At 44.1% G+C, this 127,906-nt stretch overlaps 6 protein-coding genes across 36 annotated transcripts; 2 read left to right on the top strand and 4 right to left on the bottom strand.

The window, feature by feature from the left end:
• The first annotated feature begins 6,548 nt into the window (after window positions 1-6,548).
• On the top strand, window positions 6,549-28,212 carry LOC139532621 (protein unc-80 homolog). Of its 3 annotated transcripts, XM_071330469.1 has the most exons (9): window positions 6,551-6,844; window positions 8,882-9,073; window positions 13,317-13,461; window positions 19,165-19,218; window positions 20,169-20,250; window positions 20,714-20,825; window positions 21,180-21,200; window positions 21,421-21,626; window positions 23,643-28,212. In XM_071330469.1, the coding sequence occupies exons 1-9, from the start codon at window positions 6,598-6,600 to the stop codon at window positions 24,111-24,113; spliced, it is 1,530 nt and encodes a 509-aa protein (XP_071186570.1). In that variant the 5' UTR covers window positions 6,551-6,597; the 3' UTR covers window positions 24,114-28,212. The 3 variants fall into 3 exon arrangements, with proteins under 3 accessions (XP_071186572.1, XP_071186570.1, XP_071186571.1); XM_071330471.1 differs by lacking the exon at window positions 19,165-19,218 and having other exon boundaries at window positions 6,549-6,844; XM_071330470.1 differs by lacking the exon at window positions 21,180-21,200 and having other exon boundaries at window positions 6,552-6,844.
• LOC139532622 (sorting nexin-4-like) lies at window positions 22,810-41,342 on the bottom strand. 6 transcript variants are annotated; one of them, XM_071330474.1, is made up of 15 exons: window positions 41,225-41,342; window positions 40,418-40,542; window positions 40,093-40,231; window positions 39,786-39,935; window positions 39,603-39,650; window positions 38,422-38,477; window positions 38,037-38,109; window positions 37,836-37,897; window positions 35,071-35,136; window positions 34,707-34,796; window positions 34,352-34,451; window positions 33,463-33,608; window positions 33,146-33,260; window positions 32,696-32,778; window positions 22,810-23,135 (listed from the first exon to the last, which is right to left on the bottom strand). In XM_071330474.1, the coding sequence occupies exons 1-14, from the start codon at window positions 41,309-41,311 to the stop codon at window positions 32,731-32,733; spliced, it is 1,305 nt and encodes a 434-aa protein (XP_071186575.1). In that variant the 5' UTR covers window positions 41,312-41,342; the 3' UTR covers window positions 22,810-23,135; window positions 32,696-32,730. The 6 variants fall into 6 exon arrangements, 3 of the variants coding, with proteins under 3 accessions (XP_071186575.1, XP_071186574.1, XP_071186576.1); XR_011666623.1 differs by lacking the exon at window positions 22,810-23,135 and adding an exon at window positions 29,893-31,153 and having other exon boundaries at window positions 31,280-32,778; XR_011666622.1 differs by lacking the exon at window positions 22,810-23,135 and adding an exon at window positions 29,893-31,830 and having other exon boundaries at window positions 31,915-32,778.
• Window positions 41,343-48,339: 6,997 nt separating this feature from the next.
• LOC139532969 (DBH-like monooxygenase protein 2 homolog) lies at window positions 48,340-52,472 on the top strand. The gene is made up of 8 exons (XM_071331113.1): window positions 48,340-48,631; window positions 49,416-49,562; window positions 50,327-50,479; window positions 50,757-50,854; window positions 50,899-51,079; window positions 51,239-51,341; window positions 51,542-51,708; window positions 52,150-52,472. The coding sequence occupies exons 1-8, from the start codon at window positions 48,467-48,469 to the stop codon at window positions 52,243-52,245; spliced, it is 1,110 nt and encodes a 369-aa protein (XP_071187214.1). The 5' UTR covers window positions 48,340-48,466; the 3' UTR covers window positions 52,246-52,472.
• Window positions 52,473-55,908: 3,436 nt separating this feature from the next.
• lrrfip1b (leucine rich repeat (in FLII) interacting protein 1b) lies at window positions 55,909-92,161 on the bottom strand. 19 transcript variants are annotated; one of them, XM_071330448.1, is made up of 20 exons: window positions 91,421-92,160; window positions 74,219-74,305; window positions 74,048-74,065; window positions 73,662-73,709; window positions 72,576-72,623; window positions 71,896-71,946; window positions 70,671-70,751; window positions 70,132-70,176; window positions 69,535-69,600; window positions 67,111-67,188; window positions 65,283-65,318; window positions 65,043-65,168; window positions 64,524-64,787; window positions 64,212-64,304; window positions 63,859-63,954; window positions 63,561-63,699; window positions 58,354-58,518; window positions 58,133-58,212; window positions 57,768-57,872; window positions 55,909-57,581 (listed from the first exon to the last, which is right to left on the bottom strand). In XM_071330448.1, exons 1-20 carry the CDS (start codon window positions 91,514-91,516, stop codon window positions 57,471-57,473), a joined length of 1,833 nt encoding a protein of 610 aa, XP_071186549.1. In that variant the 5' UTR covers window positions 91,517-92,160; the 3' UTR covers window positions 55,909-57,470. The 19 variants fall into 19 exon arrangements, with proteins under 19 accessions (XP_071186549.1, XP_071186553.1, XP_071186550.1 ...); XM_071330452.1 differs by lacking the exon at window positions 64,212-64,304; XM_071330449.1 differs by lacking the exon at window positions 74,048-74,065.
• A 2,525-nt stretch (window positions 92,162-94,686) lies between these two features.
• Window positions 94,687-114,699, bottom strand: mlpha (melanophilin a). 6 transcript variants are annotated; one of them, XM_071330442.1, is made up of 16 exons: window positions 114,173-114,699; window positions 113,554-113,700; window positions 110,258-110,479; window positions 104,940-105,052; window positions 102,853-102,897; window positions 102,587-102,648; window positions 102,378-102,488; window positions 102,156-102,276; window positions 101,784-102,004; window positions 100,285-100,371; window positions 98,342-98,560; window positions 96,704-96,880; window positions 96,283-96,444; window positions 95,978-96,031; window positions 95,822-95,870; window positions 94,687-95,726 (listed from the first exon to the last, which is right to left on the bottom strand). In XM_071330442.1, the coding sequence occupies exons 2-16, from the start codon at window positions 113,649-113,651 to the stop codon at window positions 95,680-95,682; spliced, it is 1,788 nt and encodes a 595-aa protein (XP_071186543.1). In that variant the 5' UTR covers window positions 113,652-113,700; window positions 114,173-114,699; the 3' UTR covers window positions 94,687-95,679. The 6 variants fall into 6 exon arrangements, with proteins under 6 accessions (XP_071186543.1, XP_071186545.1, XP_071186544.1 ...); XM_071330444.1 differs by having other exon boundaries at window positions 101,784-101,980; XM_071330443.1 differs by having other exon boundaries at window positions 102,156-102,273.
• A 5,937-nt stretch (window positions 114,700-120,636) lies between these two features.
• trim63a (tripartite motif containing 63a) lies at window positions 120,637-122,522 on the bottom strand. The gene has a single exon (XM_071330441.1). It carries the CDS (start codon window positions 122,268-122,270, stop codon window positions 121,206-121,208), a length of 1,065 nt encoding a protein of 354 aa, XP_071186542.1. The 5' UTR covers window positions 122,271-122,522; the 3' UTR covers window positions 120,637-121,205.
• Between the last annotated feature and the right edge of the window lie 5,384 nt (window positions 122,523-127,906).

Raw genomic sequence — 127,906 nt, 5'->3', positions numbered from 1 at the left:
AGTTTTTTACGCATTTTTGCTAACTTATTAAAAATAAAAACGGAAATATCACATTTACATAATTATTCTGACCGATTACTCAGTACTTTGTTGAAGCACCTTTTGGTGTAAATAACACCTGTATTTGGGGAGTTTCTCCCAGCCTTCTTTGCAGATCCTCTTAAGCTCTGTCAGGTTGGATGGGGAGTGTTGCTGCACAGGCTCTTTCCAGGCCTCTGCACGAAGATGTGCGATCAGGGTTCAAGTCCAAACTCTGGCTGGGCCACTCAAGGACATTCAGAGACTCCTGCGTTGTCTTCGCTGTGTGTGTTTGGGCTCGTTTTCATGTTGGAAGGTGAACCTTCGCCACAGTCTGAGGTCCTGAGCTCTGGAGCAGGTTTTCATCAAGGATCTCTCTGTACTTTGCTCCATTCATCTTTGCCTCCATACTGACTAGTCTCCCACTCTCTGCCGCTGAAAAACATCCCCACAGCATGATGCTGACACCACCAGGCATCCCCGTAGGGATGGTGCCATGATTTCTCCAGACGTGACGCTTGGCATTCAGGCCAAAGAGTTCAATCTTGGTTTCATCAGAACAGAGAATCTTGTTTCTCATGGTCTGAGAGTCTTTAGGTACCTTTTGGCAAACTCCAAGCGGGCTGTCATGTTCCTTTTACTGAGGAGTGGCTTCCGTCTGGCCACTCTACCATAAAGGCCTGATTGGTGGAGTGCTGCAGAGATGCTTGTCCTTCTGGAAGGTTCTCCCATCTCCACAGAGGAACTCTGGAGCTCTGTCAGAGTGATCATCAGGTTCTTGGTCATCTCCCTGACCAAGGCCCTTTTCTCCCAATTGCTCAGTTTGGCCGGAGCGGCCAGCTCTAGGAAGAGTCTTGGTGGTTCCAAACTTCTTTCCATTTGAGTATCGTGAGAGGACGCTGTGTTCTTGGGGACCTTCCGATATGCTGCATAAACTTTTTGGTAACCTTCCCCAGATCTGTGCCTCGACACAATCCTGTCTCGGAGCTCTACGGACAATTCCTTTGACCTCATGGCTTGGTTTTTGCTCTGACGTGCACTGTCAACTGTGGGACCTATATAGACAGGTGTGTGCCTTTCCAAATCATGTCCAATCAGTTGAATTTACCACAGGTGGACTCCAATCAAGTCTGAGAAACATCTCAAGGATGATCAATCGAAGCAGGATGCACCTGAGCTCAATTTTGAGTCTCATAGCAAAGGGTCTGAATACTTATGTGAATAAGGTATTTCAGTTTTTTAATTCGCTTTGTTGTTATGGGGTATTGTTTATAGATTGCTGAGAAAAATAAATATTTAATCCATTTTAGAATCAGGCTGTAACATATCAAAATGTGGAACAAGTCAAGGGGTCTGAATATTGTCCGAATGCACTGTATATGCTCCTAAAAACCAATGAGGAGATGGGAGAGGCGGGATTTGTAGCGCGTCGTGCGTCACAAATAGAACAATTTCTATTGTCAGTGCCTGGCTACGCAGATGCTCGTTGACGTGCGCAAGCAGTTTGGATGCAATAATTGAATAACGTGTATGTGTACATTTATTTTAGACCAACAGGAGATGTCCAGGGGGTGTACTTTTACATCAAGCTGCCTCACGCTACAGAAAACAGGGAGATAGACTAGTGTCCTGTCCAGGGGGTGTGCTTTTACCATCAAGCTGCCTCACGCTACAGAAACAGGAGATAGACTAGTGTCCTGTCCAAGGCGGGTGTGCTTCTACATCAAGCTGCCTCACGCTACAGAAACAGGAGATAGACTAGTGTGCTGTCCAGGGGGTGTACTTTTACATCAAGCTGCCTCACGCTACAGAGAAACAGGAGATAGACTAGTGTCCTGTCCAGGGGGTGTACTTCTACATCAAGCTGCCTCACGCTACAGAAACAGGAGATAGACTAGTGTCCTGTCCAGGGGGTGTACTTTTACATCAAGCTGCCTCACGCTACAGAAACAGGAGATAGACTAGTGTCCTGTCCAGGGGGTGTACATTTACATCAAGCTGCCTCACGCTACAGAAACAGGAGATAGACTAGTGTCCTGTCCAGGGGGTGTACATTTACATCAAGCTGCCTCACGCTACAGAAACAGGAGATAGACTAGTGTCCTGTCCAGGGGGTGTACATTTACATCAAGCTGCCTCACGCTACAGAAACAGGAGATAGACTAGTGTCCTGTCCAGGGGGTGTACTTGTACATCAAGCTGCCTCCTGCTACAGAAACAGGAGATAGACTAGTGTCCTGTCCAGGGGGTGTACATTTACATCAAGCTGCCTCACGCTACAGAAACAGGAGATAGACTAGTGTCCTGTCCAGGGGGTGTACTTTTACATCAAGCTGCCTCACGCTACAGAAACAGGAGATAGACTAGTGTCCTGTCCAGGGGGTGTACTTTTACATCAAGCTGCCTCACGCTACAGAAACAGGAGATAGACTAGCGTCCTGTCCAGGGGGTGTACGTGTACATCAAGCTGCCTCCTGCTACAGAAACAGGAGATAGACTAGTGTCCTGTCCAGGGGGTGTACTTTTACATCAAGCTGCCTCACGCTACAGAAACAGGAGATAGGTTGCTGCTCCTATGAGCCGTTCTGGCTCGTACAAACCAAGACTCGTGCGTTGCTATTTAGACAGACTTACATTTAGAACTTTCTGAGGGAACTTTGTTCTGTAGGGTTCTGATTTAGGTTTCAGTGGCAGAGTGGGATGATGAGGTGTTGAATGACAGTGAATGTCTGGTTAAAAGACGTAGGAGCTGATGGTTGTTGATGGAGGTGGTGTTTCTGGCTCTTCCTCTTGTTCTCCCGTTATTTTATCTCTCTCTTTTTCCCTCACCCTCACTTTCTCTGTATTATACTGTACCCTCCAATTCTACTACCCTGTATAGTATTATACTGTATCCTCCATTCTATGTAGTATTATACTGTACCCTCCATTATGTGTAGTATTATACTGTATCCTCCATTCTGTATAGTATTATACTGTATCCTCCATTCTGTGTAGTATTATACTGTATCCTCCATTCTGTGTAGTATTATACTGTACCCTCCATTATGTGTAGTATTATACTGTATCCTCCATTCTGTATAGTATTATACTGTATCCTCCATTCTGTGTAGTATTATTATACTGTATCATCCATGCTGTATAGTATTATACTGTATCCTCCATTCTGTATAGTATTATACTGTACCCTCCATTCTGTGTAGTATTATACTGTATCCTCCATTCTGTGTAGTATTATACTGTACCCTCCATTCTCTATAGTATTATACTGTACCCTCCATTCTGTATAGTATTATACTGTATCCTCCATTCTGTATAGTATTATACTGTACCCTCCATTCTACTACCCTGTATAGTATTATACTGTCCCCCCCATTCTGTATAGTATTATACTGTACACTCCATTATGTGTAGTATTATACTGTATCCTCCATTCTACTACCATGTGTAGTATTATACTGTACCCTCTATTCTGTATAGTATTATACTGTACCCTCCATTCTGTGTAGTATTATTCTGTACCCTCCATTCTACTACCCTGTATAGTATTATACTGTATCCTCCATTATGTATAGTATTATACTGTACCCTCCATTCTGTATAGTATTATACTGTATCCTCCATTCCACTACCCTGTGTAGTATTATTCTGTACCCTCCATTCTACTACCCTGTGTAGTATTATACTGTACCCTCCATTCTGTATAGTATTATACTGTACCCTCCATTCTGTATAGTATTATACTGTACCCTCCATTCTACTACCCTGTGTAGTATTATACTGTACCCTCCATTCTACTACCCTGTATAGTATTATACTGTACCCTCCATTATGTATAGTATTATACTGTACCCTCCATTCTACTACCCTGTATAGTATTATACTGTACCCTCCATTATGTATAGTATTATACTGTACCCTCCATTCTGTATAGTATTATACTGTACCCTCCATTCTGTATAGTATTATACTGTACCCTCCATTCTGTATAGTATTATACTTTACCCTCCATTCTGTATAGTATTATACTGTACCCTCCATTCTGTATAGTATTATACTGTACCCTCCATTATGTATAGTATTATACTGTACCCTCCATTATGTATAGTATTATACTGTATCCTCCATTATGTATAGTATTATACTCTACCCTCCATTCTGTATAGTATTATACTGTACCCTCCATTCTGTATAGTATTATACTTTACCCTCCATTCTGTGTAGTATTATACTGTACCCTCCATTCTACTACCCTGTATAGTATTATACTGTACCCTCTATTCTGTATAGTATTATACTGTACCCTCCATTCTGTGTAGTATTATTCTGTACCCTCCATTCTACTACCCTGTATAGTATTATACTGTATCCTCCATTATGTATAGTATTATACTGTACCCTCCATTCTGTATAGTATTATACTGTATCCTCCATTCCACTACCCTGTGTAGTATTATTCTGTACCCTCCATTCTACTACCCTGTGTAGTATTATACTGTACCCTCCATTCTGTATAGTATTATACTGTACCCTCCATTCTGTATAGTATTATACTGTACCCTCCATTCTACTACCCTGTGTAGTATTATACTGTACCCTCCATTCTACTACCCTGTATAGTATTATACTGTACCCTCCATTATGTATAGTATTATACTGTACCCTCCATTCTACTACCCTGTATAGTATTATACTGTACCCTCCATTATGTATAGTATTATACTGTACCCTCCATTCTGTATAGTTTTATACTTTACCCTCCATTCTGTATAGTATTATACTGTACCCTCCATTCTGTATAGTATTATACTTTACCCTCCATTCTGTATAGTATTATACTGTACCCTCCATTCTGTATAGTATTATACTGTACCCTCCATTATGTATAGTATTATACTGTATCCTCCATTATGTATAGTATTATACTGTACCCTCCATTCTGTATAGTATTATACTGTACCCTCCATTCTGTATAGTATTATACTTTACCCTCCATTCTGTGTAGTATTATACTGTACCCTCCATTCTGTATAGTATTATACTGTACCCTCCATTCTGTATAGTATTATACTGTACCCTCCATTCTGTATAGTATTATACTGTACCCTCCATTCTGTATAGTATTATACTGTACCCTCCATTCTGTATAGTATTATACTTTACCCTCCATTCTGTGTAGTATTATACTGTACCCTCCATTCTGTATAGTATTATACTGTACCCTCCATTATGTATAGTATTATACTGTACCCTCCATTCTGTGTAGTATTATACTGTACCCTCCATTCTGTATAGTATTATACTGTACCCTCCATTCTGTATAGTATTATACTGTACCCTCCATTCTGTGTAGTATTATACTGAACCCTCCATTCTGTATAGTATTATACTGTACCCTCCATTCTGTGTAGTATTATACTGAACCCTCCATTCTGTATAGTATTATACTGTATCCTCCATTCTGTGTAGTATTATACTGTACCCTCCATTATGTATAGTATTATACTGTACCCTCCATTCTGTGTAGTATTATACTGTATCCTCCATTCTGTGTAGTATTATACTGTATCCTCCATTCTGTGTAGTATTATACTGTACCCTCCATTCTGTGTAGTATTATACTGTATCCTCCATTCTGTGTAGTATTATACTGTATCCTCCATTCTGTGTAGTATTATACTGTACCCTCCATTCTGTGTAGTATTATACTGAACCCTCCATTCTGTATAGTATTATACTGTATCCTCCATTCTGTATAGTATTATACTGTACCCTCCATTCTGTATAGTATTATACTGTACCCTCCATTCTGTATAGTATTATACTGTACCCTCCATTCTGTGTAGTATTATACTGTACCCTCCATTCTGTGTAGTATTATACTGTACCCTCCATTCTGTATAGTATTATACTGTACCCTCCATTCTGTATAGTATTATACTGTACCCTCCATTCTGTGTAGTATTATACTGTACCCTCCATTCTACTACCCTGTGTAGTATTATACTGTACCCTCCATTCTGTATAGTATTATACTGTACCCTCCATTCTGTATAGTATTATACTGTACCCTCCATTCTGTATAGTATTATACTGTATCCTCCATTCTGTGTAGTATTATACTGTACCCTCCATTCTGTGTAGTATTATACTGTACCCTCCATTCTGTATAGTATTATACTTTACCCTCCATTCTGTATAGTATTATACTGTATACTGACTCTTCTCCAGGTTCATCTTTCTGTAGGTGATGGCTTTGTTATGGAAGGTTTGGGATGGGAATCGCTTCCTTTTAGGTGGTTGTAGAATTTAACGGCTCTTTTCTGGATTTTGATAATTAGCCTAATTCTGCTCTGCATACATTATTTGGTTTTCTACGTTGTACACAGAGGATATTTTTGCAGAATTCTGCATGCAGAGTCTCAATTTGGTGTTTGACCCATTTTGTGAATTCTTGGTTGGTGAGCGGACACCAGACCTCACAACCATGAAGGGCAATGGGTTCTATAACTGATTCAAGTATTTTTAGCCAGATCCTAATTGGTATGTTGAATTGTATGTTCCTTTTGATGGCATAGAATGCCCTTCTTGCCTTGTCTCTCTCTTTTCGTGCTCTCTTCTCCCGTTCCCTTCATCTCCTTCCTCTTTCACCCCTCCCAGCTCCTGACCCAGCCAGCTGACTCCCAGGAGGAGATCACGGCCCGCCACCACATCGCTGACCAGCTGGAGCGCCGTTTCATCCCCCGCCCCCTCTGCAAGAGCTCCCTGTTCGCAGAGTTCAACAACGAGCTGAAGATCCTCAAGGAGGCCGTGCACAGTGGCTCTGGTTGGTGACCCACTGATTAGTATACTAGTTATTAGTACAGTAGCCGTTAGTATACTACTTTATAGTGCACTACCCATTAGTACACTACCCATAAGTACACTACACATTAGTGGACTACCCGTTAGTGGACTACACATTAGTACACTACACATTAGTACACTACCCATTAGTGGACTACACATTAGTGGACTACCCGTTAGTGGACTACACATTAGTACACTACCCATTAGTGGACTACCCATTAGTGGACTACCCGTTAGTGGACTACACATTAGTAAACTACCCATTAGTGGACTACCCATTAGTGGACTACCCGTTAGTGGACTACACATTAGTAAACTACCCGTTAGTGGACTACACATTAGTGGACTACCCGTTAGTGGACTACCCATTAGTGGACTACCCATTAGTACACTACCCATTAGTACACTACCCATTAGTACACTACCCGTTAGTGGACTACACATTAGTGGACTACCCATTAGTACACTACCCATTAGTAAACTACCCGTTAGTGGACTACCCATTAGTACACTACCCATTAGTACACTACCCATTAGTAAACTACCCGTTAGTGGACTACACATTAGTAAACTACCCGTTAGTGGACTACACATTAGTGGCCTACACATTAGTGGACTACCCATTAGTGGACTACCCATTAGTGGACTACCCATTAGTGGACTACCCATTAGTGGACTACACTCTTTAGTAAACTACCCATTAGTACACTACCCATTTGTAAACTACCCGTTAGTGGACTACACATTAGTACACTACCCATTAGTAAACTACCCGTTAGTGGACTACCCATTAGTGGACTACACCCATTAGTACACTACCCATTAGTACACTACCCATTAGTAAACTACCCGTTAGTGGACTACACATTAGTACACTACCCATTAGTGCACTACCCATTAGTAAACTACCCGTTAGTGGACTACCCATTAGTGGACTACCCGTTAGTGGACTACACATTAGTGGACTACCCATTAGTGGACTACACATTAGTGGACTACCCATTAGTACACTACCCATTAGTGTACTACCCATTAGGACACTACCCATTAGTCCACAACCCATTAGTGGACTACCAATTAGTACACTACCCATTAGTGGACTACCCGTTAGTGGACTACACCCATTAGTACACTACTCATTAGTGGACTACCCATTAGTGGACTACCCATAAGACACTACCCATTAGTACACTACCCATTAGTGGACTACCCATTAGTACACTACACATTAGTACACTACCCATTAGTACACTACCCATTAGTGGACTACCCATTAGTGGACTACCCATTAGTACACTACCCATTAGTACACTACCCATTAGTACATTACCCATTAGTACACTACCCATTAGTACACTACCCGTTAGTGGACTACACCCATTAGTGTACTACCCATTAGTGGACTACCCATTAGTACACTACCCATTAGTGGACTACCCATTAGTACACTACCCATTAGTGGACTACCCATTAGTACACTACCCATTAGTGGACTACCCATTAGTACACTACCCATTAGTACACTACCCATTAGTACACTACCCATTAGTCCACAACCCATTAGTCTACTACCCGTTAGTGTACTACCCGTTAGTACACTACCCATTAGTGCACTACCCATTAGCGCACTACCCATTAGTACACTACCAGTAAGTTCACCACCCGTTACTGCACTACCCGTCAGTACGCTGCACGTTAGTACGCTGCATGTTAGTCCACTACCCATTAGTGCACTACCCATTAGTCCACTACCCATTAGTGGACTACCCATTAGCACACTACTGATTAGTCCACTACCCATTAGTGGACAACCCATTAGTACACTACTCATTAGTGGACAACCCATTAGTACACTACTCATTAGCACATTACCCATTGGCGCACTACCCATTAGAGCACTACCCATTAGTGGACGACCCATTAGCATACTACCCGAATGCCATGTTAACCTTTCGTTATTAAATGACAGGTTATGATAAGAGATGTGTCTGTTCATGCCCCCTCCTGCCCACAGCGTACCAGGGCAAGACGTCCATCAGTACAGTGGGCACGTCCACCTCTGCCTACCGCCTGTCGCTGGCCACCATGTCCCGGTCCAACACGGGCACGGGCACGGTGTGGGAGCAGGAGAGCCAGCCGTCACGCCAGCCCTCTCAGGACACGCTGAGCCGCACCGACGAGGATGACGAACAGGAGCAGGAAGAGAGTCAGACACCACTCCTACTACTATCACTACCACTATCACTCTGTCACTGAGTCAGACACTCCTCCTACCTACTACTACTATCACTCTGTCACTGAGTCAGACACCTCTCCTACCTGCTACTACTATCACTCTGTCACTGAGTCAGACACCCCTCCTACCTGCTACTACTATCACTCTGTCACTGAGTCAGACACCCCTCCTACCTACTACTACTATCACTACCACTATCACTCTGTCACTGAGTCAGACACCCCTCCTACCTACTACTACTATCACTACCACTATCACTCTGTCACTGAGTCAGACACCCCTCCTACTACTATCACTACTACTATCACTCTGTCACTGAGTCAGACACCCCTCCTACTACTATCACTCTGTCACTGAGTCAGACACCTCTCCTACTACTATCACTACTACTATCACTCTATCACTGAGTCAGACACCCCTCCTACTACTATCACTACTACTATCACTCTATCACTGAGTCAGACACCTCTCCTACTACTATCACTACTACTATCACTATGTCACTGAGTCAGACACCTCTACTACTACTATCACTACTACTATCACTCTATCACTGAGTCAGACACCCCTCCTACTACTATCACTACTACTATCACTCTATCACTGAGTCAGACACCTCTCCTACTACTATCACTACTACTATCACTCTGTCACTGAGTCAGACACCCCTCCTACTACTATCACTACTACTATCACTCTGTCACTGAGTCAGACACCCCTCCTACTACTATCACTACTACTATCACTCTGTCACTGAGTCAGACACCCCTCCTACTACTATCACTACTACTATCACTCTGTCACTGAGTCAGACACCCCTCCTACTACTATCACTACTACTATCACTCTGTCACTGAGTCAGACACCTCCCCTACTACTATCACTACTACTATCACTCTGTCACTGAGTCAGACACCCCTCCTACTACTATCACTACTACTATCACTCTGTCACTGAGTCAGACACCCCTCCTACTACTATCACTACTACTATCACTCTGTCACTGAGTCAGACACCCCTCCTACTACTATCAGTACTACTATCACTCTGTCACTGAGTCAGACACCCCTCCTACTACTATCACTCTGTCACTGAGTCAGACACTTCTCCTACTACTATCACTACAACTATCACTCTATCACTGAGTCAGACACCCCTCCTACTACTATCACTACTACTATCACTCTATCACTGAGTCAGACACCTCTCCTACTACTATCACTACTACTATCACTCTGTCACTGAGTCAGACACCCCTCCTACTACTATCAGTACTACTATCACTCTGTCACTGAGTCAGACACCCCTCCTACTACTATCACTCTGTCACTGAGTCAGACACCTCTCCTACTACTATCACTACTACTATCACTCTATCACTGAGTCAGACACCCCACCTACTACTATCACTACTACTATCACTCTATCACTGAGTCAGACACCTCTCCTACTACTATCACTACTACTATCACTCTGTCACTGAGTCAGACACCCCTCCTACTACTATCACTACTACTATTACTCTGTCACTGAGTCAGACACCCCTCCTACTACTATCACTACTACTATCACTCTGTCACTGAGTCAGACACCCCTCCTACTACTATCACTACTACTATCACTCTGTCACTGAGTCAGACACCCCTCCTACTACTATCACTACTACTATCACTCTGTCACTGAGTCAGACACCCCTCCTACTACTATCAGTACTACTATCACTCTGTCACTGAGTCAGACACCCCTCCTACTACTATCACTCTGTCACTGAGTCAGACACCTCTCCTACTACTATCACTACAACTATCACTCTATCACTGAGTCAGACACCCCTCCTACTACTATCACTACTACTATCACTCTATCACTGAGTCAGACACCTCTCCTACTACTATCACTACTACTATCACTCTGTCACTGAGTCAGACACCCCTCCTACTACTATCAGTACTACTATCACTCTGTCACTGAGTCAGACACCCCTCCTACTACTATCACTCTGTCACTGAGTCAGACACCTCTCCTACTACTATCACTACTACTATCACTCTATCACTGAGTCAGACACCCCACCTACTACTATCACTACTACTATCACTCTATCACTGAGTCAGACACCTCTCCTACTACTATCACTACTACTATCACTCTGTCACTGAGTCAGACACCCCTCCTACTACTATCACTACTACTATTACTCTGTCACTGAGTCAGACACCCCTCCTACTACTATCACTACTACTATCACTCTGTCACTGAGTCAGACACCCCTCCTACTACTATCACTACTACTATCACTCTGTCACTGAGTCAGACACCTCCCCTACTACTATCACTACTACTATCACTCTGTCACTGAGTCAGACACCCCTCCTACTACTATCACTACTACTATCACTCTGTCACTGAGTCAGACACCCCTCCTACTACTATCACTACTACTATCACTCTGTCACTGAGTCAGACACCCCTCCTACTACTATCACTACTACTATCACTTTGTCACTGAGTCAGACACCCCTCCTACCTACTACTACTATCACTCTGTCACTGAGTCAGACACCCCTCCTACCAACTACGAATAATCTATTTTCTCTAAGGCTGTATTCCAATATCCACTAGCATACCACATGCCTAATACATTGGTTCATTGTAAATGCTAGTGTTGTTATTGGATGTTTAATTGTTTACAGGTTTCAAACCAAAGTACTATACCTGTCAATCCCAGCGGTCAAAAGAGAATGATGACTTCCTTGTTGTTGGACATGTTATATGTTTTGAGATTTTTTAAAGGTCCAATGCAACTGACAATTAGCTGTTATTGGCAGAGAGGTTTGGAGCTCTCTGTTTTATTGGTCTATTAACTAATTTCCCGCATGGTGATGTCACCATGGAAGGCCAAAACTCCAACCCACCAAAACAGGCTGAAATTTCAAGTGGTCTTTTCAAACAGCACTTACACTAAAAGGGCATTATCATAAGTTTCACAAGATTATTCCAACCTCAGTGTTGAAATAAATACTGACAAAAATATAAATGCAACATACAACAATTTCAAAGATTTTACGGAGTTACAGTTCATATAAGGAAATCAGTCAATTTAAATAAATGAATTAGGCCCTAATCTATGGATTTCACATGACTGGGCAGGGGCGCAGCCCTGGTTTGGCCTGGGAGAGCATAGGCCCTCCCAGGCCCACCCACTGGGGAGCCAGGACCAGCCAATCGGAGAGTTACTGCCAAATTCTCTAAAACGACGTTGGATGCGGCTTATGGTAGAGAAATGAACATTCAATTATCTGGCAACGGCTCTGGTGGACATTCCTGCAGTTTGCAGTGACAAAACTGTGACAAAAACTGTGACAAAACTGCACATTTTAGAGTGGCCTTTTATTGTCTCCAGCACAAGGTGCACCTGTGTAATGATCATGCTGTTTAATCAGCTTCCTGATATGCCACACATGTCAGGTGGATGGATTATCTTGGCAAAGGAGAAATGCTCACTAACAGGGATGTAAACAAATTTGAGAGAAATAAGCTTTTTATGCGTATGGAACATTTCTGGGATCTTTTATTTCAGCACATGAAACATGGGACCAACACTTTACATGTTGCGTTTATATTTTAGTTCAGTGCACTGGGCCTTTAATGAATTGTATCTCTGTTTTCATATTGTCTGTTTTCCTCTCCCTCTCTTTCTCTCTTTCTCCCCCTCTTTCACTATCTGAATGGTGTCTGGTTTGGCATGTTTGGGTTTGCCTGCATGTAATTTTCAACCCCCACTCCCCCCACCCTACACTGGTCTTTTGATCGCCCCCTTTCCTCCCTCTCTCTCTGTCTCTACCTCCTTTCCTCTCCCTCTCTCTCTGTCCCTACCTCCTTCCTCCCTCTCTCTCTGTCCCTACCTCCTTTCCCCCCTCTATATCTGTCCCTATCTGCCTCTCTCTGTCCCTACCTCCTTTCCTCCCTCTATATCTGTCCCTATCTCCCTCTCTCTCTGTCCCTAGCACCTTTCCTCCCTCTCTCTCTGTCCCTATCTCCTCTCTCTCTGTTCCTATCTCCTCTCTCTCTGTCCCTACCTCCTTTCCTCCCTCCCTCTCTCTCTCTGTCCCTACCTCCTTTCCTCCATCTCTCTCTCTCTCTCTCTCTCTCTCTCTCTCTGTCCCTACCTCCCCTACCTCTGTCTCTCCCTCCCCTCCTCTCTCTCCTATAGATGACTCTATCAGTATTCCCAGTGTGGTGAGTGAACATGAGGTCTTCCTGCCCAGGCTCATCACCCAGCGACGCTTCTCTAGTCACGCCACGGGCAGCGCCCAGCCTGAACCCAGCACCCGCAGCACCATGCTGCCCAGCCACAGGTAACACACACACGTACACACAACCCTACACACACACACACCCCTACACACACACACACCCACACACACCCCCACACACACACACCCCCACACACACACCCCCACACACACACACAACCCTACACACACACACCCACACACACCCCCACACCCCCACACACACACACACACACACACACACACACACACACACACACACACACACACACACACACACACACAACCCTACACACACACACACACACAACCCTTTTGGCTTGGATTACACTATGACTGTCCACACATCACCTCACTCCTCAACACTGGATTACACTATGACTGTCCACAAATCACCTCACTCCTCAACACTGGATTACACTATGACTGTCAACACATCACCTCACTCCTCAACACTTGATTACACTATGACTGTCCACACATCACCTCACTCCTCAACACTGGATTACACTATGACTGTCAACACATCACCTCACTCCTCAACACTTGATTACACTATGACTGTCCACACATCACCTCACTCCTCAACACTGGATTACACTATGACTGTCCACACATCACCTCACTCCTCAACACTGGATTACACTATGACTGTCAACACATCACCTCACTCCTCAACACTGGATTACACTATGACTGTCAACACATCACCTCACTCCTCAACACTGGATTACACTATGACTGTCCACAAATCACCTCACTCCTCAACACTGGATTACACTATGACTGTCCACACATCACCTCACTCCTCAACACTTGATTACACTATGACTGTCAACACATCACCTCACTCCTCAACACTGGATTACACTATGACTGTCAACACATCACCTCACTCCTCAACACTGGATTACACTATGACTGTCAACACATCACCTCACTCCTCAACACTGGATTACACTATGACTGTCCACACGTCACCTCACTCCTCAACACTGGATTACACTATGACTGTCAACACATCACCTTACTCCTCAATACTGGATTACACTATGACTGTCCACACGTCACCTCACTCCTCAACACTGGATTACACTATGACTGTCAACACATCAACTCACTCCTCAACACTGGATTACACTATGACCGTCAACACATCGGCTCACTCCTCAACACTGGATTATACTATGACTGTCCACACATCACCTTACTCCTCAACACTGGATTCCACTATGACTGTCCACACATCACCTCACTCCTCAACACTGGATTACACTATGACTGTCAACACATCACCTCACTCCTCAACACTGGATTACACTATGACTGTCAACACATCACCTCACTCCTCAACACTGGATTACACTATGACTGTCCACAAATCACCTCACTCCTCAACACTGGATTACACTATGACTGTCAACACATCACCTCACTCCTCAACACTTGATTACACTATGACTGTCCACACATCACCTCACTCCTCAACACTGGATTCCACTATGACTGTCCACACATCACCTCACTCCTCAACACTGGATTACACTATGCCTGTCAACACATCACCTCACTCCTCAACACTGGATTACACTATGACTGTCCACACATCACCTCACTCCTCAACACTGGATTGCACTATGACTGTCAACACATCACCTCACTCCTCAACACTGGATTACATTATGACTGTCAACACATCACCTCACTCCTCAACACTGGATTACACTATGACTGTCCACAAATCACCTCACTCCTCAACACTGGATTACACTATGACTGTCAACACATCACCTCACTCCTCAACACTGGATTACACTATGACTGTCAACAAATCACCTCACTCCTCAACACTGGATTACACTATGACTGTCCACAAATCACCTCACTCCTCAACACTGGATTACACTATGACTGTCAACACATCACCTCACTCCTCAACACTGGTTTACACTATGACTGTCCACACATCACCTCACTCCTCAACACTGGTTTACACTATGACTGTCCACACATCACCTCACTCCTCAACACTGGATTACACTATGACTGTCCACACATCACCTCACTCCTCAACACTGGATTACATTATGACTGTCAACACATCACCTCACTCCTCAACACTGGATTACACTATGACTGTCCACACATCACCTCACTCCTCAACACTGGATTACACTATGACTGTCAACACATCACCTTACTCCTCAACACTGGATTCCACTATGACTGTCCACACATCACCTCACTCCTCAACACTGGATTACACTATGACTGTCCACACATAACCGCACTCCTCAACACTGGATTACACTATGACTGTCCACACATCACCTCACTCCTCAACACTGGATTACACTATGACTGTCCACACATCACCTCACTCCTCAACACTGGATTACACTATCACTGTCCACACATCACCTCACTCCTCAACACTGGATTACATTATGACTGTCAACACATCACCTCACTCCTCAACACTGGATTACACTATGACTGTCCACACATCACCTCACTCCTCAACACTGGATTACACTATGACTGTCCACACATCACCTCACTCCTCAACACTGGATTACACTATGACTGTCCACACATCACCTTACTCCTCAACACTGGATTCCACTATGACTGTCCACACATCACCTCACTCCTCAACACTGGATTACACTATGACTGTCCACACATCACCTTACTCCTCAACACTGGATTACACTATGACTGTCCACACATCACCTCACTCCTCAACACTGGATTACACTATGACTGTCCACACATCACCTCACTCCTCAACACTGGATTACACTATGACTGTCCACACATCACCTTACTCCTCAACACTGGATTCCACTATGACTGTCCACACATCACCTCACTCCTCAACACTGGATTACACTATGACTGTCCACACATAACCGCACTCCTCAACACTGGATTACACTATGACTGTCCACACATCACCTCACTCCTCAACACTGGATTACACTATGACTGTCCACACATCACCTCACTCCTCAACACTGGATTACACTATCACTGTCCACACATCACCTCACTCCTCAACACTGGATTACATTATGACTGTCAACACATCACCTCACTCCTCAACACTGGATTACACTATGACTGTCCACACATCACCTTACTCCTCAACACTGGATTCCACTATGACTGTCCACACATCACCTCACTCCTCAACACTGGATTACACTATGACTGTCCACACATAACCGCACTCCTCAACACTGGATTACACTATGACTGTCCACACATCACCTCACTCCTCAACACTGGATTACACTATGACTGTCCACACATCACCTCACTCCTCAACACTGGATTACACTATCACTGTCCACACATCACCTCACTCCTCAACACTGGATTCCACTATGACTGTCCACACATCACCTCACTCCTCAACACTGGATTACACTATGACTGTCCACACATCACCTCACTCCTCAACACTGGATTACACTATGACTGTCCACACATCACCTCACTCCTCAACACTGGATTACACTATGACTGTCCACACATCACCTCACTCCTCAACACTGGATTACACTATGACTGTCAACACATCACCTCACTCCTCAACACTGGATTACACTATGACTGTCCACACATCACCTCACTCCTCAACACTGGATTACACTATGACTGTCAACACATCACCTCACTCCTCAACACTGGATTACACTATGACTGTCCACACATCACCTCACTCCTCAACACTGGATTACACTATGACTGTCCACACATCACCTCACTCCTCAACACTGGATTACACTATGACTGTCCACACATCACCTCACTCCTCAACACTGGATTACACTATGACTGTCCACACATCACCTCACTCCTCAACACTGGATTACACTATGACTGTCCACACATCACCTCACTCCTCAACACTGGATTACACTATGACTGTCCACACATCACCTCACTCCTCAACACTGGATTACACTATGACTGTCAACACATCACCTCACTCCTCAACACTGGATTACACTATGACTGTCAACACATCACCTCACTCCTCAACACTGGATTACACTATGCCTGTCAACACATCACCTCACTCCTCAACACTGGATTACACTATGACTGTCCACACATCACCTCACTCCTCAACACTGGATTACACTATGACTGTCCACACATCACCTCACTCCTCAACACTGGATTACACTATGACTGTCCACACATCACCTCAGTTCTCAACACTGGATTACACTACGACTGTCAACACATCACCTCACTCCTCAATACTGGATTACACTACGACTGTCAACACATCACCTCACTCCTCAATACTGGATTACACTATGACTGTCCACACATCACCTCACTCCTCAACACTGGATTACACTATGACTGTCCACACATCACCTCACTCCTCAACACTGGATTACACTATGACTGTCCACACATCACCTCACTCCTCAACACTGGATTACACTATGACTGTCCACACATCACCTCACTCCTCAACACTGGATTACACTATGACTGTCAACACATCACCTCACTCCTCAACACTGGATTACACTATGACTGTCCACACATCACCTCACTCCTCAACACTGGATTACACTATGACTGTCAACACATCACCTCACTCCTCAACACTGGATTACACTATGACTGTCAACACATCACCTCACTCCTCAACACTGGATTACACTATGCCTGTCAACACATCACCTCACTCCTCAACACTGGATTACACTATGACTGTCCACACATCACCTCACTCCTCAACACTGGATTACACTATGACTGTCCACACATCACCTCACTCCTCAACACTGGATTACACTATGACTGTCCACACATCATCTCACTCCTCAACACTGGATTACACTATGACTGTCAACACATCACCTCACTCCTCAACACTGGATTACATTATGACTGTCAACACATCACCTCACTCCTCAACACTGGATTACACTATGACTGTCAACACATCACCTCACTCCTCAACACTGGATTACATTATGACTGTCCACACGTCACCTCACTCCTCAACACTGGATTACACTATGACTGTCCACACGTCACCACGTCCAGTACATGTAAAACACTGTCACTTCAGAAGACATAATCACAATCATACTATTTGTGTTGTTTCAAGCTATTTATTTCTGTTTATTTGTGTACCCTTTTCTGGAGAACAGCATGCTAGATGAACAGACAGGAAGTGAGGAGTGCTACAAGTCATAGTAGTTTTAGCAGAGAGATTGGCTGTGTTATTATCTATGCATAGTCCCTTTAATAACTCTACATGTACATATTACCTCAATTACCTTGACTAACCGGTGCCCCCGCACATTGACTCTGTACCGGTACCCCCTGTATATAGCCTCGCTATTGTTATTTTTTTATATTTGTTACTTTTATTCCGTACTTTTTATTAGGTATTTTTCTTAAAACTGCATTGTTGGTTAAGGGCTTTTAAGTAAGCATTTCACAGTAAGGTCTACAACTGTTGTATTCAACGCATGTGACAAATAAAATTTGATTTTGTTTGAATAAAACACACCCTTCCTGCCAAGGATTTCTTCAAGTAAGGGAGGATGGATGCGTATTTAGAGTATTCAAGCAGGGCCCTAGATCAATGGAAAGTTCCTGACAAGCTGATCCAGCTACCGTGCTATAGGAGACCCATCCGAGGAGGGGCCTTGGACATTGGGCAGCATGCTCTCCTCTCTCCTTAAACCCCTTTTCCCCTTCCTGCCCCCTCCTCTGCAGTGAACCCAATGTGCTAGATGAGTCTCAAGGACTGGAAGAGGGTAACCTGTCTAGGTACAGTGTCACGTCACAGCCCCCCTGTGTGTTGCGTCTCTCTGCGTCTCTCTGTGTGCAGTTTGGGGGAGGCTCGGCCAGTCGGACGGCCTCCTCTGACTTCTTCGTTTTCCTCACTCATTATCTCATCCAATCAAAACCGCCGTTGGTCTGTCACCCTTCCTCTTCGTATAGGTCTAATGTAACGTAGTCTCTTGTTCCCCCTCGTAGCTACCACACTGATCCACCCACCCATCTCAAGTCATCCGCTGTTGCCTCTTTAACCCTTTAAGTCCCTGGGCGGTGTGAGGATGCTGGGGAGCCAGTGGTAATGTGTCTCAGCAAGCTCAGTCCATCGGTGCCATCATGGTCTTCATACTGTTTCAGGCTTTTCACTGTTCAAATTGGACGTCCTCTCCAGGATACCAATCTGTGGGGCATGGGGTACTGGAGTGGCAATCGATCAATGAAATGATTGCATTTATCTTATCAAGAAGTCTAACGTTACCAGATAGGTTCATGTACTGGTACATGTACTAGTTCAGTGCACTGGTAATATGGTACGAGCTGTCTACATAAGAACACAGATCACTCCAGACCTCATAACCCCCTTTGTGTTTTGGTGTATTCTTGTGCTGTGATTGGGTGTCCTTGATTGGTGGGTGTGTCGGTGTGGTGTGCAGTGGAGTGATTGGGGAGAGATGGGAAGAATGGAAGGAGCAGTGGACAGACACACGTCCTCTTGACTCTCCTATGTGTCTCAGTGAAAGAGAGAGTTCATTAGGAGAAGCACTACCTCTGTGTTGTACTGATTGGTTTTGTCTGTCTGTCTCTGCATGTCTATCTGTCTGTCTCTGTCTGTCTCTGTGTCTCTGCATGTCTGTCTCTTTGTCTGTCTGTCTCGCTGTCTCTGCATGTCTGTCTGTCTGTCTCTGTGTCTCTCTGTCTGTCTGTCTGGTTGGGTTGTGTAGGGTGGCCAGTGTGCAGAGTGAACCAGGACAGCAGAACCTCTTGAACCAACCTCCGCTGGGACGCAATAGAGGACTGAGACAGGTGAGAGTAGTCTTAAAGGTGGAACTTAGAATTTTTAAATAAATAGCTCCTTTTAAGTTTATTGAGAAAATATTTGTTTTTTAAATGCATTGTTCTCAATTATTGAATTGGAATTTCAGTTTACTACCCGAATTGACTGACTTCAATTAACCCTGGTTTATATGTTTTTTCCATTTGGTGTGTGTGGCGGGGTGTGGCTGAAGCAATGAGTGACGTATTTAAAGGGCAGCAGTGCATTTTGAACACACAACCCCTCCCCGTTTCCCGGGTCGTTCAGTACAGCACCGTTTCCCTTTCATTGAATGTTCCACTACATTTTTTGCATACTGAACGCAGCCCTGGTCTTGTCACATGGTCAGGGAAAACGATGTCCCTAATTGTGGATAATGATGAAGAGGCTATCCTCATTGACATTCACAGTGGAAATGATATGTGGATTGGGTTAATTGATATTTCAATGCAGTTGCGACGCCCCCTGCTGTCTCTTCCGAAGAGTGAGGCGCGAGGACCAGGTCGCTCTGGAGCCCGACTCTCCACCACCCGCAGGAGCATCCAGCCCAAGAACAGACCTCTGGGTAACTGTGTGTGTGTCTGTTGTGTGTGTGTCTGTTGTGTGTGTGTGTGTCTGTTGTGTGAGAGAGATTGTGTAACTATAGCAACCTTGCCCTACACTTCAGATCAAGCACACTGCAGTTCACATTCAGACCTTGTGATATTAACTATTAATACTCAGTATTTGCTCATGAACGTATCTCTGATAATCTGACTCCTCCAATTGTGTTGACTTGAACTGACATGTACCGATCCTCCTCATTCACAACCGTTGTCTCTGTTCCAATGTGTCTTTATCCCCTGTCACCTCCGACCCCAATAACTGACTCTGTTCATTCTGTGTTCTGTTTATGCCTTTGTTTCGATTCGAAATAAAGAAACTTTATTGGACTGCGAAGGTGAGACACCTATACTCCCCCCTCTCATCTTGCAACGTAACAACGCCCTCTCTCTGAAACCTCTCACCTGATACGTTGCTCTGCATGTCTGTCTTGCATCCCCCCTCGCTCCCGCTCCCGCCCCCTCCACTCCTCTCCCTCGCCCCTGGTAGTGTGTCCGCTAGTCCCCAAGGTGGCGCTGTGATGGACTGTGTATGTGATGACTGTGATGTCTCCTCAGCAACCCACGGGTGGGACCAGAAAAGGGTGGTCACCTTCACGGAGGGCCAGCAGGCTCAGGGAAAGTCCCCCGACCCAGGTGGCGCCAATGCGCACCCAGAGGGCAGGAAGGCCAGCCCGGCCCCTCCAATCGCTCCCCCTGCTGCCCCTGGGGCCTCATCCTCAGCCACCGTCAAAGCTGACCTCCACAGCCCTGCCAAGAAACAGGTACGACTGGGGGAGTAAGGATATTTTATGACATTGTTGATTCTCACAGGCTTCTGTAGTTTGTATCATGTTTACTTGGTAAGAAGGTACGCAGAATGGCCATTTTGCATAGCCTGCATTTTGTACGTTCCTAGGGTGTAAATTAAAGTGATAATCCACTCCAGACATGAAACTCATGAAACTCCTCTCAATGTGGTGCTCTATAAGTGGGTAAAATAACTACTTGATTATTTAACTTCTATGTGGTTTGTCTGGGAAATGTTATTTTATCATGTTGTATCGCGTCATCACGATAAGGTTCTCGTCGCTGGAGATAAGGAATATCACATTTCATAAAGTTTTTAAAACAACTAGCTGCACTCGCCAAATCAGCCAATAGATGGTATGGGGATATGGTATGGGGATATGGTATGGGGATACTTGAAACTAAATAGTGTAATAGTGTTCAACTCAGTTTCTTCTTCAACTACCATCATCGGGCAATGCCCGTTTCTCCTCTCCCTCCTCGCCCTGGCCTGTGTCTGTTTCTGTGGTGAATAATGAAGGGTATATGACAAGACAACGCCATTGATCACGTCACACCATTAATTTCTATGTGAAGACTCAATACCGCATTGAAGCCAAATGAAGTTGGTTAGAGGCCCAGTACAGTCAAAAATGTGTTTTATATCTATTTCCACACTGAGGTTGGAATAATACTGTGAAATTGTGAAAATGATGATAATGCCCTTTTAGTGTAAGAGTTGTTTGAAAAGACCACCTGAAATGTCTTCCTGTTTCGGTGGGATGGAGTTTTGGCCTGCCTGGTGACATCAATAAGAAAGAGTTCCAAACCTCTGCCAATAATATCTAGTTTTCAGATGTCCCCTCCCCACTCAGACCGCTCCCAGGCAGTCCTAGCAAAATTCTTGCTATAGAAATGTCTCTTTGCAAAGAAGCTATTTTTGTTACTTTTTGACCATTTTAATTGAAAACATTCACAGCAAGGTTCTTCATTTTTACCCAGAAATGATTTGATATTGAGATAAAAACGGCTGCAATGGACCTCCTAAGATGGCTTTTCATGGAGACAACATACTACACCAGGAAGTGATGTTGCTAGTTAACTCAGTGCTGCCCACTCTCATTGATTAACTCCAGTAGAAGGCCGAACAGTGTACTGCATGCTGCCATTAGCAACTCAATTATTCTCAGAACTTCTTCTGTGTGCGATTTTGAAATAATCGGTTAGAGCACATACATCTGGTATATTAGAAACAATTATTGGTACCATGACTGTCTTCTAAACAATTTTTTATTTACATGAAGATTGACCACGAAGATCGCAATTTTCCCATTCATTATAATGGGGGGTCCTGTTTTCTTCTAACAGTGCCTGCAGTACTGCGGTCGGCCTTGAACCTCCGTGGCTTCAATGAGAGGGGGCATTTGTTCTGCCCTGGTGGGAAAGCATGGGAAAGGGCCGTAGCCATAGCAATTTAAGACCCTCCACTCCTCGAGGTAGACAATCTGCAGGTGAAACCATATAAATATAATGAATGGGTTGGACATGGTGAGATTGTAGACTTTTTCAGCTAGCTAGCTACTTCACACGCTGACAATGACTTTGGTATTACTGTGTGTAGCTACGTTTGCTAGCTAGCTAGCTACCTAGCATAGACTGTAAAAAGCCCAGCGAGAGATCATTGCGTTATGGGTTTTGTAGTCGGCTCGAGGTGCAAGATTTCCACAACAATTTTCACATGTTGCTACCAACCTTATTAAAACGACAAAATTACACATTTATTCACTTAATGTTTTGCACCCATATTAGTGTTATACCCTGTATACCCTGTAAATCATATTCATTTTTAGTTTTGAGAGGATTATTCATTTAAGTCATCACTCATTACAGAAGAGACAGAGAGTGAAGAATGGGAGAGATGGGAATGAATGTGAGTTCTCTATATTTAACAGAGCATGTACTAAGTAAGTCTTTGAAATATCACTCTTCTCCCACTTGTTTCCTGGTTCTAGTTATCGATGGAGAGCAAGGAGAAACGAGAACAGTGGGGCCTCCGCAGCAGCCTCTCTCCTCGGCCCTCCATCTCCCGCGCCTCCACCCCCACCCCACCCTCCTCCTGCTCTCCTCTCCCTCCTCCACCTCTCCCCATCTCTCGCACCTGTTCTCCCCTCCCCCCTCTGCCGATCCTGGGGATCCAACCCCCCGCTCCCCCCACCCACCTCTTCCATCCTGGTCCGTCCTCCCATCAGACCCCCGAGAGCCCCGAGGACGAGGACACGACTGCCCTGCTGGGGAGGAACGCAGACACCCTACTCCACATTTCAGAGGACAATGGGGGCACAGAGAACCCCCTGCTCGCCCCCCTGCTCTCCCCCCGCCGCTCGCCCGCCCTGCCCCCCCGCCACTCCCACGCCCTGCCCCCCCGCCGCTCCCCCCTCCCCATCTCCCCAGTCGACCTGGACCTGGATGAGTCCCACGTCTGAGAAGCGTCCCTGTAACGTTTCAGTAACGTTTTGTTAACATTTCAGTAACAAAACTCGTAACGTAACGTTATAACTAGGGCCAGGAGTTTTTCCCTGACTGAACTTGCGTGACCGCACTAGGAAAAAGTCCTGGCCCTAGTTACAAGGCTCTAAACTACAGACGTAGGCTATAACTAGGGCCCGGAGTTTTGACCCTTTAGGTTATATCACATGGTCCGGCTGGGGAAACTCCTGGTCCTAGTTATGACCCTGGCAGGGTAGCTTCTCTGTGTCGGTCCCCTTCTATATCTTTGGAGTCTGTGTTTAGACATTGAGCTGCCTGATAACTCTGTATCCTTCTAGCCAACGGAGGTCAGAGGGCGCTTGAAAAATGAGGAACCTGTTGGAATACTCTAAAAATAGAAATGCTTCCTCCCTTCCTTGATCTGATCTGACATAAAATGACTGGTGAAATCAGTGCAGTAGAATCCTTGCTCTCACCTATCCAATCACGTTAGATTAGTGATTACCTCAAGAAAAGAAGGGAGAAAAGATGCATCTTTAGAGTATTAGAACAGGGCCAAGGACCAATACCTGTTAGTGTTCTCCTCTTGCCCACTCCCCTGCCCCTCTCTCCCCTTCTCTCTCTGCTCTCTTCTGTCCTGTTAGAGCACCAAGATGAAATCCATACTTCACTATGTCTACAGTACCAGTACATCCTCACCTCGGACATTTCAACCCATCTCATAACAAAGTATTCAAATCAAATGCAGAATCAACATGCCTTCTTCACACGTCAGGGTGGATTAATCCACGGTGTCCAACAGGTGATCAAGTGGGACTGTTACTGTTGCTAGGTAGATCACAAGAGAAGGGAGATGTTTCCAGCCATTGGCTGCTACAAACAGACATCCGTTTACCTATAGGTTGACCGTGTCACCTCTCAAGAACTGTTTACAGTGAAGCTGCTGAAGGGTAAACTGTTGACTAGAGAAATTAAATGTATATTAGCTATGATATTTTATAATATTATGAAATGTATTATATTTAATCCTGAAGACTATTTTAAAGAAATATTTAATATATATAATTGTCAAAGTATTGCAGAGAGGCATAGTATGTTTGTCATTAGGATAATATATTAGTGGCCTCCCAGGTGGCACTGCGGTCTAGGGCACTGCATAGCAGTGCTTGAGGCATCAATACAGACCCGGGTTCGATCCCAGGCTGTGTCACAAACGGCCGTGGGAGTCCCATAGGTGGGCGCACAATTGGCCCAGCGTTGTCTGGGTTAGGGGAGGGTTTGGCCGGGGAGGCTTTACTTGGCTCATGGAGTTCTAGTGACAACCAGTTTTGGCCCAGTGGATGGATGTTGTTTTATGTGTAACCAAATTCATGTTTCGTTTTGAATAGCCTCCAAAGTAATACGGCCCTTCTGTTGTTCTGAAAGCATCATGCATAAAGAATAGGTAACTGCTTATGGGCACTGAAGTATTATTAGTATGTCCCAGTAATGTCATGGAGTTTACAATGCTGCTTTTTATTGTTGTGTTTTCAATGTCTTGAAGAAAGGTTTCTAGTACTCAAAACATTATGCCAACAAGATCCCTGATTCTGAGTTGTAGCAGTTAGGATACCTCCTTGTTCAACTTATGCCTTAAACTAGAGAACTGTCCTCCAGCTCCTTGATAATGGTCTGTTCCCTGACTGAGGTCCCCTTATGTGCCATGGGGCTTGGTAGAGTCCAAACCTGAGATGGGTGTGCTGCAGTCTACTATCTTCTGGTTAATGTTGGTTTTGCACCAGATCAGTGAAAAGAGGATGTAGTTATGAACTAAACTGTAAAAACATTAGGAACAACTTCCTAATATTGAGTTGCATCTCCTTTTCCCCTCAAAACAGCTTCAATTCGTCGAGTCATGGACTCTGAAAGTTGTGGAAAGCGTTCCACACAGGGATGCTAGCCCATGTTGACTCCAATCCTTCCCACAGTTGTATCAAGTTGGCTGGATGTCCTTTGGGTGGTGGACCATTCTTGATACACATGGGAAACTGTTGGGCGTGAAAAACCCAGAAACGTTGCAGTTCTTGACACAAACCGGTACGCCTGGCACTTACTACCATATCCCCTTGAAAGGCACTTAAATCATTAGTCTTGCCCATTTACCCTCTGAATGGCACACATACACAAGCCATGTCTCAATTGTCTCAAGGATTAAAAATAATTCTTTAACCTGTCTCCTCCCCTTCATCTACACTGACTGAAGTGGATTTATGAGGGATCATAGCTTTCACCTGGATTCACCTGGTCAGTCTATGTCTTGGACAGAGCAGGTGTTCCTAATGGTTTGTACACTCAGTTATATGTGAAAGGAAGAACTGGGCTTTTCCTGAATATCTTCTACCATTTCCTCCTGTTTGACGGCATCAGTGCAGAAGCGTTAGTAGTGATATAAATAGGTGCCATAATGCACATATGACCATTGCACTGTGAGTCGGTCTCATAGCTGTGTCTGCTTCTGTGTGTGATCTAAATGTACTGCTGTGTAGTTCCCACAGAGGAGGCTGGTTATCAGATCTATAGTGCCCATATCGTTAGAGGGGTTATCAGATCTATAGTGCCCATATCGTTAGAGGAGATTCTATTTCAATGATAGTATCACTATAGTTCATTCTAGAACCCACGGGGATAGTACAAAAGTCTATTATACTGTATAAGCCAATTATACTGTAGGTGACATATTCGGGTGTCCCTGTGGACGTGTGTTGTCTTGTCAGTGCTAACGGTCAGTGTCTGTCCGTGTGTGTAGTGCCAATGCTCTCTGCTGCTGAGCTGTCCTTGTGCAGATGCTTTCTGGGAGGTTGGCATGGAGACTTATTCATCAAACTTGCCATACATTCCAAAGTCATGTGCATTCTGCAGTTTGTCCCATGTAATGCACTGTTGAACTTCAAACTGGAACTGTTTTGGATGAGAGATCTATTTAGGATTGCAAAATGTCTGTCACTTTTCCAAAATAACCAGCTTTTCCAGAAATCTTGGTTGGAGGATTCCGGATTTCTTGTTTATTACTTTCTGATTCCTTGACTCTTCCAACTAGTATATCAGGAGTTTGAGGAAAGTTACCAGAATTTGGAGACCCTAGTTCTATTGCATTGTCAATTGCAATTTGTAGTACCGGTAAGCACACTGTATTGCTTTAAACATAATCAGAAAAGGATCTTTTTAGATGATTGCCAACTCATAGCTAACAGCGTAACATTCTGTGGCCAATTTGTTAATTGATGATGTTCGTCGCAATGAAATTTGTTTCTTGTTTGTTTATTTATTTCTTACATGTTATAGAGGATAGCTGGATCTGTGTTGTTCTGGCTCTGGGAATAACCTTTCCAGAAACTAGGAAGTTTACCTCAAAGTCCTATCCACATGCTAGGGGCGGCAGGTAGCCTAGTGGTTAGAGCGTTGGACAAGTAACTGAAAGGTTGCAAGATCGAATCCCCGAGCTGACAAGGTAAAAATCTGTCATTCTGCCCCTGAACAAGGCAGTTAACCAACTGTTCCTAGGCCATCATTGAAAATAGGAATTTGTTCTTAACTGACTTGCCTAGTTAAAGAAAGATAAAATGGTGGAGCTGTGAGATATTCAGAATTGTGTGTCTGTCAAATGCAGGGGTCCCCAGGGGTGATTAGCAGTGGAGGCTGGTGGAAGGAGCTATAGGAAGACAGGCTCATTGTAATGGCTGGAATGGAACCATGTTTGACTCCGTTCCAGCCATTACAATGAGCCTGTCCTCCTATAGCTCCTCCCACCAGACTCCTCAGGTGGAAGTGACACATTATGGCCGAGATACATATATTATATTTTGATATTTTATTTCTCCAAATATATATTAACATCAACATTTGTTCACGTGAAGATTAGCCTCATATTCAATCATTGTTCCATCAACATATATTTTTTCCTCTGTGTGACTCTGAAATATATCGTATTATATACTTAAGATATTTATTTCAAATGATTGTCTTGTCCTGTGTTCTCAATCTATTCTAAAATATAGCTATATCAAAGTATTTATGAAACATTTAAAGAATAAATGGATATTGTTGTATACAATGTTATTTATTTTCTGTCCCTAGTTTTTTCCTTCTCTTGTAATATCTTGAACTAACTGTCAACTAAATGTAAGTTTAGAGGGCATTTACTGTAGTTCAGATAAAACTACCACACAATCACCCACAGATGGGAGTAGAAAGGATACTCTGAGACAATTTCCTGTTTGGAGTTGATTAAAGGAAGGGCTCTCTTTGGTTAAAGACTTCAACAGTGCCGGTCAGAAGCTGGAGAAGGTAAGCTCATATACAGTCAGTGAACTAAGCAGACCAGACCCAGCTGCTAATGCATTGGTGCCTATGGGAGAGCCACTCCTTAAGCAGACTGGAACTGTGACCATTTTTTCCACCATATTTGATAAGCTTCCTGCGTTGAGGTACACAGACCATACCTGTCCACTAACTCAACTCTTACTCACGTCTTCTTCAAACACTATCAGGTTATACTGTATATACTGTAGACCCTAGAGGGCTCTTCAACTCTGGTCCTGGAGGTCCCAAACACGTGTTTTTGTTTCTACCTGGTAATGAATTACACTCACCTGGTTAGGGGCGGACTGGGACCAGACATTGTCTCTGACATTTGTAACACCATTTCTTCCTCGATTCCACCACACCGACACTCTTTTTTTCCTTGGTGCCCCCATTATTAACCAAATAATGATTATTTTGCGAGAGACTAAAAAAGTTAGACAGGCTCACTGGGCTAAAAATGAACCAACCCATATGGCATTTGTCTGAAATGCCAGATGGCCAGTCCGCTCCTGCAACTGATGTCCCAGGTCTGAAACAGTCCCTGATTAGAAGGAAATGATGAAAACCAGAAGTGTTTCGGCCCTCCAGGACCAGAGTTGAACAGCCCAGGGCCCTAAACAAAGAGTTGAACAGCCCAGGGCCCTAAACAAAGAGTTGAACAGCCCAGGGCCCTAAACAAAGAGTTGAACAGCCCAGGGCCCTAACAAAGAGTTGAACAGCCCAGGGCCCTAAACAAAGAGTTGAACAGCCCAGGGCCCTAAACAAAGAGTTGAACAGCCCAGGGCCCTAACAAAGAGTTGAACAGCCCAGGGCCCTAAACAAAGAGTTGAACAGCCCAGGGCCCTAACAAAGCGAGTATGGGCTTTTCAGTAGGCTGGCTAACTGGTTTCATAACATAGCACTCAACCTGCTGTCTACATATACCCTCAGAGTGGGTTTACCTCAACCTACTGTCCCCATATACCCTCATAGTGGATTTACCTCAACCTACTGTCCCCATATACCCTCATAGTGGGTTTACCTCAACCTACTGTCTCCATATACCCTCAGAGTGGGTTTACCTCAACCTGCTGTCTCCATTTACCATCATAGTGGGTGTACCTCAACCTGCTGTCTCCATATACCATCATAGTGGGTCAGCCTCAACCTGCTGTCTCCATATACCATCATAGTGGGTTTACCTCAACCTGCTGTCTCCTTATACCATCATAGTGGGTTTACCTCAACCTACTGTCTCCATATACCATCATAGTGGGTTTACCTCAACCTGCTGTCTCCTTATACCATCATAGTGGGTTTACCTCAACCTGCTGTCTTCATTTACCATCATAGTGGGTCAACCTCAACCTGCTGTCTCCATATACCCTCACATCATCATACTGGGCCAACATAAAATGTGTGGTAGCCTGAGGAACCGTAGCTGTAGGAATATGGTAGAAGACAATATTTTTATTAAAACCATAAAGCTGAATATACAATGCAGTATAACTGTTATCTCAGTTCAACTTGGATAAGAATGTACATGAATGATGATCAAATCTGACCTTAAATCACATTATTACTGCGAGTCACAATGTAGAAATAGATGTTTTCTTTGAGAAACCATGATTAAATTAGTGAGTTAATACTTTGGCTTCAACCAACAAACACCAGGTTAGTGTTCACTGTTAATATATTTACATAGATGGACACGTCAAAGTATATAATATTCTTATATACATGTACCTTGACATTTTCTGAAATAATATCTTATTCGATATTGACATACCAGACATTATGATATCATGTGCTTTAAGCAGAGAAAAGGCCAGAAGTCCTTTGACAGTTGATTCAGTTTCTTTTCCAGTTCAGTTCAGAGGTAAACCAAGGTAACAGCAGCATACTGATAACTGACGTCATGCTGCTTGCTTAGCGAGTACCGCTTCCTCCTGATCGGCTCACACGGATGCTCCAACCCAGGACATCTGCTTCGCTAGCACACGTGACCGCCGTCCCGAAGCGTCTTACCAGTCGGCGCCATTGAAGCGTTGACAATTCGGCTGCACAAGTGGTGACACTTCAGGCTGAGGAGTAAGTTTCCCACATCCCCCACGTGCTACACTCTCACCATACAACCTTTATCCCCCACGTGCTACACTCTCACCATACAACCTTTATCCCCCACGTGCTACACTCTCACCATACAACCTTTATCCCGCTGATACTACACACGTTCTCTTAATAAACAACCTTTATCCTGCTGATACTACACACGTTCTCTTAATAAACAACCTTTATCCTGCTGATACTACACACGTTCTCTTAATAAACAACCTTTATCCTGCTGATACTACACACGTTCTCTTAATAAACAAACCTTTATCCCGCTGATACTACACACGTTCTCTTAATAAACAACCTTTATCCTGCTGATACTACACACGTTCTCTTAATAAACAACCTTTATCCTGCTGATACTACACACGTTCTCTTAATAAACAACCTTAATCCTGCTGATACTACACACGTTCTCTTAATAAACAAACCTTTATCCTGCTGATACTACACACGTTCTCTTAATAAACAAACCTTAATCCTGCTGATACTACACACGTTCTCTTAATAAACAACCTTAATCCTGCTGATACTACACACGTTCTCTTAATAAACAACCTTAATCCTGCTGATACTACACACGTTCTCTTAATAAACAAACCTTTATCCCGCTGATACTACACACGTTCTCTTAATAAACAACCTTTATCCTGCTGATACTACACACGTTCTCTTAATAAACAACCTTTATCCTGCTGATACTACACACGTTCTCTTAATAAACAACCTTTATCCTGCTGATACTACACACGTTCTCTTAATAAACAAACCTTTATCCCGCTGATACTACACACGTTCTCTTAATAAACAACCTTTATCCTGCTGATACTACACACGTTCTCTTAATAAACAACCTTTATCCTGCTGATACTACACACGTTCTCTTAATAAACAACCTTAATCCTGCTGATACTACACACGTTCTCTTAATAAACAAACCTTTATCCTGCTGATACTACACACGTTCTCTTAATAAACAAACCTTAATCCTGCTGATACTACACACGTTCTCTTAATAAACAACCTGAATCCTGCTGATACTACACACGTTCTCTTAATAAACAACCTTAATCCTGCTAATACTACACACGTTCTCTTAATAAACAAACCTTTATCCTGCTGATACTACACACGTTCTCTTAATAAACAACCTTAATCCTGCTGATACTACACACGTTCTCTTAATAAACAACCTTAATCCTGCTGATACTACACACGTTCTCTTAATAAACAACCTTTATCCTGCTGATACTACACACGTTCTCTTAATAAACAAACCTTTATCCTGCTGATACTACACACGTTCTCTTAATAAACAACCTTAATCCTGCTGATACTACACACGTTCTCTTAATAAACAACCTTAATCCTGCTGATACTACACACGTTCTCTTAATAAACAAACCTTAATCCTGCTGATACTACACACGTTCTCTTAATAAACAACCTTTATCCTGCTGATACTACACACGTTCTCTTAATAAACAAACCTTTATCCTGCTGATACTACACACGTTCTCTTAATAAACAACCTTTATCCTGCTGATACTACACACGTTCTCTTAATAAACAAACCTTTATCCTGCTGATACTACACACGTTCTCTTAATAAACAACCTTTATCCTGCTGATACTACACACGTTCTCTTAATAAACAACCTTTATCCTGCTGATATTACACACGTTCTCTTAATAAACAACCTTAATCCTGCTGATACTACACACGTTCTCTTAATAAACAACCTTAATCCTGCTGATACTACACACGTTCTCTTAATAAACAACCCTTATCCTGCATATACTACACACGTTCTCTTTATAAACAACCTTTATCCTGCTGATACTACACATGTTCTCTTAATAAACAACCTTTATCCTGCTGATACTACACACGTTCTCTTAATAAATCAACACAAGGGGATATGTTTGTGCCTTATATCTCATTATAAAATATAGTCCCGGACTGCATCTCATTTCTTGAAAGGCTTCCTTACCTCCCCACTTTATCTGGAGCGCAGCCAGTAGTGGACTGAGTATTGAGACGCAGCCCTGTAACTTTATGCCAGCTGGGGCTTGTTGCCGTGACAACATTGGTTCTGTTTCCATGTGAAGGTCAAAAGGTGAAGTTGTTGTGCACGCGTACCATAGACGTCGTCGCTGACCCACGGCCCGACCCCCTTACATCTTGTGGAAACATTCCTTAGCATTGGTCCACACTTGAATGCCCTATACAGAGAGGAGAACATAAAACACAGAAATTGAACTAGGTCCTAACAACATTGGCCTTTGACTTTATAACAAGCGGGTTGTGTTCAGTAGGGCACACAGTTGCAACGCGTTTTGAAACAAAAGTCTCTCATTGGACAAGTCCAGGTAGTCCTTCTCTCTTTCAGTCCGTGTTCTTCAGTTTGGTGCCTAATGAACACAACTCTGAGAGTGGTATTTAAAGCAACACGAAAATTACAGTTTCTTATTGGACAAGTCCAGGTAGTCCCTCTGTCTTTGAGTCAGTTTTTGTCCGTTTGGTGCCCAATGAAAATAACTCTCATAGATACTAGGAGCATTTCCAGACTTCCACCTGAGTGTGACACACCTTCTTACACATGCTGATCTGCATGACGGCGTAGCCAATCAGAGCCTCCCTCAGATCCCTGTCCTTCTGCTCCTTGAAGCGCTGCATGTCCACCCACGCACCCTTCACGTACTCCCTGCCACACACACACACACACACACACACACACACACACACACACACACACACACACACACACACACACACACACACACACACACACACACACACACACACACACACTATATTACATACTTTATCAATGAGTTGTTTTCAGCATGTGGTCTATCCATCTATCTATCTAGGTATTTCTGCATGGTTTAACATGAGGGACTCACTCGCACTCCACTGTTTTCTCTGTGACTGTCTCCTCTCCCTGGACGATCTGCTCCTCTAGTAGGCTGAGTTTAGCCTCCCTCTGCTCTGGTGTCTCCTGACCAAACAGCTTGTTGGTCATTCCTTTGAAGGAGAACGTCCGTACCATCTGAGGACGGACAGACAGAGAATGGAGGGGCATTACTAGCCTGGTGGTCTAATTCAAGAAGTACACTGAAATGCCAGATTCTCTCCTATGCTTTTCAATTAGGAAAATGTGGAATTGGAATTTGATTTACTTTCTGAATTGAAATGGAATTCACCACAGGCCTGCTGTTGGTCCAGTCTGTTGATGCTTCGGCCTCTCTGTGTTTGTTGTCATGACAAACATGCATGGCATGCAATAGAAGAGTCTGGGACTACAGTAGAGTCTGGGACTACAGTAGAGTCTGGGACTACAGTAGAGCCTGGGACTACAGTAGAGCCTGGGACTACAGTAGAGCCTGGGACTACAGTAGAGCCTGGGACTACAGTAGAGTCTGGGACTACAGGAGAGTCTGGGACATGTCCTTATATAGAGGGGTTTGAAGAAGACATGAAGTCAAAGATGGGACCAGGCTAGGGCTTTACATGTCCTTATATAGGAGGGTTTGAAAAATACATGTAGTCAAAGATTCTGAGAGGACTTGACAAACAAGACCTCTTGGGCCTTGCCAATGGTCTTGAGACCTATACTGTACCAATATTGGAAAGACAAGAGCTTGCCTCTTACAAGAGATCACCATCTCAGTTGGAGTCCCCTAGTTTTCCTATAACGGGATACAAACAGTAGATAAACTAGACCTCCGCCTAAACCTACGGCTTTCTTCATTGTCCCTGAGGGTATCGATAAAGTTGTATTGAATTGAATACCCCAGTGGCCAGCTCCTCCCGTTGCTGTTTCTTGGAGATGAGGTCTGAGGAGGCCGTCTCCAGCTCATACTGGGTCAGCTCGTGTTTCCTACACACAGCCCTGTAGGAAACAAACAGCAGCATCTTTACAGGAGGCCCATACAATGTCACAACACCATACAGCATTACTTCCTGGGACACAAGTTGTACCAGGCCCGTTTAGAGGAGATATTTTTACACTGTCAGAACCTTCTACTTGTTGCATTACCCTCTTTACCTGACTAAGGGGACAGGGTTCTGGAATCCCTTCACAAAATATGATTCATTGGTTGGTTGATTCATTGATTGATTAGCCATAATGTGCAATAGGACCAACCTTAAGGCTTCGGCATAGAAAAGGTATTCCTTCAGTTGGTCTGCATAGCGCTCCTCATCCTCCAAGATATCATCTACTGAGGCAGCATAGCTGTGGACAAAATGACAGATTGATTGATTTTATTAGCCAGTTAAACAAATATATACTTATTTTCATTGTAGTTCCTAAATTGCTTGATGTGTGCACTCTGCATTAGAATACCAGGCTGATTTTATTTGCCAGTTAAAAAATATATAATTATTTCCATTGTGTTCCCTAATTTCCATTGTGGTTCCTAAATTGCAGGTTGTGTGCAATCTACATTAGAATAGCAGGCTCAGCACAGGTTAGATAAAACAGCTGTTGGCGGATGGAGAGTACTCACGCATCCATATGGTGTCCAGCACTCTGTAGACCATCTCCCATCTCCTTCTCTAAGGCACTCCACTCACTGACACACAAACAGTCAGATCAGTTAGACTGTCTCCCATCTCCTTCTCTAAGGCACTCCACTCACTGTCACACAAACAGTCAGACCGTCTCCCATCTCCTTCTCTAAGGTACTCCACTCACTGACACACAAACAGTCAGACTGTCTCCCATCTCCTTCTCTAAGGCACTCCACTCACTGACACACAAACAGTCAGACTGTCTCCCATCTCCTTCTCTAAGGCACTCCACTCACTGACACACAAACAGTCAGATCAGTTAGACTGTCTCCCATCTCCTTCTCTAAGGTACTCCACTCACTGACACACAAACAGTCAGACCGTCTCCCATCTCCTTCTCTAAGGCACTCCACTCACTGTCACACAAACAGTCAGATCAGTCAGACTGTCTCCCATCTCCTTCTCTAAGGCACTCCACTCACTGTCACACAAACAGTCAGATCAGTTAGACCGTCTCCCATCTCCTTCTCTAAGGCACTCCACTCACTGTCACACAAACAGTCAGATCAGTTAGACTGTCTCCCATCTCCTTCTCTAAGGCACTCCACTCACTGTCACACAAACAGTCAGACCGTCTCCCATCTCCTTCTCTAAGGCACTCCACTCACTGACACACAAACAGTCAGATCAGTTAGACCGTCTCCCATCTCCTTCTCTAAGGCACTCCACTCACTGACACACAAACAGTCAGATCAGTCAGACTGTCTCCCATCTCCTTCTCTAAGGCACTCCACTCACTGACACACAAACAGTCAGATCAGTTAGACTGTCTCCCATCTCCTTCTCTAAGGCACTCCACTCACTGTCACACAAACAGTCAGACTGTCTCCCATCTCCTTCTCTAAGGCACTCCACTCACTGTCACACAAACAGTCAGACTGTCTCCCATCTCCTTCTCTAAGGCACTCCACTCACTGACACACAAACAGTCAGACTGTCTCCCATCTCCTTCTCTAAGGCACTCCACTCACTGACACACAAACAGTCAGACTGTCTCCCATCTCCTTCTCTAAGGCACTCCACTCACTGACACACAAACAGTCAGATCAGTCAGACTGTCTCCCATCTCCTTCTCTAAGGTACTCCACTCACTGACACACAAACAGTCAGACTGTCTCCCATCTCCTTCTCTAAGGCACTCCACTCACTGACACACAAACAGTCAGACTGTCTCCCATCTCCTTCTCTAAGGCACTCCACTCACTGACACACAAACAGTCAGACTGTCTCCCATCTCCTTCTCTAAGGCACTCCACTCACTGTCACACAAACAGTCAGATCAGTCAGACCATCTCCCATCTCCTTCTCTAAGGCACTCCACTCACTGACACACAAACAGTCAGATCAGTTAGACTGTCTCCCATCTCCTTCTCTAAGGTACTCCACTCACTGACACACAAACAGTCAGACCGTCTCCCATCTCCTTCTCTAAGGCACTCCACTCACTGTCACACAAACAGTCAGATCAGTCAGACTGTCTCCCATCTCCTTCTCTAAGGCACTCCACTCACTGTCACACAAACAGTCAGATCAGTTAGACCGTCTCCCATCTCCTTCTCTAAGGCACTCCACTCACTGTCACACAAACAGTCAGACCGTCTCCCATCTCCTTCTCTAAGGCACTCCACTCACTGACACACAAACAGTCAGATCAGTTAGACCGTCTCCCATCTCCTTCTCTAAGGCACTCCACTCACTGACACACAAACAGTCAGATCAGTCAGACTGTCTCCCATCTCCTTCTCTAAGGCACTCCACTCACTGACACACAAACAGTCAGATCAGTTAGACTGTCTCCCATCTCCTTCTCTAAGGCACTCCACTCACTGTCACACAAACAGTCAGACTGTCTCCCATCTCCTTCTCTAAGGCACTCCACTCACTGTCACACAAACAGTCAGACTGTCTCCCATCTCCTTCTCTAAGGCACTCCACTCACTGACACACAAACAGTCAGACTGTCTCCCATCTCCTTCTCTAAGGCACTCCACTCACTGACACACAAACAGTCAGACTGTCTCCCATCTCCTTCTCTAAGGCACTCCACTCACTGACACACAAACAGTCAGATCAGTCAGAGAATCCCACAACAATATCATATCAGTCTTTCTTCAATATCCAAATACAACATGTTTTATTGTTAGGGTTAAGTGCCTTGCTCAAGGGCACATCGACAGATTTTTCACCTACTCGGCTCGGTTGCTGGCCCAACACTCTTAACCACTGGCTCCCTGCTGACTAGTACTCTTACCTGAACACTCTTAACCACTGGCTCCCTGCTGACTAGTACTCTTACCTGAACACTCTTAACCACTGGCTCCCTGCTGACTAGTACTCTTACCTGAACACTCTTAACCACTGGCTCCCTGCTGACTAGTACTCTTACCTGAACACTCTTAACCACTGGCTCCCTGCTGACTAGTACTCTTACCTGAACACTCTTAACTACTGGCTCCCTGCTGACTAGTACTCTTACCTGAACACTCTTAACCACTGGCTCCCTGCTGACTAGTACTCTTACCTGAACACTCTTAACCACTGGCTCCCTGCTGACTAGTACTCTAACCTGAACACTCTTAACCACTGGCTCCCTGCTGACTAGTACTCTTACCTGAACACTCTTAACCACTGGCTCCCTGCTGACTAGTACTCTTACCTGAACACTCTTAACCACTGGCTCCCTGCTGACTAGTACTCTTACCTGAACACTCTTCCGTAGTTCCCATGGACTTTGTAAACGCCGTAGAGCCTGTCTGCTACTCTCTGGAGAATGAAACGTGACTTGTTAAATGTATAACAAGAGGAGATGTTGTTCCAACGATATAACTTTAGACTAATGAGAGGAGCAGAGTGACTGTGGATCTAAAGCATCTGATAAATGGTATATTATTATATGACTCACTGCTCTGACTCTGAGCAGCTGGGAGGTGAGAGCCTGAAGCTCATCGCTGTAGTGCTTCATCTCTGTGAACCGCCTAGATAGAGGAAGACAAATGGCAACCTTAACATACCTTTACACAACTTCACCTTTACACGACTTCAAATGTACACGACTTCAAATGTACACGACTTTACCTGACTTCCACAAATGTAACTTTATACAACTTAACACCATTTCTTCTTTACACAAATTCAACTTTACTCGAATTCAACTTAACACGGCTTCAAATTAACACGACTAACTTTACACCTCTTTAACTCAACTTTAAGTAAAATGTATGTAATACATGTATAATGCCACTAGGTGTCTGACAACTCTTGTTTTTAAATGGGAAAGATTGATTTACTTGTCAGGGTTCTTCACCCTGAAAGTTGCACTCAGAGCTTTAATCCTGGAGTCTGCCTAGAAAAAACACACACAATTTAATTAGAATGCAATTATAAACCAAACAACCAATGTGTACCACTGGGTGTACCACTGGATGTACCACTAGGTGTACCACTGGATGTACCACTGGATGTACCACTAGGTGTACCACTGGATGTACCACTGGATGTACCACTGGATGTACCACTAGGTGTACCACTGGATGTACCACTGGATGTACCACTGGATGTACCACTGGATGTACCACTAGGTGTACCACTGGATGTACCACTGGATGTACCACTGGATGTACCACTAGATGTACCACTAGATGTACCACTGGATGTACCACTAGGTGTACCACTGGATGTACCACTGGATGTACCACTGGATGTACCACTAGATGTACCACTGGGTGTACCACTGGATGTACCACTGGATGTACCACTAGGTGTACCACTAGGTGTACCACTGGATGTACCACTGGATGTACCACTAGGTGTACCACTGGATGTACCACTGGATGTACCACTAGGTGTACCACTGGATGTACCACTGGATGTACCACTGGATGTACCACTAGATGTACCACTAGATGTACCACTGGATGTACCACTAGGTGTACCACTGGATGTACCACTGGATGTACCACTGGATGTACCACTAGATGTACCACTGGGTGTACCACTGGATGTACCACTGGATGTACCACTAGGTGTACCACTAGGTGTACCACTGGATGTACCACTGGATGTACCACTAGGTGTACCACTGGATGTACCACTGGATGTACCACTGGATGTACCACTGGATGTACCACTAGGTGTACCACTGGATGTACCACTGGATGTACCACTGGATGTACCACTGGATGTACCACTGGATGTACCACTAGGTGTACCACTGGATGTACCACTGGATGTACCACTGGATGTACCACTGGATGTACCACTGGATGGATCAAAATAGATTCAATACGGTTTTTATTTTTTTAGGATCCCCATTAGCGGTTGCTCATCCAGCAGCTACTCTTCCTGGGGTCCACACAGAACATGATGTAATACAGAACATCATTAGATGGGAACAGCTCAAGGACACAACCCCTTAAATAAGTGGTAGAAATGATAGACATTCATGAAGTAAAAAATGCCTCTGAGGTACCTTGGCTTGGAACCCTGTCTCATACACCACCTCCTTCCACCTGTGTTCCTGGGAGAGGAGGAGAGGAAATGAAAAGTTTAAAAAAGTAGAGTACAAATAAATAAATACAAATGTATGTTGAATCTCTCCAAAACATTCCAATACAACGTCAACGTGATGGAGTGAGCTGATAGGCTATCGTACCTCAGTCAGGAAGTGGTATAGGATTTTGTCATTGGACAGAACCGAATGGGAGGCCACGCGAAGTAGGAAGTTCTCCAGACCAATCCTGCGCCTCTCTACAAAGTCTGGGTCCATGTTGTCTGCAGACAGCTTGTGCCAAACAAACTCTGCCTGTAGAAATCAGACAAGGGTTATTACACAAAGATATATATATATTATAATGTGTTCTATTCTATTACATTCTGTGGGTATTAAGGCCCAAACACTGTAGTGTGGTGCTTGGGACTACTAGGTATAGATGTGGCCATCAGGTTTGAATTTAGCTCACCCTCTTCTCTGGCAAAGGCGGCACCACGATAAATGGATAGGTGACTAACAAATAGTTCCGGAGAATCTCAAATTCACTGTATCTCCTCCAGAGAGAGTCTGGGGCTGGGTTATGGCCTTCTGTTATTGCATCTATAGGTCTGAAAGAAGAAACATCAACATCTAGATCAGATCAGATTAACCAGAAGGATCTGAATCTCTCTTATTTTACACATTCAGAAAAATCCAGGTTCAAGAGCGTCATTGTACCGAGAACATGTTTTAATTTGGGAGCAAGGCTATTTTTTGCATATGCTTCATTTTTCAACGGGGTCCCACTCTCTCACCGAGTTTCTATGAGGTATACTGTGAATATCTCTTGCATGTTCACTGTATTTTTCCCTGTTCTTTTCTCTGCCTCGGCCACACTGATCTCCATTCTCCGCAGCAGAGTGGATCCTTCCTCCACCATCTGTACAAACAGAGTGCATGGGAGAAATAGGCAGTGATTAGTGAATAGAGAGTTAGAGCAGTGTTTCCCAAACTCGGTCCTGGGGCCCCACGTGGGTACACGTTTTGGTTTTTGCCCTAGCTCTAACAGCTGATTCAAATAATCAAATATTGATGATGAATTGGTTGGATGGGGGGCAGGACCGAGTTTGAGAAACCCTGCTCTAGAGGACTGAATATCAATAGATTTAGATTGTTCCTATCCTTTGCCAATTATTGGACCTATTTGGAAATGTTCTAGTAATAAACACATACGTGTCTATAGACGTCCATGTGTCATAATACCGTGACGTCATTCTCTGGATGCTGCGAGTGGACCAATAACGTGCCGAACAGCTTCTGGCCACGTAGCACAGATCAGATCTGGTTTTATTTTGGATAGATAGGTCTTTCAATCTTCAAAGCACTCATAGTGTGCAGTATTGTTACAAACAAGGTTATATTGTAGCCAACAGCAGCGCGTAGTTACAATGTATCGCGTGGCCTGCCTGATGTCCCGACGGATACATCTGTATGGTCGAACCAGGATGTTCTATTTCTGTATGCATCCATCCAGTCCTTTGCCGTGGACAAAGGACAATAGTTCGTTCGCAAAGAGACAATTTACAAACACAGACAAAACCTAGAAATGATTGCGTTACTACCGTGTTATTCTTGTTATTCTCCAACTCTGTGTTAGTAAATTCATCTCCTCCAATCGGCGCTGACTCTTTATTTCCAGCATCCGCCATCCTTCTTTCCAGCTGTGTTATGCAAACAAGATAAAGCGATTCTGGGTCACGTGATTTTATATCTTTCAAAATAAGAGTCCTGTCCTGTAAACTGTAGAAGATCAGAATCACCTTTAATCGCCAAATACATTTGTATATAAAGGAATTTGACTTGGTGAAATGGTGCTGCCACAATAAACAGAATATACAGGCAGAAGATAAACCTGATATACAGACAACATACTGTACGTAGAAGCAGAGCTGATAAACAGGATACAGACAACATACTGTACGTAGAAGCAGAGCTGATAAACAGGATACAGACAGCATACTGTACGTAGAAGCAGAGCTGATAAACAGGATACAGACAGCATACTGTACGTAGAAGCAGAGCTGATAAACAGGATACAGACAGCATACTGTACGTAGAAGCAGAGCTGATAAACAGGATACAGACAGCATACTGTACGTAGAAGCAGAGCTGATAAACAGGATACAGACAGCATACTGTACGTAGAAGCAGAGCTGATAAACAGGATACAGACAGCATACTGTACGTAGAAGCAGAGCTGATAAACAGGATACAGACAACATACTGTACGTAGAAGCAGAGCTTACACAAATCCACATGCGGTATGTACACTATCTACACTGTAAGGTAGGACCTACAAACTTCACTATGAAAACTAAGCTACGTTATAAAGTATGTATGTAGAGATATATAAATAAAAAACTATTTTACAGGATGCTGAGCGGTGGGGGAAATATGTACATGAAAAGAGGCAGGTGCATATGAGGATGTGCAGAGTACAAAGATGAATGTGCCATACTAGGATGCATAATGAGAAGATGATCGTGGACCAGGTGGCCGGTTGATAAGGTTCATCTAGAGGAGGAAGAAACACACCTGTTTAGTAGAGGTGCTGGCTAGCGGAGTAGAACACCTGTTTAGGAGAGGTGCTGGCTAGCGGAGTAGAACACCTGTTTAGGAGAGGTGCTGGCTAGCGGAGTAGAACACCTGTTAGGAGAGGTGCTGGCTAGCGGAGTAGAACACCTGTTAGTAGAGGTGCTGGCTAGCGGAGTAGAACACCTGTTTAGTAGAGGTGCTGGCTAGCGGAGTAGAACACCTGTTTAGTAGAGGTGCTGGCTAGCGGAGTAGAACACCTGTTAGGAGAGGTGCTGGCTAGCGGAGTAGAACACCTGTTTAGTAGAGGTGCTGGCTAGAGGAGTAGAACACCTGTTTAGTAGAGGTGCTGGCTAGCGGAGTAGAACACCTGTTTAGGAGAGGTGCTGGCTAGCGGAGTAGAACACCTGTTTAGGAGAGGTGCTGGCAAGAGGAGTAGAACACCTGTTTAGTAGAGGTGCTGGCTAGCGGAGTAGAACACCTGTTAGTAGAGGTGCTGGCTAGCGGAGTAGAACACCTGTTTAGTAGAGGTGCTGGCTAGCGGAGTAGAACACCTGTTAGGAGAGGTGCTGGCTAGCGGAGTAGAACACCTGTTTAGTAGAGGTGCTGGCTAGAGGAGTAGAACACCTGTTTAGTAGAGGTGCTGGCTAGCGGAGTAGGACACCTGTTAGGAGAGGTGCTGGCTAGAGGAGTAGAACACCTGTTTAGGAGAGGTGCTGGCTAGCGGAGTAGAACACCTGTTTAGGAGAGGTGCTGGCTAGAGGAGTAGAACACCTGTTTAGGAGAGGTGCTGGCTAGCGGAGTAGAACACCTGTTTAGGAGAGGTGCTGGCAAGAGGAGTAGAACACCTGTTTAGGAGAGGTGCTGGCTAGCAGAGTAGAACACCTGTTTAGTAGAGGTGCTGGCAAGAGGAGTAGAACACCTGTTTAGGAGAGGTGCTGGCTAGAGGAGTAGAACACCTGTTTAGGAGAGGTGCTGGCTAGCGGAGTAGAACACCTGTTTAGGAGAGGTGCTGGCAAGAGGAGTAGAACACCTGTTTAGGAGAGGTGCTGGCTAGCAGAGTAGAACACCTGTTTAGTAGAGGTGCTGGCAAGAGGAGTAGAACACCTGTTTAGGAGAGGTGCTGGCTAGCGGAGTAGAACACCTGTTTAGGAGAGGTGCTGGCTAGCGGAGTAGAACACCTGTTTAGGAGAGGTGCTGGCTAGCGGAGTAGAACACCTGTTAGGAGAGGTGCTGGCTAGCGGAGTAGAACACCTGTTAGTAGAGGTGCTGGCTAGCGGAGTAGAACACCTGTTTAGTAGAGGTGCTGGCTAGCGGAGTAGAACACCTGTTTAGTAGAGGTGCTGGCTAGCGGAGTAGAACACCTGTTAGGAGAGGTGCTGGCTAGCGGAGTAGAACACCTGTTTAGTAGAGGTGCTGGCTAGAGGAGTAGAACACCTGTTTAGTAGAGGTGCTGGCTAGCGGAGTAGGACACCTGTTAGGAGAGGTGCTGGCTAGAGGAGTAGAACACCTGTTTAGGAGAGGTGCTGGCTAGCGGAGTAGAACACCTGTTTAGGAGAGGTGCTGGCTAGAGGAGTAGAACACCTGTTTAGGAGAGGTGCTGGCTAGCGGAGTAGAACACCTGTTTAGGAGAGGTGCTGGCAAGAGGAGTAGAACACCTGTTTAGTAGAGGTGCTGGCTAGCGGAGTAGAACACCTGTTAGTAGAGGTGCTGGCTAGCGGAGTAGAACACCTGTTTAGTAGAGGTGCTGGCTAGCGGAGTAGAACACCTGTTAGGAGAGGTGCTGGCTAGCGGAGTAGAACACCTGTTTAGTAGAGGTGCTGGCTAGAGGAGTAGAACACCTGTTTAGTAGAGGTGCTGGCTAGCGGAGTAGGACACCTGTTAGGAGAGGTGCTGGCTAGAGGAGTAGAACACCTGTTTAGGAGAGGTGCTGGCTAGCGGAGTAGAACACCTGTTTAGGAGAGGTGCTGGCTAGAGGAGTAGAACACCTGTTTAGGAGAGGTGCTGGCTAGCGGAGTAGAACACCTGTTTAGGAGAGGTGCTGGCAAGAGGAGTAGAACACCTGTTTAGGAGAGGTGCTGGCTAGCAGAGTAGAACACCTGTTTAGTAGAGGTGCTGGCAAGAGGAGTAGAACACCTGTTTAGGAGAGGTGCTGGCTAGAGGAGTAGAACACCTGTTTAGGAGAGGTGCTGGCTAGCGGAGTAGAACACCTGTTTAGGAGAGGTGCTGGCAAGAGGAGTAGAACACCTGTTTAGGAGAGGTGCTGGCTAGCAGAGTAGAACACCTGTTTAGTAGAGGTGCTGGCAAGAGGAGTAGAACACCTGTTTAGGAGAGGTGCTGGCTAGCAGAGTAGAACACCTGTTTAGTAGAGGTGCTGGCTAGCGGAGTAGAACACCTGTTTAGGAGAGGTGCTGGCTAGCAGAGTAGAACACCTGTTTAGTAGAGGTGCTGGCAAGAGGAGTAGAACACCTGTTTAGGAGAGGTGCTGGCTAGCAGAGTAGAACACCTGTTTAGTAGAGGTGCTGGCTAGCGGAGTAGAACACCTGTTTAGTAGAGGTGCTGGCTAGCGGAGTAGAACACCTGTTTAGGAGAGGTGCTGGCTAGCAGAGTAGAACACCTGTTTAGTAGAGGTGCTGGCTAGCGGAGTAGAACACCTGTTTAGTAGAGGTGCTGGCTAGCGGAGTAGAACACCTGTTTAGTAGAGGTGCTGGCTAGCGGAGTAGAACACCTGTTTAGTAGAGGTGCTGGCTAGCGGAGTAGAACACCTGTTTAGTAGAGGTGCTGGCTAGCGGAGTAGAACACCTGTTAGGTAGAGGTGCTGGCTAGCGGAGTAGAACACCTGTTTAGGAGAGGTGCTGGCTAGCGGAGTAGAACACCTGTTTAGTAGAGGTGCTGGCTAGCGGAGTAGAACACCTGTTTAGGAGAGGTGCTGGCTAGCGGAGGAGAACACCTGTTTAGGAGAGGTGCTGGCTAGCGGAGTAGAACACCTGTTTAGTAGAGGTGCTGGCTAGCGGAGTAGAACACCTGTTTAGGAGAGGTGCTGGCTAGCGGAGTAGAACACCTGTTTAGTAGAGGTGCTGGCCAGCGGAGTAGAACACCTGTTTAGTAGAGGTGCTGGCTAGCGGAGTAGAACACCTGTTTAGTAGAGGTGCTGGCAAGAGGAGTAGAACACCTGTTTAGGAGAGGTGCTGGCTAGCGGAGTAGAACACCTGTTTAGGAGAGGTGCTGGCTAGCGGAGTAGAACACCTGTTTAGGAGAGGTGCTGGCTAGAGGAGTAGAACACCTGTTTAGGAGAGGTGCTGGCTAGAGGAGTAGAACACCTGTTTAGGAAAGGTGCTGGCTAGTGGAGTAGAACACCTGTTTAGGAGAGGTCCTGGCTAGTTAGTCACATGTCTGTGGAACTTGTTCAGTTTATGTCTCAGTTGTTGAATCTTGTTATGTTCATACAAATATTTACACGTGTTAATAAGTTTGCTGAAAATAAATGCCGTTGACAGTGAGGACGTTTCTTTTTTTACTGAGTTTATTAAGAAATGCTATATACTATAGATGGAAGGAAAGTGGTGTGGAAATCTACCAAAAACTATTAGACAACAACAAATTCCTTCAAGACAACTTCCTGGACAAAACATTCCACTCTAATAGTGAAGGTGTAAACTTGGCAGTAGAAAACCTAAACAGTATATTTGACCTCTCAGCTTCCCTATAACATCTAAAAATGTCAAACAAAAAACCTAAGAAAATTAACAACAATGACAAATGGTTTGATGAAGAATGCAAAAACCTGATAAAGAAATTGAAAAACGTATCCAACCAAAAAACATAGAGACCCAGAAAACCTGAGTCTACTAAGACCTAGACCTACAATATAACTACTGCTAAGACCTAGACCTACAATATCACTACTGCTAAGACCTAGACCTACAATATCACTACTGCTAAGACCTAGACCTAAAATATCACTACTGCTAAGACCTAGACCTAAAATATCACTACTGCTAAGACCTAGACCTAAAATATCACTACTGTTAAGACCTAGACCTAAAATATCACTACTGCTAAGACCTAGACCTACAATATAACTACTGCTAAGACCTAGACCTAAAATATCACTACTGCTAAGACCTAGACCTACAATATCACTACTGTTAAGACCTAGACCTACAATATCACTACTGTTAAGACCTAGACCTACAATATCACTACTGCTAAGACCTAGACCTACAATATCATTACTGCTAAGACCTAGACCTACAATATCAATTCTGCTATGACCTAGACCTACAATATCACTACTGCTAAGACCTAGACCTACAATAGAACTACTGCTAAGACCTGGACCTACAATAGAACTACTGCTAAGACCTGGACCTACAATAGAACTATTTCTAAAACCTAGATGTACAATATAGCTACTCCCAAGTGAAAACCAACAAAACATTAGCACTGATACTGTTGTGTCTAATAGTAATGATTACAGAGTTAATGGATTAGATACGTTGAAGTAGTTGCCATTTTGGTCCGACCCATCCAATGACGAAATCCGCTCCAGCCATGCCTCCATTTGGGTTCATCTCGAATCCCACCCAGCCAGTGGTCTTGACTGACAGCTGGAGCGTGATGGTGCCCTCGACCTCACTTAACCCCCACTTCTGGATGACATTGTTGTCCGCTTCAAGTTACTCCATGAATGGCATAAGGGTGTCCTGCTGTCCCTGGAGTCCAAGCCAGGAGCAGGGAGAGGAATCATGCTGTTTGTCACCCATAAAAAGAACGTGAGACTGAGAACTCGACCCGCTGAGAGAGACAAATGTTCCCAAACAAACAGCTAGCTACGGCTAAGCAGATAAACAGCTAGCTACGGCTAAGCAGATAAACAGATAGCTACGGCTAAGCAGATAAACAGCTAGCTACGGCTAAGCAGATAAACAGCTAGCTACGGCTAAGCAGATAAACAGCTAGCTACGGCTAAGCAGATAAACAGATAGCTACGGCTAAGCAGATAAACAGATAGCTACGGCTAAGCAGATAAACAGCTAGCTACGGCTAAGCAGATAAACAGATAGCTACGGCTAAGCAGATAAACAGCTAGCCAAGACTAAGCAGATAAACAGATAGCTACGGCTAAGCAGATAAACAGATAGCTACGGCTAAGCAGATAAACAGCTAGCTACGGCTAAGCAGATAAACAGATAGCTACGGCTAAGCAGATAAACAGATAGCTAAGGAGAACCGCTACGATTCTGATTCACACTCACTGACTGGCCATGTCCAAATGCCCATACTAGCGTTTTAAATAGTAGGCTTTTTGGGTGTGAGGATATAGACAATTGTACAGTAGGCAAATTGAGACCCAGGTGTGTTTGACAACAGTTTATAATCAGCTAATCAGAGGAAGAGGCAGGCTGTAGGAAAATGAACGAATGTATGTGGTAGGGATTAACTACGGGCAGTAGACAGTAAAGGAAAGGAAAGGAGAAAATGAAAGGGAGCAAGGAAACAATGAAAGGGGGAAAAGGAAGGAGGAGAGGAAATTGTGCTAGGAAAGGAAATTAGGAAAGGAGGAAAGGAAGCTAAGAAATGAGGAAAGGGAGCAAGGAAAGGAGGAAAAGAAAGGGAGCTAGGAAATAAGGAAAGGGAGTGAGGAAAGGAGTTAATGTGGTAGGGATTAACCACAGCCAATAGTGATTAAAGAAAAGGAAGAAGGAAAGGAAGCTAGGAAAGGAGTAAATGAAAGGGAGCAAGAAAAAGTGAAGTTGTAGTGACAGGCTAGTTTGTGACAGGCTAGTTTAGTCACAGGCTGCTGCGGGGCTGCAGCTGGATACTAAGATACTCACGTTTCTTTCAGTACAAACCGTCATGCAACGTAGCAAACATTGAATCGAACTAAACGCACCCCACTTGCTTTTGGCAATAGCTGCTAATCAGAGAAGGGAGACACGATTGCCCTGTTTCCCGCTATTTGTGCATTTTGTATAGCCCTCCCCGCTTCTCTTATTCAAACACATCTGGCCTCAATTTTCGCAATTTCACTAACTATATTACCTAAATACCTAAAAAGCATACTATTTAGAACGCAAGTAGATACGGGTATTCGGTCAGTGGCGAGCAGAAGCAAAGCGGTGTGCCGTAGATAGCTGTTTCTTTAGGAGTGTTTGTCGCTCAGCGGGTCGAGGTCTCGGGGTCTAACTGGGTGACTGAGTATGATCCATATATTTTTCTCCCTGCTCCTGGCTTAGACTCCAGGGACCGGGGCACAGCAGGACACCCGTATGCCCTTCATGGCGCACCTTGACCCGGAGAACAACGTCAACTTGAAGTGGGGGTTCAGTGATGTCCAGGACACTATCACGTTCCAGCTGACCGTGAAAACCACTGGCTGGGTGGGATTCGGGTTGAGCCTGTTGATAAAACATTTACTGGAGACAGGAGATCAAGTTGAGACATAGGACGAGGTGGATATTTGTATAATAAGGCAGTTTATTCACAGGTAATGATATCTTTGAAATCGTGCAGCACGGCCCCTTCTGTCTGACTCGTATGGAATCGTCGGAAAAGAGACCTCTAAACATTTTGTGCTGATTATATATGCAACAAATAAAGTAGGTTGATCTTGTAGTCTGGCCTTCCGATTGGTCGATCTGGGTCGTGGGTAGTCCTGTCCGGGCCTGATGTCGACGTTCCATTGGCTCTTAACATAGTTCTTTGTCTTAGAGTCTCAACCTCGAGCAGAATGCATGTGCGTTTGTTTTAGCAGGGGCCTGTTCATGGGGGAGGGGAGTGTGTGTGGGTCTGTGGTTATTATAAGGGTACGAAGTGTGGGGGTATAGAGGGGGATGGGTGCATGTTGTGTCAAGTATAGCTTGTGTTGAGAAGTTGTTAAAACAAGTTGCCAGTATCATTTACAATTTCTTACAAGCCCAAAGTTACATATGAATGTTTTAGACAAGGGATGGAAACTCCACAACATGGAAGTATAATAAAACATAATGATTGATTTAAGCTCTAGAGGTTCTGGCTTGTGTTAATGGCTGGGGGAGAAAAGTGGAATGGTATCAAATACATCAAACATGTCCATGTGTTTGCTGCCATTATTATGTGTTCAAGTTTTAAAGAAGCGATGGAAACTCCACAACAATGAAGTATAATAAAACATTATTACAACTCTTAATTAAGTTCTATAAAGAGTCCAGGTAACATCAGTGTGTGTTCCTCCTTCAGGATTATCATGCCACAGGGAATGGGTTTCCCCTGGTGGATGAGAAACAGAGCTACACCTTCCTGTCCCTGATTGAGGCAGATGGTCAAACCACCATGACCTTCTGGAGGTCCATCCAGTCATGTGACCAGGAAGACTTCCACATCACCGTGAGTCAACTGTTTCAGACTCTTAACAAGTAATATGTGCTGAAAGTGTTCAGGATCGGAGAGGACAATCATGTTCCCTTGTCATAGACTTTCTATTCACAAGGTTTGTTTAAAAATATCTATACAACCTAAAGCCTGTTTTGAGAATTGTTCCCCTTTTCCCTAAATGGAGCAAAGGTTGGCTGTGAGGGTGGGTCAAAGTATCATTCCCCAAGAGGCCAAAAAGTAGCTCTCACCCCTGAGAAATGGGATCTGCACCTATGGCCATTCCTGAGGTTCAATGCCGGTTTCTCTGGAGCCTCATTTACATCCACCTACTGATTATTGTCACTTAAATTTAATTACCACAAATCAGTGATTTAAAACAATGGCTTAAATACGGAGGCCAGCAAACGTTAGAACTGTCCTAACCCTATATGGTTCCCAGAGGATTCACAAATCTAAGTGAAAATAGCATTGGTGCGACTGGCTTCCGGGTTAAGAAGCAGCGTGGTGGGTCATGTTTCGGAGGACATATGACTCAACCTTCGCCTCTCCTGAGCCCGTTGTGGTGATGAGACAAGATCATAACTACCCCCTTGTATATCATGAAAAAGGGGGTAAAAGACATCAATAAAGACAATGGGGTGTAACTTTTAATGTCTCAACATTATGTAGTTAGTGTCTCCTGCATTTGAGGCTTTTTCTTCACGTAGTCAACCTGTCATTTTTGTTCACCTGTGCTTGTATGTATTGTGACTGGAGGTATTCTATCCCTCTCATAGGACAGTCCAGTGAAGCTGATCTATGCCTACGGGAAAACTGATGACATCGAGTACCATTCCAGAACAAGGGAGACCAAGGAGGTGAACCTGCTGAAGTTCATGCCCAGATCCAGCCCCCGGAACACCAACTATCTGGACTTTGTTATGGACCATGTAAGAATGACCTCACATCCTGTAGCAGGAGCATGTCTCTAGATCAGGCACAGCAGGACTTTTAGTTTGAAGTCGCTCTTTATTCTTGAAGTGGGGTCAGATTGAATTAATATTGGTTATACGGGAGGTAGATACAAGCATTTCACTACTCACAATAAAATCTGCTAACCATGTGACCAATAAAATTTAATTTAGTATCCTTATCCTACAACATGTGACTAGAACAGAATGGACTGGCCACACGGATTGTATTAACACAGTAGTTCCTCCATTGCAGTTTATTGTCCCTGCTGAACATACATACTACAACTGCAAGGTCATGAAGATGCCAAAGCTCAATGGGAAACATCATGTGTATCGGGTAAATGACCACTCGCGTTTCATGGTCTAATAATTATACAATGACTACAATTTAGTAGTTGGTCTGAAATCTCTTCCCTGCTCCATCTCTTGATGTCTCAGGTGGAGCCGGTGATCAAGAACCTGGACCTGGTCCACCACATGCTGCCCCTTATCTGTGATTCAGATCAACGATGCTACACGGGAGGGCCATGGGCAGACTGCTTCAAAGTGGTGGCTGTCTGGGCCGTGGGAGGACTGGTGACATTTAATTCATTTAGCAGACACTTATCAGTGCCACGGACCTTTTGATTACTTGCACAACTCTCTTTACTAGGCTACCTGCCGCCCCCAGAGACTGGAGACATTAATGCATGAACACCCACGTTAGTCTGAGCTTTCCCTACGTCTTCATTCCAGGCTTTCGAGCTTCCAGAAAACGCTGGCATCCCTATTGGAGGACACGATTATGATGAGTTCTACAGGCTGGAAATTCACTACAACAATCTGGCCCAGGAAACGGGTAACATTTCACTAGCTAGTCATTAGAATTTTCCAAACCACTGCTATAGGATCACTGGGCTTACCCTGCGCCAGTCTTGATGATTAGGTGAACCTAGTGTGCTAGTTGACTAAAACAAGGCCTGTACACCCTGAGGTTCTCCAGGATTTATCTTGAATAAGGCCATCATCTAAAGCCCTCATCACTGTCTCCCCCTGCAGGCCGGAGGGATAGCTCTGGCATGAGGATGTACTACACAGACCAGCTCAGACAGCATGATGTGGGCATCAGATGCAGCATAATGGTGCCCAGCTGGGGCTACGCCATCCCTCCCACCGCCTCTGCCTTCAGAAGCTACGGCCTCTGCAACACATCGCACTTCTCAGATGTACGTTCAGTGGCCTTTGACCTCCAATGAGGTGAAGGGATGATGACATTGTAAAGCAGACATGCAGTCTTTTAGAAGAAAGAATATGGAATGATTACTCTTTCCTTTCTGTTATACCATTGGTAGTGGTCTGCGTTTTAACACCACTTTCTGCCCCCCCCCCCAGATCCTGCCTGCTCCTGACCGCTCTGTGATATGACACTACTTTCTGCCCCCCCAGATCCTGCCTGCTCCTGACCGATCTGTGATATGACACTACTTTCTGCCCCCCCAGATCCTGCCTGCTCCTGACCGCTCTGTGATATGACACTACTTTATGCCCCCCCCCCAGATCCTGCCTGCTCCTGACCGATCTGTGATATGACACTACTTTATGCCCCCCCCAGATCCTGCCTGCTCCTGACCGATCTGTGATATGACACTACTTTCTGTCCCCCCTAGATCCTGCCTGACCCTGTCCCTGACCTCTCTGTGATCTTTATCATGCTGCACACTCACCTGGCTGGGAGGAAGGTGAGAGTTGGACTCTTCAGGTGAGGCCACTCAAACATATGATCATGGGATATTGTTCCTCATATGCCAGTCTTTATGACCAATGTAGACCCACGTGAACAATTTTCTGCTGCACAACTTTTCATGACGCAGCCAGGAAATGGAAGTGGATCACATGCAGTTTCATATGCAGCTTGTGTTAACAAGTAATGGTGGTTGTCTACAACATCACAGATGTCAGGATTGGTGACTTGTCAAACATCACTAATAGCGCTGAAGCCAGAAGAATAATAGACTTGTTGAGCCTAGCGACAGTGCCTTCAGAACACCCCTGAACTTTTTCAACAGTTTCTTGTTACAGCCTGAATGTTTGTAACTGGCCTACACACAATGCCCCATAATGTTTAAGTGGAATCATGTTTTTAGAAATGTAATTAAAAATGACTAGCTGAAATGTCTTGAGTCATGTATTAAATCCCTTTGTTATTGCTAGCCTTAATATATTCAGGAGTACATTTAACAAGTAACATAAGTTGCATGGAATAGTGTTTAACCTGATTTTTGAATGACTTTCTGTACACCAATCATACAATTGTCTGTAAGGTCCCTCAGTCGAGCACTGCATTGCAAAAAATATTTCATCACAAAGACCAGAGAGGTTTTCCAATGCCTTGCAAAGGGCACCTATTTGTAGATGGGCACAAGCAGACTGTGAATATCCCTTGGCCCATGAAGTTATTTATTACGCGTTGGCTGGCATGTCACTATGAGGATGCAGGTGTCCTTCCTAACTTGATTGCCGTAGAGGGGGGGAAAACGCTCAGGGATTTCACCATGAGGCCAATGGTGACTTTAAAACAGTTGGAGATTAATGTTTTTTATTTGATCCCTGTCCCTGCAGGAGGCCTTCTGGTAGACTGTCATTGTAAATAAGAATTTGTTCTTAACGGACTTGCCTCGTTAAATAAAATGGCTGTGATGGATCAACATTGTAGTTAATCCACAATACCGACAGTGAAAAGGAAGCCTGTACAGGAATATTCCAAAACATGCATCCTGTTTGCAACGAGTTTTTCAGGATAAAGAAAGTGAATGTAGCTAAGCACAGGCAAAATCCTAGATGACGAGCTTGTCTGCTTTCCACCAGACACTGGGAGATGAATTCACCTTACAGCAGGACAATAACCTAAAACACAAGGACAAATCTACATTGCAGTTGCTTACTAAGAAGCCAGTGATTGTTCCTGAGTGGCAGTTTTGACTTACATTTATGGCAAGACCTGAATGTTTGTCAACAATAATCAACAACCAATTTAACAGCAGTTTGAAAAGGATAATAGGCTAATGTTGCACAATCCAGGTGTGAATCTCTTAGACAGAAGGACTCTCAGCTGTAATTGATGCCAAAGGTGACTCTGACATGTGTTGACTTGTGGTTACCTGGTTAAATAAAGGTGGGGAAAAATAATCTGTTTCTCGACGTGAACTGTCTGGTTGGTTCAGTGGATAGTCCAGACTATGTAAACCATAATGTCTGTGCCCCACAGAGGTATTGTGGAGATGTTGAAGACTAAAGCTTGGGACCAGGCGTCCATTGCTGTGCATGAGGCCACAATGAAGAAGGTCCCTCAGATCGGGTTAATCAGCAACGAACATGTCAGCAGCCACTCAATGACAATGTTACAACATCCAAACCTACTGTTTATTCTGCTCCTCCAGAATAACTACACCATATATGAGGGAAGCATCCTCAACATGATGGCTACCCCTTCCGTGAGTTGCCGGAGTGATCCAACTGGACTGGGTCTGTGACGAGTTGCCGGAGTGATCCAACTGGACTGGGTCTGTGACGAGTTGCCGGAGTGATCCAACTGGACTGGGTCTGTGACGAGTTGCAGGAGTGATCCAACTGGACTGGGTCTGTGACGAGTTGCAGGAGTGATCCAACTGGACTGGGTCTGTGAAGAGTTGCAGGAGTGATCCAACTGGACTGGGTCTGTGAAGAGTTAACCGGCAACAATAGCTTCTGGTTCAGAAGGCTGAATGTCTTCAAAATGAGTCTCCCATGCAATAGTAGAAAGTGTCAACTTATGTTTATTCATGATGTAAGAAATCCATTGACGTCTTCCTATGATTTATGTTAAATGTCTTACCATGTCATTTAGGCTATAATAATCCTTGTGGAAGTAGACCACGAAGCCTGTCATGCTATTGCACTGAGTTTTTATATTTATTTATGCGTAGACTGGCTGGCTAGGTACTAGTTTGGCTTTATGGACCCAATAACACTGCAATATGTACAGTTGAATGTTTGTGCTGTAGTGTTCAGGCGTCCCACCTTAAGCTTCTTGACCACAGTAGAAGTCCAACCCTTGCTGCCATAGCTCTTTGTTCAAACTCATTTTTGATTCTATGGCCTTATGAGTTTTGAGAATTTTCTGTGCAGTCTAATTTTGATTGTACTGCTTAAACACGTTCCATCCTTGAAGAATGCCACAAGTAAATTATACAGTCACTGATTTCCTTTTTAAAATATTTAACAGTAGGCTATTTCTTTCCTTTACAGTCATGAACTTGTTCCAGCCCTTACATTTATTTTAAGTGATTGTCTTTAGCTTTCCTGCTGTAGTTATCAATTGTAATATGAACTATAATTTATATTGTTTTTATGATGCACAGAATTGATGCAGATTTTTATTGACGGCAAAATCTGAGAACCGGAACTTTTAACGCTAGAATCCTTTATTTTAAAATGGTATCACCATTTGATTCTTGGAGAATATATCTCGGGCCTATAAATGCCTCGAGTTTAGTTCAACTGTCGTACCCCCACCAGAATCCAAAATATACGCCTTTTCTACGCCAATGTTTGTGCATTGTATCGCCTCAACGGTGGCATATCTGGCCTTTTCCTCAGCTTTTTATCAAAATGAGCACTGTTGCAGAGTATCTTTAATGTGGATATTACATGTTGCTGCTGAGAAGGTAATTACATTAATCTCCAATTGCAGCTGACTCTTCATACAGCATGTGCTGCCTTTCCAGCTGCTTGTCAGCCAATCAAGTGTTCACGACGTGTAACTTCAAAATACATAAATCATCCCTGTATGCTACGTTTTGTATCATGATGCGAAATGCATCATACATGGATGAGTTCTGTATTTTGAAAGTTGCATATTTTAACTGGATGGCTGACAAGCAAATGTCCTGTCATTGGACTAACAAAACAAATACCTAGAGTCCTGCCGACTATCTTCTTAAATGGAAGAAAACAACTGAGGGACCTACCTGAATTTACCCAACAGAATTAACGCAACAGTTGAGAATAATTAACGTAGTCAGGAGAATGAGGTTAGGATAGGAAAAGGGTTAGGGTTAGCTAAAATGGTAGTTTTCAACAACTGTGGTCCCCGACGCGCCCACTCGTTGGAGCTAAACCGTTCTAGGCACAACTTCAGAAACTATCAGTCCCGACAAACCATCAGTATTATAACACCGGTACTCAGTTCTGTTGAGCTCCTGCCAAAGTCATGCAAAACACCACAATGGAGAAAGACATGACACGGCAGTGTAAACACTTTCCCCCTGTCAAGTTCTGAATGTCCAAAGTGAGCATCTTCAGCATCCCATAATGTGGTATGACATCAGGCTTTTCCCTCTGCTGGTCGCGTTTGGCATCTTTTACAAAACTATTCACATATGAACAAATAATGTTTTAGCAGAGAGTTTGCATTAGTTTAATGTGGTGCATGTCAATGCTACGTCAAACATCCTCTACATTTCTCAAGTAAAGCAAGGACCATACAACCTCACCTTCCCAAAGACATTTCCAATATTGCACAATGTTTACAATTAGCTTCATTCATGGACAAATAACAATAGTTTTAAAGCATGTAAACAGATGTAAGTTCCCCAAAAAGTAGATGTCCAAGCTCAACTAAAGTATAGAGGGTAGGAGGGGAAACATAATGCACAAGTGAACAACAATGCTTTCTTCCCCCTCAATAAGGCATGACATGCTTGAGTCTGGGGAGCAGGATAATAAGGGAACACTTCCCGTTATGTCGGAATATAACTGATGTTTTTATCTGCATGAGATCTGGTTTGTCAGATTGTCGAACATTTACATCAGGTGTTACTGCGACAGCCGATGTGATACGTTCCACAACTGTTGCAGTAGAAGTACATTATTCAACTGATTGTCGTTCCCCAATGACTCGTTTAAATTGCTCAAGGGAGGACATAGTATTTCAGACGTTAAAAGCTGGTGATATTTTTCCTCAAGTACTAGTATAATTTTCATCACATGGCACAAACAATGAGATGAATAGGATAATCCTGATTATAAACTGGGTGGTTCGAGCCCTGGAAGCTGATTGGCTGACAGCCGTTGTATACCACGGTTATGACAAAAAAGTATTTTTACTACTCTACGTTGGTAACCCGTTAATAATAGCAATAAGGCACCTTGGGGTTTGTGATATATGGCCAACAAATAGCTCTTAGCCGTGGTATGTTGACCATATACCACACCTCCTCAGGCCTTATTGCTTAGTTAATATTGTGCCACGTGTATTTCCACCCATCTGATGTACTTGACATATACCTATGGAGACACACACATATACAACATAAAAATAACATCACCTTACACATTAACATCAGACTTTGGCTTGGGGGACAGGAGGGAGCAGAGTGCATTTTCACTTCAAAATATATTGACATTAAAAGAAGATTATACATGAAACACACTTCTTTTTAGTCTTTCTTTCTCTGTGGATGGATAAACTTGCTGGAGCAGACATGGACCCCAAGTAGCACAGAGAGATAGTGCCACGTGTTACAGAGAACAGAGAGAGATTAATGATTGGGAAGAAATGCTTTAGGGGTAATCATGGCACAGGGCGACGTAAGAGCTATAGGAGGATAGGTCCTCTTTGCTGTCCGTTTGTGCAGAATATTCCCCCTTCACAAGTTAGTTGAGGAGTCCAGCCTCGGTCACAGTCAGTGAGGAGTGTTCCCAGGGTCAGTAACACGTTCCCTCTGTGTCTCTTGGTGAATCACTGGATATACTGTACAGATGGGCACAACACTGAATGAATCTGGGATTACAATATGTGTGGATATGTTTCATTGAAGCTTTTGCTCCAGAAAGTCCTCGCTTGGTTTGAATTTTCTGGGTGTGTGTTAATACAATGCCTGATAGATCAAAGTTCAAAAGGTCATAGAGAGGTCAGAGATGCAAACAGCCATGACAATCAATAAGTACATCACTGCTGGGCCAATAGGGCGCTCCGATTAGCCTTCATCTTCTCCAGGCGCTTGGCCAGGTGGCTGTTACTGGCCTCCAGCTCATCAATCCTGTCCAGGGCAGACCTCAGCTAGAGAGAATGGAGAGAAAAAGTTTAGAGATTGAGAGGGGAGAAGCAACCTAAAGGCAACAACGTATACCTGGCGTAGACTTGATGCAAAAAAATGTGGGGTTGACATACTAGATATGACCCAATGACTTGTGGGTTCTGTGATTCTTTGGTTGTTTTTGTAAACCTGACATTATAGTAGCCTACCTCTCTCTGTAGCTTGCGTTTCTCCACTTTGAGCTCGTCCTCTACTTTCTCTGCGCTCTCAGAGGCCGACTTGTAACGAGTCACCTGACCCTCCAACCGGATGATCTGGCCAAGAGAGAAATGAGGGGGTGAATAAATGGATTGATGGATGAAATGTGATATGCCTCATACTAGACTGAACACGTGACTTACGGGACATATTCCATGGAGCTCCTAGTGGAACAAATGGTCAATAGTCTCCAACCCAGACTGTACAAGATACTGCTTATTATCTCACGTTTACCATGAGGAACGGGATTGGTCAGGTGTTTCATGGATATAGTCATACAGGTCTTCCTCTGTCTAGGAACTAAAACGGTACTTACATTCTGTTCCAGGGCTGTGACTTCCTGTTCTGATTTCACCAGTTTAAACTTGAGGTCACTGATTTGCCGGTTGGCATCCCCTGTAGAAGAAGAAATAAAGATAGAAGGATGTTGTATAGGTTTCATAATGTATACTACACTCACACACTTGACAAAGTACACTAGGGAGACAGCCAGGTAAAAGGCTAGATCTGTCTTAGTAAACGTGAGATGTGACTCACTCTGTAAGTCGAGGATGTGGGGGTCCATGCCGTTCTCAAGTCCGTCCTCCTCAGGACTCAAACCCTCTGTCCCGTTCCTCTGTTTCCCCTCCAGCTGAGACTTCAGCCTCTTCACCTGATCAGCTAAACTCTCCCTCTCATCAACTATTTTCCTCAGTCTGACTTCTGCAATACAAACAGACAGCTGACTTTGAATCAACAGCATGAAATTCTAATGTTGTTTAGTAAAAGGGTAGTTTGAGTAGTCGAGGTCAGTAATAGAGTAGTTTTGTACGTCAACATTTACCACACGGTTCAATTAACAGCCTTGTTTTTTTGTTTCTAATCTGTATTATTTTTTTAATAGATACAACACATTGTACTTAATTCCCCAGATTTTTTTATATATATATACACAGTACCAGTCAAAAGTTGACACACCTACTCATTCAAGGGTTTTTCTTTATTTAGACTTTTTTCTACATTGTAGAATAATAGTGAAGACATCACAACTATGAAATAACACATATGGAATCATGTAGTAAGCAAAAAAAGTGTTAAACAAATCAAAATATATTTTAGATTCTTCAAAGTAGCCACCCTTTGCCTTGATGAGAGGTTTGCACACTCTTGGCATTCTCTCAACCAGCTTCATGAGGAATGCTTTTCCAACAGCCTTGAAGGAGTTCCCACATATGCTGGGCACTTGTTGCTGCTTTTCCTTCACTGCGGTCCAACTCATCCCAAACCATTTCAAATGGGTTGAGGTCGGGTGATTGTGGAGGCTAGGTTATCTGATGCGCACTCCATCACTCTCCTTGGTAAAATAGCCCTTTCACAGCCTGGAGGTGTGTGTTGGGTCATTGTCCTGTTGAAAAACAAATTATAGTCCCACTAAGCGCAAACCAGATGGGATGTCGTATCGCTGCAGAATGCTGTGGTAGCCATGCTGGTTAAGTGTGCCTTTAATTATAAATAATTCACTGACAGTGTCACCAGCAAAGCACCATCACACCCCCTCTTCCATGCTTCATGGTGGGAACCACACATACAGAGATCATCCATTCACCTACTCTGTGTCTCACAAAGACACGGCGGTTGGAACAAAAAAAATCGCAAATTTGGACTGGTCTAATGTCCATTGCTCTTGTTTCTTGGCACAAGCAAGTCTCTTCTTCTTATTGGTGTCCTTTAGTAGTGGTTTATTTGCAGCAATTCAACCATGAAGGCCTGATTCACGCAGTCTCCTCTGAACAGTTGATGTTGAGATGTGTCTGTTACTTGAAATCTGTGAAGCATCTATTTGGGCTGCAATTTCTGAGGCTGGTAACTCTAATGAACTTATTCTTGGGGTGGCAGGTAGCCTAGTGGTTAGAGTGTTGGACTTGTAACTGAAAGGTTGCAAGATCAAATCCCTGAGCTGTCAAGGTAAAAATCTGTCATTCTGCCCCTGAACAGGGCAGTTAACCCACTGTTCCTAGGCTGTCATTGAAATTAAGAATTTGTTCATAACTGACTTGCCTAGTTAAATAAAGGTAAAATTTTAAATATTTTTTAAAAATCTGCAGCAGAGGTAACTCTGGGTCTTCCTTTCCTGTGGCGGTCCTCATGAGAGCGAGGTTTCATCATAGTGCTTGATGGTTTTTGTGACTGCACTTGAAGAAATGTAAAACGTTCTTGAAATTTTCCGGATTGACTGACCTTCATGTCTTAAAGTAATGATGTGTGTCGGAGTTCTCTTTGCTTATTTGAACTGTTCTTGCCATAATATGGACTTGGTCTTTAACTATTTGGCTATCTTCTGTACACCACCCCAACCTTGTCACAACACAACTGATTGGTTCAAACGCATTAAGAAGGAAAGAAATTCCACAAATGAACTTTTAACATGGCACACCTGTTCATTTAAATGCATTACAGGTGACTACCTCATGACGCTGGTTGACAGGATGCCAAGAGTGTGCAAAGCTGTCATCAATTCAAAGAGTGGCTACTTTGAAGAATCTCAAATATAAACAATATTTTAATTTGTTTAACACTTTTTTACTACATGATTCCATATGTGTTATTTCATAGTTGTGATGTCTTCACTATTATTCTACAATGTAGAAAATAGTAAAAAAAAGAAAAGAAAAACCCTGGAATGAGTAGGTGTGTCCGAACTTTTGACTGGGACTATATAAAATAGACAGTATATACTTAATTCATTGCAATTATAAAACATTTCACCCAACTGATCACAATCTGCAGTTCATTGAAAACCTGAGAATATGGACACAGTTGCTTACCACTGAAATACTGTACAGTATGTTGGAGGGACTGTGAGTATGGATGAAAAGAGTTTAAAACAGCTGACACATACAAATGAGTGGAGATAACATGTCATGGGATTTATATATATTCTCCCACATATTACCTATTTAATCATGTAATTGTTATCTAGTATGTTGCATGTAAAAACCTGACACATGAACAATACAGAATTGTTGTTGTGTAATATAATCCTGTCCCCTGTGCATAAATGGAAGCTTGGTGAGGTTTATGGAACCCAGAAATCAGTGCAATAGTGCAAAATAAAACAAAACCAATCGCTCTTCAACATGGTTCATTTATTCAAGGCACTAAATAAGTCATTAAATAAAACATGTAATTCCTTTGAGTAAAACAAAGAAACCCACAGAGACTGACTGCAACCCCAGTCAGTAGTCTATTACACATCAAATAACACTTTGAGAGTAGTGATCATCAACTAGTTTACTTTGCAAGGATCTTTGCCCTTTCTATTGCCCTTTACTCCCTTTCTTACACCTCTCTCCTGTTTCTGGGCTTCTTCCACTGGGGGGCGCTCTCTCTCCTCCTCCACCGCCTCGGATAATGGCTGTATCTCTTGGCCAAGTGCCGAGGGTCCGGGTGAGGAACTGATGTGCTCTTCTTCTACAGGTAGATAGGTTTCCTCCTTTTTCACAAGTAGAACGGCTTCTTCACAACTGTCTATATATCCAGTGGCCACATCGTTTAACTCATTGTCTCCCCCTGCTGGTGAACTTGTTGAAGCCTCCCTCTGTTCTGTCTGTTGCTCCTCCTGAATGGCTTCCTGCTGGAGATTCTCCTCATAGATGTTCTCCTCAATGATGCACCATTCTTCTCTCTCTACACAACTGGGTGATTCTGACCTGATCCTGTCTGGGCTGGGCTCTACCTCCTCTGTCCTGTCCAAGATAACCTCTCCACTAGAGTCGCTGATCCTCTGAGTTATAGCTACATCCAGTGAGTTTTCCGTCAGTACTTGATCACTCTCGGATAGTTTACATGTACATTTACAGGTACATCCTTGTTTCTCCCTTGATTCTGCTACATCCATCTTCTGATCACCTTGAACTCCTGGTAAGGTCATTTCTAAGCTGGTCTCTAGCCTCTCTGGTAAATCAGGGATCACCTGTTCGTCTAGTTTAGTCTTCCCCTCCTCTGTTATGATAGGTGTTACCGTTTTGTCAGAGATAGTGGATGGGGGCTCCTTTGCCTGAAGCTCTTTAGTATTTGGTTCATCTTCCTTCATGCCACATAGAGATTCCTGCCAAATCTGATCTGGCTTGCTCTCCACTGAACTCGACTCCAGCTCTTCAGCCCTCTCAGATAATTTCTGTCCGTCAGAGTCTGTGATCTTTGGCACAGTTTCCACAGAGCTTTCTGTACTGAAATGATCATTCTTATGTTGCTGAAGTTCTAGAGAATTCTGTCCATCTTTCTCAAATTCACCTAAGGTGTTTATTATGAGCTGATCTGTCTTGATTCCAACCTCGTCAGGACATTCAGAGATAAACAGTTCAATAGAGACTGTAGATGAGACAGCAGATGTTCCAGTAGATGTTACTTGGCCAGTCTCTGCCTGATGCCCTGGTTTATTCTTCATCTTCATCCCTATTGTTTCTGTTTTGTTTAATGATCCCTGAGAGATGTGATTTGGGCTGGTCTTTGCCTCCCCTAGACATACAGAAATCCTCAAAATCATTTTAATCATCTCAGATTCCGTGATCCTTGAGTTTTCTGGAATGACTTGATCTTTAGTCCCAGTATCATACTCCTGGGTGTTCTCTCCTTGCAGGTCACTTTGAGATTCACTTTGGATTTGACTAAGAGTGGCCTCTGTCTCAACACAGAGAGTTGGGCCAGAGATGTCCTGTTCTTCAAAGTCAGTAGACATAGCTGTGAGAAGCTCTGTGTTTTCCCGTCCATTCTCAAGGTTTGTGTTTTCCTCACATTGTCCGTCAGTGCCACCGCTTACTGGTACAGCTTCCTTGTTACTTTCTCCACTGTTTTCCTCATTCTCTGCCTGTTCCAGAGATTCTGGTTCAAATCCTCTTTGATTCACCCCATCTCCATTGTCACCGCTACCATCTGTATTTTCCTTTTGAACCAAAATGGCTCCCTCAAGTTCAACAGGTTCCACCAGGGTTTCTGTGTCGCAGTATTGGGGTTGTTCTACTTCATATTCAACCTGAGTCTCTTTGTCACCAAAATGCACCAACATGGCTCCTTCAGGTGCAGCAACATCCACCTGGGTCTCTTGGTCACAGTACTTGGACTGCTCTGCTTCAGTGTCTGTTTGTTGCTGCAGGCTGTCATTCAACTTGTCTTGGATCAACTTGTCAGAAGAGTCTATCTGCAGTAGTGCCCTCTCCTGGTCATGTGAGTAGTTGTCAGCCTCATGTAGAAGTCGGCTTCCCCCTGGTGTCCCCACCTCGCCATGGTCCAACTGCATCTCTGGTGCTTCGCCTGGAAGATCACAGGGAATAGATTGGAGGGCCAAACACAGGTCATTCTTCAGCGTCTGAGAGTGCAAGCACGGAAATTCAATGATTGCTGGAGGGGAATTAATTTGGAGCCATTTGTAGAGAATACAATCAAGGCCTTGATCCCGGCTGAATTAGAATGCAGAATCACCAACTGACTCAACAGGATTAATTAACATTATGATGATAATCCCACGGAGGACAATACTGCAAAACAATGACGTCAGAAAAAAGAAAAGCCAACCATCCTCGTTTTGTATCCCATCATGCAACACAAACATAACCCTGACATTTCTAACAGTGATTCATCCAAATGACAGAAGACAAATCAAATAAAAAACATGACTGCACAATATCATTCAACATGATTTGAGTAGGATGGTGGTAAATAAGCAGAGATCAGATATGAGCAATTGCACCGGTGGGTTATTTTCTTACCAAGCATGCTCTCCCCGCCATGACATGGCTGGGACTCCTGAGCCAATCGGGAGGTAGAGTCTGCACTGAGAGGCCCGTCAATCATCTGTCCTGCATCCCCATTGGTGGTTACTTCAGGTGACAGCACTATCCCATTTTTCTGATTTGGGAGAGAACGAGCAAAATAAATCTGAATAATCTTTCAGAAAGTATTTTTCCCATTAGAACTTCCTATTGTTCTAGTGTTTGCTGACATGGAGGCCCTCTTTGAAGTCATGATGAGGAAACCTTCACTCAGCAGTACTTCAAGGTGCTGTACCTTCAGAGTGTCTTTGAGGTGGACCACCTGATCCCTGAGCTTATCCCGCTCATCCCGCACGCCGGCGTCTGAGAATTCCCTCTGCCTCTCTAAGGCCTGAGCCATACCCAAGCAGCAGCAGCAGGGGGAGGAGGAAGAGGAGGAGGAAGAGTGGGTAAAGAAGGGAAGGATAAACACAGTAAAGGAAGAGAGAAGCATTGAGGGGGAAAAAGAGATACAGTGGAAATGTCTTGGTTAGTTTGGAGCGTTAAACTTGAGTAGCTGACAGAGGAATGGAAGCGTTTTCTGTAGAACTTCCTGGAGCATTGATGCGGCTAACAGTTTGAGGTTCACCCTCTATTCCGCGAGCGTACCCCAATCTTTTTCTCCTTCCATCCGAGGGTCTCCTGCAGGTCGGAGATCTCCCTAACACAGCTGTCCCGTTTGAGACGGAGCTGGCCCACCTCCTGGCCACGGGACGAAAGCAAGATGGAGGAGAAGAAGGGACAGAGGAAAAGGGAGGGACAATCAGCATGCAGAGAGTATGCAGCAGGAAAAGAGACTACAGTAAGTTTAGGAAGAGACCTAAGTTAGATCTATGTTAGTGTTATGTTCTGAGTGGAAGTACTGTTTTTGTTACCGTAATGTTGTTAGCAGGAAGTCTTTGCGATGACCTGAGTACTCACGGTTAGCAGTTCTTCACTCTGTTTCAGCGTCTCTCTCATCTCGTTAAACTGGCGCTGCAGAACACTGTGGGCGTGCCTCTCCCTCTCAAACTCCTTGGCCTTGTCGTTGTACTCTCGTTTAGACTCGTACAGCTGCTCCTCCAGCTCAATGAGCGAGTCCTTCAGCGTGTCCACCTGGTACATGAGGTTGGACTTCTCGTTGTGTAGCTGGGCGTTGGACACCATGGCCTTACGGTACTTCTCCTCAGACTCCACCAGGGAGTCCTGTTGAGAGACAAAATGGAGGACAGTGGAGGGGTGAGAGGTCAGGGGAGAAACAAAGCAAAACAGTTAAGCAGTTAGTATCTCAACAACAACTACGCAGACGTTGTTCGTCTTCAACCGTGGAATACTTACTGTAATAATCGTGTTTCTGGAGTCAACAAAATCATTCTAAAAACATGGACTGTAGACCATGGAACATCTCTTTCTCAGATATACTGTATGGTCCTACTCATAGAAGTATCTCTATGGTCCTACCTTTATCTCTCGAATGGAGGCCTCTGTCTCTACTGAGATAGAGGTGTCACAGCTGCCTCTGCGAGAGGAGGGCCCGCCCAGCGATGCTAGAGTGGCTGCTGAGAGGGTAGAGGCAGTCCTGGAACCCTGGGAGGAAACAGGACAGGGCCGTCTTGAAGGCTGTTTCACAACAGACATATTCCCTACTTCATCTTTAATACATTAAAAGCTAGAGTTTCAGATCAGGTGTGTGACCCGTACCTTTTCCAGGAAGTCCCTGTCTGATCTCTCCTCCACCTGTAGAGGGAAAAAAAACTTGGTTACTCTCAGGAGAGGAGATACACATATTTACAATGTCACTAATTTAGTTGATTGACACACCGTAAATCGAGGCCATGCCCATACTGTATCCGTCTCTGTATATCCACACACTGCATCACAACAAACATCTTTAGAGTCATTAACCCTCTCTGGATCCCCATCTGATTCTGAACCACGGAACCACTGGACACTACAGAGTTAGTCATATCATATCCACTGGACACTACAGAGTTAATCTTATCATATCCACTGGACACTACAGAGTTAATCTTATCATATCCACTGGACACTACAGAGTTAATCTTATCATATCCACTGGACACTACAGAGTTAATCTTATCATATCCACTGGACACTACAGAGTTAATCTTATCATATCCACTGGAGACTACAGAGTTAAATCATATCATATCCACTGGACGCTACAGAGTTAATCATATCATATCCACTGAGACTACAGAGTTAAATCATATCATATCCACTGGACGCTACAGAGTTAATCATATCATATCCACTGGACACTACAGAGTTAATCGTATCATATCCACTGGACACTACAGAGTTAATCGTATCATATCCACTGGACACTACAGAGTTAATCATATCATATCCACTGGAGACTACAGAGTTAATCATATCATATCCACTGGAGACTACAGAGTTAATCATATCATATCCACTGGACACTACAGAGTTAATCATATCATATCCACTGGAGACTACAGATTTAACCTTATCATATCCACTGGACACTACAGAGTTAATCATATAATATCCACTGGAGACTACAGAGTTAGTCATATCATATCCACTGGACACTACAGAGTTAATCATATCATATCCACTGGAGACTACAGATTTAACCTTATCATATCCACTGGACACTACAGAGTTAATCATATCATATCCACTGGAGACTACAGAGTTAATCATATCATATCCACTGGACACTACAGAGTTAATCATATCATATCCACTGGACACTACAGAGTTAATCATATCATATCCACTGGAGACTACAGATTTAACCTTATCATATCCACTGGACACTACAGAGTTAATCATATAATATCCACTGGAGACTACAGAGTTAGTCATATCATATCCACTGGACACTACAGTTAATCATATCACTGGACACTACAGAGTTAGTCATATCATATCCACTGGACACTACAGTTAATCATATCACTGGACACTACAGAGTTAGTCATATCATATCCACTGGACACTACAGTTAATCATATCACTGGACACTACAGAGTTAGTCATATCATATCCACTGGACACTACAGAGTTAGTCATATCATATCCACTGGACACTACAGTTAATCATATCACTGGACACTACAGAGTTAGTCATATCATATCCACTGGACACTACAGTTAGTCATATCATATCCACTCCAGTCCAGGCTGCATGTTAGTTGTCAGTGTCACCCACACACCAATGCGTCCACACAGAGGCCCACCTCACATTGGCCAGGTCGGGACCATATATTCTTTGCTTGTACCAAAGCTGCAGTCTTTGTAATGTCCACCAAGGGGCATAAGGAACCTGAGCACTGTCAGCTGTCTATGAGCATTCCCTTGGTGCAGAGGACACACAGGACAGACCATAGAGTTCAGTTCTCTGGACAATACACTCTTCATTGGGATGATAATAAGTGGGCAGTCATTAACAGAATAGAGAAGAGAGAAAAGGATGTAAGGACTAGGCCTAAAGAAGGCTGCGGGTTAGAGGGAGTGACCAGTGAAGAGAGCTCACCACTGGGCTGGCACGGGCAGAGCTGGCCCTGGACGAGGCCCGAGAGTTGGAGCCCAGAAAACCACTGTAGTCTGAAGGCTGGCACAAAAAGAAGACGGATAAAATAGGAAAAGAGAAGGAAATGAAAAAGAGAGAGAGACGTTAGTCACAGAGTTTGTCAGTCAGCAAGCAGGGACAGACAGCTGAAGCAGGGACAAACAGAGCTGAAGCAGGGACAAACAGAGCTGAAGCAGGGACAGACAGAGCGGAAGCAGGGACAAACAGAGCTGAAGCAGGGACAGACAGAGCGGAAGCAGGGACAGACAGCTGAAGCAGGGACAGACAGCTGAAGCAGGGACAGACAGCTGAAGCAGGGACAGACAGCTGAAGCAGGGACAGACAGCTGAAGCAGGGACAGACAGCTGAAGCAGGGACAGACAGCTGAAGCAGGGACAGACAGCTGAAGCAGGGACAGACAGCTGAAGCAGGGACAGACAGAGCGGAAGCAGGGACAGACAGAGCGGAAGCAGGGACAAACAGAGCTGAAGCAGGGACAGACAGAGCTGAAGCAGGGACAGACAGCTGAAGCAGGGACAGACAGAGCGGAAGCAGGGACAGACAGAGCTGAAGCAGGGACAAACAGAGCTGAAGCAGGGACAGACAGAGCTGAAGCAGGGACAGACAGCTGAAGCAGGGACAGACAGAGCGGAAGCAGGGACAGACAGAGCTGAAGCAGGGACAAACAGAGCTGAAGCAGGGACAGACAGAGCTGAAGCAGGGACAGACAGCTGAAGCAGGGACAGACAGAGCTGAAGCAGGGACAGACAGAGCTGAAGCAGGGACAGACAGAGCTGAAGCAGGGACAGACAGAGCTGAAGCAGGGACAGACAGCTGAAGCAGGGACAGACAGAGCTGAAGCAGGGACAGACAGAGCTGAAGCAGGGACAGACAGAGCGGAAGCAGGGACAGACAGAGCGGAAGCAGGGACAGACAGAGCGGAAGCAGGGACAGACAGAGCTGAAGCAGGGACAGACAGAGCTGAAGCAGGGACAGACAGAGCTGAAGCAGGGACAGACAGAGCTGAAGCAGGGACAGACAGAGCGGAAGCAGGGACAGACAGAGCGGAAGCAGGGACAGACAGAGCTGAAGCAGGGACAGACAGAGCTGAAGCAGGGACAGACAGAGCTGAAGCAGGGACAGACAGAGCTGAAGCAGGGACAGACAGAGCGGAAGCAGGGACAGACAGAGCGGAAGCAGGGACAGACAGAGCTGAAGCAGGGACAGACAGAGCTGAAGCAGGGACAGACAGAGCTGAAGCAGGGACAGACAGAGCTGGAGAGACAAGGGCATACATTGATAGACAAGTCAACCAGGCCCTGTTAGACCAAAGACAACCCTCCCACACATCAAAAACCCAGACACATACAATTCCATGCGTACGCTCCACTCTAGACTCCACCATTGTAGACATACTGCAAACCCCACGCAACAAAGTCACAATCAAACTGTGACTTGACACAGTGTTTGCAAAGGTCATCGACACACAAGACGCACTGTAAGATAATTCAGGATGGTTATTGGTTGAATACAGCTAACTGAAAACATGGATTCCTTCTTCTGGAAGTCTGAAATCCACAGGTGGGAAAGACAAGAAACCCCAATAGAAAGAAGTAGTGGGGTGACGACACTGTCATGCAGACTTCTCCTGGGGTGGCCAACCCTCCTACTGGAGAGAATCAGTTCTGTTCAAGCAGGGCTGGAATAAAAGCCTGCACACCCAGCCTGCCGCTAGTATCGCTTCAAGAGGAGGGTGGGTCGACCCCACAATGCAATTCCACGTTGGCACATGGGGCATGCCAAGCAAGGCCCCCTCATCAGGGGAACACAGTGATACATTCCATGCATGCTGTCTATTCAAGCCTCCCTTTTGATTTGAAAACCGTCACAACAACCACAATTCTAGACACACTTGAAAACCCCACACAATCTCACTAGGACTTTGCACTGTGTTTCCAAAAGTCATCAACACACAAGACAGGGTGGGAATTAGTGGAATATAACGAGTTAAAGAAGGATTCCTTGTTTGGTGAGTCTGATAAAAACAGAAGACACCACTGACCCTGATAGAAGTAGAGACTGACAACACTGTCATGCAGACAGACTATGGCCAGGGGTGGCCAACTGTCTTCCCAGAAACCTATTGGATGTGTAGGCTTTTGCTCCAGACCTGCTCCAATACAAATGGTTCTACTAATCAGCTGCTCATCTGGGTGTTGATTAGCTGAATCGTGTTAGAGCAGGGCTGGAACAAAAGCCTGCATACCCAGTAGCTCGTATCTCTCCAGGAGGGTTGGCCACCGCTGGACTATGCAGTCCCATGTTGCCACAGGGGGCATGCCAAGCAACCTCCCTCAGGGTAAGAGAGGGGGCGTCAGCGCTTCTTACACCGCGAGAGATGGAGCCACTAAAGCGCCGTGTGCTACTCTGCACAGCCTCGTCACACACAGAGCCCTGTAGATAGGAGAGAGACACACACACACACTGCATCAGACTTCACCTCACGCACACACGCATATATACACACTCTGGATCAGACTTCAACTCACAAATCACACACACAAACACACACTGCATCAGACTTCACCTCACAAACACATACACAAACACATACACACTGCATCAGACTTCACCTCACAAACACATACACACTGGATCAGACTACACCTCACGCACGCACACATACACATCCATCTCAGTAATCATGCAGGAAAAGGGCCAGTCTTATAGCATGCCACCTTGAAGACACCACTGTACTTCTGCAACTCAGCTTACTGTCTCACGTTCTCCTTAACACATCAAAGTGTTTTGGAAATGTAACTTTTAGGGCCAGGACTGTATGTGGGTCTTGATAACATCTAGCCCCTCTGCCAAACCATTCTCACATGCCTTATAATGACACTAGCAATGACACATCACAGATCTATCTATCTACTGTCTAAACAGGTGGTGAAGGGTCAGAGGTCATAGGAAAGAGGAACCAACCCTGTGACTCTGGGTGCGTGGGCCATCAATAAAGAGCATGGAGGGCTGAAGATGGACAGAGAGGGAAACAATCCAACATTCTACTGTAAGTGATAAACAACAGTGATTCTATCTAGTATGTACAACTGGAAAAAGCTCTACGTTTTGAGAATCTCCTATTCTGTCATTCTAAGAAACCAACAGGAGGGTGAGGTTGAGTGGGTAGGGAAGGAGGGAGAAGTTGAGTGGGTAGGGAAGGAGGGGGTGAGTGGGTAGGGAAGAAGGGAGAAGTTGAGTGGGTAGGGAAGGAGGAAAGGAGAGGGTGAGTGGGTAGGGAAGGAGGGAGAGGGTGAGTGAGTGGGTAGGGAAGGAGGAAAGGAGAGGGTGAGAGGGTAGGGAAGAAGGAAAGGAGAGGTTGAGTGGGTAGGGAAGGAGGGAGAGATTGAGTGTGTAGGGAAGTAAGGAGGGGAAAAAGGAAATGGGAAAAGGTGGAGCAGCATTGGGAAATGGAAAGAGGGATGAGACGTGAAGGAGAGAGGAATAAATGAGTGGGGACAGACCCGGCCATTTTGAGTGGAATTTTGATGTCTGAGGGAGGGGAGACTGTTGGAGCTGCAGTACAGATCAGATGAGAAGTTTCTCTACAACGCCACAACACACACAGAGAGAGAGAGAGAGAGACACAGAGATGAGGGGAGAGTGAAAGAGAGAGAAACAAAATAAGAATAGAGAAATGATTCCTCTGGAAAATGAACCCAACAGAGAGAGATAAAATATGTCAACTCCTTTGACAAGGGACCAAAACAAAAAGGCATGTTGTTATGTCCAGAGGCATTTCAGACATTCATTAGTGACAGTTATTATGACAAGGGAAGTGCGGTGACAATACAGTGGACAACCAGACCGTCCTGTTAAACCACGTTCACTGTCTGGGGTGTGCTGATAACTAGCTGGGTTATGAGCCATGTCAAGCGCATGGATGCCTTCCCGGCCAAAAGTCTACCGTTTCATTACCATAACAACTGTCTGTGTACCAGTGTTAACTTAGTCCTACTAGCCTAGCTTATAACCATGTAGTCTTGCTTGTTTGATAATGCCACAACTCTCAGTGTGTGAACCTTGTGTGTCTTCAAACCCCCTTTTTAATAGAACACCTTCACCGCCAGTGATTCCATCATCATCACCTCAGATTTAAATAGAGGTGTTTTTCACACGACAGGTGGTGTTCCCACATCAGGCGGGGTCCCATCGCCATATTGGGACGAGGCATGGAGGAGTTCCTTTAAAAAGGTAGAGAGAAAATCGCCCAGACTTTTGCAACGGTTAAACCATGTTTCAAAGGCCACATTCCAACTCTGATACCGGAGACATGTACCGGAATGTTACCTCAGTCGTGTGTAGTATCTCTGAGACATCATGACACATGGAGGAAGAGACTTTTACAACCGTCTCATTGCTGACATTCTTGATGTCAAATATGACCGGTGGGAGTTCAATGAGCTGTGTGTTATGTCAGGGCCCTATTCAGCCTAGATAGCTGAAGCGTTACAGATTGCGTGATGGAAATGTAAAGGTGATTTCCCATTGAGCCGACATACGCAGCGTTTACCATGAATGCAGTCTTCGCTAACGTGGGAACATTGCTTTTACTGCAGCGATACAGATTGAATGGAGCTCTTAGTCTGTCCTATATACAGTAGGCCTTATACTATGAGATGTTAGAGAAGCAGGAAGTAGATATCATAGAACTAGTCATTTAATAGGATCTCTATGGTATATACTAACCCTAAGGCTTCCTCGGCTCCCCACCGACATCCGTTCCTCATCGTCTGAGATCTGGGAGGGAAAGGGACATAAACACAAACACACAACAATCAATCAATGCACAAGGTGTATCATTGTGGGTTGTTGAGCTGTAGCAGTGGATTGAAGCTGCCCCTAGACACTGACCTAAAAGTTCCCATTTGAATCCTAACCCAGTTCTGCTTTGGATTTGGAGAGGATGAGCTGATCCTAGAGCTGTGTATAGAGGCAGCCTCTACCTCAGAGCGTTCCGGAATCATTACTTATATACACAATAACATACAGAAAAGAAAGCACATGTTTGTCAGACAGGCCGTATAACGGTAGAGAGAGGGGAGATGGGGGAGTCAGGCTGTATAACGGTAGAGAGGTGAAGACAGGGGGAGTCAGGCAGGCCGTATAACGGTAGAGAGGAGAAGACAGGGGAGTCAGGCTGTATAACGGTAGAGAGGGGAGATGGGGGAGTCAGGCTGTATAACGGTAGAGAGGAGAAGACGGGGACTCAGGCCGCATAACGGTAGAGAGGAGAAGACAGGGGGAGTCAGTCCGTATAACGGTAGAGAGGAGAAGACGGGGACTCAGGCCGTATAACGGTAGAGAGGAGAAGACAGGGGGAGTCAGGCCGTATAATGGTAGAGAGAAGACAGGGAGAGGATACAGACCGACGTGTGTCTCCGTGAAGGACGGGAGGAGTACCTCTCACTCTCCTCCTGGAAGGCCCGGAAGGAAAGAGGAAAAGAAAGTACCCGGTTAAAGGTTAGAGGTCAGGAGGAAAGGTCAAGGAAGTGGTTCTGGGTCTGCCACCAGATGTGGATTTTATAGACAAAAACCAAACAAAAACACAACCTGCACGGGGCAAAACTGGATTGGTTTTGGGAACACTGGGGCTGGGCTGGGGTTATTTCCATTCCCATTCCTGTCAGTTGACCTGGATGTAGAACATGTCCAATTGACTGAAATTGAAATGGATTCAAACCCATATCTGGACATGACACTGCATGCGTTTATTTACAGTACACTACTTATGCATTCCCTGGCCTCTCTACTCTGATGCAGGCAGACTGCCACTGGTTAGACAAGCCCAGAGAGAGGTGGGGGTGGGGTGAGGAGGGTCTACTGTAAACTCCTAGGTCATGTGACATGGATTTAATCCTCCCGGTGGGTTGTCATGGCGATCCCAGTACCGTGAAAAGGGTTTAACCCCTGTCAGATGGCATGGGAGACCCCCGTAGCGGTACAGGATCTAGTGAAGTGAGGATCAACTCTGTCCCTGTCTGGCCTGGTTCACGACAGACCTTTAAAAGCACACATGCTGCCCCTGTGCTGCCTGAGAGCACCTACACATGCTGCCCCTGTGCTGCCTGAGAGCACCTACACATGCCAAGCTTCTAGGTCCAGCTATATCCAGGACAACTATGATATTATCAACAGGATGGGACATAGAAATAGAGAATACTAAACACATATATTGCACAACACAGGGGGTGTTGTGTTCAACACTGTGCATGCCTCACATTTACTAAACACTTCCTGGATGCAGGCGATGCAGGCAATGCACTGTACACAGTGAAACACTACTACTACCTAGGGTTTGCAGTAAGCTGTTTCAATAGACAGCATATATTATATTACCAGTGTGCAGTAAGCTGTTTCAACAGACAGTGTGTATTATATTATCAGAGTCATCATGCAGTCACAGCAGTCTAGCAGAAACTAGCAGGGATCTTATACTGCAGTACACGTCCTACCATCCACTGCTCAATGTGGCCCCATTTGTTGTCCAGACCATAGTATTTCTGGGGGCGGAGAGGAGAGGGCAGGAAGAGGAAACCAGAGGAAGGAAGGCATTAGAAAGGAAAGACAAGGAAATGGAAAGAGATAAAAGCGACTTGTTTTTTAACAGTGCTGAACCCAAATAATCGTACATGTTAGACAAAAGATACACACAGCGAGTGATTTGATTTAGGTCAAGGGATTTGAAAGATACATTCATTGATCTTTGATCTGACAACGACAGTTAGCATTCAGATGCCAATAGGAGTGAAACGTGAACAGGAAAGAGAGAAGGAGAAAATTTGAAGAAAGGAGGCCTACCTTCTGGCTTTGATACACCTAAAACAAAATGGAGGCCTACCTTCTGGCTTTGATACATCTAAAACAACATGGTGGACAGAAGGAGCAGGACACCACGGAGAAGAGAAGGCAGGACAATAGAAAGACAGTAGGTTAGGACATGTTGTTAGTATGGAGGACGAACAGGCTTTTGGTAACGTATATTACCACCGTGCAGAGGTGTGTGTGTCACCTCTTTCTGCTGTCTCTCCAGTTCCTTCATGCGTATCTCCCGTGCCTCTGCTCTGGCCGCCCGCTTCGCTGCCAGTCTCGCCTCAGCCTGAAGAAGACACAGACAGAGAAAGACAATATGCATTCAACAGGGTGTATGTATAACAGTCAAATGAAAGCAGACCACATAATATTCCATGGTCTCTAATCAGTATCTCTGCAGTGACTACCATTACTGCTAGCGTTAGCGTAAGCAAGCTGAGCAGAAAGTTCAACATAAAACTCAGTAAGCCCATTAGGTAAAGATGACACATTGAGCTGTGCTACTATCAAATAAGTAATAATTTACATGGAAACAGTTAATGAAATAATAGTTGATTATTAAGTTTCAAATGAGAGGGAAGCGTTACCATAGCAGCTAAGAGTGAGGGACTGGGAGCTTGGTGTTGAGGCTGTGGTTCCTGTATTTCTGTTAGTGTTTACTATGCAGCTAGCTGGCTAATATAGCTTGAAACAAGCCTTTGAAGTTAAATTAGATCAGAGTGCTTTTAAGTCTGCCCGTCCTCATTAACCTTTAGCATTTGGTTATCAATGCTGCTGTGATCTCGTCACTCATTTCATTGTTTAAGAGAATACCATGATGACCAATAGCCATGCTTAACACACACACACACGATTCTGAGCTGATTGCTGTATAGGTTCCAGGTAATCCACTTATTCTAATACACTGTATGATATTATATTTGTAAAAAAAAAATATATATATATTTAACTAAGCAAGTCAGTTAAGAACAAATTCTTATTTACAATGACGGCCTACCGGGGAACAGTGGGTTAACTGCCATGTTCAGGTGCAGAACGACAGATTTTTATCTCGTCAGCTTGGGGATTCGATCCAGCAACCTTTCGGTTACTGGCCCAACACTATAACCACTAGGCTACCTGCCGCCCCATATTATTATTATTATACTATTATCATTATATTGTTCTAAACATAGAACAAAAATTATTTGGTACGTATGATCAGTCTTTTCTAGGCCCGCTTCAGTCTTTTCTAGGCCCGCTTCAGTCTTTTCTAGTCCCGCTTCAGTCTTTTCTAGTCCCGCTTTAGTCTTTTCTAGTTCCGCTTTAGTCTTTTCTAGTTCCGCTTCAGTCTTTTTCTAGTTCCGCTTCAGTCTTTTTCTAGTTTAGCTTCAGTCTTTTTCTAGTTTAGCTTCAGTCTTTTTCTAGTTTAGCTTCAGTCTTTTTCTAGTTTAGCTTCAGTCTTTTCTAGTTCCGCTTCAGTCTTTTCTAGTTCCGCTTCAGTCTTTTCTAGTTCCGCTTCAGTCTTTTCTAGCTTCGCTTCAGTCTTTTCACACCACACACACACACACACACACACACACACACACACACACACACACACACACACACACACACACACACACACACACCGTTTTAATGTCATCAGCTGATATCTGGTCTGGTGACACAGAGCTTCCAGACCAGCTATCAGAGATCATGATTGCATCGACAAAAATGAATAAGGTCCCGAGTCGTTCAGTGAAAGCTGAGATCAGGGCCCCAAAATAAAATACTAAACAAATCACTGGCTATCTTACCTTCAACTGAGGAACTGCAGACAGAAAATCCATTCAGGACAGGAACCCACTACTTTAAGATTGTCTCTCTATTCCACAACCAAACCATACGAGAACGGCTTTCACTTTCTAGTTCACCACTGAAGTGGCCTTTAGGAAACATATGCGCCTGTTTACAGCTTCTACCACAATCTTCAATCACAAGAATAAAAGTGATTCTGAAAAACGCAGGACCAGCAGCAGCCACAAGAGGGGAGTGTTCCCTATGTAGTTTTATTACTGAGAGAGGCTGTGGATGAGCCAGCATTTCTGTCTGGACACTGGTGAGGACACACCCAACCTCACTCTGACCATAACAACACTGCTTCCCCTAGCAACAGCCCAGCCTACAACCAAGCACATCTGATTCCCTTCAAAACATATTCAAATAATCAGATTCCACATTTTGATGTCCATGTCATCTTTAATGCTTGTTTCGTTGTCTATTTGCAGAAGAGATCAAATCCGTAAGATCGTTGAGGATTCGATGGCACCATTCCAGTTCATCCTCTGTCATACTCTGAATGTGTATTAGTACTGTGAAGAGGGCAGTGGCATAGGGCCAGGCAGTGCTGGCAATGTGCGTCCACTGGATCCCTTGGTTATGGGGGGCCTGCAAACTCTCACTAGCAAGTGTTGCATTGGCCTTCTAGGGATCTGCATAGCAGGCCCTAGAATTTGTACACTATAGACCATTGCAAAAGTCATTACGTTGTTTAACTGAAAGATGGGCCTACATGTCATTTGCACAGCAACACATCCCAGTCATGGTAATTTGTAACTTTTTAAAATGTATTATATTTGAATGTATTGATGACTAGTACATCTATTTGGTTCACATAACAAACCTCAATGAACAGTTCCAATGTTATTTGTGTTTGTTGTGCAAAGACTGCTGGCAAATATGCAAATACAGTTCAATAATATTGTAGAGTAGATTCAGAGGCATGGCTTATTGGGGGCGTGGCTTTCAATTTGTTATTTTTGGCCACCCGGAAGTGTAAATGTCTTTCCAGTTCATCTGGTCTGTTCCCTTTCAATTACCGTTGTGATTTGTGATGGGAGGCCAAGTGATAATTATGTTCACACAGGCCTGTCACGGCACTGGAAGAGGGTGTAACTACAGAGATCATCAGGCTACTGAAGGGCTCACTTCTGCCTAACTACAACACAGACAAAGGTAAATGGAATACCAGTCTGCTAGTTGAGGCTGGCGCTTTATGTTAGTCTGGAAAGGCCTTGATCCAGTCGGGCCTGTTTCCCCCATTGTGCTTGTTTCACAGCTGGTTGAGAGGACGGCGATAGTGATCAGCACACAGGAAACCGTTTGTAAATGAACACAGGCCGTTAAAGGCCCAGTGCCGTCAAAAACATGATTCATTTCCTGTGTTTTATATATATTTCCACACGATGAGGTTGGAATAATACTGTAAAATTGTGAAAATTATGATAATGCCCTTTTAGTGTAAGAGCTGTTTAAAAAGACCGCCTGAAATCGCAGCCTGTTGTGGTGGCATGGAATTTTGGCCTGCCTCAGGCAGTACATTAGTTAATAGACCAATAAGAAAGAGGGTTCCAACCCCCCCTGCCAATAACAGCTAGTTTTAACTAACAGACCACTCCCAGACAGTCCTATAATTATTGCTTGAGAAATTGCTCTTTGCTAAAAAAGCTATTTTTGTCTATTTTGATTGAAAACAATGACAGGAAGGTACTTAATTGTTACCCAGAAATGATTTAATATTGAGATAAAAATAGCTGCATTGGACCTTTAACATGAATTGAACAGGATGAAATGTAACTGAATTATATATATTTTTTACCTTTATTTAATTAGGCAAGTCAGTTAAGAACAAATTCTTATTTACAATGACGGCCTACCCGGGCCAATTGTGCACCGCCCTATGGGACTCCCAATCACAGCCAGATGTGATGCAACCTGGATTTGAACCACGGACTGCAGTGACACCTTTTACACTGAGATGCAGTGCCTTAGACCGCAGCGCCACTCAGGAGCCCACTTGGGAGCAATCTTAATGTTCTCACCCCAAGAGATGTTCTCACTCCAAGAGATGTTCTCACTCCTAGAGATGTTCTCACTCCTAGAGATGTTCTCACTCCAAGAGATGTTCTCACTCCTAGAGATGTTCTCACTCCTAGAGATGTTCTCACTCCTAGAGATGTTCTCACTCCTAGAGATGTTCTCACCCCAAGAGATGTTCTCACTCCAAGAGATGTTCTCACTCCAAGAGATGTTCTCACTCCAAGAGATGTTCTCACTCCAAGAGATGTTCTCACTCCAAGAGATGTTCTCACTCCTAGAGATGTTCTCACTCCTAGAGATGTTCTCACTCCTAGAGATGTTCTCACTCCTAGAGATGTTCTCACTCCTAGAGATAGTCTCACTCCTAGAGATGTTCTCACTCCTAGAGATGTTCTCACTCCTAGAGATGTTCTCACTCCTAGAGATGTTCTCACTCCTAGAGATGTTCTCACTCCTAGAGATGTTCTCACTCCTAGAGATGTTCTCACTCCTAGAGATAGTCTCACTCCTAGAGATGTTCTCACTCCTAGAGATGTTCTCACTCCTAGAGATGTTCTCACTCCTAGAGATGTTCTCACTCCTAGAGAGCTAGTGGTGCAAAGCATTCAACAACATCACGTTAACAATCCAAAACGAAACAGAAAATAGAACCTGGATAAGAATGCCAGCCAAGCCAGTAAACAAACCAAACTCAAGAAACGAAGGAAATTGCAATAACCACTAAAGGTATTTATCTTCACTAAAATGTGAAGCAAAGAGCTATTACTAACTAATTACAACCACATGTGACTGCACTGCTGTGTGCCTATTGCCTCAAGCAGTCAAGAACCTGCAGAGAGAGAACTGAGAGACTGAGGCAAGGATTCAATCTGGTTTGGCTGTTGGAGAGAAGTGAAATAGCTTGGATGCTGCCTTGAGACTGAGACACATGGGTTATTCATTAGTAACAAGCAGCATTCCACGCTGTGAGTCTCAGACTCATAATCTCACATTGAGCGTCACTGGTACAGTACGGTGGCCTCATCGGGTCACTATTCACTATTCAGGAGATTAGGATACTGGATTATGTCAGGGTAGATTAGGCAGGTAAGCCTGGTGAGACTCAGTCCGGTTCATGGGCCTTCACTGTGAAGAAATCATATGGCAGCCTGCCCAGCCCAGCCTGCCTTACAGCTTGCCCGGTCTGCCTGTCAACAAAGACCGATGTGGAGGGTGGAGGTCTGGGGCTGCCTGTCAACAGGGACCGATGAGGAGGGTGGTCTGGGGCTGCCTGTCAACAGGGACCGATGAGGAGGGTGGTCTGGGGCTGCCTAGGCAAGTGTAGACCATATCAGAGTCAGCATCGTGGATAATTTCAGACACTCAATCACATCCTAGCCTGCCTTAAAGCTGTAATGTCACTTTTTGGGTGACACAACCAAATTCACAGAGAAATGTGAGTTATAGATCTGTCATTTTCATTGAAAGCAATATACAGGGGGTACCGGTACCGAGTCAATGTGCGGGGGTACAAGTTAGTCGAGGTAATTGAGGTAATATGTACATGTAGGTAGGGGTAAAGTGACTATGCATCGATAATAAACAGCGAGTAGCAGCAGCATAAAAAAAAGGGGGAGGTGGGAGTCAATGCTAATAGTCGGGGAGCCAATTTTCTTGCTGTTCAGCAGTCTTATGGCTTGGGGGAAGAAGCTGTTAAGAAGCCTTTTGGACCTAAACTTGGTGCTCTGGTACCGCGTGCCTTGCGGTAGCAGAGAGAACAGTCTATGACTATAGGTTGGCTGGAGTCTTTGGCAATTTTTAGGGCCATCCTTTGACACCGCCTGGTATAGAGGTCCTGGATGGCAGGAAACTTGGCCCCAGTGATGTACTGGGCTGTATGCACTACCCTCCGTAGTGTCATTTTAACCACTAGGGTTGTGAAACTAAGTGGATCTATGGAAATATCGCCACTAAATCAAATTCAAGTGTAGGGACATGTGACAATAAAGTGAATGACTAAGTTAACAGAACTTATATAATAAGTTCTATAAATTGGTGAAAAAGTAATGGAAGATGAACCTGTGAAAATGGTGTCTATGCTTCAAGCCATAACTGTATATCTCTGGTCACAAAAAAAGTAACGTTGGATCACGTATTGTAGGCCTATATACAGGACAGAAATACCAGAAATATAACCCAGGATTTTTACAACTGGCTGCATCCATCCCCTTCGAGACAAAACACTCCCCCTGGTTTCTTTTTTCATTTAAACTTTATTTAACTAGGCAAGTCAGTTAAGAACAAATTCTTATGTACAATGACGGCCTACCCCAGACAACGCTGGGCCAATTGTGCGCCGCCCTATGGGACTCCCAATCACAGCCGGATGTGATACAGCCTGGATTCGAACCAGGGACTGTAGTGACGCCTCTTGCACTGAGATGCAGTGCCTTAGACTGCTGCGTCACTCGGGAGTCCAGTTCTTAAAGACTGCTCTGATAAAACTAGCCACTGGTCAGTACTATTAGAGGCCTGGAAGCTTGTCGGCTTGGACAGCAGCAGCTCCCATCCAGAGCAGACCTCATGGAGGCTTGGACAGCAGCAGCTCCCATCCAGAGCAGACCTCATGGAGGCTTGGACAGCAGCAGCTCCCATCCAGAGCAGACCTCATGGAGGCTTGGACAGCAGCAGCTCCCATCCAGAGCAGACCTCATGGAGGCTTGGACAGCAGCAGCTCCCATCCAGAGCAGACCTCATGGAGGCTTGGACAGCAGCAGCTCCCATCCAGAGCAGACCTCATGGAGGCTTGGACAGCAGCAGCTCCCATCCAGAGCAGACCTCATGGAGGCTTGGACAGCAGCAGCTCCCATCCAGAGCAGACCTCATGGAGGCTTGGACAGCAGCAGGTCCCATCCAGAGCAGACCTCATGGAGGCTTGGACAGCAGCAGCTCCCATCCAGAGCAGACCTCATGGGGGCTTGGACAGCAGCAGCTCCCATCCAGAGCAGACCTCATGGAGGCTTGGACAGCAGCAGCTCCCATCCAGAGCAGACCTCATGGAGGCTTGGACAGCAGCAGCTCCCATCCAGAGCAGACCTCATGGGGGCTTGGACAGCAGCAGCTCCCATCCAGAGCGGACCTCATGGAGGCTTGGACAGCAGCAGCTCCCATCCAGAGCGGACCTCATGGAGGCTTGGACAGCAGCAGCTCCCATCCAGAGCAGACCTCATGGAGGCTTGGACAGCAGCAGCTCCCATCCAGAGCAGACCTCATGGAGGCTTGGACAGCAGCAGCTCCCATCCAGAGCAGACCTCATGGAGGCTTGGACAGCAGCAGCTCCCATCCAGAGCAGACCTCATGGAGGCTTGGACAGCAGCAGCTCCCATCCAGAGCAGACCTCATGGAGGCTTGGACAGGAGCAGCTCCCATCCAGAGCAGACCTCATGGAGGCTTGGACAGCAGCAGCTCCCATCCAGAGCAGACCTCATGGAGGCTTGGACAGCAGCAGCTCCCATCCAGAGCAGACCTCATGGAGGCTTGGACAGCAGCAGCTCCCATCCAGAGCAGACCTCATGGAGGCTTGGACAGCAGCAGCTCCCATCCAGAGCAGACCTCACGGAGGCTTGGACAGCAGCAGCTCCCATCCAGAGCAGACCTCATGGAGGCTTGGACAGCAGCAGCTCCCATCCAGAGCAGACCTCATGGAGGCTTGGACAGCAGCAGCTCCCATCCAGAGCAGACCTCATGGGGGCTTGGACAGCAGCAGCTCCCATCCAGAGCAGACCTCATGGGGGCTTGGACAGCAGCAGCTCCCATCCAGAGCAGACCTCACGGAGGCTTGGACAGCAGCAGCTCCCATCCAGAGCAGACCTCATGGAGGCTTGGACAGCAGCAGCTCCCATCCAGAGCAGACCTCATGGAGGCTTGGACAGCAGCAGCTCCCATCCAGAGCAGACCTCATGGAGGCTTGGACAGCAGCAGCTCCCATCCAGAGCAGACCTCATGGAGGCTTGGACAGCAGCAGCTCCCATCCAGAGCAGACCTCATGGAGGCTTGGACAGCAGCAGCTCCCATCCAGAGCAGACCTCATGGAGGCTTGGACAGCAGCAGCTCCCATCCAGAGCAGACCTCATGGAGGCTTGGACAGCAGCAGCTCCCATCCAGAGCAGACCTCATGGAGGCTTGGACAGCAGCAGCTCCCATCCAGAGCAGACCTCATGGAGGCTTGGACAGCAGCAGCTCCCATCCAGAGCAGACCTCATGGAGGCTTGGACAGCAGCAGCTCCCATCCAGAGCAGACCTCATGGAGGCTTGGACAGCAGCAGCTCCCATCCAGAGCAGACCTCATGGAGGCTTGGACAGCAGCAGCTCCCATCCAGAGCAGACCTCATGGAGGCTTGGACAGCAGCAGCTCCCATCCAGAGCAGACCTCATGGAGGCTTGGACAGCAGCAGCTCCCATCCAGAGCAGACCTCATGGAGGCTTGGACAGCAGCAGCTCCCATCCAGAGCAGACCTCACGGAGGCTTAAAAGCAGAACAGCTTTGTAACTCCAGATGTTTTCCTTCACCAGTGTCAAGACCTTCACAGGCATGATGCATCCCCAGGGATCTCTTCATAGCCAGGCTCTCTGAATGAGAGGAGAGGGAAGGGCCACCTCAACACTTACTGGAATATAAAGTCTCTTGGAAGTTATTCAGTACATTCCTCTCATGGGGGCAAATCCCAACTTCCCGTTAAGACGAAATTCTCTGTTCTGCCATTGACCTCAATGAAAGTTAGGCTTCGCCCCATCGTGAACACATAAGTGCAGGAAAATATGATCATTATAAACGGTTGATCACTTGAACCTAAATAGTTTAGTAAAAGCGTAATGCCCTGTACTGTATAGTACATTCTAGTCTCATGCTGTGCTCATGAGGCCTTGTTGGGGGCAGTGTAGAGTGTCCCATTCAGGTGTGTTGTGACAACACCATAGAAGTACATTCTAGTCCCATGATGTGTTGTAGTCCTATTTGAGGGTTGAGCACTTAGCTTGGAGTTTTCTGGGGTGTTTTGAGACTAATGTCCGTCCAGAGAACACATGGTGTCTGTCTGATACATCCCCGTATAGGCCAGTGCCATGATGTATACATAGCAGCATTTTACAGTGATAATCTTCTTAGCAGGAGCCTCATGCAGAGATGTATGCACTTTGAAGAGCAGCAGACTTCTGCTGTGTGTGTGTGTGTGTGTGTGTGTGTGTGTGTGTGTGTGTGTGTGTGTGTGTGTGTGTGTGTGTGTGTGTGTGTGTGTGTGTGTGTGTGTGTGTGTGTGTGTGTGTGTGTGTGTGTGCGCGCACGTGCGTGTTAGGCTCTTTAGACCATATTATAAAGACACTTAATGGACAAAATTGCTCTGCCGTGATGCCCAACATGCTGATGAAAGTGAGGGGAGGGGTGGCAGTATAGTCACATCCCCTAATATCAACACAGTCAGGGAGGACAAGTTAAGAGAGCCGGAACATGTAGCAATGACTCCATCATGTTTCAGATATCTGGCATGCCTGTGTCGCTGTAAGCTAAGCAGTCAAACCTTTACGTTCACCTATCCCATCATTTCAGACAACAGTGACTACAGCACTTCAAGGAAGGAAGGTTAGGCCTCTGACTCCGTAGATGTATTGAATCATGATGGCTGATGGGAGGTCAAAGGTAGCTGGAAGTCTAGACTAGTCGCCTGTTCATCACGCTTCACTAATCGCCTGCCACCTCACCCAACGCTACACAGCGACTTAACAGTTCCAACGCAGTCGTTTTTATTTCAATATCAAATCATTTCTGGGTAACAATTAAGTACACTACCGTGATTGTTTTTCAATTAAAATGGTCAAAAAGAAACTAAAATAGCTTCTCAGCAAAGAGCAATTTCTTTAGCAAGAATTTTGCTCGGACTGTCTTAGAGTGGTCTGGCCGGAGGAAAACTGAAAACTAGCTGTTATTGGCAGAGAGGTTTGGAACTCTCTTTCTTATTGGTCTATTAACTCATTTACAGGCAGGCCAAAACTCCATCCCACCAAAACAGGCTGAAATGTCAGGCGGTCCTCTCCAACTCATTGGGAATCCCTTTTGGATTTAATGGGTCAAATAATGTTTGATTTGAGACCATGATTAATGATTTAGCCAGAATACAGTAAAAGATGGTTATTGTTGCCATGCCACTACTCCAGCAGTGATTAAAGCGCAGGTTCACGTTTTTCTTCATGAATGTTGTTCTGGAGGCAGCTCTGCAGAGTACTAGCTGGCACAGCCACAAAGTCATAGAATCTGATTTTAAACCTAACCCTAACCTTAACCCTAACCTTAACCAGACTGCTAACCCTAATGCCTAACCTTAAATTAAGACCAAAAAGCATTTTTGTTTTGTTTTCAGGAATTTTTACAAGATAGCCAATTTTGACTTTCCAGCTGGTCTATCTAAGGGGAAATCGCTAAATTCTGCCTTCAGGACAAGACTCATGTCAATAAATGTCAACCTGCGATTAAAGCAGGATGTGGATGATGCTGAGAGGCTTAAGATATGCAGGTCACTGGCATAGACACAGTCCAAATCCCCTGGTGCAGAGGGGCTGCTGAGTACTTTTACACACAAACATGCACAGATCGCATGCACACATATACACACACATACACAAACACACACGCACACACAAAAGTGGATACACACACACACACATGAACATGTACACACACCAATACACACATAAATGTGCACCCAAGGGAACAGCTGTCAGCTTGCCCAGTAGGTCAGACTTCACCAGCTAGAACATGAAAGTCAGCCAAAAGCCCATCTCTTCCTCCTCACATGCCCCCAACCCAAGCCCACCATGGGCCCCTGTACTGCCCCCCCCACCCCTCCTTTTAATACTGGAGCTGTCTATCTGTTAATTCCTCCTAATTCCACAGGGACACACCCCCTAACATCATGTTTAACCATTGACTAAGGATTCTGAATCTGGCCTGTCTGTATTTGTCAAACAACACCCTGGCACTAATGATATGACAAGCAGGTACCTGCTGAATATTACTGTCAAACAACACCCTGGCACTAATGATATGACTAGCAGGTACCTGCTGAATATCACTGTCAAACAACACCCTGGCACTAATGATATGACTAGCAGGTACCTGCTGAATATCACTGTCAAACAACACCCTGGCACTAATGATATGACTAGCAGGTACCTGCTGAATATCACTGTCAAACAACACCCTGGCACTAATGATATGACTAGCAGGTACCTGCTGAATATTACTGTCAAACAACACCCTGGCACTAATGATATGACTAGCAGGTACCTGCTGAATATTACTGTCAAACAACACCCTGGCACTAATGATACGACTAGCAGGTACCTGCTGAATATCACTGTCAAACAACACCCTGGCACTAATGATACGACTAGCAGGTACCTGCTGAATATCACTGTCAAACAACACCCTGGCACTAATGATATGACTAGCAGGTACCTGCTGAATATTACTGTCAAACAACACCCTGGCACTAATGATATGACTAGCAGGTACCTGCTGAATATCACTGTCAAACAACACCCTGGCACTAATGATATGACTAGCAGGTACCTGCTGAATATTACTGTCAAACAACACCCTGGCACTAATGATATGACTAGCAGGTACCTGCTGAATATCACTGTCAAACAACACCCTGGCACTAATGATATGACTAGCAGGTACCTGCTGAATATCACTGTCAAACAACACCCTGGCACTAATGATATGACTAGCAGGTACCTGCTGAATATTACTGTCAAACAACACCCTGGCACTAATGATATGACTAGCAGGTACCTGCTGAATATTACTGTCAAACAACACCCTGGCACTAATGATATGTCTAGCAGGTACCTGCTGAATATCACTGTCAAACAACACCCTGGCGCTAATGATATGACTAGCAGGTACCTGCTGAATATCACTGTCAAACAACACCCTGGCGCTAATGATATGACTAGCAGGTACCTGCTGAATATCACTGTCAAACAACACCCTGGCGCTAATGATATGACTAGCAGGTACCTGCTGAATATCACTGTCAAACAACACCCTGGCACTAATGATATGACTAGCAGGTACCTACTGAATATCACTGTCAAACAACACCCTGGCACTAATGATATGACTAGCAGGTACCTGCTGAATATCACTGTCAAACAACACCCTGGCACTAATGATATGACTAGCAGGTACCTGCTGAATATTACTGTCAAACAACACCCTGGCACTAATGATATGACTAGCAGGTACCTGCTGAATATCACTGTCAAACAACACCCTGGTACTAATGATATGACTAGCAGGTACCTGCTGAATATTACTGTCAAACAACACCCTGGCACTAATGATATGACTAGCAGGTACCTGCTGAATATCACTGTCAAACAACACCCTGGCACTAATGATATGACTAGCAGGTACCTGCTGAATATCACTGTCAAACAACACCCTGGCACTAATGATATGACTAGCAGGTACCTGCTGAATATCACTGTCAAACAACACCCTGGCACTAATGATATGACTAGCAGGTACCTGCTGAATATCACTGTCAAACAACACCCTGGTACTAATGATACGACTAGCAGGTACCTGCTGAATATCACTGTCAAACAACACCCTGGCACTAATGATATGACTAGCAGGTACCTGCTGAATATCACTGTCAAACAACACCCTGGCACTAATGATATGACTAGCAGGTACCTGCTGAATATTACTGTCAAACAACACCCTGGCACTAATGATACGACTAGCAGGTACCTGCTGAATATCACTGTCAAACAACACCCTGGCACTAATGATATGACTAGCAGGTACCTGCTGAATATCACTGTCAAACAACACCCTGGCACTAATGATATGACTAGCAGGTACCTGCTGAATATCACTGTCAAACAACACCCTGGTACTAATGATACGACTAGCAGGTACCTGCTGAATATCACTGTCAAACAACACCCTGGCACTAATGATATGACTAGCAGGTACCTGCTGAATATCACTGTCAAACAACACCCTGGCACTAATGATATGACTAGCAGGTACCTGCTGAATATTACTGTCAAACAACACCCTGGCACTAATGATATGACTAGCAGGTACCTGCTGAATATCACTGTCAAACAACACCCTGGCACTAATGATATGACTAGCAGGTACCTGCTGAATATCACTGTCAAACAACACCCTGGTACTAATGATACGACTAGCAGGTACCTGCTGAATATCACTGTCAAACAACACCCTGGCACTAATGATATGACTAGCAGGTACCTGCTGAATATCACTGTCAAACAACACCCTGGCACTAATGATATGACTAGCAGGTACCTGCTGAATATCACTGTCAAACAACACCCTGGCACTAATGATATGACTAGCAGGTACCTGCTGAATATCACTGTCAAACAACACCCTGGTACTAATGATATGACTAGCAGGTACCTGCTGAATATTACTGTCAAACAACACCCTGGCACTAATGATATGACTAGCAGGTACCTGCTGAATATCACTGTCAAACAACACCCTGGCACTAATGATATGACTAGCAGGTACCTGCTGAATATCACTGTCAAACAACACCCTGGCACTAATGATATGACTAGCAGGTACCTGCTGAATATCACTGTCAAACAACACCCTGGCACTAATGATACGACTAGCAGGTACCTGCTGAATATCACTGTCAAACAACACCCTGGTACTAATGATACGACTAGCAGGTACCTGCTGAATATCACTGTCAAACAACACCCTGGCACTAATGATACGACTAGCAGGTACCTGCTGAATATCACTGTCAAACAACACCCTGGCACTAATGATACGACTAGCAGGTACCTGCTGAATATCACTGTCAAACAACACCCTGGCACTAATGATATGACTAGCAGGTACCTGCTGAATATCACTGTCAAACAACACCCTGGCACTAATGATATGACTAGCAGGTACCTGCTGAATATTACTGTCAAACAACACCCTGGCACTAATGATATGACTAGCAGGTACCTGCTGAATATCACTGTCAAACAACACCCTGGCACTAATGATATGACTAGCAGGTACCTGCTGAATATCACTGTCAAACAACACCCTGGCACTAATGATATGACTAGCAGGTACCTGCTGAATATCACTGTCAAACAACACCCTGGCACTAATGATATGACTAGCAGGTACCTGCTGAATATGACTGTCAAACAACACCCTGGTACTAATGATATGACTAGCAGGTATCTGCTGAATATTACTGTCAAACAACACCCTGGCATTAATGATATGACTAGCAGGTACCTGCTGAATATCACTGTCAAACAACACCCTGGCACTAATGATATGACTAGCAGGTACCTGCTGAATATCACTGTCAAACAACACCCTGGCACTAATGATATGACTAGCAGGTACCTGCTGAATATTACTGTCAAACAACACCCTGGCACTAATGATATGACTAGCAGGTACCTGCTGAATATCACTGTCAAACAACACCCTGGTACTAATGATATGACTAGCAGGTACCTGCTGAATATTACTGTCAAACAACACCCTGGCACTAATGATATGACTAGCAGGTACCTGCTGAATATTACTGTCAAACAACACCCTGGCACTAATGATATGACTAGCAGGTACCTGCTGAATATCACTGTCAAACAACACCCTGGCACTAATGATATGACTAGCAGGTACCTGCTGAATATCACTGTCAAACAACACCCTGGCACTAATGATATGACTAGCAGGTACCTGCTGAATATTACTGGCATGACAGCAGAATGAGTTGATGACAACATCATGCTCTGGGCCCTGGATTAATGATGTCTGTCTGTCATCTACAGCTCTCAACGGTTTGTTATCACATGACTGGGGGCTTCAGGCCTCACTGCACTTGGTTTGGTTTGAGAGACACTTGGCGTCTCATTGAGAACCATTTCCACTGAGCAACAGATTGGAGTATTATGGCGTCTTGTCAGTGCCATAGATTATAGTGTGTAGAGATGGGAGAGAGACAGGACTGGAGTAAGCAGATTTTATATTGCAGTAGTTGCATTAGAACATTCCTGTGTGTGTGTGTGTGTGTGTGTGTGTGTGTGTGTGTGTGTGTGTGTGTGTGTGTGTGTGTGTGTGTGTGTGTGTGTGTGTTCAAAACAACCCCATATTCTGCTTAAGTACAGCTGTATAGCTTTGTCAACACTGTTCTGAGGACGAGCCACACAGTGTGTTATTATATTCCAGGATGACAACATCCCATTTCAGATCATATTCTCATTAGCATGCGGGTGGGAGTGTCTTCTGAAGGGCCTTCACATCATGTTGTCACTCATATGGTGACCAAGCCCTCCTCTGATGTCAGCACTAAACAAAACACTGCCTTCCTGGTTGCTTAGTTCCCACCACACCCATGACAATTAGGGACGTTTATGTGTTCAAGGATCTGACTAGTGGTTCTGACTGATAGAACCTTTCTGTGTTTCTGTACAGACACATATGATTCTTATTGCACATTGACTTATTACCTGTATACTTCTTTATTGAGAAGAATGGCAGGGGAGCAGGAGAGCATAACAAGCCCTTTGATATTTAGTGAGGACGTGTAGAACCTTTCAGGGGGAATATGATGGTCCACATAGTGAGGCTTTTACGTCAGTTTACAGACGTGGCTGGTCAGAAAACCTACAGCACACCATTACACTGGTGAGTTGTTTTAATATCATCAAGGACCGGGGTTACATGTTGATAAAATCAACCAGATGAAAATGGAAGAGCTGGACTCTAGTGACATTTTGGAGGCCATTTGCAATGGGCACCGGGCGCGGCAAGTCAAGAACAAATTCCCATTTACAATGACAGCCTACCGGGGAACAATGGGTTAACTGCCTTATTCAGGGGGAGAACAACAGATTTTTACCTTGTCAGCTCAGGGATTTGATCCAGTAACCCCAACGTTCTAACTACTAGGCTACCTGGCGCCAGATTTCAATATAGTATGATGACAAACTGTCTGTTGATCTCCCTATGACTGTATCCCCATCAACTTCTGATTGTGTTTCCTCCACCCCAAAAACATCATCTCACATCACATGTGGTCTCTGTGGCTCAGTAGGTAGAGCATGGTGCTTGCAATGCCAGGGTTGTGGGTTTGATTCCTGCTGGGATTGCCACATGAAAAGTGTTTAAAGGCATCTGCTAAATTTGGATATTATATGATGTGGTTTACTTTATCTCCTGTCATTGGTCTGCACTGATTTGTTTTCACCTATCATGTGACCTCACATTGTTGTAAAGAGAGGAGACAAGGGGAGAAAGCCAGTTCAGACTCCCCTCAGTATTGAGATGCACCCCTCATTGCAGTATGACCTACATCTATCTTTTTCTCTCTCTCGCTCTCTCCTGCTTCTTTAATAAGCGTCATGGATAGATGATAGACAGATAGATGAATAGGTGATAGATGGATAGATGATAGGTGATAGATGATAGGTGATAGATGATAGGTGATAGATGATATATGAATAGATGATAGGTGATAGGTGATATATGATAGGTGATATATGATATATGATAGGTGATAGATGATATATGATAGATGATATATGATAGATGATATATGGATAGATGATAGGTGATATATGATAGGTGATATATGATAGGTGATATATGATAGGTGATATGTGATATATGATAGGTGATATATGATATATGATAGGTGATATATGATATATGATAGATGACAGATGATAGATGACAGGTGATAGATGAATAGGACATGGATCAATAACTAGGAAATCTGACATTACAGTTGGTACCCATTTCAACGTGCAAGGAGAAAACAAACGTGTCCTTGCCACAAAGGTCATCCCCAATTGTCTTTATCAAGCAATTTACCCCTCAACAATTCCCCCATTCATTGTGTCGCTTTGATCTACTGTCCAGCCACATGCCAGTTTATGTAGGCCAAGCAAACAATGTCCGTGTTTCCTTTTACAAATAATGCGTCTTTGTCTGTTAGTCCAGGGAATGCCTTGCATACAGCATCGGAGAGGCAGTACGATACACGTCCATTACACCCAGTGAATAATAATTACCACGCTGTGTTCGTCAGTTGAGAAGGGTGTGGGCTGCAGCAACTGATGCATTTTGAATAGTCCTGGTGTAGCCTAGGCTAAGTGGTTCCCAACCTTTTTCGGTTACTATTCCACCAACTAAATGTTGCTCTGTCCGGAGTACCCCTGAAGTACCCCCTCATGTGCATTTTACCAGTAAGCTTATAGTCTCACGAGTCTTCTTAAATACCCCCTGTGGATAGGCCAAGTACCCCCAGGGGTCCTACTGCCCCAGGTTGGGAACGTCTGGTCTAGGCTATACTATGTATGATAGACATGCTCGTGTCTTTATGTTGGCATAATATATATGTATAACATAGGCTTAAATTGAAGGCACTCCGTGGAATAGGTTTGGCGCAGTATGACGAGCACTGCCTCCCAAAATAAGAAAGAAAAAACATATCCCAAAACTTACCTCTCGAGCAATTTGACTGAGGGCATCGTCCTCCGCGGTCAGTCTCTCCCTGTTGGGGATTCTTTTTCTTCCACTCCCAGTAATCTGAGTTCCCATGTTTGTGTATTCTGTGATAAAGTCCTTACTGTAGCATACGTGTCAGCCTCGAAGAAATTCAAAAATGGAACACAGTAGCCGAATGATGACGATGAATGGCACGCTGGAAAAATATAATCACCATCTCCACGTAATGGAAAAATAGTTCACCAATAACACGCGAAAAGAAGTCAACTATTTTCAATCGGGTAGCTACAATGTAACAACAATCCATCATCAATTCGCTTCCCAGGCACGAGACGTGAAGCCATTCTGATACATTGTTTCAATGTAACCGCCTTCAAACGTAACAAACTGCATCACGAATATCCTTGATTCCTGTTGCTGATAAACAACTAATATCACACGCGTCACTTTGATGTGTCAAAACACCCTCATAGCATCAGGCTACCTCATTGGGTACCTTGGAAAACGAATTGTCATCTAGCTAATCCTAGGTTTCGGTATGGAACACTAAAACAAGAACACACGCGAGCCTGATAAATAATCGTTCTGTAGGTAGACCTAACAGCGATTGAATAATGTCCTCGTTATTTGCTTTAGTAGGACGCGGGAGTCGACGAGATGTCAAAGCAGATGGAGGAAAGTTTTATTGCAGCGCAATCCCGGATGATGACCACAGCGGGATGAATACACGTTCCGGGGCAGAGCCTCGAGCCTGCTGTAGATAGATAGTGGACACAGTATGGACGGGATGGGTGGCCTCAAAACAGTCGAATTTTACTGGTCATACAATTGTCAAAGCAGTTCCTTTGTGGTGTTTTCGTTCAGAATGTATCGTATAGCTTGAGAAAGGTTTGATGCCTTAACAAATATTCTGTAGCCTAATGACCCGAATGGAATAACCCTGGAATGCAAGAAGCAGGCCTGTCAGTTGACATGGTCTTTAGACGTCTCCAATAGTCTCGATGCAAACAGATAGGCTATTATCCTACTACTATTTTAGAAGGTAGGTCAGCACTGAGTTCAACCAAATAAATCTCACTTGCCATGTCGAAATTGTGGCACAGGTCTGTATGGCAATTCTCTGAATAGCAGTGTGTTTATCTTATTCCTTTGTTTCGGTGCATTTCTGATTCAAGCCTAAATTATAATATCAGACAATTTTAATCTGTAACGTTAACTCTGACCTCATGTCTAGTCAGTAAACTAGATGAACGCCTTCTGTTTATGCCGGAGAGCTCAGTGCCAATCCATAGCTACTGCGGGGAAATCACTCCCTCTAGTGGAGAAAGATAAGATAACAGATTTGCCCTGAATTATTGTTTTTTTAGTGTAATTCATGTTATTGCAGTTGAATTTATGTTTTTTAGTGTCATTCAAATCAAATCAAATGTATTTGTCACATGCACCGAAAACAACAGTTGTAGACCTTACAGTGAAATGCTTACTTACAAGCCTTTAACCAACAATGCAGGTTTAAAGAAAATACCTATAAAAAAGGTAAGAGATAATAATAACAAATAATTAAAGAGCAACAGTAAATAACACTAGTGGGGCTATATACAGGGGGTACTGGTACAGAGTCAATGTGCGGGGGCACCGTTGTCGAGCTAATTGAGGTAATATGTACATGTAGGTAGAGTTATTAAGGTGACTATGCATAGATAATAACAGAGAGTAGCAGCAGCGTTCCGGGGGGGGGGGCAATGCAAATAGTCTGGGTAGCCATTTGATTAGCTGTTCAGGAGTCTCATGGCTTCGGGGTAGAAGCTGTTTAGAAGCCTCTTGGACCTAGACTTGGTACTCTGGTACCGCTTGCCATGCGGTAGCAGAGAGAACAGTCTATGACTGGGGTGGCTGGAGTCTTTGACAATTTTTAGGGCCTTCCTCTGACATTGCCTGGTATAGAGGTTCTGGATGGCAGGAAGCTTGGTCCCTGTGATGTACTGGGCCGTACGCACTACCCTCTGTAGTGCCTTGCGGTCGGAGGCCGAGCAGTTGCCATACCAGGCAGTGATGCAACCAGTCAGGATGCTCTCAATGGTGCAGCTATAGAACCTTTTGAGGATCTGAGGACCCATGCCAAATCTTTTCAGTCTCCTGAGGGGGAATATGTTTTGTCGTACCCTCTTTACGACTGTCTTGGTGTGCTTGGACCATGTTAGTTTGTGGGTGATGTGGACGCCAAGGAACTTGAAGCTTTCAACCTGCTCCACTACAGCCCGTCGATGAAAATGGGGGCGTGCTTGGTCCTCCTTTTCCTGTAGTCCACAATCATCTCCTTTGTCTTGATCACGTTGAGGGAGAGGTTGTTGTCCTTGCACCACACGGTCAGGTCTCTGACCTCCTCCATATAGGTTGTCTCATCGTTGTCCGTGATCAGGCCTACCACTGCTGTGTCATCAACAAACGTAATGATGGTGTTGGAGTCGTGCCTGGCCGTGCAGTCATGAGTGAACAGGGAGTACAGGAGGGGACTGAGCACGCACCCCTGAGGGGCCCCCGTGTTGAGGATCAGCGTGGTGAATGTGTTGTTTCCTACCCTTACCACCTGGGGGCAGCCCGTCAGGAAGTCCAGGATCCAGTTGCAGAGGGAGGTGTTTAGTCCCAGGGTCCTTAGCTTAGTGATGAGCTTTGAGGGCACTATGGTGTTGAACGCTGAGCTGTAGTCAATGAATAGCATTCTCACATAGGTGTTCCTTTTGTCCAGGTGGGGAAGGGCAGTGTGGAGTGCATTGATATGGTATTACAGTTTAATTTATGTTTTTAGTGTCATTGATATGTTATTACAGTCTAATCGGAATCTTAAAAGTACACGTGTTTGTTTAAAAAGTGCTACAATTTATATTTGTAATTATTGCAATACCCTGTGATCATTATGTCAAGTGCGCTCGTTCACCAGAATAACAATTTACATCTTAAAAATGGACGTGGTTGAACATCAATGAAAATCCTTGGCAATGCTTTGCCACAGTATGTTGAAGACAATGTTTTTTCCTCATCGACGATCGAGAATGCTACGCTAACAGGATCTCAAAACTACCATGATTGGCTAAGCAATAATGTTAAATAATATGAATGTGAAAACGCTGTGTCACTAGGTGGCAGCAATCTGCTTGCAATCTGCCTGCAATCACTATACCAATATGGGTTGGGCAGAGCGGGCCTTCTTACCTGTAGTGTATGTTAAGATCCTCTCAGAATAGAAACACTCAAACACTCAACAGTTGATGTGATACAATTTATTAGATGCAGAAGCCCAGTGACAGCATAACACACTGCAGCTTTTCAAATGATACAGTATATATATATATATATATATATATATATATATATATATATATATATATATTCATCCTACTGCAATATTTATAATTGTCTTGAAAATGGTTTCAAACATCTTTTTTTATATGAATTGAGAGAAAACAAAGATCATTATCCAGACTAGATAACTTGTTATTTCATATAATATTTGTCTGGTCAGTGTCAAGGCATCATTTCACTGTTCTTTTTCAGAAAGATATTTACTAAGACATTATGTTACTCTGTTATTTGAATTTAACACAGTTGGTGATGTAAGATAGTAAGTCGTGGTGCTTGTTTCTCAGAATCCCATGGAACCCAAAATGTCATTATTAGACGAGGTCATGATAGTGTACAGTAACTACCACTTTACCAGTGTTCACTAATCAAACTCCATTTTAACACAGAAAGTCACGTTTGGCCTATATGGCACAGATTCATTTTTTAAATCAGGAAACTTAGACTGTTTTGCAGCAGGAAGCCCAATTCTGATATTTTTTCCCACAAATTGCCCTTTTAACCAATCACATCGGACCCTCTCATGAGTTTAGACATTACATTTACATTTACATTTAAGTCATTTAGCAGACGCTCTTATCCAGAGCGACTTACAAATTGGTGCATTCACCTTATGATATCCATCAGATACATTGAGACTGAGAGGATCCTTCAGAATGCGTATGATTCTCAGGCAGTAAACCAGGGTTGCATTGAACATAGCTATGGTGTAGCCTGCTTTTACAGCACATAACTGCTGTGCATTGTGGGTGTGGATATACCATTAACATACTGTAACAATGTGGTTATGAGAGTGACATCAGATACACAGTGGATCAGTGACAGATACGGTTTAAGGTATATTTCAGTCACTAAGATAATACATACAGTATCATTGGGCTTATTCGTCATACAGTCCTTTACATGTGATTGTATTTCCTTTGGGATCCTGAGCCGTTGCTGGGTTCTGATGGTGGAAACAAGAGAAGAAGGTTATAACAACAGTTGGTCAGGACTGAAAGACCACATATTAGGGGCATCACAATATGCTTTGGGCCTTACTTGTGGGGAAGTCTTGGTTAAACCTTTTCCTGTTCTGCGAACCTGATATCTGTCAGATAGAATAGTTGTTTTAGACAACAGAATGCGACAACAATAAGCATCGAAGCAAGTCCAATAGGGTCTGAAGAGAATTAGTGAATTGCACAACATAATCACCTTTTTCTTCCCTGAGGCACTTAGAGCAGCCAACTTGTTCTCCAAATCAGACACCTAAGAGAGAAGGAATGAAAAGACAAAGTACAAATTATACCCCCTCTGAAGAAAACCAAGTTATCTGTAAATAATAGATATGTCAACTAAATGAGCTCCAGTGTTTTATTGTTCTTTCTTCATGCATCCCTGTAGGCTACAATGTTTCTTGGAAAGCTACAGTTGGCGGTGTGCTTTTCAGTCCGTACAGCACATCCCTGTTGAGTAGAAAGCCGGCTCAGTAGAACCCGCAGTAGAGCCTCGTCACCTACCTCACTTTCAGTGCTCTGGACCCGATGTGCAGTCAGGGCCACCACGTCCTCCAGGTCAGAGAGCTCCGAGTCTGTGGCCCCTCCGAAGCGGTTCTTGGCACTCTGCTCCAGATGCCTCAGCTTCTTCTCCAGGTCAAAAGACTTCCCTGAGGTCATGTACACCTGGAACAGGGCACAGGACAACCACCACAAATGCACCCTTACAGATGAGCTGCTAACCAAACACCATTAGCAAGCTAACAGTTTCCAGACTAGACTGCTTGGAATACAAAGCGAATCTCTGCTTTAAGACAACACAAGACGTCTCTTCGCATGCTTTAAACAAAAGGCAGGCTTAGCTCCAGACCTACACTTCACACAGCTATTTTGATTGGATTATGATTGCTTGGGAGGAAAAGAGGAGTGTGATTTTTAAGCTTACATTTTCCTCAAGTTCTCTGTAAGACTCAGCTGCTTTCCTTACGTCAGCCACGTCAATTATCATGGGGCTGTCATTAGACGTTATTGAGGGGAAGTACTCGTTCATTGCGCTTTCAGCGGCATTAATGGTTCTTAGAAACTCTTTGGTGATGTCACAGAGGGCCGCCGCGGTGGATCTCTGAAAGCCATGTAAGGGAACAGAAATTAGCCGGTGGGAAATGACCTACGTCTCCTACACGTAAAGAAGGTGATTTGGAATCCCACTTTCGTGATCAGGTAGCCCTGCCTGAGACTTGCTAGCCCAAATGTCACCCTGAGACCACAAGGATTTGGTCGTGGTCTAATGGTGAAGACATTTACATTGACATTGCGGTCATTTAGCAGAGACTCTTATCCAGAGGGACTGACAATTGGTGCAACCACATATCACAGTCATAGTAAGTCCAACTTTTCCTCAGCAAAGCAGCTATCAGCAAAGTGCGAGTGAGAAAAGACAAGTGTGAGTGTTAGTGCTAGAAAGAGTGTTAAGGATTGTTTTAAGATGTTAACTCTGCTTGCGAGAGGTCCCTGGTTGGATCCAATGATGTAAACCCTAGATGACTGACAGGGGGTGTTGTTTTGAAGCCACCGTACAGCCATTTTGGTACTCCCCCTGCGCTTATTAATGTCTACATTGGCTTTTGACAAGTATATTCTATTACAGACACTTTCATGCATAAGTTTAAATGACATTATGTGGGGCCTCCCGAGTGGCGCAGCTGTCTAAGGAACTGCATCACAATGCTGGAGGCGTCACTACAGACCCGGGATCAATCCTAGGCTGTGTCGCAGCCGGCCGTGACCGGGAGACCCATGAGGCGGCGCACAATTGGCTCAGCGTTGTCCGAGTTAGGGGAGGGTTTGGCCGACCGGGATGTCATTGTCCCATTGCATTCTAGTGACTCCTTGTGGCGGGCCGGGCACATGCATGCTGACTCGTGTCACCAGTTGTACGGTGTTTCCTCTGACACATTGGTGTGGCTGGTTTCCGGGTTAAGCGAGCAGTGTGTCAAGAAGCAGTGCGGCTTGGCAGGGTCGTGTTTCGGAGGACGCATGTCTCTCCACCTTCGCCTCTCTCAAATCCGTAGGGGAGTTGCAACAATGGGACCAGACTAACTACCAATTAGACACGTAGGGGAGTTGAAACGATGGGACAAGACTAACCACCAATTGGGAAGAAAAAGGGGTAAAAAATACAACAAAAACAAAAACACATATATATTATGTGAACTGAACATAAAAATACAAAATATATTCCTTAAAATATTTGTTGTTGTTGTTGTACTAATGATACTGTCCCCACTACAACAAAGAAATACATAAATACATGTTCTTTTGTCCCTGAAACATGTTATTGAAATACTGTAGAATTCCATTAATTCCTATGGAAGAGTTCTCCTATGGAAGAGTTCTCCTATGTAGTTCTCCTATTGAAGAGTACCAATATGGCGGCAGGTGGCTTCAAAGCCTCTCATTGGCCATAACATAGCATCCGCAATCCAGGGTTTATACACATCATTGGTTGGATCCTATCACCTCCGCTACAGCTTTTTGGTGTGTGTCTGAGATGTAACAGGGTAACAGGACCCCCAAAACTCACCTGCTGAGCCTCAGTGGGCCCCTCATCGCTGGAGGAGCTGAGGGGCTCCAGGGGGAGGACTGGGAGGTTACTCTTCACAGCGGCCCTCTTTAATAAAGGGGTCTTCTTCCCCCCTCCTGCTTCCTCGTCGGAGGAGGGAACACTGATGTTCCCCGCCAGCTCGCTGAGCTTCCTCCTCAGCTTCTCCTCCTCTATCTGTGCAGCGGTCGGGGACGTCGCCTGTGGATAGAAACAGGATTGACTTACTAGTGGAACCTGGAGCCTCAACAGTGCATCTCCAGTGGACTCTGTTCTGGGCCGTTTCCTGACTTTATTCCAGGTGGACAGAAACAGGGTTGGGGTCAGTTCCATCTAGATTCCTGTCAGTTTAAGACTTGAATGTTTAGGAGTTGAATGGCTTATGTCTTATGGAGAAATTCAACAAGGAGGAGTTGTAATGAAAATGAGCCCAACTCAAGGTGGGCAACAACAGGTTAAGGCCAGAGTTAGCTAACAAGTTACCCTTTGATGAACCCCTGTGATTCTCTCTAATATGATTATTCCAAGAAAGATAAAGCTCTGTTAGGAGAGCTGTAGGAAGCTCTGTTAGGAGAGCTGTAGGAAGCTCTGTTAGGAGATCAGTAGGAAGCTCTGTTAGGAGAACAGTATGAAGCTCTGTTAGGAGCTCTGTTAGGAAAACAGTATGAAGCTCTGTTAGGAGATCTGTAGGAAGCTATTTTAGGAGATCAGTAGGAAGCTCTGTTAGGAGCTCTGTAGGAAGTTATGTTAGGAGATCAGTAGGAAGCTCTGTTAGGAGAGCAGTAGGAAGCTCTGTTAGGAGAGCAGTAGGAAGGTCTGTTAGGAGATCAGTAGGAAGCTCTGTTAGGAGAGCAGTAGGAAGCTCTGTTAGGAGAGCAGTAGGAAGCTCTGTTAGGAGATCAGTAGGACGGTCTGTTAGGAGATCAGTAGGAAGCTCTGTTAGGAGAGCAGTAGGACGCTCTGTTAGGAGATAAGTAGGAAGCTCTGTTAGGAGAACAGTAGGAAGCTCTGTTAGGAGAGCAGTAAGAAGCTCTGTTAGGAGAGCAGTAGGAAGCTCTGTTAGGAGAGCAGTAGGAAGCTCTGTTAGGAGAGCAGTAGGAAGCTCTGTTAGGAGAGCAGTAGGAAGCTCTGTTAGGAGAGCAGTAGGAAGCTCTGTTAGGAGAGCAGTAGGAAGCTCTGTTAGGAGAGCAGTAGGAAGCTCTGTTAGGAGAGCAGTAGGAAGCTCTGTTAGGAGAGCAGTAGGAAGCTCTGTTAGGAGAGCAGTAGGAAGCTCTGTTAGGAGAGCAGTAGGAAGCTCTGTTAGGAGAACAGTAGGAAGCTCTGTTAGGAGAGCAGTAGGAAGCTCTGTTAGGAGAGCAGTAGGAAGCTCTGTTAGGAGAGCAGTAGGAAACTCTGTTAGGAGCTCTGTTAGGAGAGCAGTAGGAAGGTCTGTTAGGAGAGCAGTAGGACGCTCTGTTAGGAGAGCTGTAGGAAGCTCTGTTAGGAGATCAGTAGGAAGCTCTGTTAGGAGATCAGTAGGAAGCTCTGTTAGGAGAGCAGTAGGAAGCTCTGTTAGGAGAGCAGTAGGAAGCTCTGTTAGGAGAGCAGTAGGACGCTCTGTTAGGAGAGCAGTAGGACGCTCTGTTAGGAGATCAGTAGGAAGCTCTGTTAGGAGACTAGTAGGAAGCTCTGTTAGGAGAGCAGTAGGAAGCTCTGTTAGGAGACTAGTAGGAAGCTCTGTTAGGAGAGCAGTAGGAGGCTCTGCTAGGAGCTCTGTTAGGAGAGCAGTAGGAAGCTATGTTAGGAGAGCAGTAGGAAGGTCTGTTAGGAGCTCTGTTAGGAGAGCGGTAAGAATCTCTGTTAGGAGCTATGTTAGGAGAGCAATACGAAGCTCTTTTAGGAGCTCTGTTAGGACAGCAGTAGTAAGGTTTTTAACCCTTTCTTACCTCATCGTCGGGGGGTAGAGTCATCTTGGACTCCAGCCGGTTCAGGAGACTCTCTATGGCTGACATGCGCTTGTTTAGCGCATTGACCTGTATCACAATGACAGGAGAGGAGTGAGGTGAGACCAAGTGAGGTGAGACCAAGTGAGATGAGACCAAGTGAGGTGAGACCAATTCAAAATGACAGGAGAGGAGTAAGGTGAGACCAAGTGAGGTGAGACCAATACAAAATGACAGGAGAGGAATGAGGGGAGACCAAGTGAGGTGAGACCAATTCAAAATGACAGGAGAGGAATGAGGGGAGACCAAGTGAGGTGAGACCAAGTGAGGTGAGACCAATATATAATGACAGGAGAGGAGTGAGGTGAGACCAAGTGAGGTGAGACCAATACAAAATGACAGGAGAGGAATGAGGGGAGACCAAGTGAGGTGAGACCAATTCAAAATGACAGGAGAGGAATGAGGGGAGACCAAGTGAGGTGAGACCAAGTGAGGTGAGACCAATACAAAATGACAGGAGAGGAATGAGGGGAGACCAAGTGAGGTGAGACCAATTCAAAATGACAGGAAAGGAGTGAGGTGAGACCAAGTGAGGTGAGACCAATACATAATGACAGGAGAGGAGTGAGGTGAGACCAAGTGAGGTGAGACCAAGTGAGGTGAGACCAATACAAAATGACAGGGGCTGTGTGAGGTGAGACCAATTCAAAATGACAGGAGAGGAGTGAGGTGAGACCAAGTGAGGTGAGACCAATTCAAAATGACAGGAGAGGAGTGAGGTGAGACCAAGTGAGGTGAGACCAATACAAAATGACAGGAGAGGAGTGAGGTGAGACCAATTCAAAATGACAGGAAAGGAGGGAGGTGAGACCAAGTGAGGTGAGACCAATACAAAATGACAGGAGAGGAGTGAGGTGAGACCAAGTGAGGTGAGACCAATTCAAAATGACAGGAGAGGAGTGAGGTGAGACCAAGTGAGGTGAGACCAATTCAAAATGACAGGAGAGGAGTGAGGTGAGACCAAGTGAGGTGAGACCAATTCAAAATGACAGGAGAGGAGTGAGGTGAGACCAATTCAAAATGACAGGAGAGGAGTGAGGTGAGACCAATTCAAAATGACAGGAAAGGAGGGAGGTGAGACCAAGTGAGGTGAGACCAATTCAAAATGACAGGAGAGGAGTGAGGTGAGACCAAGTGAGGTGAGACCAATTCAAAATGACAGGAGAGGAGTGAGGTGAGACCAATTCAAAATGACAGGAGAGGAGTGAGGTGAGACCAAGTGAGGTGAGACCAATACAAAATGACAGGAGAGGAGTGAGATGAGACCAAGTGAGGTGAGACCAATTCAAAATGACAGGAAAGGAGGGAGGTGAGACCAATACAATACATCTGTCTCATGTCAGGGTAGTTTAATAGTGTAGAGAGACGTCATCTGTCTCATCTCTGTTTCAGCTCTATTTCACTCTCTCTTTCTTACAAACACACAGAAACACACACCCTACCGGTGGCTGTGTTGGGACCTGCAGGTTCTCGTGAGAGCCAACTCGGCTGTAGGAAGGGCGTCGGCGATAGGGGGTCTGGTACATGGTGTTGCGCCCTCCCTCCTCCTCTTCTGACGTGTCCACATAGTGCTGGCGGTTCATAGAGGAGCTGATCTTGGACAGGGAGCGGGCACGCACCATCCCATACTGCCCATCATCTGAGGACCATCGCTTTAGCTCAGCTTATATTAGAAAATGTCAGTTTGGCATGTGATTACTGTTGTTGTAGTATTGTAATGCCATTACATTGCAAACTAACCAGCTCTGATTGAATGTCTGTGTGTGGGAGTGTGTGTGGGAGTGTGTGTGGGAGTGTGTGTGCTTGTTGCTTACCAGGGCGCATGTTGTACCTATCCAGGCTCTTCCTACGGTTCATGCGGTGTTGTTGTTGCTGCATGGAGTCCATGTACTCCGTGTCACCCCGGTGACCACCGCTTCGCTCCTCCTGGATCTGCTGTACAGAGGTGACATAACCGTCACAATCTCAAATAACCCCCTATTCCCACAATGCACCACTTTTGGCTAGTAGAAACCAGGAGAGTTTTGTCCGTCTACCTGGTAGGATTGTCGACGAGAGTGAGTGCGAGAGTGGGGTGGAAAATACTCTTCTATATCCACATCCAAGTCCATGGGATGAACAGAGAGCAGGCGCTTGTTCTTTCGCATCTGACAAAACAACAGGATGGAGACATAAAGAGAAGTAGTGAGTCTGGGATATGATATCCAGGTTCTCGAGAACGATATTGAGAGGAGAAACGGTTTACCATTTTGTATCGCTGAGCTTCTGCTTCTGCATAGTCCTCATCATGACCATTGTACCTATCATCTACAGGGGAGAGAGGGAGAAGAAGGGGTGACTTTTTTTTCTTCTCAAATTGTGTAACCCCGTGTTACATTTGCATATCATAGTGCTTATGCTGGTGTTGTCAACTCCGCTATGATATGCAAAAGTACCACGGGGTTAAGCAGTTTTCATGTATGTTGAAATATTTATATATTTTCCCCCATTGCCTTCATCTATTCTACTTACTGCGGAAATCGGGCATGCTTTGTGTGTCACTGTCACGACGGGCGCCTGTGAAGACAGAGAGAAGTGATATTCTGTTACTTATAATTATATAGACAGTACCAGTCACCTACTCATTCCAAGATTTTTCTTTATTTTACTATTTTCTACATTGTAGAATAATAGTGAAGACATCAAAACTATTAAATAACACATATGGAATCATGTAGTAACCACAAATCAAAATATATTATATTTTTTGAGATTCTTCAAAGTAGCCACCCTTTGCCTTGATGACAGCTTTGCACATGCTTGGCATTCTCTCAACCAGCTTCATTCATGAGGTAGTCACCTGGAATGCATTTCAATTAACAGTTCCTTGTTAAAAGTTAATTTGTGGAATTCCTTTCCTTCCTAATGCGTTTGAGCCAATCAGTTGTGTTGTGACAAGGTAGGGGTGGTATACAGAAGATAGCCCTATTTGGTAAAAGACCAAGTCCATATTATGGAAACACAGCTTAAATAAGCAAAGAGAAATGACAGGACATCATTACTTTAGGACATGAAGGTCAGTCAATCCGGAAAATTTCAAGAACTTTTAAAGTTTCTTCAAGTGCAGTCGCAAAAACCATTAAGCACTATGATGAAACTGGCTCTCATGAGGACCGCCACAGGAAAGGAAGACCCAGAGTTACCTTTGCTGCAGAGTTCATAAGAGTTGCAAAGTTCATAAGAGTTACCAGCCTCAGAAATTTCAACCCAAATAAATGCTTCACAGATTTCAAGTAACAGACACATCTCAACATCCACTGTACAGACGAGACTGTGTGAATCAGGCCATCATGGTCGAATTGCTGCAAAGAAACCACTACTAAACGATAAGAAGAAGAGACTTGCTTGGGCCAAGAAACACGAGCAATGAACATTAGACCGGTGGAATTCTGTCCTTTGGTCTGATGAGTCCAAATTCGAGATTTTTGGTTCCAATCTTAGTGTCTTTGTGAGACGCAGAGTAGGTGTATGGATGATCTCCGCATGTGTAGTTTCCACCGTGAAGAATGGAGGAGGTGTGATGGCGTGGGGGTGCTTTGCTGATGACACTGTCAGGGATTTATTTAGAATTCAAGGCACACTTAACCAGCATGGCTACCACAGCATTCTGCAGCAATACGCCATCCCATCTGGTTTGCCCTTAGTGGGACTATTATTTGTTTTTAAACAGGACAATGACCCAAAACACCTCCAGGCTGTGTAAGGGCTATTTGACCAAGAAAGAGAGTGATGGAGTGCTGCATCAGATAACCTGGTCTCCACAATCACCTGACCTCAACCAAATTTAAATGGTTTGGGATGAGTTGGACCTCAGAGTGAAGGAAAAGCAGCCAACAAGTGCTCAGCATATGTGGGAACTCCTTCAAGACTGTTGGAAAAGCATTCCAGGTGAAGCTGGTTGAGAGAATGCCAAGAGTGTGCAAAGCTGTCATCAAGGCAAGAATCTAAAATATATTTTGATTTGTTTAACACTTTTTTGGTTACTACATGATTCCAGATTATTTCAAAGTTTTGATGTCTTCACTATTCTACAATGTAGAAAATAGTGAAAAACCCTTGAATGAGTAGGTGTGTCCAAACTTTTGAGGTGTGGCTCAAGAGGACTGTTAGAATACAGAACAGACAACAGCCACTCAGTTCTAGAACACTGTTCACAGTTCTAGAACGCTACATGTGAGCATTAGTGGAGGCTGGTGGCAGGAGCTATAGGAGGACAGGCTCATTGTAATGGCTGGAATGGAATCAATGGAACGGAGTCAAACAGGTGGTTTCCATATGTTTGATGTGTTTGATACCATTCCGTTTACAATGAGCCCGTCCTCCTATAGCTCCTCCCACCAGCGGTGACCATTTGTCATCATAGCATGGGCATGTCACCCCGATGTCAAGTACAGGCCCTACCATGTGACTCTTCATTACAGCCAGCCATGTGTCACACTCCTGATCATTTGGTGACCAAAATGTGCCACTTGGACACGTCTCAACAACAACCACAACTGTAACATGTGATTACATTTAGAAGTATGCACAATGAATCAATAATCAAACATAAAACCCACCCTCTCCGTTGAGTCGCTTGTAAAGAGACTTCATCACCTTGGCGCTGCCGAAGCGCTTGAAACGGGTGCGCACGTTGTCATGGTACCATCCCACTGTTCCAATTTTCAGGACCCTGCAAGGTATACACAAGTCACTTCAGTCTCAATATGAACCCCATAGAGCTAGGAGAGTCACTCCAGTCTCAATATGAACCCCATAGAGCTAGGAGAGTCACTTCAGTCTCAATATGAACCCCATAGAGCTAGGAGAGTCACTCCAGTCTCAATATGAACCCCATAGAGCTAGGAGAGTCACTCCAGTCTCAATATGAACCCCATAGAGCTAGGAGAGTCACTCCAGTCTCAATATGAACCCCACAGAGCTAGGAGAGTCACTCCAGTCTCAATATGAACCCCATAGAGCTAGGAGAGTCACTCCAGTCTCAATATGAACCCCACAGAGCTAGGAGAGTCACTCCAGTCTCAACATGAACCCCATAGAGCTAGGAGAGTCACTCCAGTCTCAATATGAACCCCATTGAGCCAGGAGATTCACTCAGTCTCAATATGAACCCCATAGAGCCAGGAGATTCACTCAGTCTCAATATGAACCCCATAGAGCTAGGAGAGTCACTCCAGTCTCAATATGAACCCCACAGAGCTTGGAGAGTCACTCCAGTCTCAATATGAACCCCATAGAGCTAGGAGAGTCACTCCAGTCTCAATATGAACCCCATAGAGCTAGGAGAGTCACTCCAGTCTCAATATGAACCCCACAGAGCTAGGAGAGTCACTCCAGTCTCAATATGAACCCCATAGAGCTAGGAGAGTCACTCAAGTCTCAATATGAACCCCATAGAGCTAGGAGAGTCACTCCAGTCTCAATATGAACCCCACAGAGCTAGGAGAGTCACTCCAGTCTCAATATGAACCCCATAGAGCTAGGAGAGTCACTCCAGTCTCGATATGAACCCCATAGAGCTAGGAGAGTCACTCCAGTCTCAATATGAACCCCATAGAGCTAGAATAGTTTCCTGACCATGTCACCTGAACAGGACTCTTGACCCTCTTCTCTAACTATATATTATTACCATCCTTCTAAGAGTTGGCCCTACTATAACTATTTATTATTACCAGCCTTCTAAGAGTTGGCCCTACTATAACTATATATTATTACTATCCTTCTAAGAGTTGTCCCTCTTCTCTAACTATATATTATTACTATCCTTCTAAGAGTTGGCCCTACTATAACTATATATTATTTCTATCCTTCTACGAGTTGGCCCTACTATAACTATATATTATTACTATCCTTCTAAGAGTTGGCCCTCTTCTCTAACTATATATTATTACTATCCTTCTAAGAGTTGTCCCTCTTCTCTAACTATATATTATTACTATCCTTCTAAGAGTTGGCCCTACTATAACTATATATTATTACTAGCCTTCTAAGAGTTGGCCCTACTATAACTATATATTATTTCTATCCTTCTACGAGTTGGCCCTACTATAACTATATATTATTACTATCCTTCTAAGAGTTGGCCCTCTTCTCTAACTATATATTATTACTATCCTTCTAAGAGTTGGCCCTACTATAACTATATATTATTACTAGCCTTCTAAGAGTTGGCCCTACTATAACTATATATTATTACTAGCCTTCTAAGAGTTGGCCCTCTTCTCTAACTATATATTATTACTAGCCTTCTAAGAGTTGGCCCTCTTCTCTAACTATATATTATTACTAGCCTTCTAAGAGTTGGCCCTACTATAACTATATATTATTACTAGCCTTCTAAGAGTTGGCCCTCTTCTCTAACTATATATTATTACTATCCTTCTAAGAGTTGGCCCTACTATAACTATATATTATTACTATCCTTCTAAGAGTTGGCCCTCTTCTCTAACTATATATTATTACTAGCCTTCTAAGAGTTGGCCCTACTATAACTATATATTATTACTATCCTTCTACGAGTTGGCCCTCTTCTCTAACTATATATTATTACTATCCTTCTAAGAGTTGTCCCTCTTCTCTAACTATATATTATTACTATCCTTCTAAGAGTTGGCCCTACTATAACTATATATTATTACTATCCTTCTAAGAGTTGGCCCTACTATAACTATATATTATTACTATCCTTCTAAGAGTTGGCCCTACTATAACTATATATTATTACTATCCTTCTACGAGTTGGCCCTCTTCTCTAACTATATATTATTACTATCCTTCTAAGAGTTGGCCCTACTATAACTATATATTATTACTATCCTTCTACGAGTTGGCCCTCTTCTCTAACTATATATTATTACTATCCTTCTAAGAGTTGGCCCTCTTCTCTAACTATATATTATTACTATCCTTCTAAGAGTTGGCCCTCTTCTCTAACTATATATTATTACTATCCTTCTAAGAGTTGGCCCTCTTCTCTAACTATATATTATGTGGAAGGACCACCAGAGGGCAGGCTGGGCTGACGGATAGTAGCCCAACAAGGCATGGGAGACAAGGTAACCAGAGGCAATTAAGCACAGCTGATGGTACTAATGAGATATTCTCCTTCCCCTATAAGAGAGAGTATGGAACCAGCAGGGAGTGGAAAAATACTATCTCTTATCTTTACAACCGTTCTCACCTCCTGCGATTACGGGCGGTGCTCGTGAGTTTGGAAGTCACAGGGTTGACCTAATCCAAATAAATGCTGCCTGGGCCTGTCCGAAGCGGAATACCTGGGGTACACCGTGGGGAATGGGAAAATACGCCCACAGGCAGAGAAGACCAGGGCAATTCGGGACTGGCCTCGACCCCGGACCAAGCGGGACGTTCGGGCCTTCTTAAGGATAACGGGATATTATCGCCGTTTTATCCCGGGATATGCAACCATTGCCAACCCCCTCACAAACCTCATCAATAAAAACTTGCCAAACCAGGTAGAGTGGAAAGACGAGACGGAAGAGGCCTTTCAATTGCTAAAAGTTGGCCTGTGTTCTGATCCCGTCCTACAGGCTCCGGACTTCTCACAAGAGTTCATTGTGCAGGTCGACGCCTCGGATACGGGGCTCGGGGCCGTACTAGCTCAGGGTAAAGGTGAAGCAGAGAAGCCGATTCTCTTCATAAGTAGGAAGCTCAGCGATCGGGAACAGAGATATGCTACCGTAGAGAAAGAAGCCTTAGCCATTAAGTGGGTCCTCGATTTTCTCCGGTACTACCTACTGGGTCGGAGGTTTGCATTAGTTACGGACCATGCGCCCCTCACGTGGATGGCTGGTAAGAGAAACAATAACAACAGAATAGCCAGATGGTTTTTGTCTTTACAACCGTTCTCTTTCCATGTCATCCACGCGGCCGGATCGAGGAACGGGAATGCAGACGCGCTGTCCCGACGAGACCAAGACGGTGCGTCTGGCGCCCGACCCTCCGGTTCGGTCCTGAGGGGGAAGGTATGTGGAAGGACCACCAGAGGGCAGGCTGGGCTCACGGATAGTAGCCCAACAAGGCATGGGAGACAAGGTAACCAGAGGCAATTAAGCACAGCTGACGGTACTAATGAGATATTCTCCTTCTCCTATAAGAGAGAGTGTGGAACCAGCAGGGAGTGGAAAAATACTATCTCTGGAAGATGGCCACCGAGACAGAGGAGCTATCCATGAAGAACCACTAAGACGGTGACAAGCCCGTGACTTTTGTTGTAGTTTAAAGATAATCGTATTGTGTTCCTGTTGGATCTGGAGAAGAAGATGTATGTTTTTTTCCTTGGGAGATTTTTATTGATCATGTTGGAGTGTTTGTGTTGACCAAATGCCCTCAATAGAGAACTGTGTTCAATCAAGAAAACCTACTCCTGACTCGTTTGTTCCACCTTCCCGCTTTAGTGACGCCCAATTACTTGGTCCGCTCACAATTATTACTATCCTTCTAAGAGTTGGCCCTACTATAACTATATATTATTACTAGCCTTCTAAGAGTTGGCCCTACTATAACTATATATTATTACTAGCCTTCTAAGAGTTGGCACTCTTCTCTAACTATATATTATTACTATCCTTCTAAGAGTTGGCCCTACTATAACTATATATTATTACTAGCCTTCTAAGAGTTGGCCCTACTATAACTATATATTATTACTATCCTTCTAAGAGTTGGCCCTCTTCTCTAACTATATATTATTACTATCCTTCTAAGAGTTGGCCCTCTTCTCTAACTATATATTATTACTAGCCTTCTAAGAGTTGGCCCTACTATAACTATATATTATTACTATCCTTCTAAGAGTTGGCCCTCTTCTCTAACTATATATTATTACTATCCTTCTAAGAGTTGGCCCTACTATAACTAAATATTATTACTATCCTTCTAAGAGTTGGCCCTACTATAACTATATATTATTACTATCCTTCTAAGAGTTGGCCCTCTTCTCTAACTATATATTATTACTATCCTTCTAAGAGTTGGCCCTCTTCTCTAACTATATATTATTACTATCCTTCTAAGAGTTGGCCCTCTTCTCTAACTATATATTATTACTAGCCTTCTAAGAGTTGGCCCTCTTCTCTAACTATATATTATTACTAGCCTTCTAAGAGTTGGCCCTACTATAACTATATATTATTACTAGCCTTCTAAGAGTTGGCCCTACTATAACTATATATTATTACTATCCTTCTAAGAGTTGGCCCTCTTCTCTAACTATATATTATTACTATCCTTCTAAGAGTTGTCCCTCTTCTCTAACTATATATTATTACTATCCTTCTAAGAGTTGGCCCTCTTCTCTAACTATATATTATTACTATCCTTCTAAGAGTTGGCCCTCTTCTCTAACTCTATATTATTACTGTCCTTCTAAGAGTTGGCCCTCTTCTCTAACTATATATTATTACTAGCCTTCTAAGAGTTGGCCCTACTATAACTAAATATTATTACTATCCTTCTAAGAGTTGGCCCTACTATAACTATATATTATTACTATCCTTCTACGAGTTGGCCCTCTTCTCTAACTATATATTATTACTGTCCTTCTAAGAGTTGGCCCTACTATAACTATATATTATTACTATCCTTCTAAGAGTTGGCCCTCTTCTCTAACTATATATTATTACTATCCTTCTAAGAGTTGGCCCTCTTCTCTAACTATATATTATTACTATCCTTCTAAGAGTTGGCCCTCTTCTCTGACTGTCTGAAGCTTCATAATGATACAGACGATCTGGGTTCAAGACCTGGTCAGTCAAACACGACTGCAAATTTTTCCAAACCCATCTTATTACTATGTGTTCAGGAGATTCCTTTTATGCTGTGTGTTCAGGAGACCTTGACACCCACGGGCCCCCACCTTGTCATACGACAGGGGTCGCACACCCAGCCGTGATCCTTCTTGTTGTAGCGGCTGCATGCCTTGCAGGTGTACATCTTACAGTCTATGCACTGACGCTTACTGTTGACCAGGAACTTGAAGGGCTGCAGACAGCGGATACAGTGAGAGTCTACCAGGGTGGTCTGAGTACCCAGCAGCTCAATCTTAGTGTCCTCCTTCTCTATCTTAGTCTTTAGGTCCCTAGAGGAGAGGAGACGAAAGGAGGGGAGGGACGGGAAAGAAGAGGAAGAGAAAGAGAAAGAGAGGGGAGGGGAGGAGGAGAAGAGCGAAGAAGAGGGGAGAGGAGGGGAGGAGAAGAGAAGAGCGAAGAAGAGGGGAGGGGAGGCCATAGAGAAGTGTGAAATCATTATACGGTAGATTAGTATAAAGCATGAAATAATTATACAGTAGATTAGTATATAACATTAAATCATTATACAGTTGATTAGTATATAACATTAAATCATTATACAGTAGATTAGTGTATAACATTAAATCATTATACAGTAGATTAGTGTATAGCATTAAATCAGTATTCAGTAGATTAGTATAGAACATTAAATCAGTATACAGTGATAGCATATATAGCATTAAATCATTATACAGTAGATTAGTAAATAACATTAAATGGTTATACACTAGATTTGTGTATAACATTAAATGATTATACAGTAGATTAGTATATAACATTAAATGATTATACAGTAGATTAGTTATTTAACATTAAATCACTATACAGTAGATTAGTGTATAGCACTAAATCAGTACACAGTAGATAGCATTAGATAGCATATATAGCATTAAATCATTATACAGTAGATTAGTTTATAACATTAAATCATTATACAGTTGATTAGTATATAACATTAAATCATTATACAGTAGATTAGTGTATAACATTAAATCATTATACAGTAGATTAGTGTATAGCATTAAATCAGTATTCAGTAGATTAGTATAGAACATTAAATCAGTATACAGTAGATAGCATATATAGCATTAAATCATTATACAGTAGATTAGTAAATAACATTAAATGGTTATACACTAGATTTGTGTATAACATTAAATGATTATACAGTAGATTAGTATATAACATTAAATGATTATACAGTAGATTAGTATATAGCATTAAATGATTATACAGTAGATTAGTATATAACATTAAATCAGTATACAGTAGATAGCATTAGATGGCATATATAGCATTAAATCATTATACAGTAGATTAGTATATATCATTAAATCATTATACAGTAGATTAGTATATAACATTAAATCATTATACAGTAGATTAGTGTATAGCATTAAATCAATATACAGTAGATAGCATTAGATAGCATATATAACATTAAATCAGTATACAGTAGATTGGTATATAACATTAAATCAGTATACAGTAGATTAGTATATAACATTAGATCAGTATACAGTAGATTAGTATATAACATTAAATGATTATACAGTAGATTAGTATATAGCATTAAATGATTATACAGTAGATTAGTATATAACATTAAATCAGTATACAGTAGATAGCATTAGATAGCATATATAGCATTAAATCATTATACAGTAGATTAGTATATATCATTAAATCATTATACAGTAGATTAGTATATAACATTAAATCATTATACAGTAGATTAGTGTATAGCATTAAATCAGTATACAGTAGATAGCATTAGATAGCATATATAACATTAAATCAGTATACAGTAGATTGGTATATAACATTAAATCAGTATACAGTAGATTAGTATATAACATTAGATCAGTATACAGTAGATTAGTATATAACATTAGATCAGTACACAGTAGATTAGTATATAACATTAGATCAGTATACAGTAGATTAGTATATAACATTAAATGATTATACAGTAGATTAGTATATAGCATTAAATGATTATACAGTAGATTAGTATATAACATTAAATCAGTATACAGTAGATAGCATTAGATAGCATATATAGCATTAAATCATTATACAGTAGATTAGTATATATCATTAAATCATTATACAGTAGATTAGTATATAACATTAAATCATTATACAGTAGATTAGTGTATAGCATTAAATCAGTATACAGTAGATAGCATTAGATAGCATATATAACATTAAATCAGTATACAGTAGATTGGTATATAACATTAAATCAGTATACAGTAGATTAGTATATAACATTAGATCAGTATACAGTAGATTAGTATATAACATTAGATCAGTACACAGTAGATTAGTATATAACATTAAATCATTATACAGTAGATTAGTGTATAGCATTAAATCAGTATACAGTAGATAGCATTAGATAGCATATATAACATTAAATCAGTATACAGTAGATTGGTATATAACATTAAATCAGTATACAGTAGATTAGTATATAACATTAGATCAGTATACAGTAGATTAGTATATAACATTAAATCAGTATACAGTAGATTAGTATAGAACATTAAATCAGTATACAGTAGATTAGTATATAACATTAGATCAGTACACAGTAGATTAGTATATACCATTAAGAAGATAACATTAAGTCCCTGTTAACTCCATGGATTATAATAAATCCGTTTAAGACTGGCTCTGTGGAATCATGCGTGCAGAATCACACTTATAATGTACCATTCTGTTCTGTTTTGGTCCGTTTTAGCAGGGACTACATTACATCATTTATCAAGAACATTTTACACAATGTCCTTCTGACAGTTTGTGAATAAAATAAAGTGATGTCTGACAGGAAGTCTATTTTCCTTTAAGAGTATGACAAGATGAGGAAGACAGACAGAGGAGGCTTTGTGTCCCAGAGAGAATAGGCCTCCTGGCAACTTGTTTTCCCTGGGACACAGTACAGGCAGAACGGGCCTTGTGACTTAGCCATGATCTCTGTGATGAGCTGACTCACAACAGCAGGCCTGTTTCACACTTACATTCCTGAAGCCTGAACACACACACACACACACTGTGGAAAACATATGGCTAATATATAGATCGCTGGGGACCTCAGTGTGATCGACTCGTATGGAATCTATAGTGTTGGCATTCAGATAAAAGACAGACAATAAGTATCCATTGTTGTAGAGTCCTAAATGCTGCCAGCGTAAGACTTCATGATTATATATGTCACATACAGACAAGGAGTTTGTTATGTCAGATATGCTATTGAAAAACGCATCCAAGCCTTCCACCCTTCAACATTGATTCAATTTAATATTTTCTCACTAAACCTCTGAAATATGATATTGAACCTTATTGAAAAGTGACCGACCCCAGTCTCTCTTCTTCTATCTTCCTGAGGGTGAAGTCTCTCTGTATGACCTCCCAGACGTGCTTGGCCTCGTCGTCTGAAAGTGCGGTCAGGTCCATGGTTATGGAGAATATGAACCAGTACTCTACAGCAACACCGAGATGGTCCCTGTAAAGTAACCAAAACTAGTGAGAATATGGTCCCTGTAAAGTAACCAAAACTAGTGAGAATATGGTCCCTGTAAAGTAACCAAAACTAGTGAGAATATGGCTTCTGTAAAGTAACCAAAACGAGTGAGAATCCTGAAGGTTTATCACCCATGTACCCAAGCCAACACAACATAAGGATACATTGACACCACTACTAAATGTCCACTTACTCCACAGGGTGGACCAGATTAGCCTGGTTGACTAGACTGACCACTCATCTTAACATTGTTTTACTGTGAGTGCAGCCAGCGGTCAGTCTAGTCAACCAGAATATATCACCAGATTGATTTAAAAAGCAGCTTCTGAATAGATTTTCTAATTCATGTTTATACATTTTATTGTACTTACTTTTCTAAAGAAAAATACATTGCATGGAAATGAAATCACAAAAACGATCTTCTTTGATTTAGCATATTAATATGATGAATTACCTTTACGCCCAGCGCAGAGCAGACAGCTGTGAGGTCAGTTGTTAATTCCCTGAAGTTGAGGCAACACATTTGCGAATGGCCTGAAGAAGTCGGTTGTTCATCACATGCTCTGAGTCTCACAGAAGAGAGAGGATGAGCGAGCGTCTCACCCCTCCTCCAACTCCAAGGAGTTTTAACAACTAAGTAACAGGTCAAAACAGGCCTGTATTTTCGGCAAGTTTTAATTCAGTCATAGAATACTGATGTAAGAGCCTCGGATGGCAGTAGCCCCCAAAAGATACCAAAATAACATCATATCAGTAAGTATGTTTTCCCCAACAGGTTAAATACGAGTACAGCTATTAGAAAACAAAATATTTTCCTGAAAAATGAATAACGACACTGAAGAGTTCCTCTCGAGCCTAACAACACCCGTGCCAATATATCCTCCAAACACTTCTCGAGCTTCATCACTTAATTAAATGTCTGCATTATTCTACCTGTTTCAATACAGACCACTGACACCTTGTGTTGCTATCATAGTCACTAAACTTCTCGGCATGAGTTTCACTCACTCATAATCCTATTTGTACCTCTCACTGCACATTGGTGACTGCACTCTCACTGCACTCTTGGTGTGAAAAGCTATTTTGAACAGTGATAAGTTACAACCATTAAATAGAGCATCAACAACATGAAGGCCTCTATTGTTGACAGTGTGCTGGAGAAAGGTGCCCTTAGCAGCATAAAGATAGCACTGGCTGTCCACACAGAGGGAAGAGGACACATTAACCCAGTCAGGAAGACTTCCTTTCTGGAAACTTGCTTCCTTTCCCCTGTATTTGATGGCAACTTATTGTGGTGGTCAAAGGACAGGATACAGATGTAAGATCTTATATACAACTTGTAGTATACAACTTGTAGTTCATTTGAAATAAAAAAAAACGCTTCTGATGTTTGTAATTTTCACTTTTCAGACAGAAATTTCCGACTTGATTTTCCCTTACGTAAAATGTATCAACCCTTACAAAAATGGCCATTAATTATAATCCACATAATCATTCACATTTCCTGCTGCTGCAGGATTATTTTCCTGCTGTAGCAAACTGGCTCAAATTAAGATCCTACATCTGTAGGTCAAAGTACTATGGTGGAAACAAGGTAGAGCTACTGTCTGGATCAGCAGTGGTGGCTCAGCTACTATCTGGAAACTTCTGATCTGCAAGGGCAGGGTGTGCCAGATCATTTTATTAACAACAGTGGGGAAATCACTGTCCTCCTGGTGTTGAAACAAATCAAATAAGTCAACAGCAATTAAAGGATATTGCCACTCAACAACAAAAAATAGCAAAGTGTCTCCTGCCACATCTTCATGAGGATGCAAAACGCCTCATCATCATGATGTGGCAACTGACAGTTTGCTTCACTGCTGACAGGCAATGCAGACTTAAATACCAAAATATCATTTTTCAATGAATTTTTCCTTCACCGGTAATTGATATAAATGTACTGTATGATATGTTATCAGTAAAGGACTCATGCATGCTGGCTAGGTTTGGTCATTGAGACAGTATGCTGTAGCTGTCGTTTCAAGGGCCAAACACAATCCTTGAAGGTCTGAAAGGTCCTTACACATTATGTGGTCCTCTTTTAGTCCCCGACTCCCTGCAACCATCCGTCTAACTAAAGCATTGGCCCACTTCCTGGCTTAATCAACAGGGGCAGTCTGATTCAAGGCTCTAAAATTAGCAGCCGGCAAGGCACTGGTAGCCTTCCAGGGGAAGTCCAGCTCTTATTTAGTAAAACTCTGCATTGCTATGGCTGCTACACTTAGAAGTGCTGATCTATGATCAGGACCCCTCTGTCCATATCATATTACTCATTATAATCTAAAAGGCCAAACTGATCCTAGATCAGCACTCATACTTTGGCACTACTCTTACTTAGTAAAACACTGCTGCATTGCTGGCTGCTACACTTAGAAAGAGCTGGCCACTGCAGCACAAAGCTGATCGACCTTGCAGCCCAATCAATCCCAAATGTGGAGGAAGTCAATGCTCTTTAAGGTTACAGTAGAGAGCAGACGTTTAGAAAGGTCTAAGATTAGAAATGAAGGGCAAAGGTTAGCTGATTGGCCAGTGGTACTGTACACATGTAAGAGTCAAGGACAAGGTTTACTTGAGCTTTAGTGAATTGACTAGTCATTGATGCCCAGCTTGCCAACCTAAGGTGAGCTGTAACAGATTTGCATTTGTAAAACGAGCTGGACATCTGCCCAACCAGAGGTCTAACTTATATAGAGGTCAGAATTGTAATGTAATCGATGATATGACAGCAATACAACTTTTCCTCTCCTATGTAAAACATGTTGTACACTGCATTAGATTGAGATTGACAGGGCCATATTGTCTGGTGCCTGTCGTGGCCTGCACTGTACATCCACATCCACCGTCTGTAATATGAGGCACTAGGCCATGCACTCTCATATACCAGACACATGACACCTATAGGCTTCATACAGCTATAGGCATTGCACACGTTGGCAGGCTTCCATAGGTCTATTACTGACCACCTGGACCTGGCAGAAAGCCAAGAATACACCACCTATCATCTCAAATATACTTATCAGCTCAGATCATGTCAATGCTACTTTGACAAGTTATGGTGTACAATTCCAGCTGATCTAAAGTCCACACAGTCAGTTCACATTCACACTCTGCCTGGGCTGAGTAGTCTAAAGAGTAGAAGCTTGAAGACAGGTGTGTGAAGTTTTCTTTGCAGAGTCAGGAAACGCAGCCGTCGCCTTCGTCATGTCTAGCTTGTTTCACAGTAGACTACCGTCTAATATGGTAGTACAGTATGGGTTGTTTTACAGTAACCTACCGTCTAATATGAGAGTAAAGCATGGGTTGTTTTACAGTAACCTACATATGATACGGTATTACAGTAGGGGTTGCTTTACAGTAGCCTACCGCCTAATACGGAAGACAGTATGTGTCAAGTTTTGACCTCTTTCTTGTGCAATTCCCCACTTGAAAAGGACAGTCCCTCCACATGAAGATTTTAACTGGATTTCACTCAATAAACAGCCATGGAATCAGTTGTTTGTCTTTTATTTACCATTCTTTGGTTGGCAGTAAACAGGTGAAAAACCTCAAAAAAGATATGACAAATACAAGTTACTATTTGAGTTGACAGCCCAATCAAATACACAAAATTATCCACATTCACCCCAGATAAACACATTTCTGCCACCATAAAACACAAGGTTTCCACTTTTAAGCAAATGTTTCCCAAAATAGAAACCCACCATTTTTAATCAAATGAGCAGAATCAGTATATTTTCTCTAAATTTGCATTTTAGCCAAATACATTCAAAATATTTTTAGTAGTAAAAAATTACATTTATTTTCTAATCAGTAGTTTTAAGCAGACAAATCTTACATTTTTTAGCCAAAGATTTTTTAGACTATACATTTGTTACTGAATTAAGAACTTGGTTTACTAAGATTTCTACAAAGTTTAAATTACTTTTAACCATTTCAAACAAGTTCTTTGTCAACAATGAATTTGGCTCTTCTTACTTTTCCTTTATACCCCACAAACAACATTTGAAGTTATAAATACCACTGCAAAAGTCCTATCAAAGTTAAGAGTTAAGAGTCTGTGTTTTCCAGAGTATCATTAGCAGTGCACTGCTTAAGTCTGTCTAGCCAAGCATGGCTAATATGGCGCTTACCGGCTGTCTTTCACAGTTTTGTGGAGGGCTTGGACTTGCACAGTCACCTTGATCACAAAGATGAAGTTTCCTTGGTCTTGTGGTGTTATAAATGCTCCTTTCACTGCGGTCTAAAGACAACAGCAGAGCCAGGTGCTGGCACGCCCAGATTGCCTGGAAGATTTGTTCCACCTGGTTCACCACTGATTGAAGGAGGAGGAGTTTCACCACTGAGGAGCTCCCAGGCAGTTTGTCAGCACAGTATGGGTTGTTTTACAGTAGCCTGCTGTCTAATACAGTAGGACAGTATGGGTTGTTTTACAGTAGTCTACTGTATAATACGGTAATACAGTATGGGTTGTTTTACAGTAGCTTACCATCTAATACGGTAAAACAGTATGGGTTGTTTTACAATAGCCTAACATCTAATATGGCAGTACAGTATGGGTTGTTTTACAGTAGCCTAACATCTAATACAGTAGGACAGTATGGGTTGGTTAACTGTAGTCTACCGTCTTATATGGTAGTACAGTTTATTTTTTTTTTTACAGTAGTCTACCGTCTAATACAGTAGGACATTATGGGTTGTTTAACAGTAGCCTACCGTCTAATATGGCAGTACAGTATGGGTTGTTATACAGTAGCCTGCCATCTAATACGGTAGGACAGTATGGGTTGTTTCACAGTAGCCTACCGTCTAATACGGTAGGACAGTATGGGTTGTTTCACAGTAGCCTGCCATCTAATACGGTAGGACAGTATGGGTTGTTTCACAGTAGCCTGCCATCTAATACGGTAGGACAGTATGGGTTGTTTTACAGTAGCTTTCCTGTGTCTCATTCTAGTACAGAACTAACTGTATATAGTCTCTGGGGACAGACATTTAACATAAACTGCTAGCCAGTGGCAACAAACAAAATATTTGGTTTCCTACATAACAGGGTGTGCCTCCAGGCTCGGTAGCTGCACGGTAGAGTACAGTGGTGGCGGTGGGGTTTCTGGGCTCTGGCTACATTGGCTGGTACTGTACAGTAACTACAGTGAGTGGTGGTGGGGTTTCTGTGCTCTCTCAGTGAGTGCAGCCTGACAGCCTGTTGACTGTCTTTATCAGTTCTTCACCAGCACCATGTGGTCAGTGAGAGGCTGAGAGCAGTCAGGTGGATGGCTCCAGAGCAGAGGGCAGTCAGGTCGTTCGCATAAAGATACAGGCCTACCAACGTCAGAGAAATGAACTCTAGTTCCACTAGAGATGGTGATACAGGCTTTGGTTCCACACAGTTTCACTGCTGTTGAAGTTTATGTAAGCTACTTACATAAAAGGGTCGTTCCATTTGATTTCAATCACTTTTTGACTGCACCCTTTTTGATTTGAACTAAATTTTCTTTACATATTTGCAATTTTCGGACCTGAATGCCAAAGCATTTAGGAGATAGAGGTGCTCAAAGTTGACCCATGTTGCATACTACACCCTGCCATGAGACATCCATGTCTCATCACTGGAAAATATAAACCGTTGAGTTTAATATCATTTAAAAGCTTACAAACAGGGTTGTCAAAATATTTTATCATTTTCTTTAAAAAAAATGTTTTATTAAAATGATTTTTCCTTTAACATCAAATATCTAAAAACACGTAAACTCAGATTCTTTTCATTTTCGCATATGTTGTAGCTTAGATCCTATTTTACGTCATCTGATGTGTTTGCGTTGTTCCAGTCATCGGTTGAGACACAGTATAGAATATAGACATGGATGTCTCATGGTAGGGTGGCGTCTGCAAAATGGCTCAACTTCAAGCACCTTTATCTCCTAAATGTTTTGGCATTCTGGTTCAAAAAGTCACTTTCTGACCACTTCTAACATGGGTAAATATGTATAGGAAGTTACATCCAAAACTAAAGGGGTGTGGTCAAAAAGTGATTGGAATCAAATGGAACGACCCGTAAGTCTATTCACATGCTGGGAATTGTACTGTAGAGACATGTGTTGTTGGTATTGAATGGCGAATGGATTAAACATAGCCTATCATTTGAAGTCATCGTTTTATAGACAATCTGCAGAAGAGGATCCACAGTGATAACGGATTACAGTACATTGCTTCGAAACCACAAACATCTCCTATTGACTCAGTGCATTGTCATCGCACTAGTATGCATAGCACGTACCAAAGGATTCATGTGACCAGCTTAACATTTGCGTTGTCCATCAGAAATAACCCCCGGTCAAAGTGGCCTCGACTCGCAGACCGTTTTTGTAAAGTGCTGCTGCTACCCCCTTTTTTTCCCATTCATGTCCGATAATGGTATCAGGCTTGACCTCTGACCAGTAGGCATACCAGACAGAGTCAGACAGCAACTGGAATGATCAAGACAAGTGGAGAAGAGGCTAGGTCAGGGAGGGAAACATGAGACCCCCCCACTCCTCTACCCACCCTGCTACACTGATCTATTCCAGACCTTTAAGGCCCTTCACCACCTCTCCCATTCTAGCCCTGTAAAAATAGACCCTCTTTTTCACTAGCAAGAACACTAAGTAAGGCTATAGTCTAAATTCATGAGGCATGTAAATGTGTAGCGCTAAATAAAGCACTGCTCGTCAGTGAGGTGTGTGGGATATTGACAGGACGAGACAGTGAGGTGTGTGGGATATTGACAGGACGAGACAGTGAGGTGTGTGGGATATTGACAGGACGAGACAGTGAGGTGTGTGGGATATTGACAGGACGAGACAGTGAGGTGTGTGGGATATTGACAGGACGAGACCAGTATTTCCGCAACACTTTATTTCTTTAAAGTGTCAATTACATTAGAAATATTACAGTTGTGTTAAAAAACAACACCAAGTGAATTAAGTGCATTTTGCAGCAATTCAAGTTTTCAATAGTTTGACAGACAATGATATATTATACACAACATGAATAATGCTTTGCTATATTTTTTGATTTTTTCAATCTAGTCTAGACTTGAGCAATGTACATTATGTGAAAAGCATTCAAGTGTAAACTCAGTTATTTCCATGAGATATCTATTTCAGGAGATATCAAAAAACAGTACCGTATAAACACGTAGAAATACAAAAGTATAAAAAAAGAAAAAGGCTGAACAAAATATTGCATTTTGTTAGTGAAAAAAACTACTTTTCAGAATTGCACTTTCCACCTCAGCTCTAAATTGTGTATTCACCAAAGTGAATATCCTAGTTCTAACTAGTTGATAAATAACTAGTTAGTCTTTCTAAAAAGCAGCTTGTTCATCAAACCAATCCTTATCCTCAACTGCAATAATACAGTACTTCTAATACAGTCTTCAGTTCGAGTTTTTACTATTCCTCCTCTTCTTACTCCTCTTCTTCTTCCTCCTCCTCTTCTTCTTCTTCCTCTGTCACCACATCATCATCATCATCCCCCAGTCCAAAGCCCATTTGGTACAAGATGACCTCCACGTCTTCTGTGCACAGTGTAAGGTGCTCCATGTTCTCGAACCCAGGCTCGGGCCTCTCTAAGTTGGAGCCTTTAGCTGCCTCTTTGGCCTGCGCGATCAGCTCCTTCCCACTAATCAGGAACTCGGCTGCATTGCCCTTCTCCATGGTCTGGGCCGCCTTCTCCTTTAGGTTGATACTAGCCTGGAGCTGCTCCGTGTACCTCTCCACCAGGGACCTCAGCAACCCCAGCTTCCTCTCCTCCTCCTGGGTGATCTTTTCCAGGAGCTGGCCCTTACGTTCCTCCAGGATGGCATAGAGCAAGTCGAAGCTCTCCCCCAGACGTCTCTTCTGAAGCTGGCTGTTCTCCTCGATGCTCTTGCATGTGTCCTCCATCTGAGCCATCACGGCCTGGACACAGCTGTTACCCGCCGCAAGGAGATCTACGGCGTTCCGCAGCTCGGCCTTCTGGGTATCGTAGATGCTCTGCAGGGGTGACACCTCACAGTCCTTGTGCTGGCCGAACACTTTGCACATGGAGCAGGTGGGCGTCTGGCAGGTCACACAGTAAATATTGATGCGCTCGTCCTCGTGCTCCGTACACATGGGCTCCTTGGTGTCTTTGTCCTTCAGCGGTGGGTCTGCAACGTTACCTCCTACTTCTCTGCCGCCGCTCTCCGGCTGCTGCTTGTAGATATCAATGATGTTCTCCACCAGCAGGTTCCTCTGCAGGCCGTAGACGCCGTGGCGGTCCAGGACGACCTCGAAGCGGCAGGTGGGGCAGCGGAAGATGCCCCCGGAGTAGTGGTAAGGGTTGCGGGAGTCGTAGAGGTCGCTGGCGCAGCCGCGGCACAGGTTGTGTTGGCAGGGCAGGATGACTACGGGCTTCTGGAACATCTCCAGGCAGATGGGGCAGCTCAGCTGGCTCTCCAGGCTCTCCCTGGGGCTGGGCTGGTGCGTCACCTGGCCGGTCTGGATATCCATCTGGATAGATGGGTTTCTCTGTTCTCACAAGGTATAAGTCCTTAAAGTTCTGAGTGGGTGGCCTAGGCGCTTCGTCTTAGGTGGTGTTGCTCTTTCTCTGTGTCTGTCTCGCCTTCTATTGCAGTCTGGTATAGTGACTGCTTTCTCCACTTGGTTTATTTTGATCTAGCCACTCTCCGGCCACAGCTGACGATTTATACCGCTGGGCTGGCCGTGACACCCGAGCCTCCATGCGGTCTGAGGCACGGGTCCCACCCTTTGCTTGTTTGCAAGGCTCATTTCTGAGATAATTAACCCCTTCTGGCCCCGGCACATGCTTAGCAACACCCCCCGTCCCGCCCTCCCCTCTCTCTCTTTCTGTGGGAGGGGCTAAATCAAATAGACAACTGGCCAACAGGGTCCCGCCAATAACAACATGTCTCGTCACCCACCACACCACGTCAAGACACGACGATGGTCGTTCACATCTGTTTACATCTTTGATTGACCCCTTTTGGCCTCTGCAGAAATAGGTCACACGTAATGCATATCCCTTCTCATAGCCAGACATCAGGTATGTTATAAATTAATCTCTCGTGGACAGACTACGTAAACATAAATCAAGCATCTGACCAAATGATGGAAGATTTTAGTTTCTGGGTTAACGGAGATTACCGATAACATAAACATGTCCACATTCTGGCGTTATACAGAGAAATTGTAAACATGCTGGTTTCTTTGAAGATGCTCTAGCAGACTGTAAATCTAATCCATGGCTGACAGAAAGAAATGCAGATTTGACAGAGTAAACAACGTAGAAATAGAATGAACACAAGTTGTAGAATCCACATAGTTTGTAATAGAGCCGGTAGAATGTGCCATATTGCTGTACTATATGTCTACAGAGAAGAGTGACTAAGCTGGTAGTACACACTATAGAAATTGAATGACATGTCCTATCCTCTGCCAGGTTCCCCTCCCCCCTCTTCCTTTACCCTGGAACCCTGCATAGCCTAAAAGACAGATTGTGTGTGTGTGTGTGTGTGCGTGTGTGCGTGTGTGCGTGTGTGCGTGTGTGTGTGTGTGTGTGTGTGTGTGTGTGTGTGTGTGTTGCACAACTCTGGAAAGTTTGGGGGTTGTAAACATGGAGTTATGTGCCCTCATTGACACCCCAGCAGAACACGGTCGACCCAGCCCGGGTGACCACAGCAGCTTGTGCAACACTGTCCACATCACACACCACAACACAGAACATCCATGGTTACTCATTGTGCCCTCTGAAAACCAGCAACAACAAAATAACAGGTGTTGTACACAGGAGGCGTGTACTCATGCACATGGGCTTGGTTGCAGGGGTGATATCCTAAATATTTCCACCGTGGAGGGGTGTTGTGTCAGGTTGTGACACGTTGGAGGTGTAGGGGGACTTTAGCCACGTGGGTGTAATCATGTCAACATGCTGGATATGGCTTAGAAAAGGAGATGGGGCCTATCGTCTGTAGTTTAGGAAAGACACACAGTATACTGACTGTCATCTCTACCTGCACTGGTTCACAGGTACTGTAGTTTAGGACAGTCACACAGTATACTGACTGTCATCTCTACCTGCACTGGTTCACAGGTACTGTAGTTTAGGACAGTCACACAGTATACTGACTGTCATCTCTACCTGCACTGGTTCACAGGTACTGTAGTTTAGGACAGACACACAGTATACTGACTGTCATCTCTACCTGCACTGGTTCACAGGTACTGTAGTTTAGGACAGTCACACAGTATACTGACTGTCATCTCCACCTGCACTGGTTCACAGGTACTGTAGTTTAGGACAGTCACACAGTATACTGACTGTCATCTCCACCTGCACTGGTTCACAGGTACTGTAGTTTAGGACAGACACACAGTATACTGACTGTCATCTCCACCTGCACTGGTTCACAGGTACTGTAGTTTAGGACAGACACACAGTATACTGACTGTCATCTCCACCTGCACTGGTTCACAGGTACTGTAGTTTAGGACAGACACACAGTATACTGACTGTCATCTCTACCTGCACTGGTTCACAGGTACTGTAGTTTAGGACAGACACACAGTATACTGACTGTCATCTCCACCTGCACTGGTTCACAGGTACTGTAGTTTAGGACAGTCACACAGTATACTGACTGTCATCTCCACCTGCACTGGTTCACAGGTACTGTAGTTTAGGACAGTCACACAGTATACTGACTGTCATCTCCACCTGCACTGGTTCACAGGTACTGTAGTTTAGTTCACCTGTAGCCCAGATAGCTCACCTGTGGATGCTGTGTCGGATATCACATCTTCATTATTATCTTGTGTGTAATGATATCATCACTGAATGGTGCTTTCTAGTACACAACATTTAATTTTGAATCATGAATAGATCATCCATCCTTTCATCTGTTCAGCCCAGAAATCACTCAGAAAATATACATTCACAGTTTGAATATATCAACAGCCATGTAACTGACCTCTCCAGCATCCCTAGAGTACCACAACAAACACATGAGGTAGTGGTGATGCAAGACTTCTCTGAACCTGCCTGTCCCAGTCCTTCCAGTAATGTTGAGAGACAGAGTCATGTGCTGCCTGGTCCTGCAGTGGGTGGTGCTGTGGGACAGGTGGAAGGGAGCGGACAGGGTACACAGTGCACTTCAGAGAGATATATACATGTGTGGTTCCAGGAGACCAGTGGCGGGGTGAAGGGTCACACTCCTCAAAATGTCAGCAGGCTCATCCCAGGCCAAGGTCACTGGCACCAGTGGATGATGGAGGGAGGCGCTACGGGAGGACGGGCTCATTGTAATGGCTGGAATGGAATACATGGAACGGTATCAAACACATCAAAAGTATGGAAAGCACATGTTTGACTCCATTCCATTGATTCCATTCCAGCCAATACGATGAGCCCATCCTCCTATAGCTCCTCCCACCAGCCTCCACTGACTAGCACTAATAATAAAACCCTGGCCTGGAATCCAAACGTATATGCATGGAACAGAGCAAACTCCAGGCTAGACCGAGAATGTGGTTATGTAATATGCATGTTGTTGTTGTTTGTGTTTGTTGATTTTCTGTTTCTTGTTGATCACTTTATCACTGAATTAGATCTTTTTATCTCGGAAGCCAGGACCAACTGTTGAATGAGGTGGCCAACTACTCGATTAGTTGACAGTTGCGTTAACAGTGTGTCATGAGAGACTTATGTACACATTGCTAAAAACATTGCGTCAGCTCTTCTATGACATCATCAGTGTGTGCCGGGTTACCAAGGTAAATAGTCAGTCATGAAACGAACCACTAGATGGCGAACCTTACCATTTATCTGATGAGACAAGTTGTATCATTGACCGCCTAACACATCTTCTGGCATGATGCGTGAGTGGGTTTGAGAAAGACTGACAACTTTTTTCCACACAGACACACCCTTAAATGTCAGTTGTTTGGAAACTAAATGAATTTGTTTCCCCCCTATGGCACAATAACATATCCAATGAGACTGAGTAAGCTGAGAGAATGTTTGTGTTCTTGTGACAATCAAAGATAAACAATCAAATGTATGTTTCCTCTGTGGTGCCACTCAGATACATATCAGCTGTCCCATCGCCGTGTCAGAGCCCTGCCAAAAAGAGTGATCCATTGTGCTGTTGTGTATGGAAACACAATGATGGGGACTGACGTGGGGAGGATAAGTGGCTGAAGGAGACCTAGGACCTACTGGCGGAGGATCTTAATTTGATCACACTTTTGTTTTGAGAATTTTCCTGTACAGCAGGAAATGCAAACCTATAGTGTATTTTGAGGTTTGAAAAAGCTTCTAAAGTTTGTGATTTCCACTTTAAAATGTCAGACTTGATTCGCCCTAATGAAAAATGTATGAGCCCCTACAAAGAATGTCCATTAATGGTAATTCACATAATAATTCACATTTCCTGTTGAGGCAAGATTATTTTCCTGCTGTAGCAAACTGGATCAAATTAAGATCCTAGGCCACAGCCCAGGCACAGGACTGCCAATATGGGCAGGAGCAGGAACTAGGCAGCAGGAAAGGTCAGCCTTAGCCCGCCATCTTGTATAAACACCATTTCTGTCTCTGAGACTGTGTTTAATTCCCTGGAAATCAAGGTCCACTTTGAGACATTGTGCCATTCTGAGGGTCCTACCCTGTTTTGTTCTGTTCAGCTCTGTTCTCAGTTGTTTTCCCACGGTCAATTAATATACATGTCAGAATGTTTCCATTTTGGTTTTATAATGGGATATAGGGAGAGAGAAGAGGAGAACATCAACGTTGCCCCTCATCAAGAGAAATAGAAGTGATTGAAACGTGGAAACCTGGGCCCGTATCCACAAAGCGTCTCAGAGTGCTGATCTAGGATCAGTTTTGTATTTTAGATCATAATTAATAATATTATATGGACCGATCCTAGATCCCCACTCCTACCCTGAGACACTTTGTGTATACGGCCCTGACAGTAGACTGCCCTTTCACCAAACTCCTTCTACCAACTGTGTGTTTTATTTTGATTTATTTCACCTTTATTTAACCAGCTAGGCCAGTTGAGAACAAGTTCTCATTTACAACTGCGACCTGGCGTGTGTGTGTGTGTGTGTGTGTGTGTGTGTGTGTGTGTGTGTGTGTGTGTGTGTGTGTGTGTGTGTGTGTGTGTGTGTGTGTGTGTGTGTGTGTGTGTGTGTGTGTGTGTGTGTGTGTGTGTGTGTGTGTGTGTGTGTGTGTGTGTGTGTGTGTGTTGCGTGGTAGAGGACAATGCAGGGATGTGATCTTACTGTGGCCATTCCCACAGACCATGGCCATGCATTCCCACAGACCATGGCCATGCATTCCCACAGACCATGGCCATGCATTCCCACAGACCATGGCCATGCATTCCCACAGACCATGGCCATACATTCCCACAGACCATGGCCATGCATTCCCACAGACCATGGCCATGCATTCCCACAGACCATGGCCATACATTCCCACAGACCATGGCCATGCATTCCCACAGACCATGGCCATGCATTCCCACAGACCATGGCCATGCATTCCCACAGACCATGGCCATGGATTCCCACAGACCATGGCCATGCATTCCCACAGACCATGGCCATGCATTCCCACAGACCATGGCCATGCATTCCCACAGACCATGGCCATGCATTCCCACAGACCATGGCCATGGAGAGAAGAGGGCTAAAGTCTTATCTCTCTGTTCTCACACCAGTCAGGCTAAAGGTCAGCTTCCTTCTCTAGCCTGACCTTTCTCTCTTGCCTTTGGACAATGTACATGTTATGTTATTTTAACATGGCTGTGTTGTTCATTTATCAAATTGGTATGACATTCATGATGGAGGGTGGATGGAGGGTGTATTTGGCAGTACTAAAATGTTACGTCATTATGAAGATCATTTAAAAATAATTTTTAGATGCTATCTTGATACCCAACAGACGTAGCAACAGAATGTTATTTGTTGTCCCGTTACTTCTTGACAAGCGGTTATTTTATTTCCCAGAGAAGACACAATGTCACGCCCTGACCATAGTTTGCTTGTATGTTTTATGTTTTGTTTGGTCAGGGTGTGATCTGAGTGGGCATTCTATGTTGTATGTCTGGTTTGTCTATTTCTAT

Source organism: Salvelinus alpinus, chromosome 10 (genome assembly GCF_045679555.1).
Source record: "Salvelinus alpinus chromosome 10, SLU_Salpinus.1, whole genome shotgun sequence".
NCBI lineage: Eukaryota > Metazoa > Chordata > Actinopteri > Salmoniformes > Salmonidae > Salvelinus > Salvelinus alpinus.
The sequence above is the reverse complement of the archived record's forward strand: the minus strand, read 5'-3'. Positions and strand labels throughout refer to the sequence as shown.

Coding starts and splice junctions, on each gene's coding strand:
- trim63a (XM_071330441.1), bottom strand. CDS start 122,270: ATGGATATCCAGACCGGCCAGGTGACGCACCAGCCCAGCCCCAGGGAG.
- lrrfip1b (XM_071330448.1), bottom strand. CDS start 91,516: ATGGGAACTCAGATTACTGGGAGTGGAAGAAAAAGAATCCCCAACAGG. Junction 74,306..91,420: donor TCAGTCAAATTGCTCGAGAG/GTAAGTTTTGGG, acceptor TGTCTTCTTCAG/GCTGAGGCGAGACTGGCAGC. Junction 57,582..57,767: donor AACGCAAGCTACAGAGAGAG/GTAGGCTACTAT, acceptor CATTCTCTCTAG/CTGAGGTCTGCCCTGGACAG.
- LOC139532969 (XM_071331113.1), top strand. CDS start 48,467: ATGCCCTTCATGGCGCACCTTGACCCGGAGAACAACGTCAACTTGAAG. Junction 48,632..49,415: donor TACTGGAGACAGGAGATCAA/GTTGAGACATAG, acceptor TTCCTCCTTCAG/GATTATCATGCCACAGGGAA. Junction 51,080..51,238: donor TCTGGGCCGTGGGAGGACTG/GTGACATTTAAT, acceptor TCTTCATTCCAG/GCTTTCGAGCTTCCAGAAAA.
- mlpha (XM_071330442.1), bottom strand. CDS start 113,651: ATGGACCTGACCGCACTTTCAGACGACGAGGCCAAGCACGTCTGGGAG. Junction 102,489..102,586: donor AAGCTCAGCGATACAAAATG/GTAAACCGTTTC, acceptor TTGTTTTGTCAG/ATGCGAAAGAACAAGCGCCT. Junction 96,445..96,703: donor ACAGAGAACTTGAGGAAAAT/GTAAGCTTAAAA, acceptor GCCCTGTTCCAG/GTGTACATGACCTCAGGGAA.
- LOC139532622 (XM_071330474.1), bottom strand. CDS start 41,311: ATGGCGGATGCTGGAAATAAAGAGTCAGCGCCGATTGGAGGAGATGAA. Junction 39,651..39,785: donor TATACCACTTCCTGACTGAG/GTACGATAGCCT, acceptor CTCCTCTCCCAG/GAACACAGGTGGAAGGAGGT. Junction 35,137..37,835: donor AACTACGGAAGAGTGTTCAG/GTAAGAGTACTA, acceptor TTTGTGTGTCAG/TGAGTGGAGTGCCTTAGAGA.
- LOC139532621 (XM_071330469.1), top strand. CDS start 6,598: ATGCCCTTCTTGCCTTGTCTCTCTCTTTTCGTGCTCTCTTCTCCCGTT. Junction 21,201..21,420: donor AACTTTATTGGACTGCGAAG/GTGAGACACCTA, acceptor ATGTCTCCTCAG/CAACCCACGGGTGGGACCAG. Junction 21,627..23,642: donor ACAGCCCTGCCAAGAAACAG/GTACGACTGGGG, acceptor TCCTGGTTCTAG/TTATCGATGGAGAGCAAGGA.